This window comes from Sycon ciliatum, chromosome 2 (genome assembly GCF_964019385.1).
Source record: "Sycon ciliatum chromosome 2, ocSycCili1.1, whole genome shotgun sequence".
Lineage (NCBI taxonomy): Eukaryota > Metazoa > Porifera > Calcarea > Leucosolenida > Sycettidae > Sycon > Sycon ciliatum.
The window spans coordinates 14,802,029-14,921,467 of NC_088644.1; the positions used below are offsets into that span (position 1 = coordinate 14,802,029).

The 119,439-nt window shown below is 47.7% G+C and overlaps 2 protein-coding genes and 2 long non-coding RNA genes across 4 annotated transcripts in view; 1 reads left to right on the forward strand and 3 right to left on the reverse strand.

Annotated features, from left to right (window-relative positions):
• Window positions 1-237, forward strand: part of LOC135810745 (uncharacterized) — a 4,219-nt gene extending 3,982 nt beyond the window's left edge. Inside the window, exon 2 of the long non-coding RNA XR_010552361.1 lies at window positions 1-237. This exon is cut by the window's left edge and continues 469 nt beyond it. This is a non-coding gene — a long non-coding RNA (uncharacterized LOC135810745).
• Window positions 238-1,663: 1,426 nt separating this feature from the next.
• On the reverse strand, window positions 1,664-109,889 carry LOC135808884 (sushi, von Willebrand factor type A, EGF and pentraxin domain-containing protein 1-like). Its single transcript, XM_065322125.1, has 21 exons — window positions 109,300-109,889; window positions 107,698-107,982; window positions 93,194-93,397; window positions 91,422-91,625; window positions 89,357-89,530; window positions 88,757-88,930; window positions 62,251-62,427; window positions 59,954-60,139; window positions 59,287-59,472; window positions 53,850-54,026; window positions 51,381-51,566; window positions 50,713-50,898; window positions 43,012-43,188; window positions 32,035-32,226; window positions 22,490-22,675; window positions 21,938-22,138; window positions 17,285-17,470; window positions 16,827-17,024; window positions 15,476-15,661; window positions 3,571-3,674; window positions 1,664-2,371 (listed from the first exon to the last, which is right to left on the reverse strand). Exons 1-21 carry the CDS (start codon window positions 109,346-109,348, stop codon window positions 2,330-2,332), a joined length of 3,660 nt encoding a protein of 1,219 aa, XP_065178197.1. The 5' UTR covers window positions 109,349-109,889; the 3' UTR covers window positions 1,664-2,329.
• Window positions 98,832-100,263, reverse strand: LOC135808880 (uncharacterized). The gene is made up of 2 exons (XR_010552137.1): window positions 99,704-100,263; window positions 98,832-99,492 (listed from the first exon to the last, which is right to left on the reverse strand). It is a non-coding gene; the product is annotated as an uncharacterized LOC135808880 (long non-coding RNA).
• On the reverse strand, window positions 102,054-103,262 carry LOC135808881 (uncharacterized). Its single transcript, XM_065322123.1, has one exon. The coding sequence runs from the start codon at window positions 103,254-103,256 to the stop codon at window positions 102,147-102,149; it is 1,110 nt and encodes a 369-aa protein (XP_065178195.1). The 5' UTR covers window positions 103,257-103,262; the 3' UTR covers window positions 102,054-102,146.
• Window positions 109,890-119,439: the final 9,550 nt, after the last annotated feature.

Below are 119,439 nucleotides of genomic sequence, written 5' to 3' on the forward strand. Positions count from 1 at the left end.
CACTGTAATGTGCATGATACAAGCTCCTTGGTACTCCATCATCACCTGGTGCTGTTGCTGCCATTGTTGGATCCTGCTGATATCCTTCTCGCAATGCCCGAACGGTGTTCCAACAAATGCACAACTCGCTCTTAGTTGTCACATTCGGTTTGGTCTCGTTCCAGTCTTTCGAATTGAGTGAGTGCGTAAACTTGTATGAAGTGGTGAAGCAAAAGCCGTGCGCCGGCAAACATTCAATGTCCGGGTGTAATGACGCACCAAGGCCCCGGAACTTGCGTCCAATTCCTGAGTGATTTTTGTGTGCCTAGCCTCTAGGTATCATACCATATTTGTTTGGTTCAACCGTTTTGGATGCCCACTGCAATACCATTCACTGTATTATGTGTGTATGTTATCCAAGAAATCTCCCATATTTTTGGGTGGACAAAACCTCGCCATAAGTCAGTAACCTGGCATTTTGCACCAACAGAACTCCTAGGATATCAGCGCCGTCTCAGTACCTGGGGACAGTTGTAAAGAAAAAGAAAAAATACCCTTGGCCCACAATGCCCCACTAAATAATCCGAAGGGTGTCGCGAAGACGACAATTTCCTTACCTTTCTTTCGTGGACGAAAAAAGACACTTCGCTTCGTCCGTTGCGCATGAAACGAAACATGAGGGTAGTGTTTATCAATTAGAATAGGTATCATGCACAAAGGAATGGCGAAAAGGTGCTATGCTCGAGCGCTGGTCGTCGTCTTGTTTGTCAATTTTGAGTCCCATTGAGAATTTTCTTCTCCAGACCTCTCAAATTTCCCGCGGTTGCAAATAAAAGTGCAACTTCTAGACGACTTTTTTGAATTTGGCGCACGGACTGTTAATATTGCGGGCAGCTGTATGTGGCCAGCTGTGTTTGATGGTACGGTACGGTACGGGAGACGGTGTAGTATTACCCTCGATCGTACCTGTCCCGTACCTATCCACTACCGTACCGTGCCATCAAAGACGGCTGGCCACAATGCATATTCAAATAGGGCTTTCAAATGCAAGATCACAATGTGAAACAACTTGGAAGAATTAGTATGTATGCGAAGTGTATCGGGGGATGCATGCAGGGCGCGCGATAGTGCGGGTTCGAATCCCAGGTTATGTCTTAAAAAAAAAGGATTTTTTTAAAGAATTTATAACATCCCTATGCTTTTTTTGTCTAGGTCATCAAGGCAAAAAAGCATAGCGTAGGGCCCTGAGCTTCCAAGCTCTCTCGTTTATTTTTGCTTTGTTTTTGTTTACTGCCATGGCTGGCTACCGCCCCTTCCCTCCATATCGGCCTATATTCTCTGGCCACGGGAAGGTGAAATAAATAAATAAATAAATAAATTTTGGACTTGCTATGACACATTTGTATGTGTATGATTTCCATGCAACAAACATGCGTGCAAGATGGTCATTGACCTCGTCTATTTTCCGTACCGTATGCACCACAGTCCACTTCACTCTCATTTCCGCCAAAGTAGGAGTTTGACCTGTTTGTATGTAAACGCAGCCATATGTGTGACCATACACAAGTGGTTTCGCTGGAGAGACATCAGGCTCGCTGCCGCAGAACCTCGCCGCCAAAGCGGAACTCCAGTGCATGTGTGACCGGGCTCTTGAGCCAACGAACTGTTCCATGGGTGATGTGTGTAGATGCATGATTGCATAGAATGACTGTGCATATTCTTTATCGATTCGGATTAAAATTTGTCTCCTTGTCGCCAAACTGTTCATTGTACTTCCTATGTATGCTTCTGCAAATCCCGATAGGTGCAAAGAAACAAACAACAGCAGTTTCAACACAAGATACACGAATTGCACTGCCTCAAACGATAGAAAACGAAATCAAAATGAAGCAAACATATTCATAAGAATAGACAGGCTAAAAACTAAACACCGTTGAAGGTTTTGAGATTCTGCGAGAGTGGTGCGAAATTGAAATAAAGTGAATAGCTTTTAGAAATGGAACAAAACCGATTGTGTATATTATCTTTTTTTTCTAACGAAACTACAGTACTTAGAATGTTTGCAGGTGTGAGACTATGAGCAGACATGGTGCACTCACATGATACAAGCAAAACTAAGAATATGCTGTGTAGACTATCAGACGGAGTGTGGTTACAGTGTATAGGCTACTGTGCATGGATTATGCGGTGACGTGTGACTACTGTGCATGGATTATGTGGTGACGTGCCACTACTGTGCATAAACTGATACACTCTGGAGAGTGCTGTGGGTGGCAGAGTGGACTGTGACATTGCTCCGAAAATATTCAAACGTTTGAGAGATGGCTTACAGGGCAATGCCCGGGTGTGACTAGCTCCATGATAGCATTTTCTGAGCAGAATTGGTCACAACCTGTAGGAAAAAGGAGAAAGCCGATTACACTGTGATAGAAATAATGTGAAACTGAACACAATACAGTACAACTTGAGTGTACATGAAACGTAACAGTAAGGGTATACAAATCTGTACTTTATGTCCAAGGTACTGTACAACATTACCTGAGAACAAATGACTCCTATAGCATTATGCACCAGCAACAAAATAGTACTTTATACCCAATACCATCGTATATCCATGCAGTGCTCTATGATCATACTAAAGTTTTAATGTGTATGTAGAACTGAATGTCAGGTTTGATATTTACACTTTTGTTTGACACACTATAGCATCCATATTCATCACATACTCTTTCTAGCTCATCATGGATGTTATGAGAACTGATGGAAATGTTTTTTTTTCCATTGGTTGGTTATAGTGTTTTACGTCGACCATGACGGCTACAATGCCCAACCATACTACAATGAACTGATCGGCTACATCATTGTATTGCAAAAAAATTCCATCTGTTCGAATAACATGCATGATGAGCTAGGCAAAAAAGCATAGCGTAGGGCCCTGAGTGAAAGAAATAAACGTTCTTTTTGCATTCGAGGGTAATACGACACCGTCTACCACCTTGATGACCTAGGCAAAAAACGCATAGGGATGTTATAAATTTTTCATTTCTCCTATTTTTTCAAGACATAACCTAGGATTCGAACACGCACTTTCGCCCTGCATGCATTCCCCCGATACACTTCGCATACATACTCATTCTTCCAAGTTGCTTCACGTTATGATCTTGCATTTGAAAGCCCTATTTGAATATTGTGGCCAGCTGTCTTTGATAGTACGGTACGGTATGGGACAGGTACGGGATAGCGCCAGGCATGCCGATTGCACAAACAAACAAACACCAAATTAAAGCTGTGTGGACCCTGGCTAGCGCCTGACGTTACTGAAGTAACGTCTTTTGCATAGCTACGGGAATAAAGAATATTCGTTCGTTCCTTCGTTAGCATCAGGAACGTTCGATTACTGAAAAATTGTGCTCGTTTCATCGCAAGACTATTCAACCATACTGCTGTACAGTAACACATGCAGCACAATCTTTGGTGCTTCTGTTAACATTTGAGAGGCTCTTTTTCCATCAGTTATCGGGTCAAGAGTGAATTTTGGGACAGTGAACATGTGGTCTCTTCATGTTGGCAGCAGCACTGCAATTAACTTACGACTTGAAGATCCGATAATGCCTGGAGGATGCTCCCATATGTGCTGAGGACCTCTTGTTTCATCCGAGTAACGAGCTTTGCATTGCTTGAATTGCGCCTAATGCCTGAAAATACAGCAAGCATGAAAGATGAACAAAATGTATGATGGAACTGGAGCGTCGGAAACCTGACACAAATATCAGTTTATGCTGAGCATTAACTGTAGTTAACAGTCACGTAACACCCTCTCAGCTGGCTCTCTTGCATGGGGTCCACGTTGCACTTGTTCCTTACCCATACCACAGCTGATACGCTGGCCTTGTCACTGTCTGTGCATGCGACCACGTGCACATGTTGCAAACACAACCGGGGGCTGCGCGCCCTTCACTGACGTCGGCTTAGCATGGCAGCTGGCTCACTAAACTGCCTGTGCGTACTGATTCTCCTTTCAAGCATTTGTTGTTCCACGCTTGCTTGCTGCTCTGGCTCGCTGTTTTCTCACAGACTAGCTCTCTGCCAGAATTTTCCTCTCTGCCAGGATTTTTTTCCGCGGCAAGCTCTCGTTCGTTGGAACGGACTTTTCGGGCCAGAAAGCCGCCCTTGTTCTTCAAATCCTATCCTGAGTCCACAAGCCGAGTAATCCTGCAATCGTCAGCGGAAGCGAACTTTCTCGCTCTCAAACATCGACAGTCTGAATGGACACTTCAGGCCGGAAAACTGTCCTCATAGGACTCTCCTGCTGAGAATGGAGAACACCACACCGCGGCAGACTGACGGCTTTGGAAGCGGCGGACGTGAGCCGTGTGGATGATGGCGCTGCTCTCGGCATGAGCCCGCTTCACACCATGATCCGCTCACATTGCTCAAGAAAGAGCGCGAGGGTGTTCACGATCTTCTCACGTAAATCGAGACATTCACAATGCTTGCCGATAGTGACCAGTATGGCACACATAGATCTGTCGGAGCTGTTGGCCCTATCAAGGAATGGTCGCCCATTCGACTCGCCAATTCAGGTCGGCAGGCATGCTGGACTCTAACTGCTAGTTGATCACGGCTCTGCGACAAGCCGAGTCGGTCTACCCCGCGACAAGGGGACCTGCACACTCGGGCCTACCCTGAGTCACTTGAGATCCTTCTCGACAGTGGAGGAAAATGTTTGTCCTTAGCAGACCACGGCCTACACGCCATACACACGTCTGTCGTATCTAGTCCTTGCTAGTTTCTCAACTTTATCAAGGCTTTGCTATAGATGTGATTGATAATAATAATAATAATAATAATAATAAGAAAGGGTTTGCTCCCCACACCGGAGCTCGCGCTATTCCGCCGACTTTACTTGACACTTGACTGACTCACGACTGCCATCCAGAGCACACGAGAAGTCCATCGAACCTTCGACTCGGCAAACCTGCAAGAAAGCACCACTCCCTGCTCAATACACAGTGTTTCGGGGAATTCACCCCTCATCAGTTGAGCTTGAGTAGGCTGAGGAAGATTGTGCCTGAAGAGCACCACTTATATAGTGCTCTCCAGGCACAAACATCATCAGGGATACAAACTTACAGAGACGCTCCGTTTCCAGCGCGACAAACACCTCGTGAACACCAGATAGCAGCGTGAGTCAGTGTCGCTCCTGGACGGTGAGACAGACGTCGAGGACCCTCGGTCATTCGCAACGCTGTCACCTCCAAACCAACTAGTCGCAAGCCCGCGCTGGGCACAACAGTACGAAGTAGTGGTTGCGACTTCGGCGATGATTTGTAAGAAAGGGTTTGCTCCCCACACCGGAGCTCGCGCTATTCCGCCGACTTTACTTGACACTTGACTGACTCACGACTGCCATCCAGAGCACACGAGAAGTCCATCGAACCTTAAATAATAATAATAATAATAATAATAATAATAATAATAATAATGTTGAACGGTCTCTGCTGGGATGACGACTACACCATAGCTCAGTGGTTAGAGCATCGTTGGCTACAAGCGAGGGTCCCTGGTTCGAGTCCTGGTGGTGACAGTCAATTTTTCTTCAGACTTTTCCCGTTTGTCTCTTTCCCTCAAACCAGTTCATATTTTATGACTTGGGGCTCCCCGCGTGCTAGTTTGTACGTGAAGTGTGTGGGTTACAGTGAGGGCTGCGTCCCACCCGCCTGTGTGGATTCACAGGAAGTGTGAGTTACGAAGTCTGAAGAAAACGTTGAACGGTCTCTGCTGGGATGACGATTACACCATAGCTCAGTGGTTAGAGCATCGTTGGCTACAAGCGAGGGTCCCTGGTTCGAGTCCTGGTGGTGACAGTCAATTTTTCTTCAGACTTTTCCCGTTTGTCTCTTTCCCTCAAACCAGTTAAAATAATAATAATAATAATATTAACTGGTTTGAGGGAAAGAGACAAACAGGAAAAGTCTGAAGAAAAAATTGACTGTCACCACCAGGACAAAATAATAATAATAATAATAATAATAATAATAATGATCAGTCGGGGAAGTGAACTGCCTGAAAAGAGAAAAAAACGCCAGACCCACCAGGACTCGAACCTGGGACCCTGCTTGTCATGAGCAATGCTCTAACCACTGAGCTATGGGACCAGGCTGAACCTAGAAGGCGCTGACAAGTTTTTCACTCCAAAGGCAGCTCACAACACGTGCCACACATACTGATGGCACTTGGGTCTTTTTCCCTCCCCCAGGGGACCAACCACGGTCAGTTTCTGGAAACTACCAGAGGTGAAAGAAAGTGATTAAATTTGGAAAGGATTGGGAGAACTTCAAATTCAAATGATCAGTCGGGGAAGTGAACTGCCTGAAAAGAGAAAAAAACGCCAGACCCACCAGGACTCGAACCTGGGACCCTGCTTGTCATGAGCAATGCTCCAACCACTGAGCTATGGGACCAGGCTGAACCTAGAAGGCGCCCCCCCCCCCCATAGCTCAGTGGTTAGAGCATTGCTCATGACAAGCAGGGTCCCAGGTTCGAGTCCTGGTGGGTCTGGCGTTTTTTTTCTCTTTTCAGGCAGTTCACTTCCCCGACTGATCATTTGAATTTGAAGTTCTCCCAATCCTTTCCAAATTTAATCACTTTCTTTCACCTCTGGCAGTTTCCAGAAACTGACCGTGGTTGGTCCCCTGGGGGAGGGAAAAAGACCCAAGTGCCATCAGTATGTGTGGCACGTGTTGTGAGCTGCCTTTGGAGTGAAAAACTTGTCAGCGCCTTCTAGGTTCAGCCTGGTCCCATAGCTCAGTGGTTAGAGCATTGCTCATGACAAGCAGGGTCCCAGGTTCGAGTCCTGGTGGGTCTGGCGTTTTTTTTCTCTTTTCAGGCAGTTCACTTCCCCGACTGATCATTTGAATTTGAAGTTCTCCCAATCCTTTCCAAATAATAATAATAATAATAATGTGGAAGAGAAAAGGACATATGGATACGAGTTAAGAGTAACTCTCCATCACTGTAACATGATACTATATACAACTCGTATTCCATATCCATTAACTCGTATCCATATGTCCTTTTCTCTTCCACATTTATTTATGGCTCAACATCCGAGTTTCAAATAATAATAGTAATAATAATAATAATAGTAGAAAGGAAAAGGACATATGGAAACGAGTTAAGAGTAACTCTCCACCACTGTAACTAGATACTATAATATACAGTCAGAAAGTGCAACAACTAGGCACAAAACTGACAGAGTACTGAGACATTCGACGTCCTGACACCTAGCTTCAACACATCTCCGTAGCGCTAACCGACAGCCTTCCAACTTGGAAGGTTCAAGGTTATGGAAAGACCAAAGAGGGGAAGGCAAGCGCAACGAAAACGAGCACAAGCTACAGTCCCAACGGAACAAAGAATGTCGATTGTCACTGGACGATGACGAGACCAGTAGGCGATTTGACAAAGCGGTCTAACTACAATTCGAAGCAGCAAAGCAGCACACCACCCAACTTGGGTGGGTCAAAAATCGTGTGAAACAACTTGTTTTGTAGTCAACTAGTCCATCACAATGTCATGCATGAGGAGTACTGTAGTAGTTTAGATTTCGGCTTGTACAATTCGTTCTCGCAAAGCTTCCCCCTTCTTAACTTATCTTTGATATTTTTGACCCACCCAAGTTGGGTGGTGTGCTGCTTTGCTGCTTCGAATTGTAGTTAGACCGCTTTGTCAAATCGCCTACTGGTCTCGTCATCGTCCAGTGACAATCGACATTCTTTGTTCCGTTGGGACTGTAGCTTGTGCTCGTTTTCGTTGCGCTTGCCTTCCCCTCTTTGGTCTTTCCATAACCTTGAACCTTCCAAGTTGGAAGGCTGTCGGTTAGCGCTACGGAGATGTGTTGAAGCTAGGTGTCAGGACGTCGAATGTCTCAGTACTCTGTCAGTTTTGTGCCTAGTTGTTGCACTTTTTGACTGTATATAGTATCTAGTTACAGTGGTGGAGAGTTACTCTTAACTCGTTTCCATATGTCCTTTTCCTTTCTACTTTTATTATTGGCTCAATACCCGAGTTTCAAATAATAATAATAATAATAATAATAATACTCAATCTGCGGACAGAACTGTTTCGTCCTTTGTGAACTCGTCAGCGCAGCACAGAGGAAATGAGGCCGAACCTGATAGCAATGGAAATAAAAATTTCCAATCAGGTCCGAACGTACCTTGCCAGAGTGCTCAAACTGACAAGTCAGTGAGCTCTGCATAACGCAAACAGCAAAGGCACTACCCCACGCAAGAGTGCTCAACTGCTACAAGAGCAGGAGCGAAATACTCAATCTGCGGACAGAACTGTTTCGTCCTTTGTGGACTCGTCAGCGCAGCACAGAGGAAATGAGGCCGAACCTGATAGCAATGGAAATAAAAATTTCCAATCAGGTCCGAACGTACCTTGCCAGAGTGCTCAAACTGACAAGTCAGTGAGCTCTGCATAACGCAAACAGCAAAGGCACTACCCCACGCAAGAGTGCTCAACTGCTACAAGAGCAGGAGCGAAATACTCAATCTGCGGACAGAACTGTTTCGTCCTTAATAATAAAAATAATAATACCACAGCACCCGTACAAAGGCCAAAGAACAATGCATGAGAATACACTGAAATTAAGCCAAGTCCACTTCTGTCTCCAGTCAACAAAAAACTCATCCATAAACAATGTCTGATCTCCATTTCGACTTGTCTGCAGCAAATGCTCGTGCTCCTTCTAGGTCGCTGGCATTCTTCAAAGGGATGTCGTGCCCTGCCAGGTCCTTCATGATGGTGGTAGGGAGAGTAGCCGCGGGACGGCCCCTTCGTCCACGTGACCCCGCTTGAAAATAGCAGGACATCGCTAGGCAAGGGGGTGACTGCTCACTCATCTTCAGCACATGGCCAGTGAGGCTACGGCGTCGCTTGGCAACAAGCTCCAACAGTGGCTGCGAGCCACATCTGGAATACAGATCATCATTCGTAATTCTGTCTGGATATCGCACTCCCACCAGGTTTCTGAGCTGTCGGCGGTGAAAACACTCCAGTCGCTGAAAGACTGCCTGGGGTACTCCCCAAGTCTCACAGTTGTAAAGGAGGACAGGCAGCACAAGCGAGCTGTACAGCTTGAGCCTGGACCTTTCTGACACATGCTTGCGCCCCAGCCAGAGGCTGCACATACTACCGTATGCCTGGGATGCCTTGGAAATCCGCCTGTCGATATCCTCAGCGCTCCCCATAAGAGAGCCAAGCTGCCTGATGCTCCGCCAGGATGAATCGCCTGACGTAAAGTGCACCCATCCCGTTTTTTGCTCATTTAATTTTAGGCGCCAAGACTGCAGTGTCGAGGATATGACGGGTAGTGATTCCTCGAGCCAAGGTTTACTGGTAGAGTAGAACGTTATGTCATCAGCGTACCCCGTTTTCTGGAGGGATGCCTCCATCAGTTATAGGTCGCTGTGGGAGTCTTGGGCGACATTCTTGCAGGGCGACTTCAAGGTAACAGACGAACAGCACGGGACTTAGACTGTCCCCCTGGGGCGTGCCGATGGTGGTCTGGAATGCCTTGGAAGTGGAGCTGCACATACGAACAGATATGGTGGTGCCATACAGAAGATGCTGTATCATGTGGACTTCATCGCGGCCAAGGAACGAACTCATAACATCCAGGAGCTTGGCTCTGTTGATGGTGTCAAATGCCTTTGACATGTCTAGACATGTATCTGGTAAGGAACGGAGAAATTCTGACACTGTTGTTGATATCCGTGCCAGTATCACGAGTGAGAATACTTTCCTTATTGTATTGAGTAGGACTATCGGTCTCAAACTCGTGAGTGGTCCGCGGGGTTTGTTTGGTTTGGCCAACGGGATTAGGACGCCTGGGCCGACGACGCTCGAGAAGTCTAGGCCTCGGGTGATGCTGGTATTCAGGAGATCTGCAACTATAGGACCGGTATATTCTGCGCCATATTTCAGCAGCTCTCCATGTACCAGGTCCTCTCCACAGGCCTTTTGGTTCTTCAACCGCTGAAGGGCTCGGCTCACCTCAGCAATGGCCACGGGAACCTCCAGCTTATGGGGCGTTGGGCGTTCGACTGTTGATATCAGCGCAGAATAGAACTGCTGTCGAAAGTGCGCCGCGATTATGTCCGCTTTTCCCTGGCTCTGGGCAACAACTTCACCGTCGGTAGACTCAACCTTCACCGAACTATCTGCAGACTTCCGTTTCAGGGCCTTCGCCGCCTGAAACATCTTCACCGAATCAGGAGCGTTATCGATTTGTTCAGCAATTTTGTCGAGGCGATCATTGGCTTCTGAAAGCTGGGTGTTTCTGATTTTATGGAGAACTTGATTTCTTGCTTTCTTTAGCTCTGCTGCGTTGCTCGGCCCAGAGTCGATCAGAACCCTGAGCCCACTTTGCTCACGGGATAGTTCTTGAATTTCCGCACTTTCTTTTATCAGAGTGCCACGATTTGAGCGTCTCATGTGTCCAACAACCTCTTTGGCTGACTCCCTCATTAGGTTGGTTGTAGATTTCCAGAAATCCGCAACGGGAATGCTGTCTGCCACACTAGAGAACAGTAGAGAGGATTGGAGCTTCAGCTTTAGGTTTTCTCGGTATTTGAGGCTCTTTTCAGGATTCGCAAGCTCCGCCACAGCAAGAGGTTTCTCCATGCTTTTTGTAGATTTTGCATCGTATGCTCTGAACAAGCGGCTTGTCTCCAGATCGGCAATAACGAGCTTATGATCACTGGCAAGCTGTGTCCCTCCGTACGAGCGTGCCCTAATCAGCTGCGGACGCAGGTGCGTAGGGAGCAGCACGTAGTCAATCATGTTGTAGATTTTCTTTGTTTGGCCTGTTCCCTTGACCTTGACATGGCCTGTCCAGATAGTCCTGTAACGCATTGATTATCGGAATACGGTGTTTGCCAGCAGGAGTTGTTGAGAAGCAGCCCACTCCACCAGCGCAGCGCCATTCTCGTTTCTAACTCCTTTGCTGTATTGGCCGACACAAACGCTGGGAGTTGAACCAACTTTGCTGTTGAAATCTCCGGCGCAGATTTTGAGCGTTCTACTGCTCTGAGTCTTCCATGCTCGTGAAAGCGTTTAGTAAAATTCGTCTCGGAGAGCAGGGTTAGCAGTGGCCGTCGGGTTGGTTGGGCCGTAGGCCACGATGAATCTCACGTCCAGTGCCGTCAGTCGATTCTGTCGTGCCCGCCGGTCCTGGGGGATCTTGAAGTCGGTGTATCCGACGCGTTCCGACAGTTTTTTGTATCTGGTAAGGAACGGAGATAAATATTGTGAAACTGCAAAGCCAATGCCGCCATATAGGCCGCTGTCCTGTCCAAAGCCCACAAGCCGATAGCCTTCACCAATCTGCTTGTCGAAGCTGTCCCGAAGCTTCAACTCCTGTAGGCCGCAGAAGTCAACACGATAATTTTTCAAATCGTTCGTCAGCTGCTGTTGCCTCGTCACAGATGATATTCCACGGACGTTGAACGTCGCGATACGTAACGTTAGCAGTTGTCGTTGAGTGTTCATTGTTCACTAGGAGCGTTGACAAAGAGTTAGATAGGAGAAAGAAAGAAAGAAAGATAGGAGAGAGAGAATAAAGAACGCTGAGCAGTCAGCCCAACACCAGAACACCAGATGTGATTGATGGACAGGACAAAAAGCAGCATAATCATGTGGATCACGAACTATGCCCACGGTGCCTTCACCCCATGGCAGTAGGACATTGTGCCTGTCTGGTTTGCGTCAGCTTCGTACCCCGTCTACGCCCACTGCGCTGGATATGTTTGGACCAAAATCATGGCAACGTCGGCATAAGCCATACATGCTTCTCAACCGCACAGCTCTATCCACATAATTTCTCCATTGGCTAAGAGGCCAGTGCAAGATGATGTTCGGCCGGACCTAACGTTCTGCCGCATACACCCAGTATATCTCCGACTACCTGCAATGGCGGATGGGACGACAGCCGTTCCGTATCCACTCCACCATTCAGCCCAACGAAGTCATCTTCATAAAGCATCTCACCTAAGAAAGACAGCCACCATGGCCTAATCCACTATCTCTCAGCATTGGAATGCTTGTCCTCTCGCAATTCGGGCAAAGGCAACCTAGCTGCAAGTGGGAACAATATTTGGCATTATTTGCTGTTGGAAATCTGGATGCACACCCCAGCAGAGCATCAGAATTCCGGACGTTTGTCGGACTCAACACGTTCACAAATTTTCGGAGACCTGAACCATGATGCCGTCCAGCGAACTGGTGAGGACAGGCCAATTTCTGTCGTATTCACTTGTTGGCATCCTCCAAACTGTTGTCATAATTAACGTTCCACATGTTTCTGGAGATCCTAACGTCTTTTGACCGGCTGCACTGCACTAAACAATACCCCATCTAATGGCCATGTACGTCCAGCCGGCGCCCTTTGTCCGGTGTCACCTGCATCACGCTAAACCTGTTCCAATCGGGGCAACTCTACCCGAGAGCACTATCGACCACATCGTCGCCCATCAATTCGTAGATTAACCATCAATGCAGCACCTGCAAAAGCCCCGGGCACAGTGCATGAGCCTGTGGCACCATTCACCCAGTATGGATAAGACAACCGGCAGTGGCGGATGGTACGACAGCCGGCCCGTGTCCACCCCACCATTCCGTCCGGGGCAGTCATCTTGGCTAGGCATTTCTCCGAAGAGAGACAGTTATCTTGGACTAATTCACCATCTTTCAACACTAGATGGTTCGAGCGTGCACAACGCCACTATTGTGTATCTTCTGGCAATTTTATCTCAAACTCATTATCATCTTAGAGGCCAGTATAGCCTGCTTAACCATTGCAACCAAGCTCATTTCTCAGCTACCTTTGCCATCCCCAGTAATGAAGTTGGGCGCGCCTGCAGTTTCACTTAGTAGTCACTGGAATCGCCTCTCGTCTTACTCTTGGACAATCGTGTAATTTACCACATCTCAACATGCTTTCCTAGCTACGGGTTTCAGTGACATTACTGGAGCTGGGCACAATGTAGCTGGAGATACACCAGCTCGACATCACACCCAGCGAGTCCAGAGAGGTGTACGCACTTGTCCAGCTTCATCTGATCCAAGAACGCGACCTCACATGTGTCTAAAGCGTCATCAGCTGGCTTCACATTCCCGTGGTGCATACACGGCGTGGTGGTGGTCGTGCCAGAAGAGGAAGATCCGGGCCGTTGCACCTACGGCCACACAGATTGCACCAGCGACGGTACCTTCTGCGTATTGAACTTAATCTACCACCGTGATCCAACATCTCCAGATCCATCCAGTACGCAACTGCAACCGACTGCCGGGAAACGGCTTGCAGGTCAACGGACGACGCTACCATGATCTGCCCGTCATCACATTTTTGGGCATGGAGTTGGATTCGCAAGCAAGGGGGATGCGGCAACCATCCCCATAGCCACCGAAGTGCAAGGCATAGTTGGCTCATGGAAATAATCACCAAAGCACGGGTGAGATCAGACTAGTTGAACACTGTCGTATGGCCTCTGTAAGAGTGGCTGCTCTGCTCCCCTTGCACTCTACGTATCTCGTTAGTATTCCCTGATCGTGCTGCTGTGCCTGGCGTATAGAGGTAGCTAAACTAGGGCTCGCAACGTTTCCGACAGTCTTACCTTTAGCGGGCATATGTTAGCTATGTAGCTGACTGGGTATAACGTTAAGCCTATTCCAGCTGCTCTCTCACATCTTGATTGCAACCCACTAAGCATGGCTCCGCTCTCGGTTTGAACAGCTAGTTCAGGGCTCAAGCCGCCATAGGCGGTCTTATTTTTGGGTGGTATTTGTTAGGTGGCCTGCAAAGCACTCCATAAGTCTTTGAGCTGGTCAGTTAACTCCAGGTTACCAGCCCCGCCGCATTCGTCCTACCATGCGGTTGTCAGGGTGTAAGCGTAACCGTGTTAGCAGCGTATCCACATTTGTCCCACCATGTGGAAGCACAGTGTAAGCCTAACCTCTTTCTCTTTAGCTGCCCCTTCCACATTTGTCCTACCATGTGGAAGTGCGGTGTAAGCCTAACCTCTTAGTTGCCCCTTCCACATTTGTCCTACCATGTGGAAGTGCGGTGTAAGCCTAACCTCTTTAGCTGCCCCTTCCACATTTGTCCTACCATGTGGAAGCGCGGTGTAAGCCTAATCATTTCACCCACTGTGAGTCCCGATCTAGCTCAAACCTGGTCTTGAAATGTCTGTGTGTGCAGTGGGATGTTAATACTTGGTCCGCGTCAGCAATATTGTCGCTTATCTTTCGACAATTTGAACTTAGACTTTGGACATGAACGCGTACACTTGAAGTGATAAAACTTGGTACGATGGACGGTAAGGTATAGAATGAAAACTAGCTGTAAGGAATTTATTGTCCAAGGAAGGGTTCCTACTTTTTTCGGTCCTCTTCGTTGCTGCTCTCGACGCTGGTGACAAATATTTTTGCTCGGGTTCGACTCTCTTGCTTTTGCAAGCTCATCTCTCTTCCTCTCCGCTGCCTGGCTATTTTCTAAACAGAAGTCGATCGTGACGGTCGCCTTCTCTATAGGACTTCGCGTGGGCAATACGACAGCCTGTGTGGTTCAAATCAGACGCCGTTCTTTGCAAGATTTATTTTGAACGACGACGACGACGCGTACAGTACTTGCAAATCTCCACGACGCGCTGGATACTCCGAGCGTTGAGTTGGAGGTAAGGGAGCTGAGATCTCAGCTTGACGAGCGATCCCTGAGGTGAGCGGTCTCGGCCGTTCAGCAAAATGAAGCTGATTCCGAGTAGCCGATTACTTTCTTGTGGCTTGCGCTGCTCTTGCCTGCACAGCGTAACAAGATACGCTGATCTATTTTGATTCGGCGCTGTATCAATCATAATCACCCACCCGTCGCTCTGGAAATCCACTCGAACTGTAGCTAGACCTTTCAGATACTAGTAAAAAAACTTACTAACCAAAACTGGGATGAAATGGGCTGCCGAGTGAGCTTTGGCGAAATATAAACAAAGCTGAAAGATAAGCGACAATATCGCTGACGCGGACCAAGTATGTTTTAAGCACACTGACTTTTTCTGTGAACCAGCCATGGTGATGAATCATTCCTTGCCTACGTAATAGAAATGAGTGGCTGTCCCATGAACATGAGCATGGAGACATTCATAGCGGCATGGTAGTGCAGTGCAGATACAGTGACAACATGTTTGTAGTATAGTACCATGCACAGTGTACATACTGTCAAAAACAAAGTCAAAGATCACACGTCATAAGCAAGTGATGTTGCCAAGGTTAAGCCAACCGAGTGTATATCTTTTAGGAACACGCTTTATTCGCTGGTCACGTTTTGAAGTGCAAACCCACTGTTGCCTGCAGAATAACAATCACCCGGATTTCCGGACTTTGTTCTTATTCAGTTATCACATGACAGTCTACTGATGCAACATAATGTACTTACTCTCGCATGTGGGTTTTGTACGGGACCACATCCTGTTGGCCATACACACTCCAGTAAGAGAAGCATTTGGATGATTCTGCATGTCATAGCCAAGTCTGCAGGTGTACGTAACTGTATCCTCGTACTTCAAGCCAGTCACTGTGTAGTTACCATTGGTAGGTGCACCAGGGTCAGCACAGCTTTTACCTGTAGACCATGTACCAATAGAGTCAACCAATAATAAGTCTATATTTTAAAGTTTGATAGAGTTTTACAAAGGAAAACGTCTGAAGAAAAGAATGTCTGCCACCACCAGGAATCAAAAAAGGGAGCCTCGATTGTGGCCAGCAATGCCTCTAAAATTATAATTTTTTCTAACTGTTACATGCTAAAAGCGGCTATGATAGATCATCATGATCATGTTTTCTTTTCTTTCTTAGCAGTGAGGAACAAGGATAAAGGCAACTTGACAAACTAAAACATGATTAAGTTAATGTTGCTGCTACTTGAAGTAGAGAAAGAAAAGGAACATATGGATATGGGTTAAGAGTAACTGTCCACCACTGTAACTAGATACTATTATACAGTCAGAAAGTGCAACAACTAGGCACAAAATTGACAGAGTACTGAGGCATTCGACGACCTGACACCTAGCTCCCACACTTGCATCTCCGAAGCGCTAACCAACACTCAACAGTCTTCCAACTCAGAAGGTTTAAGGATAAGGGGAGACCAACGCGGTATAGTGCAATTCGTATTCACAAAGCTCCCCCTTCTGTACTTATCTTTGATATTTCTGAGCCGCCCCAAGTTGGGTGGTGTGTTGCTTCGAATTGTAGTTAGACCGCTTTGTCAAGTATCTTACTGGTCTCGTCACCGTCCAGTAACAATCAACATTCTTTGTTAGCTTGGCAGTTTTAGCTTGTAGTCATTTTTGTTGCGCTTTCCTTCAAGGCTGTTGGCTTGCGCTTTGGAGATGTGTCGGAGTTAGGTGTCAGGTCGTCAAATGTCACAGTACTCTGTCAGTTTTGTGCCTACTAGTAGTTGTTGTTCTTTCTGACTTTATAATATCTACAGTCATGACCAAAGACATCCAACCCACGTGCCGAAAACAGCGCCAAGGCTCATGCGGCCGCTGCGGCCCTCGGATCGGTTTCGGGAACATGCATGATGTCATGGAAGTGGAAACGCGGCGCTACTTTTGACTCGCGGGTCAGATTTCCTTGGCCACAATTGTAGTTACAGTGGTGGACAGATACTTAACTCGTATCCATTATGTTCCTTTCCTTTCACAATTCATCATTGACTAAACATCTGAGTTTCATATTGCACACCTACTTCAAGTAAGCAAGAAAAGTATTTATATACGTACGTGTGCAGGTTGGTGTGTTCTTGCTCCATGTACTATCTGCTCGACATACAGCATCGGTATTCCCTGTGAATCCTGTATCACACACCCATCTAACAATGTCACCATATTGGAAAGGACCTCGTCTCCAGAGACGCTGTCCTAGCCGTTCTACATAATACTGTCCAGATGTTGGTGTTACTGGAATGGGACATTGGCGGGCTGCAATCAAAGAAAAGATCAAATTACAGTTCATTGGGTTCAGGTCACAAGGATCTGCTCTCCTTTTTTCTCCTTTGACTGCCATGGCTGCGATGTACAAATTCCTTTACCTTTGATCTAGCTTAGTATCATACCATCATTGAGTTTAATGCCCGCGAAACACTTCCATCATGAAAAACTCCGCCGTGGGCCGGGGGAGGGGGGGGTGGGGGCATCGACTTGTACACTCTTGGTTATGTACTCTTGATAACAGCACTTACGTAGACATGTAGGTTTGGGTTGAGACCATTGTCCAGTTCCTGTACATGTCACTGTGAGTTGACCACTTGGTATGTTCTGCATCTCATAACCTTGGTTACAAGTGTATACTGTAGTCTTTCCATAATCAAATCCGTTAGACGTAACCTGGCCATTTTCAGGTCGACCAGGATTTCCACATGTTATCCCTGTTTGAAACACATGTTGTAGAATAACCCCACAGCAGTGTTAAAAAATTGTGATGAACAAAACAGGACTAATCTATAACATATGTGAGCGCGTGTGGGTGGGTGTTTATGTGTGCGTGCGATGTTTATTGTGTGTTAAAGTAAGTGTGTGCACATGTGTGTGTGTGTGTGTGTGTGTGTGTGTATGTGTGTGTGTGCATGTGTGTGCACTAATGTGTGTGCAGGTGCATGTGTGTGTGTGTGTGTGTGTGTGTGTGTGTGTGTGTGTGTGTGTGTGTGTGTGTGTGTGTGTGTGTGTGTGTGTGTCGGTCGGTTACCGATTTACAGCATATGCCATGCATACATCCAGTTTTTTGCAACTTGTTGTTGGAGGAGGCAGTTTGCTCTTTTTGAGCTCTGTCTCAATGATGGATTAGCCACACTTGGCAGCCAAGTGCCGTATGGTGGAGACCAGGCCTTGGCTGCTGTGGCCCGTCCTGACAGCCTTGCGAGCTGTCGGGAGGTTTGTTGTACGCATTGCACTAGTCAGACGAAGTGGTTTGGGGAATTTGTAGTTTTTTGAATTTGAATGAATTATGGTCACAACGAGGAGGACGGGGAAGACGAAGGCGAAGGGGACACTGGTCACTGCGACATGGAACGTTCGGTCCTTGGTGGAGGACGCTGGTGATGCCAAAATATGCCGTAAAAATAAAAATGTCTCGGATACCGCCGTTGACAGGAAACTGGATTTTCTTGTGGAGGAACTCGGCAGGTTCGGCGTGGACGTTGCTGGTATTCAGGAGACGAAATGGTTTGGAAGCGACGTCTGGCCTGCTGGGAGCGGTACGTTGTTACACTCTGGGAGGCCTTTGCCTTTGGGGAGTGAGCCCGGCCGCCGGAACGAGGGAGTTGGAATTTTGATGAATTCCGCCGTGACCGGGATGTGGAAGAGCGGAGGGGAGCAGTGGAGCGCCGTCAGTTCGCGTATTGTCACTGCTCGTCTTCTTGTCGCCAAGCGAGGTGATAAACTCCCTGGTGGAGGTAAGCGACACGCAGATTTCTGTGTCTCTATCGTCAATGTTTATGCTCCAACGAGTAAAGCCCCACCGAACGTAAGACGCAAGTTTTTCGATGACTTGCAACGAGTTGTGGACAGTATCCCATCCAGAGATGTTCTTGTGCTCCTTGGGGATTTGAACGCGCGCGTCGGGTCCAGCACTGACTATGCAGACAGCGCTGTGAGTCGTATCGATGGCATGCCAGGGGATGAGCGGATGTGGGGTTGTGTCTTGGGCCAATTTGGCCTTGGAAATTGCAATCGGGCTGGTGAGGAGCTGTTGTCATTCTGTGCAGCTAATCAATTGTCAGTAATGAATACATGGTACAAGAAGGGACGAAGTAAGCGTGGAACATGGACTCATCCAGCCACTCGCCAAGTGCATCTCATTGATTATGTCATCATGCGTACAGCTCATTGCTGCTACTGTAAGGACGTTGGTGTTGTCCGCGGCGCACTGTGCTGGACTGACCACTACATGGTTCGGGCCAAGCTTGTCCTGGACTTCGTCCAACGTAGATCCACTGTCCCTAAGCGGAGGTCGTATGCCACCCATCGCCTGCGTGAGCCTGATACGTTACTGCAGTACCGAGAGTCAATGGAGGCAGCCTGTGGTGGCGCGGTCGGTGGTGGCCAGAGTGTTGAAGAGACCTGGAATTCCCTTCGTGATGACATCACCAGCGTAGCGGAGAGAACACTGGGCCATGGTCGGCGGCGGCAACCAGACTGGTTTCTGGAGAATAGGGCAGCATTGGAGCCACTTATTGAGGCGAAGCGACGTGCCCATGAACGAATGTTGTCGGCAGGCAATCAAACGACACGTTCCGGATTTAGATCAGCCCAGCGGTCGGTTGCGAGGGCGGTGCGTGGTGCAAAGGAACAATGGATCCGTGAGGTGGTCGGTGATGCTGAGCGTGCTCAAAGGGATGGCTGTGTGAGGTGGAAATGCATCCGAAAATTGCAGCGAGTGGATGATGGCAGGCGTACGGTCACACCCTCGGCGGTTTATGATGGAGACGGACACCTTACTGACAGCCCGGAAAGTCTTGTTACGCGTTGGCATGCACACTTCGACAGAGTGCTCAACATTGCTAGTCAGTTTAGTATGCATGTCATTGATAACATGCCTACTGCTGAGCCGCGTCATGAACTTGACATGGCCCCGACATTTGAGGAGGTGATGGCTGCGATGCGGAGGATGAGTAGGGGCACGGCTGGTGGCTCGTCAGGTATTGTGCCGGAATTGGTGCTGGGTGGCGGTCTTGCTCTCCACCGGCGTATTCATTCTCTGATTTCCCAGATTTGGGCAGGTGGCTCCGTTGTTTCTGAGTGGCGCGACGCTGAGATTGTACCCATACCGAAGAAAGGCGACCTACGGTCATGTGACAATTGGCGAGGCATCAGCCTGTTGGATGTAGTCGGTAAGCTGTTTGCACGGGTTATCCAGGATCGCCTTCAGGAACTGTCCGAGGATGTGCTGCCTGAGTCACAGTGCGGTTTTAGGAAGGGACGTGGGTGCGTCGACATGGTGTTTGTGGCGCGCCAGCTAATCGAGAAGGCCATCGAACATGATACGCCACTGTATGTCATATTTGTCGACCTGAAGAAGGCTTATGACAGCATACCTCGTGAGGCGTTGTGGCTTGTCCTCGGGAAGCTCGGTATTCCACCTACCCTTCTCAGCTTGATTCGGTCCCTACATGTCGGCATGAGGGCTCGGGTTCGTATATCTGGTCGCTTGACGGAGGACATATATGTTAACAATGGTCTTCGCCAAGGCTGTACTCTTGCCCCCACCCTATTCAATCTGTATTTTGCTGCCGTAATGTCGTCTTGGCGTTCCCGCTCTTCTGTTCCCGGCGTGTCCCTGCGCTCACGCCCTGGCCGGAAGCTTGTTGGGGATCGAACAACCAAGGCGCGACTGAACACGTACCAAGTTACCGAGTCCCAGTTCGCTGATGATGCCGCTGTATACACCACATCAAGAGAACATCTGGAGACCCTGGCAAACGAGTTCATCGCCTGTGCCTCTCAGTGGGGTCTCACTGTCAGCATCGCCAAGACAAAGGCCATAGCAGTCGGCCCGGGGGACCTACAACCTGATGTCGTCCTCGATGATGGTGGAGTTGTGGAGATGGTCTCCGGCTTTACTTACCTCGGTAGTGTGGTGAGTTGCGATGGGTCACTGGACGTGGAGATCACCTCCCGCTTGGCCAAGGCATCTCGTGTGTTTGGTTGCCTCCTGACCCCGATTTTCCGGTGCCGGGGTTTATCCATCGACATTAAGTGCACGGTATATCGCGCTTTTGTCCTGAGCACTCTGTTCTACGGTGCAGAGACATGGGCTGTGAAGGCTACCCACGTCCATCGGCTGACCGTCTTCCATCGCTCCTGTATTCGGTCTATCCTCGGTGTATCGCGGATCCAGCAGTGGGAGGACGGGCTCACATCGGCAGAATTGGGCAGGCGATTTGGCATGTCTCTTGACATCTCCGATTTGCTCCGACAGCATCGTCTGCGCTGGCTGGGGCACATTGCCCGTATGGAGGAACACCGCACTCCGCAGCAGATGGTATTTGGCGAGTTATATGCCACTCGCCCCCGCCACGGTCCGAAGAAGCGATGGCGTGACGTTGTTGTCACTGATCTAGCTGCGGCACAGATCGGAGAGGGAGAATGGTTCCATCAAGCCCAGGATCGCCCAACCTGGAAGCGGTTGTGTCGTCAGCAGCCTCCTCCACCCGGACCGAAAGAGTTCCGTTGCGCATGTGGCCGTCCCTTTGGCCGCATTGGGGACCTGAGGAGGCACGCCCCCCACTGCCGCGTCTGAGCCATCATCGCTACGCGATGGGCGTCCAAGGTCCAAGGTCCAAGGTGTGTGTGTGTGTGTGTGTGTGTGTGTGTGGGTGGGTGGGTGTGTGTGTCTTTGTGCAACAGTGCCGGGTCACCTAGTCATGGCTATCCGGGTTTTATTAAGCAGGGTACCCACCCTCACATCCTTAAAAGGACTCTTTTGTAGGTATGCACGTGTTTGTGTGTGTGTTTGTGTGTGAGAGAAAGAGAGAGAGTGTGTGCTCATGCATGTGTTCACATGTGTGTATGCCGGATTCCTGCTGCTGTGTACATGCCAATGTATGTGTGTCTGCTCCTAAACTTTCCTTCCCATTTTGCACGCTGTGTGACTGTGCCGTTACCCATACTTTCTCATTTGCTCTGTAGTGCTCCTATTCATTTTGTTTTCATTTAGTGTTTTTCTGTTTGGCGTGCATGAGCAGTGTGGATGCCGAGACCCTTAGTCGGTTTAGCTGCTCTTGCTCCGCCTCCACTGCTCCGGCTGCCATCGCTATGTGCATCCGTCTGTGCTTTTTTTGGCCGTTGTTTGCACCATGATTATTTGTGGCTTTCTGGTAATATACAAAAAAACATACTTTGGCAGCCTGGGCGGTTGTTACTCCATCTTTCATTAGCCTGACACACAGCAGTAGTAGGTTGAGTAGTAGAATAGCCGATATAACATGTCCATGTGACAGTGTCGTTGTACAGGTAGGGTGTCAGACTGGCACGCTGTACTCCCATTTGAACAGAGAAGGCACCAAATGTAGGACTGCCTGGATCAGGACATGCCCGGGCTGTTTAATAGAGAAGCACAGAGAAACACGCAGTGCATTAAAAACTGCATCCAGGTTGCTGCGCCGTTCTGAGGAAGTGCTGTGTCTGTATGTATGGGGGTCTTTTGAAAACAGGATTATGGCGGAAAAATGTTATTCAATACCCGAAAACAAATGCCGACATCATATTATGGGTTGTGTGCATTAAAAAAAGTGCAAGTTGATATGTACTGATCATAGGTATGCCTCTGTTAAAGATTAGCACCTCTACTTAACAAACAATCCCGTACCAGGACTGGGCTACATATCTGAAACGCTGCGGGATGGAAAACCCACCAACCTGAACCTGATAGAAAATTATTTCGTACTTACGCAAACAAGTGGGTTTATCATGAGACCACCTTGTGTCGGATAAACATCGTGTAGTAACAACACCACTTGTAGAACCCTCCATGTAGAAGCCTTTATGACATCGATATGTTACTCTACTACCAAATTGTTGACCTGTCGATGTGCTATCTCCATTGACAAGCCGTCCTTGGTCTTGGCAACTTATACCTGTTCACCAATATTTATTGTAAAAGAAAAAGAGAGATGGAGAGAGAGAAAGAAAAAGATAGATAGATAGATATATAGATAGTGGTTGAGCACTCTCATGTGGGGTAGTGCCTTTGCTGTTTGCATTACGCAGAGCTTACTGACTTGTCAGTTTGAGCACTCTGGCAAGGTACGTTCGGGCCTGATTAGAAATTTTTATTTCCATTGCTATCAGGTTCGGATTCATTTCCTCTGTGCTGCGCTGATGAGTTCACAAAGAACGAAACAGCATGCTGTCCGCAGATTGAGTATTTTCGCTCCTGCTCTTGTAGTGGTCGAGCACTCTCATGTGGGGTAGTGCCTTTGCTGTCACAAGTTGCATTACGCAGAGCTCACTGGCTTGTCAGTTTGAGCACTCTGGCAAGGTACGTTTGGGCCTGATTGGAAATTTATATTTTCATTGCTATCAGGTTCGGCCTCATTTCCTCTGTGCTGCGCTGATGAGTTCACAAAGAACGAAACAGCATACTGTCCGCAGATTGAGTAGATAGATAGATAGATACACAAGATGTTTGTTAGATGTTTGTTAGATAGATAGAAAGATAGATACACAAGTCATCAAGCGATGGATAGCCGAGAAATTCGTTGTTACTCCGAGTCTCGTGCGAAAGCACTCATCAGATAACTTCATACTTTGTCATCCCTTTTCCTTGCGCTATTGAAATGTACCTCCATCACCTCTGCCTTCTCTCCGTATATATTCTAGTGATTGTTAGTCTTGGTCATATGCTGTCTGATGAAGTGTTTTGACACGAAACTCGGAGTAACAGCAGAAAGAGACTTGTTTGATTCATTGCTGTGTAATATTTGTAGATGGATAGATAGATAGATAGATAGATGGATAGATACACAAGGCAGAACAACAGAGAACAAAAGCTTTCTCGTAACTCGGAGTTTCGTGTTCCAAAACACTCATCAGACGATAAAACATGATGTGCTATTCGCTGGTTATACATTGTACTACATGTACATGATGTATAGGGTTATTGTAATGTAGGCTAAGGCAGTGCTATAACCACAATAGAAGATAACACCAGTGCTGGAATATACTGTGACTAATATTAGCTTATCAGCGTAGTTACTTCAAAATAGTTTTATCAGCTCAAGACAATCATTTGTGGCGTCAGGGGGGGGGGGGTGATTGTCCTCGTCTTCTGGGATGCTGGCGTTGCTAAGCGGTACTGCTCCAGGAACTCTCCTAAGGTGAGGCAATGTTGGCTTGATGGAGTTTTGTTCATGGCTTGTTCGTGTACACTGTGACGTGACTCGTTTGTAGAACCATAAATGGCCCAGTATCTGCAAAAATGGACCTTAGGGTGATTTTTCACAAAATGACTTTTCTGCAGTTGTCATCTATAGGTATCTAGTGATCACATGGCAAAGTATTAGACCGAACAAAGTAATATTTGATGACCCAGAAGCTTCTCAAACAAGCATAGGTACATATCAGGAAATACAACAATTTATCACAGTGTTTTCCACATCGGAATACTCATAGCCAGCAATTGCATGTCATCATGTTCATTGAAATTCAACATAATTTTATGAATCGACCTTTTTTTCATGATCACTTTTCAACGAGGACGAAGCAAAGTCGGCCGAACGAAGCCTAGAGTAAGAAAATTACCCTCTCCACTTCACCATCACGATACTGGCATAGATACGAGACAAAACAACTAAAAAATCCACAAGAAAACTGTACGGCCATCTTCGCGCTGACTTTGGTCTGAGAATTTCTATCACGATCAAAAATCTACGAGGAGCACTCAAGAATAAGCTACAGACATACCTTTATTGCTCTCTACTCCTTTTTAGGGTTTATCGGGTGTTAGCGGCCGTCGTGAGTTCCCTTCGGGAACGTGAGTTCCCTTTGGGAACGGATACGATAATTTACTTTTTCTTTTTTTTTACTCCTTTTTCAAGGCACAAAAGTCGACTCTCCACTTTCAAACCAGGAACCAGACATACCAGTGGTCCTTTTCAGCTGCTCCACGAGTGCAGGAAATGTTCACCAAGGGTTGCAGAGCAGCATCCATTCCAGAAAAAGAGCTAAAATACGAGTGAGACTACATGCTTGAGTACATGAGCACACGCATGAGTACATGCTGAAAATATTCAGTTTCAGCGTTTCTGCTCCAAACAGCAATTAGCTTCGATTAGCTACAAAGATTACACCAGAGGATCAAACAACAACCATTTTTCCAGTTTTTTTGGCAGATGGCTTCCTTGTGCTTGGCCCAGCATGCCAAAAATTACAACTCTCAGATGTCCTCGATTGCTGGCCATGATGTGTTACAAAAGTCAGTGTAATAAATCATTCATCCAGTTTTGTTGTAAAACAACTCCTGAGTCTTGGGCAACCCGTCTGGCATAGAGCATGGATGGCCTTGATCCTCATCACTGCATACCAATGAAAACTGTTTGAACGCCATCCCAAGTCCGCTGAAAATCCACATAAGTGCATGTAGTAGACGGATTTTTTACCGTATCATACCGCATGTGCCGTATATCGATAGACTTACCATATCGTATATAGTACGTTATTTTGTGTACGTCCTCTGTGCGTTATGTTGGTGCATGCGCGTGTTGCTGTGGTCTGAAAAGCAGTCTTCGTCTTGAGTTCATCATGTCTTCGTCTTGAGTTCATCATGTCTTCGTCTTGAGTTCGTCATGTCTAGTTGTGTTTCGTCGTCGTGTCAATAAACAGTCTTCTAAGTGTAGTTATCGTCGTCCCTTTGTATAAGTGTGGAGATGGCACGGGACTGGGAGCAGGTGGAGAAAAGGCAGTTACTACAGTGCAGAACAGGAGGGGGGGGGGGGTGGCTACAACTACACCTGGAGTCCCAGTCTGTGAATCCCACAGGGAATGCGACACAGGCACAACATTCTAACACCCCAGGCTTCATCTCATACACAATTTGGAGGTAGTCTCGGCATCACTGCTGCACCTCTGTGAAATTTGAGCTCTGTGGGAAACTTGCTGCATGCGCGTCAGTGCGCCATGATTCCAGCACTGAGTGCAGAGAGTTCGTAGCTCATCAATCATGTTCAGCTCTTGCCCCGTCCAAGGGGTTTGGTGTTCACCACGGAGTCCAGTGTGGGAGACTGGAAAAATTCAGATCATGTCACTAGCGGCAGCGCTCTTTCGTCCTGACTCGAGTTGATCCAGTGCATTTCAATTTGTCTACCTCTGTTGCCGGCGCCTCACTAGTTTCTCCTCGTTCAGTATTTCCCCTGAGCGGAGCTGTACTAAATTCAGAAGGGCCCTACGAGGATTATCAGATGTCAGAAAGTATTTTTGCCAGCAGAGAGCTCCTTTGGCAGAGCGCCTAAATCAAGTTGAAATTCTCGTCGCTAAATAGGAATTGCGCGTCGACAAAAACATCTTCTGTAAACTGTCGTCGTTTTCTATCAGACGCGACAATTCCTGCCTAGGAAATAAAATGGCTTCTGGCAGAGCCGGACGACAGCTAGCTGGCCATCGTGAGCGAACTCTCCTACTACTAGGACGATCAAAAGCATCCATTGTTGCGATGAACTAATTTTTTGTTTGCATGTGCAGAGCGCGAAGCAAGAGTTTTTTGCCGTTGCAGAAATGACTCATTCTGCAAAAATGATTTTCACCCGAAGGTCGATTCTCGCTGATACTGGGCCAAATGATGTGATTTTTCGGCCATTTTTCGGGGTATGCGAGTTTCTAGGTTCCCTTCAGAAACGTTTTCAAGAGCTTTGCACAGTCGATCTACACCCCAATGGGAACCTATCTGCAAATTTTGAGCAAAATCGGAGAGATCGACTTAGCCTAATACTTTGGTATTCTCAGACATGCCCTCTTTTAAATTCTCGTGCAGTAGCTGTCTAGTACACAAGAACGTTCTGGGCCATCTTGCGCTACTGTTGCAATCCTAGCTGATTTGTTGTTGTGGACCAGTTTATCTTTCTTGTCATGTGCTGTTGTTCAGCAAGTGATGCTTCATTGCGGCTTCATTTGAGTTTCCACTAGAGCAGAGATTTTCCCATGACGTCTCAAAACTGACAGGCATATTGAGACATTCAACAACCCTACTCTAACACATCTACGAAGCGCAAACCAACAATCTTCCAATTTGGAAGGCTCAGTTGCAGAAAGTTCCAATGAAGGGAAGGGATTCGCCACGAAAGTGCCAGGTTGTTGAATGCCTCAATATCCTTTTCAGTTTTGTGCCTTGTTGTCGCACTATCTGACTGTATAATATATCGTTACATTGGTGAACTGTTAGTCATAACTTGCAACTTATTGGTCCTTTCTCTCTTTACTGAAATACAGTGGAGATTGGATATAACGACACTCCTTCGGGAGAGAACAAAATGTCACTATTCGACCTGTCACTAAACCCGATCTTCACAAAGGACTTACTAAACGACTAGGGCAACAGAATTGCGTCGCTAAACTCAATATGACGGCTTTGAGCAGCAAAGCCAAGTTAGCCCACGCAGGCACGTGTTGGTCCCGGGTTCGTCACGCGGCACGTGCACCTGATGAATAAAAAATAATATTTTTCCGAAAATGGCGGATGTAAAAAATATAAGTTTACGTGGCCGCTTTGCCTTGCCTTGTGTCAGCAAAGCAACATCCTTGTCAACAATTTCTGTCAGCCAGTTGGTCAAGGTGGCTCAGGGCTGTGTTTTCTTTGGTTTACAATGTCGCGGGGTGGTTTCACTGCGAGGCAGTCAGCGCAGCTGCAAGAGATGATCGCAGCGTCCATCTCGGCAGCTTTGCCACAGCTGACAGCCCCTGCTCCTGCTCCGACGGCGGACGCGCCGGACGAAGTCCGTGATGTGCCCGAAATTCAGGATGGACCTGACGATCTCCTTCTCGACCGCCAGCCAGCCGTGACAGCCAGCCCACCCTCTGTGCCTGTACCAGCAGCAGCAACTTCGTCCCCGACGCCTGCCTCGGGTAAGCCTCGAGCTTCTGCCGTTTATAGCCATGTGAGCATGACGTTTATTACAAAAGTACTCAGGGGGGAATTTGTTGATCTCAGCTGCCTGTTGCCCCCCGCCGGTCCCGTCAACTCCGTCGATGAACCGCTTCAGAAGCGCATTCGCTTCTCCGAGCAAGACGGCCAGTTGGTGGTCACAGCAGCATCTGCGGCGAGAACCAAGATCGCGTCCCTCAGCATGTGGCTTGAGGCGTGGACGACTTACTGTTGCATCATTTCTGACCAGCAGCCGGCCAAGTCTCAGGAGCTGTGGGGGTATCAACTGCAGGTTTTGCAGGCGGCCAAGCGGTTCAGATGGGCGGCAGTAGCTGATTACGATGTTCAGTTCCGCCAGAGAGCGTCACGCTGCTCGGAGGTGCAGTGGGACAAGATTGACATGGACCTATACACACGTTGTTTCACCGGCCAGTCCCTGTCATTTTGCTCCGCTTGTAACAAGTATGGACATGCTGCTGCGTCCTGCTTGTCTACTTCACGGACTCAAACACAGAAGTCTGCCGGCGTGACGCCTTCAACAAAGGCACGTGTAGCTTTCGTATCTGCCGATACCGGCACGTGTGCTCCTCCTGCGGAACCAGTGGACACGGAGCCAGCCGCTGCCCCGGCCTTGCCAAGGCCAAGTAGTTTGCCTTCGGATGCACCGCTGCCGCAGCACCGCCCGTCCACCCCAGTGGACGTCAACGCTTTGGCAGACGAACTCACTAACTACCCTGATAGAGGAATGGTAGCAGCACTTCTACATGGTTTAACACACGGTTTTCATATTGGTTACACTGGTCCCCGTACGTCCCTTATCTGTCCTAATGTATCTTCTGCATTTGACACTCCTGATATTGTTTCGGAATACCTGGCTAAGGAGTGCTTACGTGGTCATACTGCCGGGCCGTTCCCTGCACCACCCTGTGTGCCGTTTCGATCAGCTGGCATAGGTGTCGTGCCTAAGAAGTCTGGTGGGCACAGACTCATTGTGCACCTCTCCGCCCCGGCCGGACGCAGTATCAATGACGGCATCTCCGAGGACCAATACAGTTTGATGTATGTGACTGTTGATGATATTGTACGTCACGTTATTCGTCATGGCAAGGGTGCTCTAATGTTCAAAGTTGACATCCAGCATGCATTCCGCAATGTTCCAGTGCACCCTGACGATTGGCCTCTGCTCGGCATGGTGTGGCAAGGTCGCTACTACGTCGACAAGGTGCTTCCATTTGGACTGCGATCATCACCTGCATTGTTCAACACCCTGGCTGAGGCAATGTGCTGGATTCTTCGTCATAACTATTCCATTCATGACTTGGAGCACTATCTCGATGATTACATCGGAGTCGCACCACCTACCGGTAGCTCATCTGTCCACCGCTCTACAGCAGCTATTCAAAAAGCAACGGTTCTGCAGGTATTCGACAACCTCGGCATTCCAGTCGCCACTGGCGCAGATAAGGTGGTCGGCCCAGCAGCAGTGGTGACGGTACTCGGGATAGAAGTGGACAGCGTGGAGCAGGTGATGCGGCTCCCTGAGGAGAAGCTATCTGCCATGCTCGAGGCTTTGAGCGACTGGTCAACGCGTTCTACCTGCACAAAGCGGGAACTGTTATCGCTGATAGGCACCCTGTCCTTCGCTGCCAAGGTCGTTCCTCCTGGCAGGACCTTCATCCGCCGCCTCATTGACTTAAGCTGCACAGTTCCGTTCCTCCAGTCAGTCATCAACATCGACACAGAAGCCCACCTGGACATTGACTGGTGGTGTGGGTTCGCGGCGAACTGGAACGGCAAATCATTCTTTCATGATGTTCAGTGGTCAAAATCCCCTGACCACGAGCTGTTTACGGATGCCTCGGATGTTGGCTTCGGTGGCTTCTACGACGGACAATGGTTTTTGGGGCAATGGGCTGCTGAGATGCGGGATGAACCGATTATGGTTCGTGAGCTGATTCCAATTGCTCTAGCATGCGCTGTGTGGGGACATTCTTGGTCAGGCAAGCGCCTTATGTTTCACTGCGATAATGAAGCTGCTGTTTTAGCATGGCAGAAAGGTTCATGCCGCAACAAGAATGCAATGCACATTATCAGATTCTTGCTTGCTCAGGCCGCATCTGGCAATTTCATATTGTTTTTACGGCACATTGCCGGTGTTGATAATTGCCTTGCTGATGCCTTGTCTCGCCTGCAGATTACTCGCTTCCGAGAACTGGCTCCCACAGCCAGCCGATGCCCGGTGCCAACTCCTCCGCTCGACTCGCTGCTCTGATTGCTGCCAGCAATGACCTCGTCAGAGACTCAGTCTCTGGTTCCACGGCCCAGACTTTTAAGCCCGGTATTTCCGCGTACATACAGTTTTGTCAAATCCATTCTTTTCCCCCTCTTTTCCCCACCGCTGAACATATTATATCCTTCGCTTCTGACCTCTTTGTTACCAAACGCCTGTCGCTATCGACTATCCGTGTGTACTTAGCTGCCGTAAGATACCACTTGCTCTGTAATGGCGCACCAATTGGCAGTCTCAAATCTGCCCGCTTGACTTCTGTGTTGCATGGGATTGAGAGGCGACAATCTCCTCCGGCATCTAGTCGAAGAGGGATGACGATGCCCGATCTTGCTCAATTCCGGCTGTACCTTGACAGATCTAATTATGCCACTGTAGACCGTGCCATGCTGTGGGCAAGTGTGACACTGGCCTTTTATGGTTTGTTGCGCGCCAACGAGTTTTTAGCTGCATCCCCTCATTCATTTGACAGTAAGAGAACACTGCTCTGGGAAGCTGTCAGTATATCATCCGGCTCGGTTTCTCTGCAGCTAAAAGTCACCAAGATACAGCAGCTTGGCGACGGAGGAACAGTCCAAGTGGTGACCACAGGAGACTCTACGTGCCCAGTGTCGGCCATGGCCGAGTTCCGGACCCTGACCGCTACAACCGGCAGCGCACGGCCAGTGTTTGTGTTCGTCGACGGCAGCTACCTCACTCGAGCTTGTTTGACCAAGATCCTCAGGCACGCCCTCAACTGCAACCGGGTGAGCTCCCATTCTATGCGCATTGGCGGGGCCACTCTCATGGCGGACCGGGGTGCAAGTGAAGCAGCCATACGCCGTGCAGGCCGCTGGCGAAGTGCAGCATCCGATCGCTATGTCAGGCGTGCAGCCGGTATGCCGTCCTTGTAATGACTAGCTGCAAGACTGGTACAGCCCACGCCCATGTGGTGCTTTGAACACAAGTGAGGTGCATTTGTAATGTTGTGCAGTGTAGTGCAGTCCATGTCTTGTGCAGTCCTTTTGTTGTAGCCTTGTTTGTATCACGGAGGGGTTTGCCATGGTTACTTGCAAGGACATACGCTAAGGAGCGACGCCGTGATAAATGCTTGGTCGTGAACACTGGTTTTTGGGAGGGTCAAATGCATTTGCCTCTCAGTGGTGTGCTGTACTGTCTCAGTGTTGTAACAGCTGTATGTTGTTGCGTGGTTGACCCGCCGGTTTGAGGCATGGGTGGTCAACTGTGTATGTTGTATCGGTGTGTTCCCGTTTGAAGTTGCCGGGCCACCATGTGGTTGACCCGCCGGTTGAGGCATGGGTGGTCAACTGTGTCTGTTGTATCGGTGTGTTCCCGTTTGAAGTTGCCGGGCCACCATGTGGTTGACCCGCCTGTTTGAAGTTGCCAGGCATGGGTGGTCAACTGTGTATGTCGTATCGGTGTGTTCCCGTTTGAAGTTGCTGGGCCACCATGTGGTTGACCCGCCTGTTTGAAGTTGCCAGGCATGGGTGGTCAACTTTGTATCTGTCTCAGTGAAGTTGCAATACCTACATTGCTGTGACTCGCCCGATTGCTGTTGCCGGGCACCTATGGTTTTATTTGAGATAATCTCTGCTGGCTTATTACATAATTCTTGGCTCAATGTTATCCACGGTGTCGCTCAATGCACAGTCTCGTCAAAATGTATCAGACAAAATGTGAAGAGAAAAAAAAAGAAAAAAAAGAAAAAAAACTATGGCAAACCCCACTACCTTGTATTCTATTTCCCTGGTGTATGTGTGTCCGTATTTTGTGCGTTGGGCACGCGCATGTGTGTGCGTGTGTGTGTGTGTGTGCGCTCGCGTACATGCGCAAGAGCGCGCCTGGATAAGTGTGTGTATGTGTGTTTTGTTTGTTTGAAGTTTGTTGTGCGTATGCGTGCATGCACGTGGGTTAACTGTCGTTATAGTTATACAAAGTCGTTATATCCGATCTCCACTGTATTGAAAAAGGTAAAATGTTGCAGGTAAGTATGAAACTGCTGTAAATAATTATTATGATTAGAAACAAAGGCCAAACTGGTAGTGGGTTCCAATCAGAGTCCCGAAAGTACGTACGTGTACAGGTTGGTGTGTTCTTGCTCCATCTACCATCTGCCTGGCATACAGCACGGGTATTTCCTGTGAATCCTTTATTGCAAAACCATAAAACAGTGTCACCATATTGGAAAGGTCTCGAGACATATTGCCCTTGCCGTGCTACACGATATTGTCCGGAGTCAGGTTTTCCTGGAGTGGGACATTGTCGGGCTGTAAGCAAAGAACACAGTAGAATACTTCTTCAAATAGCAACATGTTGATATCATTCACCAGTATGCATGTAAAAAATATTCCTATCATCTCTCTAACCCTATGTCTTTATCACATTCTCCTACTTACGATCACACAAAACGTAGGTCTGCAGCTGCACCACCTTTAATATGTTTTTGAAACTGATCCCTAGATACTCCTCCCTGCTCCAGGCCTCTGTCCTGGAAGCAATGCTTATGAGCTTAACCTCCCTAATATTGGTATGATACATGTGAAGAGTTTAGATGCAAAAGTGACATACAATGGATCCATTTTACCATTTTTGGAAATGGCCAAACAAGTTTTCCTTTTATGTGCGGTTTGTATCCAAGCAGGCAGGCATAGTGGGATGGTCTAAGACCATGATTGAGAAACAGAGGGTACCAGGTTCAAGTCCTGCTTGGAAGCGGAAGGATTTTTTCCAGCCGTGCTGCGACCCACAGTTAATTGGGAACTCGTGGCCTGGCACGAGGGAAACATGGATGCAGTGAATGGGATTTCGGTCTTTGACCACTTTGTGGTGGGTCTGATCTACTCACCTCCCACCGCTTAGGAGCTGCATCTGCGCCTTGATCCAAGAGGGTGGTGGCGTTCCTGCGGATGCGGAAAACTGGGCCTTTGGCCGAGTCTCACGCGAACCGTGAATTTTTTTTTTTTTTGTATCCAAATCCATAGTAGTTTGGGTATTAAACAGTGAAACCTGTCTAAGGTGACTGCTCAAGGAACCCTCTTAATGTGGTCTTTGTATAGAGGTGGTATCCTTATCCTGGTTCAGTTGACTGGAGATAACTTCCATTGGTCCCAGATTCATTGGTCCTCAGGAACAACTGGTCGCCTTGACCAGTTATACTGCATTTGAAGTGGCTCTAGTGAGATTTTGGATGCACATTTTGCCTGTGTATGCCCAAGAACTTCCTGGCAGATCTTGTGCGACTGTTGCAGTCCTTGCTCATTTGTTGTTGTAAACGAGGTCTCCTTTTTGTCATGTTGCGCTCAGTTGTTCAGCAGGTGGCGCTTTGTGGCGGCTTCATTGAAGGTTTGCTAGGGCAGTTACTACAGCCATTTTGTTTCAGTGCTGGTAGCTTAGAAAAAAGGCAAGTGGCTGCGCTCCGCGTGTGCTTTCCTGCCGCGAGGTTGGATTCCGCGAGAGTATGGCCATTGGAGAGTTCAAAATTTTAACATTTCCCCAAATGATACGTATGTACACTGTGTATCATGTGCACATTCATATGTCTGAAGGTTTGTGGTTTTTCAATAAAAAAATAAATAAAAAAGATTTTTGGACAGTTTGTTCAAGACTTCTTGTTGGCTGTGTTGTTGCAGACTATGGTGGCAGTTTACCTCAAATATTAGGAGGTAACCTTGCTGCGACTGGCCATGTAGATGGTCTACGCAATGGCTTTCTTAGGACAATTTTTTAGATGGACTCAGCAAGTTGCTGGTCACCAGTTGCATGGCTTACATTACATTACATGGTAAAATCGATCGGAGTGCGAACAAACCGTATTTCCCCGTAAGTTAGTACGTACTAACTTTCGAACTTAGCAGCCACATGAGTACTAACTTTCGGGGGTGGTACTATCTTTCGGGGAGTACTTTTTTATCGGGGGTAAATGACACGCAGTGGGAAGCCTGCGCAACTCTAGTGTCCGTGCATATGATGTATGTACTGTACGGTGTCTGTATATGTAGGACGGGTACGAACTTACTATCTTTCGGGGGGAACTGTCTTTCGGGGTGATAACCTCGGCAGTGGAAAGTGTATTTTTTATAGGGGATACTAAGTCATAGGGGAGAACTAACTTACGGGGAAATACGGTAGTTGTTTTGGATACGATGTTTTTGTTGTGAGAAGCCGCGTGATCCCTCATTCTTGTGCCTAATTTCAAAGCATATTTTAGTCCACTTTTGTACCTTCGCGCGAGCTCCGACATTCGCGCGAATGGATTCGTTCCACAGGACCCAGCTAAGGAGCATCATCGACATGCGGTACCCTAAACGAATTAGCAATGACACTCTGTATAAGCGCTGCGGAGCTGTCCCCATCAGCGAGATGATCACAAGGCAGCGCTACAGTCTCGCTGGCCATATCTTTCATTTGGCCCCAACTGCTCCTCCACAGTTGGCAGTGGATATGTATCTTCGCTTGGCCAATGACGAGGGCACTGAACGCTTCAGGGGTCGACCTCGGACGACTTTGGTAACGTTCTTGCAGACGGAACTGTCATCATGGCATGGACTTACCCTCCACCAGCCGCTAGATGCTGACGCAGTCCGCACAATGGCAGCGGACAGACAGGCATGGTGTGGAGCCCGCCCCACCTAACAGGACTGATTCTCGTGATCCACTTGATTCCGCCAGACATGTTGTATGCATATTCTATTTTATTTTATACTTTGCATGAAGTTTTCCCTTAGTCCTATTGGTATTGTTGCTAACGGCTTTTGTTGACATCACTTCTGTCATTTCATTGTATCGTATTACTCTTCAGACATCAATCCTGAGTGGCATAAGCAAAAGTGGCACCCCGCTACCTATGCGGACATGCTTTTAACAATTTGTACCTTGCCCATCTCCGGAACCGAGAGGGTGTCTAGACGAAACTGTTGCAGCGGGGCAATGAGGACCACCCAGGGATGAAAGGAGCCAACTTTGAGTTTAAAAAAATGTGCATTGTAATAGTGGCCTTACAGTGGACAGCTCCAATATTTGCACTTTTGTGTTTTGGTTTCTTCACATTTGGACAGTTTGGGTAATTCCTTTATGTGTTTGAGGTTACAATATTTTCTCTATTTTCCGACCCCTGCTGTACTGCTTCCGCTGGCATTTCCCTTGGCTGACCCAATGTATGCTCATCATTTCACTCACATAGCAACCGGGTTGTACATGGGGTAGTGGTCTACCAGAATGTACTCACGATGGGGGTAGTGGTCTACCAGATTGTACTCACAGAATGTACTCAGTATACCGTCACACCACACTCGCAGCCACACGCTAACCAAAAACTAGGCCAGAAGTAATAAAGAGTAAGGCGGCCAGCAAGAGATACAAGTATGTCAGTGCAAGACGAGCAGAGCAATGTTCTGGTGTAGGTGACTGGCCAGTGGGGGAGCGCCTGGAATCCGACTCCCTAAATTTCCAGCCACGACCACTCAACAGGGCTGGGGGAAAAACTCGCCTTGCGGCCAAAAAACCCTTCTACTAATATGGGACCTGCCCCACTGCCAGTCACACCCAAAAGAAAAACCGAAGAGAAACAAGCAGAAAGGAGTAATCATACAACCAAAAAACACCGAGACCCTCGGGACAGAAACACACAAAACAAAGCATGCCATGGAAAACCAGTAAAACAGCACCCAATGGAAGCCCAAAAACGTACGGGACCCAAGGGAGGGAGGGTGGGAAAACTCCACGCTCTACGAGGATGATAAGACCACGATGGCAGGTGGGGGAGAGTTGCGCGGTGGAAGAGCAGCAGAGCACGACAGAAAAATGGTGAGTGAAAAATACGTTTTTGACACTCTTTCGCTACGCTCAGCCGTGAAAAAACAACACATTTATCTTTAAACCAATACAACTAAGATTTAAATGTGCAGTTATTAATGCTGGCTAGCAGGTGATATAACAGGTGCTCACACTCATCCCAGACTCTGCATATTACTTCACTGTTCACGCACGCACACATACTAACCTGCACGCGTGCATGCAGACATACATCTGCATATGCTCACTCTCATGAGCGCGGCTGCACCCTTTGTTTCAAGTATGTCCTTGATGGCGGGAAGTTTTCCCCGCCATCCCTCACATGTCTTCCGGGTCCTTCTGTGTGCATTGCATAATATTTATCACTATATCAGTAAAGCTGAACTCGGATGGCGAGCCAATAATTATAATTATGATGAAGAAAGGAAAAAGACAAAATGTTACGAGTTATGACAAACTGTCCATCAACGTAACCAGATCTTATACCGTCAGCGAGTGCAGCAACTTTCGGCATTCTTTGTTGCCGTGGCGCGTAGCTCATGCTCTTCTTCGTTGCGCTTTCCCTCCCCTCTTGGACCATTCCGAACCTGAGCCTTCCAAGTTGGAAGGTTGTTGGCTTGCGCCTTGGAGAAGTGTTGGAGCTAGGTGTCAGGTCGCCGAATGTCTCAGTACTCCTTGTCAGTTTCGTGCCAGTTTGTCGCACTCGCTGACGGTATAAGATCTGGTTAAAGGGGCACTCCGGGAATATTTTCGGTGGTGTGTTCTCTTCATGGGGGCCTTATATGGCCCCCAAGGAATGGGGAATCGCGAAAACTAGACCCAAAAAGTCGATATATGAAGCCAGGGAGGGCCAAGTTTGTCTCCTCTTTTGATGGTTTTGATGACGTCACGTGTGATTAGTATTCAAATTCTCTGCATTTGAAGATCTTAGTTTTTTGAATTTTCTGGTGATGAAAAACGATGTTTGGTCAACATTCCCAAGCTTCACAACTGCGACCATACTCGATCTCCTGAGGTGCCCCTGGTAGAAGCGCAGCCTGATGAGGGCCAGGAAATTGGAGCGGACGACTTCACTGGTCGACAAGGAAATAACGATTGGTGTTCCTGCCAGAAATGTGGGGTGATGCAGAGGGCAGTCGATTACCTTCGCTGTCGAGAGAGCGCTGCAGCTGTTAGCATTGACAGCCCTTTGACATGCGTTACACATCACCCCGACTTCGCGTCAGCTTGTCTAAACAAAACTGTTCTGACCATATGCCTCACGGCGTATAGTCTAGAGAGAATTTCGGGATCCTCGTACTCGGACCAGTGAAGTCGTCCGCTCCAATCTCCTGGCCCTCATCAGGCTGCGCTTCTACCAGGGGCACCTCAGGGGGTCCTTCGGGTTCCTTAGAGTAGGTCCGCAGTTGTGAAGCTTGGGAATGTCGACCAAACATCGTTCTTCATCACCAGAAAATTCAAAAAACTAAGATCTTCAAATGCAGAGAATTTGAATACTAATCACACGTGACGTCATCAAAACCATCACAAGAGGAGACAAACTTGGCCCTCCCTGGCTTCATATATCGACTTTTTGGGTCTAGTTTTCGCGATTCCCCATTCCTTGGGGGCCATATAAGGCCCCCATGAAGAGAACACACCACCGAAAATATTCCCGGAGTGCCCCTTTAAGTTGGTGGACAGTTTGTCATAACTCGTAACATTTTGTCTTTTTCCTTTCACCATCATAATTATATCAGTAGCACAAAGTTTCCCAGCAGGTCCTGGGACTGCAGTTTTGCGCTCCCTGGTACACTTTTTTTTTTTTTTTTTTTTTTTTACTAAAAAACACAGCCCTACTAATAATCAGGGGAAGAGGACAACTGAAATGACGCTGGACAACAAGACAAAGGGGAGTAGGGGCGATGTGCCGATGTGGTTGGCGAGGCTCATCCGACCGGAGGTCTCGGAATCATAGCCTACGACCAGGCATCGTTAGGAATGCAGCTAGGGAGGGAGGGAGATCAAGTGAGAAAGAGAGAGAGAGAGAGAGAGAGAGAGAGAGAGAGAGAGAGAGGAGGAGGAGAGAGAGAGAGAGAGAGAGAGAGAGAGAGAGAGAGAGAGAGGGGGGGGAGAGGGAGGGAGAGAGAGAGGGAGAGAGAGAGAGAGGGAGAGAGAGAGAGAGAGAGAGAGAGAGAGAGAGAGAGAGAGAGAGAGAGAGAGAGAGAGAGAGAGAGAGAGAGAGAGGAGAGAGAGAGGGGGGGGGGAGAGGCTGGGAGGGAGAGAGAGAGAGAGAGAGAGAGAGAGAGAGAGAGAGAGAGAGAGAGAGAGAGAGAGAGAGAGAGAGAGAAGAGAGAGAGAGAGAGAGAGAGAGAGAGAGAGAAATAAATAAATAAAATAAAACAAGAAAGAGATGAGAAGAGAAATAAAACAAGAAAGAGATGAGAAGAGAAATAAAATAAAACAAGAAAGAGATGAGAAGAGAAATAAATATAAAACAAGAAAGAGATGATGGACGAGGGTAGTTGCTCATTGACGGGTGACATAGCCTCACAGGGAGTCCGTAGCCCAAAGCCAATTCTTTTGACGCAAGTGGCGATGGACCTTCTCCTTGAAGGATTGGAGAGACTTCAACTGGGGCATCGGATCCGGAAACATGTCTTGCGGAAGCCTGTTCCATTCATCCACTACACCATATGGGAACGAACGCTGGAGAAAGTTGGGGGCCGTAGGGAGGAGCACTGCTTGTAGCTGATGCTGGTGGCGGACACGGAGCTGCGACCTTGTCCGCGGGACGAGGCTAGCTTCCTGGCGAGGCGGCACGAGCGCAGAGAGATCTGGATGGTCTTGAAGGCACATTAGCTTGTACATGTACGTGAGAGCGTACACTTGGCGGCGGGCAGCTAGGCTCTGCAGCAAGGCGTCAGGACCAATGATAGCAAGGGCCTTCCGCTGTACTCGGTCGAGACTTTGCAGGTGAGAGTTGGCTGCGCCCATCCATGTCAATGGTGCGTATTCGAGTACAGGGCGTACGAAGCCTCTGTACGTTGTCAAGCGTCCTTCACGACCAAGGAAACTTGATGCTCGACGCAGAAATCCTAGTCGGGCTACGGCACGAAGAGAAACATTGCGGAGGTGGCGTCTGAAGGTGAGTTTGCTGTCGAAGGTCACTCCCAGAAGCTTCAGCTCGTCCCCACAGGGAATATCATGGGCTCCGAACGTTAGGTCTGGGAGTGGCCAGGGGTTGCGGTGGTGGCCAATATGCAGCAGCTGCGACTTTGTCGGCTCAAAGCGAATTCGCCATTGTTCTCCCCAGCTACTCAATCGATCCAGGCTAGATTGCATGTCTGCAATACTGCCAGCAGAGTCATGTCTGGATCGTATGATGGTGTACAGCGTGGTGTCATCTGCGTACACACCCATTCGTGTTGATGGGGAAAGACAGGTCTCAGCATCGTTGACATACATCAAGAATAAGGTGGGTCCCAGGATGCTGCCTTGGGGTACGCCAGCTTTAATCTGGAATTGAGCAGATTCCTGTCCATTGACGATTGCGCTTAGTGTGCGATTCCGCAAATAGTCCCGTAGCCACTGCAGCAGGCTACCGCCAATACCGAGAGTGGCCGCTTTGTGTAGGACGCCGGGGTGCGACACGCGGTCAAACGCACCAGCAATGTCGACAGCCAGGACGTGGGCACAGCCACCAGAACCAGCTGCCAGCGACCAATCATGCCCAAGCACTGCTAGTAGGTCCGCTGTTCCAAGGCCACTGCGAAATCCGTACTGCTTGGTTGACAAGAGATGATGTTTTTCAAGGTGATTCACAATTTGACAGTTCACAATACGCTCCATCACTTTGGAGATGATGGGGAGGAGGGAGACTGGGCGGTAATTCTTAGGGTTGGATAGGCTGCCCTTTTTGTAGACTGGCACAACTCGAGCACTCTTCCAGGCCTCTGGCTGGACACCCTTACGGAAGCACAGGGCGAAGAGAGACGTGAGAGGCGATGCAAGTTCATGGGAGCACTCTTTGAGCACTCGGGCAGGGATGTTGTCCGGACCGGACGCCTTGCCAACGTCGAGCTGGTTCAGGAGGCGTTTCACTGTTTGCAGGCGGAAGTGGATTCGGCTAAGTGGGGTGACCCCGGGTTGGCGAACATGAGGGAGATCCCCCGGGCCCAAGTCATCATCTCCAAGGCTACATTTATTGGCGAAGTAGCGACCAAGGCAGTTCGCTTTGGCAGCATTCATACGGAGTTGGTGACCAGCGTCATCTACCAAGCATGGTATAGACGAGCCATGACTGGCGCCAGCAGCAGATTTGAGCACCGACCACCATTGCTTGTCTTTCAGGCCTCCGCGTGACAGTTTCCGACGAACTCTCAGTTCCCAGGATGTGCGAGCTCGCACATTCGCGAGGATAGCATCTTCTACTGAGCGCATGAAGCAAGCCTTGTGGGCTTCGCTGAAAATATTGTGTCTCCAGGCCTTCCATGCCTTGTCTTTAGTGTTCAATGCTGTGGTGCACTCAGGAGTCCACCATTTGGGGTCTGCTGGGCGGGTAACAAGCTGCTTGGCGGGGATAAATTTCTGCATGCCACTGGAGATGACGTCACTTAGCTTCCTGCAGGACTCTTCAGGGTCGTCAGTCACAATGGTGGACCAGTCAGTACAGTAAGATCGGGCGCCGAAGAACACCTCGCCGAAGAACACCCAGGCTGGAAAACCGGCAAAATTTAAGAACAGTCCAGGCTAGAATTATCAGATTTAAGAACACTTTTAAAATTTTCATACATGTACTTACACGAAGTTGCGAATTTACACGTAGATCTACATTGTACATGTATGGGAGGTGAGTACATGTCATGTACACGTGTAAACAGTAACTGCGACATGTACAGTCATTCCCATTTACGACACCCACTAGTTTAGAAGTACTACATTGCACTACATGTACATGTACATGACAAACGTCATGACGTCACTCGACTCGCCGCGCGCGTGTGAATAAGAACGGTCTGGCTAGAATCAAAATTTTAAGAACTTTCCTAGGCTGCGCTCGAGCCCCTGCGTTCTTCGGCGCCCGATCTTACTGTAGTGCGATAGAAGGCCCGCAGGCGCCCCCAGTCTGCCTGATTGTAGCGCCAGACAGTCCTGGAGGTAGCTTGCTCAGCATCAGGGGTGAGGTAAAAGTCGGCAAGAACAACCCCATGGTCAGAGCGACCAAGTGGCGCTTTGACAGTGGTGTCGATAGGAACGGGCATGTTGGAGAGGATGAGGTCCAGGGTGTTCAGACCCCTAGTCGGCTGCAAGACATGCTGGTGGAGTTGATGCTCAGCACACAATTCTTCTAAGGCCTCTCCAGCTACAGTTGTTTTGCTGCTGCAGAGCCAAGTCTCGTGATGGACATTAAAATCCCCAGCTAGCACTATGTGAGTGCCGTGAGTGCGGGCCACGTCTAGTGCAGGTCCAAGATACTCAATCAGACAGGTGTCGTTGTCCGCACAGGATCCAGGCCGATACAAGGCACCGATAACAACAGATTGTTGCGTGGAAAGACTCACGGCGAGCCAGAGGACTTCGTGGTCATCAGTGGGAATCTGGTCGAGGTGCACTACTGGGAGGCCGGACTTCACCCATACGGCAATGCCGCCACCAAATGCATCCCGGTCACGTCGGATGGGAGGCGAGTATCCTGGAAATATTGTCTCAGAGGCTACGGTCTGGGCCGAGAACTTCGTTTCTGTGATAACCGCTATGTCGACGTTATCGTTGAGCAGTGCATGCTGCAGCTCTCCCAGCTTGTTGGTGAGGCCAAATGCGTTGGTCACCAGCCAGCGGAGCGGCGGAGCTCCACTGATCATTGCGGGGTGCCAGCAGATGCCGTGCTGTCGCTGTCAGCGCTGTCAGCACCATCCAGTGTAGGGTCACCTCTCGCAGCGCCGGCAGGGTGTTGTCGATTGGGCTTCGGGCGGTCTCGGTACTCCCATGGCCGGGCGTATAGTGGCCTTGGCCAGAAGTCCGGAGTTGTCACGAGGCTCAGGTCTGTGGCATCTATACAAATCCTAGCTGACACCTTTCCCGTCTGCGTTGTGTGGATGCTGCTGTTGTGAACACTGGCCGTTGATCCCACTGCCTCAGCGCGCCGCTTCACGAAAGTTTCGATGCTCTCTTCAGAGCAGTTTGTACCTAGGTTGCCCACAAAGATTACTGTTTTCTTGGCCCTGGGGGGTTCCTGTGCAACTAATTGCCAGCTGTCGTCAGCAATGATGTCCAGGGTCTGGGGCTCGTTGTCGTCGTCCTCCACACTGAGTCTGAAGTTTAGATCTAGGGGATTCTAGACTTTTACCACAGCATGAGCTGAAAAAGGAAGAAAAAACGTGCTCAGAATGAGACTCGAGTACACGCGTACTGTCCCAGCAGGTTCTGTGGTCCTGTGGATGTCGCTCATAGCTATATAGATGCGTAATTTCGCGTGACGTCTTCGAAGCCCTCTTGGAGTGCGCTAAAATAGAGACTGGGCTTCTACAAGAGACTGAGCTTGTAATAGGGCTTGAAAGTGATGACATCAAAAACGGCCAGGGAGTAGTAAGTTGACATTAGATTTCTATTTCGGATCCACTAAGGTGTGACTTTGCTATTGCCTCAGTATGTGGGTGCATATCAACCCACTCATGTCGTATGCAGGGGTGACTTTTACTTCGCCACCAGTTGTAACCCCGCCCCCAGTAGCCAAATCAATCAGTTTCACTGGCTACATCACCTTGCTGTGAGTAAGACGGCTTGAAATGTGCTTGGATCCATACAAAAACTGGATCCAAGTGGATCAAGTTTTTGAATTTTTGAAATTATTGCTATGCTGTGACGTAGCACTTTCAAGCCCTATAGAGATGATACGGTATGTATGTACAGTGTACAGTGTACAGTGTATGAATGTGTGTATACCAGGGTTCTAGCCAGGTCAATATAGTAGGGGGGGGGGGGGCATGGAAAAAAGTTACCCCGTGACCGATTTTTTCCATTGTCCAAAATTGTCTTGCCATGCAAAATGCAACATACAGGGTGAACCCCGACTTCACCCCTCACAAATGTGCCTTTATGAACCCTCTAGTAGTGACTATCGACTGTATTTTCGTTGAATGGAGTGAAAAAACACAAAGTCGGAAAATGAGTAGGGGGGCGGCACTTTTTCACAGGGGGCGCGCAAACGAAGTAGGGGGGCGCTGCGCCCCCTACCCCCCTTTGGCTAAAACCCTGGTGTATACCATACTGATAACACTTACGTTGGCATGTAGGCTTGGCTTGAGACCATTGTCCAGTTCCTATACATGTAACTGTGAGTGTACCTTGTGGCATCTCATAACCTGTTTTACAAGTGTATCTTACAGTCTTTCCAAACTCAAATCCGTTGTGTGTATATCGACCATTAGTAGGTTGACCAGGATCTTCACAAATTATCCCTGTTAGAACAACAAAACAATTCCATACTGTTGTTATGAGAAGCTTTATCAGACATGGTCATCAGCGCATGGGTGACACTGACTCACGCTACTGCCTGGAGTTTGTGTTCTCTCGCACACCTCACATTGGAAACAGCAACAACCACAGAGCAGGGTCGGCTTCGGACAGCCACATTGCCTTGTTTCAAGGGAAAAACAGGGTTGCCAGAATTGAGGCAAACGATACAACAACTGCAGAATGACCACCCAAATAAAAAAATAAGCAACTTGAACTAATAAAATCAGCAGTGCAGAAAGATACAGCAAAGAAACCACCACATTCAGAGCAAAATAAATACATAGGGCGGTCGGGTGGGCCCTTGACAAGCAAGACAAAAAGAAGGACAATCTTTTTGCGCAAGCGCTGTTCCATGGCGCTCGCTCAACAATGATTACGTCACTACAGTGACGTCTACCTGCACTGCGTGCAATGACAAAATTAAATTACACATAAAACCAGCATCGCAAGTATTCGAAGTTCGGGAGAACAGTGCTTCTCGTTCGAATACTCAGCGTCTACACAAGCGTAGACTTCTCTCTCACACCTCACATTTGCTACAGCAAAACCACAGTGCAGGATCGGCTGCGGACAGCCACATTGCAAGACAACAAAGCATAGCCGAGCATGTATAGGACATTACAAGACGAATCAGCATGGATGCCAGGCAACTAGGAAAGATATACATATATACATTATGATCATAATTATGTCCGCTGTTCACATGACCACCTGCCCAATGGCACTTGAGACTCTTAGGAGGTTAGGCTTGGACTCCGAGAAATATGACTTCAAACCGGACTCACTCCTTCATCCTCCGTGGCGTTGAATTAGACGGTCTGGGATACCTGCAGCAGCCGCCACGGAGACACCCCCGGAACGGAGGCTATGTACACATACTTGTCAGGATCCTCTCCAACTGCCGCCATGGCCGCCAGTACTAAATCCCTTGCTCTGGAGTATGACGTTTGGGACCGAATAACCTTCCGCCCATGGTGGGTTCGGACTCTGCCAAACAATGTCGAGTTTGGTGAGTGACATACTTGCCAACCCTACCGGAATTTCCGGGAAAATCAAGGAAAAATCGCTTCCGTCCCGGTATACCGGAAAAGTTATAACATCAACCGGATTTTCGAAAATGTCCGTCAACACCTTTTTTTGTTGATTTTCAGTGTTTTGGACGCTCCCTCGCAGTGCTGTACCCAAAACGAAGGTGTAGCGGGCGAGAACGTTTGAGTAAGCGCATGGAAAAGCACTTTTTGTCGTACATGTTGTACTATTTACGAATGTTTTGTGGTCATGGTGACGCCACAATGATGTCATAAACAATATTTTGCACAATTATGATGTAAAAATTGCAGATCAAGGAAAAATGGGCAAAAGCAAGGAAACACGTCATGCTGTGTCAAGGAAACTGTTTTGCCAGGGGTTGGCAAGTATGGAGTGATCACCGCTGGCGAGAAACTGTTCAACTAGTTGTACTGGTTAGAGGTGTTGTTCCCAACGGCTGATGAACACCCAGTTACCTTCCCGGAACTGGTCGTTCTTTCTGCATTCCCGGAAAACTGCCATACAGTCTCGATGAATGGACAGGGCATCTACTCGGACATGAGAAAGATCATCCCCGCGGAGGAACCCAGCAAACCCTAATGTAATGAGTGCAGTGCTGCCAAAAAATCCGATTTTTCGGAAAGTGTCCAATTTTTGAAGGCTCTTCCGAAAACCGGTCCGAAAAGGATACGTCCGAAAAGCAGCCAAAATTGTCAGGGATCAGTACTTTCCTCTGCAGAAGTCCTGTATTTTCACTTTCGAGCACAACTAAAGGCACAAATCACAGTACATATGCTTCTAAAAAGGCTAGCGTTGGCCTGGGGAAGTGCAAAGTAGTAACACTACTAGTACCGTAAAGTACCGCCAGAGTGCCCCGTCTCGCGGTACTTTTGATTTTACAGCCTGAGAAAGGAAAACCGTATGGCAGAGTGCAACGAAGTTTGTACGATGTGAGAGTCTTAGTGTACTAAGGTCACGCTTGGCAGGGTTTTGTGTGGAGCTTGTGTCCGCTCGAAGGTACGGATTGACTACAAAACGTGCAATATGTGTACAAGGTTCATGTCGTATGACCTACAGACAGCAGACCACCTCCACAATACGACCACGAAAGGATGAGATGGTGGGGCGCTCTGGCGGTACTTTACGGTACATGCACGAGAATGCTGGCAACAGGGAGGTTTAGTCCCACGTATCCGTGGGTACTTTACGTGTGTGTTCCACGTGACAATCAGTGACCCACGTACAGACGTTTTCTGATTCACGACATACCGTGTATGGAGGCTCACCCACGTTCCGCCAGAACGTGGGTGAAAATCAGAATAGAGCGCATTGAGCGAGCTGTGAGGGTGCTCAGCTGAAGATGTTTCCGAAGCACGAAATCAAAATATTCGATGAGCTTCTTAGGCCCGGTTAGCTTCCTCTTTGACCAGGTTTGGGCCTTTCGCTTCATGCTTTTGTTTGTTCCGTGTGACTAACACAACATTGCAACGTAGGTGCCCTTCATCCACTTTACTTGTATCACCCACGTACGCGTTTCTGTTACGTGGGAACTAAACCTACCTAGTGAATACAGTACACTCATGTATTACAAAATTCATGACAACGGGGCGCCATATCGGGTACCATGGCAACAAAGCGAATTTTCTTCGTATTTTGGGCAATATTTTGAATTTCTGGAAAAATCGCAGAGAAGAATTTGCGCCATGTGGCCAGCCTTCGTGGTAAAGGGTGTCAGATTTTGGGCGAATATTATTTTTGGCAGGACTGTGAGTGTCAAGGTTTTGGAGATCCTGCAATTTTCCAGTAGACAGTGAGACCTTCAGCTTCTTGAGCAGTTTCGGTGTCAGCGGGGCTGTCCTCCTGCGCTGAGTGGCGAAAAATCTCTTTGCTGCTTGATGTAGCCTTTGCAGAATGGGTACTCGGCATGGATCAGGATGACTATAGGTGTTATGTTTCCAACTGATTCCATGAACCGCTGCAGAGACTGGCACTGGTGTACTGGAAGTGGCAATCTTCTTGACTAGGCACAATGCTACATGCAGCGGATCTGCCGGGAGAACTGAATACCTTGACATTTTGCCCACCTCTGCCACTGCGTGAAACTTGTCTTGTACTTCTTGACAGTTGACTGGGCTCTGGAGCCTTCTAACACGGTTGGTAGCTGTTGAGTCAACAGCGACATCTCCGATGACAGGTGCATTGGCCACTGGAGGTGTTGACGGCAATCTGCGGGTGATGTGTCATAGCGAGACATACAATTTCAGTGCGAGAATCCAAATACAGCCCAATCTTTGAGTAGGAGTACATCGTATCGACATCTCACTGCTGCTGTTGTTGCCACTATCATCGTCTTCTCAGAATCATCATCCTCGCCGTCAGGACTACCATCATCAACGTCATCATCATTCCAAGGTACACAGGTGCTCCATGGCTCAATGAGCTGGCCGCTAGCAGCAGGGACTCCAGAACACCGGGGGTTTTAGGTATCCGGGCCTGTGCACATATACATTAGTGTAAAGGAAATGCTTCTCCCCCTGGCCCTCGCCACACAACAACGCAAACTCTTGATTGTATCTTCAATACTCTTATAATTATTATACCAAGAAATGACGAGGGCGCAGGAGGAGAGAGACAAACTTTAGTAACTAAAGTAACACCAAGTTACTTGGTGAGGACAAAAAGGCTTACGGGAAGACTCCCGGGAAAATACTCGAAGAATCAACAAAGAACAAGCAGTAATAAACCGAGGACAAATCGTGACGACCAATCAGGGACTAATACGTACAGAACACATGACCAAGACCAAGACAACCAGACCACGGACGAATCACACACGACTCTCATTCCCAGACCAAACTAGCACTGCGCATGTACAGCATTCACTTGACAGTTACTCTCACACAGACGGAAGCACATCCCCAGTCATACTCTGACAACGCGTACTCTTGCATGCACCACATACCATAAACGTCACACATCACACCATACTCGCGCGTACACCTAGACCATATATGACATCAGACACTGGACTCCACAAGACAAGAACCAAATACAACGACATGCGTAAATCAATACACGACGAAATCCGTTACATTAGCACCAACACAAAATGAGCATAATGTGGCCTCAGCATTTGCACTGTGCAACTGTGCACTAACGTATGGCTAGCACTTTACACTTCGGTGTTCCCTTTCCAAACAAAATCCACGGGCATACGCCCTACAGAAATGTATCATCTCTTAAAGGGATGTTAACGCATTCTTTGACAAATTAGCACCAAGAAGTGCCCCGGAACAACAATGGCCACTATGCAGCAGAAAACCACATTGGTACGATCAGAGTGGCATGACTCTCATAGAACTCCACCATTGTGATAACTTTGCCAATCAGGTACAAAAATTGGGTAAGCCAAACATTCTCGCCCTCCCGTGGAAACATGAATGCATCTACCGCAACACAGCCTGGGTTCCACCATCGTGAACAATACCGATTAGTTTTCCTTGTGCTCACACTAGCAAAACAGTTTAGGGTGTGTGGGCCCCACTCTTCATCCAACCACTCAAAAACAACAGGCATGGACAATTTTCGAAAAATAGTCCGCAAGTTTGTTATCTTCATGCGGCACCCATTCTGCCACTAGCTGAATACCATACTGCTGGCAAATCCTATAGGTTAACAACACTATTTCCTGTTGCCGCCATGTGGAGCTCATGTTTCATTTGCAAACTTGGGGGGGGGGGGGCGCAATTCCCTCGAGCAGCTTCAAAACCTTTTGACAGGGTAAAACCGCCCCATCCACTATCACTAGCGTCGGACTAGGTCGATACTGCTTTTACTGGCTCGGATTTCCACATCGGCTTGCCATGCAGCTTGGCAAATGTGTTTGCCCAAAATCGGATTTCTTTAGCAACATCGCTTGGTAAAAACGTCAATGCATTCCATGTGCTTCTGCTTTCGATAAACCGGTACATTCCTCTTGTGCGGAGCCTGCCTTGGCCCTGGTGCTACAGACATAGAGAGCAAAGTCCCAGCCAGGCTCTCTACAGCTCGTGCTGAAACTGGTCTTTCGCGCTGCAATTCTGCTACCCTCTTTTGAAATTGCTGTACCCACCTGTTTGAAGCTATTATCTCACCGTGCTCAAAATCAAGCTCGAAGCCAAGCACCTCAACTTTACAGGAGGGTATCCAACAGCATTTGGTTGGGTGTGGAGTGAAACCTGCTTGAACTAAGTCAGCTTTCATTGCGGCTACAACTTTCAATGCACTTGGTGTGACTCATAACCCCAGTGCCATCGTCCATGTAAAATTGACAACGGATACCCTGCCGTCTCCAATACGCAAGCAAGGGCGATTTCAATGTGGTGATAACCACTTTTCAAGTCAAAGGTCACCACATAGTCTCCCCTCCCGTACACATCAAGCACTGTTCGGATGTCTTCTAGCTTAAACTGAAAAGATGCAAGGTGCTTGTTCTAAGGTCAACAATCAATCTTAGGTTTTCATCCCATTGTCCACTACACCAAAATGGGGGCTACATACTACTGGTTCATTTGCTTCCCTTGCACAACCCAGACGAAGCATATTTACCACTTCTGTTTCTACAAATCCTGCATGTTGGATTGCACTTTCAGGGCTTGCAAAAATCTTGGTGGAGGGACGTGATGAAAATGGAATCACATACCCATTTCTGATAACTGCTAAAACCATTCTTGATTCACCAATGCATTCCCAAAATGATACGTGTTGTGTTAGACCACCCACTATTACGTCATTCAGCCCTTCCCCTCCCTTATCTTCCTCACACACAAGCTGGGCAACCATGTACTCTGAACAAATTGTTTCTTCCAAACACCAAACATCATCATCAACATCATCGTCATCATCGTCACCATCATCAACAACATCATCAACACCGACAAACTTAGCTTTTGCTGAGCTTCAGGCAGTATGTGTGCCATCTCTCCGCAGTGATGGCACACAGCCGTGGACTGCCGGGTTGTGGGCGTGGATGGATTGGCTGGCAATCGTTGTGCTGGGGCAGGCCGGGCTGTTGCGGCACTCCAGCTGCCGGCTGGTGAGGGAGTGCTGGCCCGAAAGGGCTTCTGCTGGGGCTTCGAGCCATTCTTCCCCTATTTTGTGGCTTCGATTGCCAGGCGGGGAAGTTTGCATTAGTCTGTACTGGCCAAGAGGCCAGCCATGCCCCCCCCCCCCTTTCTGTGGACGCTGTGGCGGTGTTATGGCCATGGCGGCCCGCCACTGCCAGCCAGTCCAGCTTCTTCTGTAAGACCTCGCTCGCGCCCTTCAGTTCCTTAATAGCCTTCTCCTTTTGGGATTTCTTGACTCTTTTTTTAGCTGGTTGGAGGTGGCCAGATGACTGTGTAAGACATTCAAATTGGTGCTGATAACTCAGCCGCTTCATACCTGGCATCGTGATTGTACTAGGCACTGATTTGCTCCAATTTTTACTCTTCCGCTTCTTGTCACACCTCCTCTCCGGAGACGACTCCGACAACTCCGACGACGACGAGCTGGACGACGACGGCGACGACGAGGAAGAGGAGGCCGACTGGCCCCGTTTCCTCTCCTCCTGCCGAAGGAATCGGCTTTCCAGGAGACGCATCCTCAACTCTTCCTCATTTTGCGAGGAGGTTTCAGCTGTCTCCCGCGCAGCTTCAGCACGACGACCTCTCGGCATGATGGCAAAAATCGGAATAAGTAAAAGGAAAAGTTTGACACGTGCAACAAAACAGACTGCACCCTTGACAAGCAAGACAAAAAGAAGGGTAATCTTCTTGCGTAAGCGCTGTTCTACATCGCTCGACGCTCGCTCACCAATGATTTATTACGTCCATACAGTGACGTCAACCTGGACTACGTGCCACAACAAAATAATAGTACACATAAAAACAAGCATTGCCAATTTTCGAAGTTCGAGAGAACATTGCTTCTCGTCTCTTTCGAATACTCAGCTAACGAGAAGCGTACACAGGTGATTGTCGCGCTGGAAATGAAGCGTCACTGAAAGTGCGTATTCCTAGTGATTTTTTGGCTCTCAGGCAAAAGTGAAATTTTCTTTATACCTGAGACCTTTGCCGTTGGAAAATCCTACTTTTCAAAGGTATTAGAAGGCAGGTGTGATGATACTTGTTCTAACACCGTGAACATTCACTCTCGATCCACATTCATTCTCGCTCCATATATACTCGGGCAGACACAGAGACATAGACAGCAATGGCAACAGCACCCAAATTGAAGGGTTGTTGGCCGCAGCCAGATGTGAACATTCACGCTATCACTGCTGAGAATCCTCGATGCCTACCCACATTTGATTGGGTTGAAAGGATGCTAGGCCAGGATCATCCACATACCAATGGTACGTGTAAGTAAAATAGCTCTTCCTCACATTTCCCAAGAAGAATAAATAGGTTATCACTTACGTTGGCATGTAGGTTTGGCTTGAGACCATTGTCCAGTTCCTACACATGTCACTGTGAGTGTACCACTTGGTATGTTCTCCATCTTATAACCTGTCTTACAAGTGTATCTTATTGTCTTTCCATACTCAACTCCGTTTCGTACATATTGACCATTAGTAGGTCGACCAGGATCTACACAAAATATACCTGTTAGGACAACAACACAGTCCTTTTCAAACTATTATCATTCTTATGTTAACTGTTGTAAACTTACTCTTTGCATGGCTTAGTGACATTTTACTATGTAGGATCAAGTGTGTTTCCAGTGATATCATGAAAGCCTATTACCGAGTGTAAATACAGTACTGCTTCATGAAATCCGATCAAGCCAGTCAATGCAACGCCGGGCAATGTGCAGCCCTCCACCTGTTAACATTTGGATGTGAATTAGTGCAGGGTGTAAATTGAACTCACGCGTCAGGATTTCATTGAGCAGATCTGCACACGAGTGTTATTATGCTAACACATGCAAGCAGCCAGACAGCTTGCAAAACGATTTTTTCACTCGTAACACCCCCCCCCCCTCCCCCTCAGGTTGCTTTTCCACTCAGAGTCTTCTGGCAGCTCCATGTGGTAGTATTATGAGGTTGACTTTGAGACATCTAGCGGTTCCAAGTGGAGTCACTTACGTTGACACTCGGGTTTAGGCTGAGACCATGCCTTGGTTTCCATACACGTTGCTGTCAGAGTACCAGTTGGATGACCCACCATGAAATATCCTGTACTACATTTATAAGTTACTGTATCCTGGTATCTCACACCTGTACGTCTGGATTCACCATTGGCAAGTGAATCGAGTTGTGGACAGCTAATACCTGTTAAACATTCAACACAATTTTTAATACACACAAGGTTACCCAGACGAAACCCCAAAGCACTAAAAATTTGCGTGTTCAAGATTTTGAACTCCATATTCTTCAGCAACCACAATCACAAAAAGAGAGGTTTGAAACATCACTATAATAATGGGAAATCACGAAGTGGAAGCACGAATGACACTGAGTGAGTGTCAAAAACGCTCCCACATGCACACCAGGGCATGAAATAACAGTCGGACATCGGACATTTTCCCACTGTTTTTGGTCGTTGTCCGGGCGAAATATCCGGTTGACGGACAAAGTGTCCGATCGAACCGATACGAAAAAATACTCCATGGGCATTTGTATGCACGCAGGCGCTGTCAATTTTTTGTTACTCCGCCAAATCTTGATCAAATTCAACAATCGATAGATCTAAGTGGTAGAGAAAGCTCTCCGCTATCGCCTCGAACAGGTCCGAAGTCTCTCTGACGAAGTTTGAGTGAGCGGCGATCGATCAAACACTTTGAATTCTCTAGGCTGCGTGCTGCGAGTCGAGTCAGCAGATTTTTCTTGTGATTCAGGACAGGCAGCAGTGCTGGCAGGAACGAGAGCAGCACAGTCACGCGTATTCATTGAAAGGTAAAGCTTCCACTCGCAAAAAATTGAGTAGTTCCGAGCTAAATTCAGTGAAATGCCTGATTGAAGGAGACCAATTTCGTCTCAGATCAGGACCTGGACTCCCGTTTGGAGCGCGTTGTGGTGGACAATGAGTTGTCCTCTTGGCGAGTTTGGGCTCATTGTACTTCTCTCATCAAGAGCTTTCCAATGAGCCCAAGATCATCAAAATCGGTCAAGTAGAACCAAAGTAATGTTGGAAATAGAGTGCGCATTTTCAGGCAAGAAGCTCCGTGCTGTGCGAGTGGCCACTTGTGACAAGTGGACTGCTGAGTGAGACAAGGACCTTTCGACATCCATTTGGTTGGAGTATGAGAGATACAAAGACGATCGCGCCGGGGTGAAGTGCTTAGATGGAAGCTTTGTGTGCGGTTCGTCGAGAAGATTTGTTGGTCCAAAAACATCTTGGAGTCCTTCCTCGTTGAGGGAGAAAATTGAAAATGTCGGCTTTCAAAGACAAGTATGGCAAAATGGTATGTCCGGGTATGTCCGACCAATTGAAGTGTCAAGAAATTTTGTCAGAGCAACCCTGATTTCTTATTGCATGGCCTGCACACCATAAACGTTTCTTTTCTCCAAAATCCAAAACGGTATCTTAGCTACGAATATCTTCACATTTCACCAAATTGTCTCGTCTGGCTCATCATCAGGGTCAAACTTCTACACTATACGAGATAGAAATCCGTAACGGAATCTAGTGTAGCGAGTCAAAGAAAGAAAGCAAGGTTACAAGCAAATGTACAAAATAAAACAGTGATGGAGCGCGTTCTTGCACCCACGCTTTTACAGGCCCAGAGTTCAATCGACTCTGCATCACTCGAGCTGCGGTTACTTGAGCTGGCTGCTTGTGTGTCTAGCTGGTGGCGTAGAGTATCTCTTGCTTTCTCAGCCTGGCGTATGGCAGTGATGGGAAAGGAACAGTTCAATGCTGTCACCTAATTGCTTGGAAGAACCGTGGACAGGGTGACCTGTGTGTCACTACTGTGTGTTTCAACTGCACTTGTATATCTTGGAAGCCCTCTTGGAGAGCGCTTATAATAGAGACTGGGTTTCTACAAGAGACTGCGCTTGTAATAGAGATGATACGGTATGTATGTACAGTGTACAGTGTATGAATTTGAGTATGTATGTACAATTGTGGCAAGTGAAATTCGACACTTGACATAAGGGACTGGACCATGCAGTCTGCAGTCCCTGCAGCCCTGCATACGTAGTACACTGTGTTGCATTTACATACAACTTCATCTCTCTGATGACAAAACTCGTACTCATCACAGTCAAGGTTCACAGTCAAGGTTCAAAAGGTGCTGGCAAAATTGAAAAATGAATGAGGATTGGACACCAATACTCCTTATGTGTACCATGTTTGTGAACTGTGTGTATCTACGCTGTGACCTTTCGATCTGTTTGGGATGCATACGGCTCTATTGTACAACTTAGGTGCAGTGCATTACATCATTGGTGTCGATTTCCGGCGCGGTCCCCTATGGCAATTGTCGGATTTCACTTGCCACAACTGTACATGCACAGTGTATGTATGTGTGTATGTATGTTCAGTGTACAGTGTATGTATGTTCAGTGTACAGTGTATGAATGTGTGTATACCATACTGATAACACTTACGTTGGCATGTAGGTTTGGCTTGAGACCATTGTCCAGTTCCTATACATGTCACTGTGAGTGTACCTTGTGGCATCTCATAACCTGTTTTACAAGTGTATCTTACAGTCTTGCCATACTCAAATCCTCTCTGTGCATATTGACCATTAGTAGGTTGACCAGGATCTTCACAAATTATCCCTGTTAGAACAACAACACAATTCCACACAGTTTTTTTATGAACAACAACACAGTCCTTTTCAAAATAATTATCATTCTTATTTTAAAATTTGTAAGCTTACTCTTTGCATTTGATAGGGTTGAAAGGATGCTAGGACAGGGTCATCCACATACCAATGGTATTTGTAAGTAAAATAGCTCTTCCTCACATTTCCAAAGAAGAATAAATAGGTTATCTGTTGTGGTTCGCATTCAGCCCGCACACTACTCATACACAGTTCCACTGATACACACGGATCGGAGAGTTTAGAAATACATTGCATTGAAAGGGAACATGGAAGTAAAGGTAAAACCAGAGAGGAAAGACATGCAGCACAGGAAGCCAAGATGGATCCAAGGAGAAGCACATTACACACATGCGCACACTCTAGATACAGAGAGTGCTGCATAGCAACAGTAACTACGCGCATGGCAACAGTAACTACGCGCATGGTAACAGTAGCTAAGATAATCTGATAATGACGTCACACATAGCATGCATGTAATCTAGGACTGTGACGTTGCACATAACATGCATGCAATCCATAACACTCCTCCCCCCTAAAATGAGAAATGGGGAGTATCCACATTTGACCAAGGAAAACCGAAGCGATAGAGTAAAGAAAACGAGAAAAACTGAGAGCAAACCGTCACATAGTCAAGGAATAGGAACAGTGTAAACAGCAAAGTTGCACAGTACAGATAAGAGTCTACATCTCTTCAATCAGGCGCTTCGGAGCAGCACGCTCACGGCCAGAACGACGAAGAGGCGGACAGGGGCTAGCAGCTGGTGACGCTGGACTAGGCACAGCAGTACTAGATGACGGAAGAGACGGCTGAGGACTCGAAACTGCAACTGGACTAGTAGGTTGTGACGAAGGAACAGGCTGTACCGGAGAGGATGGCTGCTGCGGAGGCAACACAGGCACAGGAGCCGTGTCTGGAACTTGTGGAGAAGTCGACGGAAACGTGTCGACACAAACAGAAGTACCATCCGACTGGCACGCGCGCAAATGCTCAACGTGTATAGTACGTTGTCGACCATCATACTCAACGGAGTAGGTCAGGGGGCCAAAACGCTTTAGGACCACACCCTTCAGCCACTTTGGACCACCACGGGGCACAGGATTCAGGAACCAAACTCGATCGCCGGAAACAAAACCACGAGACGGCGGACCAGAAGACATCGTTGGCTGACGCATCGTGTCACCAAAGGATGGCTGCAACATGGAAAAACGGGACGTCGGGGTGAATCGCAATACCAAGCCAGCAGGGGAAACTCGCGTGGTACTATGCGGAGTAGTACGATAGGCAAACAAAAAACGACACAACTGAGCAGCAATCGAGACAGTGGGCGGACGTGTCTTCAACGATTTTTTTAGCTCTTGGACTATGCGCTCAGCCTGACCGTTAGATGCTGGATGGTAGGGAGGCGTGAGCTTGTGAATGATGCCATTTTGTGAACAGAATGACGCAAACTCGTGGGACGTGAACTGAGGCCCATTATCGCTCACAATAAACTTTGGGATACCAAAGTGGGAAATCAATTTCATCAAGCAAGAAATTGTCTTCGACGTAGTGGAATCACGGCCCATATCAAATACTTCGACCCATTTTGAGTAGGCATCCACGACAACAAAGAAGAAACGGTGCTCAAATTCGGCAAAATCAATATGCACACGCTCAAAAGCTCGGCTGGGGTAAACCCACGGGTGTGTAGCCTCCTTAGAGGGAGCTCGAGCAAATTGCTGACACAGCTCACACGATGCACACAAATCAGCAATATCAGAGTCCAACTTAGGCCAGTAAAAGAATGAGCGGGCAACTGACTTCATTCTGTTTACGCCAAGGTGCACAGAATGTAATTCCCGCAGGAGAGCTTGTCGAAATGTACTTGGAATGATTACACGGCTTTTCCAGAGCAAACAGCCTTGTTCAATGGACAATTCATCCCTAATGCGGCTGTACGGTACGAAACGTTCTGCTACATCACGAGGCCAACCAAATCTGAGAAATCGCATCACATCCGACAATACCTCATCACCTTGAGTTGCCTTGGCGACCTCTGGTGCAGACAGAGGAATGTCACCACATGGATCGGCGGTAAATTTGTTCATAGCATGAATGAGGACAGACTCCTGCTCTGCCGACAAAGGCTGGGGTAGACGAGACAAACAGTCAGCAGTCACATTGTCAGTACCCTTCACATGCTCAATACTGTAATCATAGCTGGCAAGAAACACAGCCCAGCGTTGCAAACGAGCAGCAACAGTGCTACCAATGCCAACATTAGCACCCAGAATACGTAATAACGGCTTATGGTCAGTACGCAACACAAAATGACGACCATACAGAAACTGATGGAGGCGCTTGATAGAGAACACAATAGCGAGACCCTCGCGGTCTATTTGGCTGTAGTTCTTTTCGGAAGCGGTGAGTGCACGAGATACAAAATAGATTGGCTTTTTCTCACCCTGCTCATCAATGTGAAATAGGCAACCTCCAATTCCGTACGGAGATGCATCAACTTCTAGCACGACAGGCAGGTCATTCTGATAATGTGTTAGGATAGGAGATGAGGTCAATGCATCTTTCACACTATCGAAAGCACGCAGGCACTCAGCCGACCATAACCAAACAGTTCCTTTCTTCAGCAGACAATGCAAAGGATGCAACATGGTAGACAGGCTCGGTACGAAACGACAATAGAAATTTACCATGCCAAGAAATGACTGTAACGAAGCGACATCGTGCGGCGGTGGAGCAGCAGAGATAGCTCTCACCTTGTCGTCGTTCGGGGCTATGCCGCTCTTAGAAACGGTATACCCGAGATACTGAACACTGTCCTGTAGGAAAACACACTTTTCCCTACTAACACGAATGCCATACCTCCGGAAACGGGCTAAAACTCGCCTCAGGCGGATGTCATGATCTCGCCGTGAACCTGCAGCAATAAGTCATCGAAATATACAGATACACCATCAAGACCCTGTACGATTTGTTCGATGACGCGCTGCCAAATCGACGGGGCACTGGAGACACCAAATGGCAACCTTGTATACGCATACAAACCACGATGTGTCGAGATGACACATAGCTTCTGGCTTTCCGCGCTGAGCTTCAGCTGCGCGTACGCTTGCCGTAAATCCAGTTTAGAAAACACTCTGCCCCCACCCAGAGACGACAACAGATCTGTGGGATTTGGTATGGGGTACTGCTGTGGATCAATGTGTTTGTTGATGGATACTTTGAAATCCGCGCACAAACGAATGTCTCCATTGCGCTTGCGTACAACTACAACTGGTGAAGACCACTCTGCAGCCTCCACCTTCTTAATAACGCCCTCACGCTCTAGACGATCAAGTTCACGATCTACCTGGGTACGTAACGCATACGGTACCGGACGTGCAGGGATACATCGGGGCACAGCCCCATCTCGCAAACGAATTTCTGCTATGTGTTCAGAAATGCAGCCAAGAGTGTCAGAAAACACGTCTGAAAACTCACCAAACACTTCTGCAGACTCTGGCTGCTGATCGACTGTGTGCAAAGACGCTGAAATGGCTTGCCAATCGAGACGAATATGTCTCAACCAATCTCTACCCAGCAGTGCACAAGAGCCCTCTTTTACAACGAGTAGAGAACACTCAACGACCTGTGCATTACACTTCACACTAACACGGGCTTCACCAAGAACAGGAATGTCAGTTCCACCAAATGCACACAAACGATTATCCGATTTACACAACGACACATCTGACCACTTAGCTTGCCACAGCTTCTCCGGAATGACGGTGTGCTCAGCTCCTGTGTCGAGCTCCATGAGAAGATGATCTCCATTTATCTCCAGATCGACGAACACTGGTTTGTTTGAGCTACTACCCACTCGGCCGACATTGTACATTTCGCACGAGTAGGAGTTGCTGGCTGGTTCACTGGCGCTCTGCTTGCTCTTGTCCTGTTGCTCTGCGTCAGCAGACAAATCATGAACTCTGCGCTGCTGTCCTCCCTTGTCCTTCTTCCTCTGCGACCGACAGACAACAGCAAAATGTCCAACTTTCCCACAGTTTGAACATTTTTTTCCGCGTGCTGGACACTCAGGGCTACGTGAGAAATGACCTTTCCGGCCACACGAAAAACACTCCGAGTCAGCATTCCTCGTTGCTGACTGAGTCTGTGTGCCACCTCCACGTGGTCCCGCACCAGAGTGACGATGTCTGCCTGACGAGTTAGCGTGATGTCCTGACGACGATCGTTGCTGATGAATGGACGATTCTGCAGAGCTGTCCATGCTCCGTGCTTGCACAGTCGCCAGTTCCCGCTGTCTGGCTTTCACCAGGGCATCTTTCAGTTTGATATTCTTCTCCTCCAGGAGTTTCTGGCGCAGCTTCGGGTCCGACATGGCTTGGATCAGTTGATCTCGGATTTGGTCTTCTTCGTCAGTGAAATTACAAAATTTCGCTTGATTCCTGAGTCGAGTTATGAACTGGGCCACAGTCTCTTTCTCTTTCCGGGCCATCTGTCGGAAAATGTGCCGCTCGTAGGGCTCGTTGGCAGTGACGGCAAAATGTCCATCCAAAGCGTCTGTCAGCGCCTTCAGCGCGTCTCCAGCAGTTTGGTCTATGGACGACTCCAAGGTATCGTATATGTCTTGAATTCCTTCTCCGCCGAAATGCAGAAGTAAGGCCTTAGCCCGAGTCTTGTCCGTTATGCCCTTCCCTACGACATAATACGAGAAAGATCTCTTCCATTTCCGCCAGCGCTCTGCCACGACATGGGCAGGACCGGTGACATCGAGACGCTTCAATGGCTTTTCATCTCCGGAATCATCCATCGTTCAACTTAAATCGCGGCCTGCAGTTTATCTTCGTCGCCAATTGTTGTGGTTCGCATTCAGCCCGCACATTACTCATACACAGTTCCACTGATACACACGGATCGGAGAGTTTAGAAATACATTGCATTGAAAGGGAACATGGAAGTAAAGGTAAAACCAGAGAGGAAAGACATGCAGCACAGGAAGCCAAGATGGATCCAAGGAGAAGCACATTACACACATGCGCAAACTCTAGATACAGAGAGTGCTGCATAGCAACAGTAACTACGCGCATGGCAACAGTAACTACGCGCATGGTAACAGTAGCTAAGATAATCTGATAATGACGTCACACATAGCATGCATGTAATCTAGGACTGTGACGTTGCACATAACATGCATGCAATCCATAACATTATCACTTACGTTGACATGTAGGTTTGGCTTGAGACCATTGTCCAGTTCCTACACATGTCACTGTGAGTGTACCACTTGGTATGTTCTCCATCTTATAACCTGTCTTACAAGTGTATCTTATTGTCTTTCCATACTCAACTCCGTTTCGTACATATTGACCATTAGTAGGTCGACCAGGATCTACACAAAATATACCTGTTAGGACAACAACACAGTCCTTTTCAAACTATTATCATTCTTATGTTAACTGTTGTAAACTTACTCTTTGCATGGCTTAGTGACATTTTACTATGTAGGATCAAGTGTGTTTCCAGTGATATCATGAAAGCCTATTACCGAGTGTAAATACAGTACTGCTTCATGAAATCCGATCAAGCCAGTCAATGCAACGCCGGGCAATGTGCAGCCCTCCACCTGTTAACATTTGGATGTGAATTAGTGCAGGGTGTAAATTGAACTCACGCGTCAGGATTTCATTGAGCAGATCTGCACACGAGTGTTATTATGCTAACACATGCAAGCAGCCAGACAGCTTGCAAAACGATTTTTTCACTCGTAACACCCCCCCCCCTCCCCCTCAGGTTGCTTTTCCACTCAGAGTCTTCTGGCAGCTCCATGTGGTAGTATTATGAGGTTGACTTTGAGACATCTAGCGGTTCCAAGTGGAGTCACTTACGTTGACACTCGGGTTTAGGCTGAGACCATGCCTTGGTTTCCATACACGTTGCTGTCAGAGTACCAGTTGGATGACCCACCATGAAATATCCTGTACTACATTCATAAGTTACTGTATCCTGGTATCTCACACCTGTACGTCTGGATTCACCATTGGCAAGTGAATCGAGTTGTGGACAGCTAATACCTGTTAAACATTCAACACAATTTTTAATACACACAAGGTTACCCAGACGAAACCCCAAAGCACTAAAAATTTGCGTGTTCAAGATTTTGAACTCCATATTCTTCAGCAACCACAATCACAAAAAGAGAGGTTTGAAACATCACTATAATATTGGGAAATCACGAAGTGGAAGCACGAATGACACTGAGTGAGTGTCAAAAACGCTCCCACATGCACACCAGGGCATGAAATAACAGTCGGACATCGGACATTTTCCCACTGTTTTTGGTCGTTGTCCGGGCGAAATATCCGGTTGACGGACAAAGTGTCCGATCGAACCGATACGAAAAAATACTCCATGGGCATTTGTATGCACGCAGGCGCTGTCAATTTTTTGTTACTCCGCCAAATCTTGATCAAATTCAACAATCGATAGATCTAAGTGGTAGAGAAAGCTCTCCGCTATCGCCTCGAACAGGTCCGAAGTCTCTCTGACGAAGTTTGAGTGAGCGGCGATCGATCAAACACTTTGAATTCTCTAGGCTGCGTGCTGCGAGTCGAGTCAGCAGATTTTTCTTGTGATTTAGGACAGGCAGCAGTGCTGGCAGGAACGAGAGCAGCACGGTCATGCGTATTCATTGAAAGGTAAAGCTTCCACTCGCAAAAAAATTGAGTAGTTCCGAGCTAAATTCAGTGAAATGCCTGATTGAAGGAGACCAATTTCGTCTCAGATCAGGACCTGGACTCCCGTTTGGAGCGCGTTGTGGTGGACAATGAGTTGTCCTCTTGGCGAGTTTGGGCTCATTGTACTTCTCTCATCAAGAGCTTTCCAATGAGCCCAAGATCATCAAAATCGGTCAAGTAGAACCAAAGTAATGTTGGAATTAGAGTGCGCATTTTCAGGCAAGAAGCTCCGTGCTGTGCGAGTGGCCACTTGTGACAAGTGGACTGCTGAGTGAGACAAGGACCTTTCGACATCCATTTGGTTGGAGTATGAGAGATACAAAGACGATCGCGCCGGGGTGAAGTGCTTAGATGGAAGCTTTGTGTGCGGTTCGCCGAGAAGATTTGTTGGTCCAATAACATCTTGGAGTCCTTCCTCGTTGAGGGAGAAAATTGAAAACGTTGGCTTTCAAAGACAAGTATGGCAAAATGGTATGTCCGGGTATGTCCGACCAATTGAAGTGTCAAGAAATTTTGTCAGAGCAACCCTGATTTCTTATTGCATGGCCTGCACACCATAAACGTTTCTTTTCTCCAACACCCAAAACGGTATCTTAGCTACGAATATCTTCACATTTCACCAAATTGTCTCGTCTGGCACATCATCAGGGTCAAACTTCTACGCTATACGAGATAGAAATCCGTAACGGAATCTGGTGTAGCGAGTCAAAGAAAGGAAGTAAGGTGACAAGCAAATGTACAAAATTAAAACTGTGATGGAGCGCGTTCTTGCACCCACGCTTTTACAGGCCCAGAGTTCAATCGACTCTGCATCACTCGAGCTGCGGTTACTTGAGCTGGCTGCTTGTGTGTCTAGCTGGTGGCGTAGAGTATCTCTTGCTTTCTCAGCCTGGCGCATGGCAGCGATGGGAAAGAGACAGTTCAATGCTGTCACCTAGGTGCTTGGAAGAACCGTGGGCAGGGTGGCAAGTGAAATCCGACACTTGGCATAAGGGACTGGACTATGCAGTCTGCAGTCCCTGCAGCCCTGCATACGTAGTACACTGCGTTGCATTTACATACAACTTCATCTCTCTGATGACAAAACTTGTACTCATCACAGTCAAGGTTCACAGTCAAGGTTCAAAAGGTGCTGACAAAATTGAAAAATGAATGAGGATTGGACACCAATACTCCTTATGTGTACCATGTTTGTGAACTGTGTGTATCTACGCTGTGACCTTTCGATCTGTTTGAGATGCATACGGCTCTATTGTACAACTTAGGTGCAGTGCATTACATCATTGGTGTCGATTTTCGGCGCGGTCCCCTATGGCAATTGTCGGATTTCACTTGCCACAACTGTACATGCACAGTGTATGAATGTGTGTATGTATGTTCAGTGTACAGTGTATGTATGTTCAGTGTACAGTGTATGAATGTGTGTATACCATACTGATAACACTTACGTTGGCATGTAGGCTTGGCTTGAGACCATTGTCCAGTTCCTATACATGTCACTGTGAGTGTACCTTGTGGCATCTCATAACCTGTTTTACAAGTGTATCTTACAGTCTTTCCAAACTCAAATCCGTTGTGTGTATATCGACCATTAGTAGGTTGACCAGGATCTTCACAAAATATCCCTGTTAGAACAACAACACAATTCCATACAGTTTTTATGAGAAGCTTTATCAGACATGGTCATCAGCGCATGGGTGATACTGACTCACGCTACTGTCTGGAGTTTGTGTTTTCTCGCACACCTCACATTTGAAACAGCAAAAACCACAGTGCAGGGTCGGCTGCGGACAGCCACATTGCCTTGTTTCAAGGGAAAAACAGGGTTGCCAGAATGGAGGCAAATGATACAGCAACTGCAGAATAACCACCCAGATAAAAAAATAAGCAAATAGAACTTATAAAATCAGCAGTGCAGAAAAATACAGCAAAGAAACCACCGCATTCAGAACAAAGTAAATACATGGGGCGGGTGGGTGGGCTCTTGACAAGCAAGACAAAAAGAAGGACAATCTTCTTGCGCAAGCACTGTTCCACAGCGCTCGCTCAACAATGATGTGACGTAAGTTAGTTAACTAGTACCTGAAAGGTCTAGCTAGATTTCGAGTGGATTTCGAAAGCGACGGGTGGGTGATTCAGATTGATACAGCGCCGCATCAAAATAAATTTTCTTGTCACACTGCGCAGGCAAGAGCAGCGCGACGCACAAGAAAGTAGTCGGCTACTCGGAATCAGTTCCATTTTGCAAAACGGCCGAGATCGCTCACCTGCGGGATCGCTCGCAAATCTGAGATCGCAGTTCCCTCACCTCCAGCTCAACGCGTATCCAACGTATCGTGGAGATTTGCAAGTACTGTACGCGTCATCGTCGTTCAAAATAAATCTTGCAAAGAGCGGCGACTGATATGAACCACACAGGCAGTCGTGCTGCCCACGCAAACTTCCTATAGAGAAGGCGACCGTCGCGATCGACTTCCCTTTAGCCCCATCCCTCACACAAACAAGTCAACAAAGAGGCATCTTTGGATTGAGGAGTGCTGGTTTCAAAACAACTGGTTTGAAGCTCAAAGTAGAGCTGCTGTTAGCTCAGAGCAGAGCAGGTGTTAGCTCAAAGTAGAGCTGCGGTTAGCTCAAAGTAGAGCTGCTGTTAGCTCAAAGTAGAGCTGCGGTTAGCTAAAAGTAGAGCTGCTGGTAGCTCAAAGTAGAGCTGCGATTAGCTCAAAGTAGAGCTGCTGTTAGCTCAAGGTAGAGCTGCTGTTAGCTCAAAGTAGAGCTGCTGTTAGCTCAAAGTAGAGCTACGGTTAGCTCAATATAGAGCTGCTGTTAGCTCAAAGTAGAGCTGCTGTTAGCTCAACGTAGAGCTGCAATGCTAAATGGATGTAATATCGCGCAAGGCAGAGCCGCAGCAAATAGCTAGATATCACCAGTTGTGAGAGTGGACCCGATTAGTGGGTACGATAATTATAATGATGGTGTGAATAAGTTGGATAGGGAGGGATGGTGGGAAAGGAAACACTGCTGAAGCACGATCCGTTGTCTGGAAGAGCACAACAGGGCAAGCAAGATTTGTTTTTCTTTTCAGCAAAACGGGCTGGTGCCAGGCAGCGGAGAGGAAGAGAGATGAGCCTGCGAAAGCGAGACTGTCCATCCTGAGCAAAAAATACTTGTCACCAGCACCGAGAGCAGCGACGAAGAATACCAAAAAAAGTAAGAACCCTTCCTTCGACAACAAACTCCTCATGGTCAGTTGTCATTCTTTACCATACCTTCCATCATACCAAGTTTTATCGTCTCAAGTGCTCGCGTTGATGTCCAAAGTCTAAGTTCAAATTATCGAAAGATAAGCGACAATATTGCTGACGCGGACCAAGAATATACAATATGATCACATGTCCGCTGTTCACACGCTCACCTGCCCAATGGCACTTGAGTTGTTCTTTCTGCATTCCAGGAAAACTGCCATACAGTCTCGATGAATGGACAGGGTAATCTACTCGGACATGAGAAAGATCGTCCCTGAGGAGGAACCCAGCAAACCCTAATGTAATGAGTGCAGTGCTGCCAAACCTTCTGATTTTTCGGGCAGTGTCCGATTATTGAAGGCACTTCTGAAAACCGGTCCGAAAAGGATACGTCCGAAAAGCAGCCAAAATTGTCAGGGATCAGTACTTTCCTCTGCAGAAGTCCTGTATTTTCACTTTCGAATACAACTAAAGGCACAAATCACAGTACATCTGCTTCTAAAAAGGCTAGCGCTGGCCTGGGGAAGTGCAAAGTAGTAACACTACTAGTACATGTTCATGCTTGTACCTGTACTGAGCGGATGCAGTTTTGCCTCTCCCTAGATTTGAAATTTTCCATCCTATAGATTCATTCTACTGGCATGTAGCTTGCGTTATTACAGTCGACCTACCCTTATAACCATATTTGCGTCAGACCAAGAGATATTGTTATATATATAAAGGGTAATATTGTTCGAAGGGTACTGGTTCATTTCATACATGTACGTCATAATGCATGATTTGTGTTCATTTCTACACTCTTCAGAGCGTAAAAACTTGCGTACAAGTATGTTCTACGCATATTATGTACACAGCAAGGCATCACTGGTGCCCCCATTGCATTTTGTCATGTCCCAGCGACTAATCAAGCGAAACTTGCCCTACCTGGATAGTGGCCTCCACATATTCCCTGCTAGAAATCGTTATAAAATGGAAAAATGCCAAGTGGTCAGCCCATTTTATACCGTTATAGGGGTAATATCGTTATAGCAATGTTGTTCTAATGGCAGGGCTGCCACTTGCTCCGATTTTTCGGAAATCGTCCGATTTTTGATCGCCTGTCCGACAAACCGACCGATTTTGTTCCCAAAGTGGGACAACCGATTGTTTTATTTTGAGCACTTTTTAGTCCAGTTGGCTGGTCATTTGTACACGTAGATCTACGTACATGTAGCTGTAAAATGCTCGCGTGCTTGCATGCACTTGGAGTATGTACGGGATGAGCTGTAGCAACGGCGGTTGCTACAGGCGCTAGGCAGCTTTGCACCTAGTAGACCATTGCCTTACCATTAAATGGTAAGGCAATGTATACAAAAGTCAATGGAGTGATTTGGTTTGACAGAAAAATATCGTTATAAGGGTAATATCGTTATAGAGGTTATCGTTATAAGGGTAGGTCGACTGTACCTTCAAGTTGACCTTTTGAGTCCGCTGCAGTGGTTTTATCGGTAGTGATCCATCCTGCCCTGCTATTCCTGAGACCCAGGTTATTCATCGTTCTGCCGGTTCGCCATTGCAGTTTTTCGGATGCCCCTTCTCGTTTGTTGAACCTGGGTGTCTGTGTGTATCGTTCCTCACCAGCCTCGTACTTCGGAGACGCTAGTTGCCATACCAACTACGTTCTGCCGGACTGCCTTGGATTGGCTCATGTGCCGCGCTCTGCACGCAACCTTGCCGTTGCTTCCTGGCCCTGGCGGCCCAGGCGCTCACACCTAGTAGTAGTACCTGGTATCTGTATCTTCGCCGGTGACGGGCTGTGGGTGGCGTGTGTTCAGTCCTCTAGTACTGTAGCGCGTGTAGGTCATGTGGGCGCATGTTTGTGCCCCTGAGCACCGTCTGACCGTCCCTTAGGATGTCAGAGGCCCCAGTACCATGCCAGATGAGGCAGAAGGACCCAGCCGTATATTTGATTTAGCAATTGTAACCCAGGACGGGCTTGTAAAAATTGCCAAATCCTGCGGAGTGTATGAAAAGGGACTAGGAAGTGTCGAGCTTGTAGCTGCTCTCCGTAAAGCCGGGTTCGACAGGAACTGTGGTGGAGGATCAGCCCCTGTGCAAGCCTGCTCGGAGGCGCAGGCTTCACCAGACGACATCGCAGCTCTCAAGATCGCAGTTGCCGGCCTCCAGAACGCCGTGAGGGACCTCACAGCAAGTCTCCAGCTGGTAAGACACAATTATGAATCATGTGCCCCACCATTGCCCAGTTCCCACGTGGGTAAGGTACAGGGCTAGCTTGTCGTGAGTGGTATTCCGATGATGTATTCTCTGTTTTGTCGCGTGGTAGGTTCTTGTTACATCTTGCCGTGTTGGAAGCTTTGTACATACGTAAGTTAGACCCTGAGCTTTGTGTTCAGAAGGAGAATGTGTTGTCTTTGCAGTTGTTTGGCACTGTTCGTCGTGAATGTGCGAAATAGATCCCTTGATCTCTTGATATTTCTCTCTTTTTCTTGTCACTACGTTTTGTCACTTATAGGATTTGCATGCTGTTTTCTTGATTCTTCACATCTATTTTTTCGTGTCACTTCTACACATAATTGGAGTGATATATTTCTGAACTTCTTTTCCTTATAGTTGTAGTCTTTTAGCTTATTTCCATCATTCCCTGTAGTATTTTGACAAGAAGGGAACGAAAACGTTCAATACTTTGACACATGTCCTAATTGGCTGGTGGTGACTCTTGCGTATATGCATGCGTAGATAATACATTTTTGTATTATTATTATTATATAATATATTTGAGGATTTCCCAAAGACGTAGTCTAAATTGAAGGGAGTTCCATTATAATGGGCGGCTGTAGGGTTGAGATCTTGGTAACATTTACTGTACGCGTCGGTTGCATGTTTTCGAGCTCTGCGGTTTTTCGCACACTTTGGATCTTTCTGGCCAACCAGTTATCTGTATCTAGCTTCTAAGAACATAGCAATCATTAATTTTGTAGTGTGAGAGGGAACGTAGCTGTGAGTAGACCATGGCTACCCAGAGCAGAACACCCAGTACGATTTCTCAACGGATGGCCCAAAAAAAAACCAACGTCACGGTTGGAGGGAGTTCAGAAGAAGAGAAGCGAATCTGCTGACTCCTATAACCTTGGTAAGATCAACGACCTGCTTCTGGAAATCCGTAGCGAGTAGACAAACTCCAGGGAGAGCATGGAGGCCATCGGCCAGCAAATTGGTTCGAAAATGGAAGGTATCATGGCGGAAAACTTGAAGATGAAAAAGACAATCGACAGCTTGGAGAACCGTCTGTCCTCGTTTGAAGTACGGTACGGAACTCTGACCCTAGACTCCGTACAGCCCGTACAGTCTACACCAGCCTGGACTGTCATGGAACCGCCCGCAGACAAAGTCGTTGACTTTGCTGCAGTGGTGCAGGAGGAAGTCGAATTCGATTCGAAGCAGCAAAGCAGCACACCACCCAACTTGGGTGGGTCATAAATATCAAAGATAAGTAAAGAAAGGGAAGCTTTGCGAAAACGAATGCTTCAAATTGTAGTTAGACCGCTTTGTCAAATATCCTACTGGTCTCGTCATAGTCCAGTAAGAATCGACATTCTTTTGTTCCGTTGGGACTGTAGCTTGTGCTTATTTTCGTTGCGCTTGCCTTACCCTCTTTGGTCATTCCATAACCTTGAACCTTCCAAGTTGGAAGGCTGTCGGTTAGCGCTACGGAGATGTGTTGAAGCTAGGTGTCAGGACGTCGAATGTCTCAGTACTCTGTCAGTTTTGTGCCTAGTTGTTGCACTTTCTGACTGTATATAGTATCTGGTTACAGTGATGGAGAGTTACTCTCAACTCGTATCTATATTTCCTTTTCCTTTCTACACTTATTATTGGCTCAACATCCGAGTTTCAGATAATAATAATAATAATAATAATAATACGAAGTAGTGGTTGCGACTTCGGCGATGATTTTGTAAGAAAGGTTTGCTCCCCACACCGGAGCTCGCGCTATTCCGCCGACTTTACTTGACACTTGACTGACTCACGACTGCCATCCAAATAATAATAATAATAATAATGTTGAACGGCCTCTGCTGAGATGACGACTACACCATAGCTCAGTGGTTAGAGCATCGCTGGCTACAAGCGAGGGTCCCTGGTTCGAGTCCTGGTGGTGACAGTCAATTTTTTCTTCAGGCTTTTCCCGTTTGTCTCTTTCCCTCAAACCAGTCAATATTTTATGACTTGGGGCTCCCCGCGTGCTAGTTTGTACGTGAAGTGTGTGGGTTACAGTGAGGGCTGCGTCCCACCCGCCTGTGTGGATTCACAGGAAGTGTGAGTTACGAAGTCTGAAGAAAATGTTGAACGGCCTCTGCTGAGATGACGACTACACCATAGCTCAGTGGTTAGAGCATCGCTGGCTACAAGCGAGGGTCCCTGGTTCGAGTCCTGGTGGTGACAGTCAATTTTTTCTTCAGGCTTTTCCCGTTTGTCTCTTTCCCTCAAACCAGTCAATATTTTATGACTTGGGGCTCCCCGCGTGCTAGTTTGTACGTGAAGTGTGTGGGTTACAGTGAGGGCTGCGTCCCACCCGCCTGTGTGGATTCACAGGAAGTGTGAGTTACGAAGTCTGAAGAAAATGTTGAACGGCCTCTGCTGAGATGACGACTACACCATAGCTCAGTGGTTAGAGCATCGCTGGCTACAAGCGAGGGTCCCTGGTTCGAGTCCTGGTGGTGACAGTCAATTTTTTCTTCAGGCTTTTCCCGTTTGTCTCTTTCCCTCAAACCAGTCAATATTTTATGACTTGGGGCTCCCCGCGTGCTAGTTTGTACGTGAAGTGTGTGGGTTACAGTGAGGGCTGCGTCCCACCCGCCTGTGTGGATTCACAGGAAGTGTGAGTTACGAAGTCTGAAGAAAATGTTGAACGGCCTCTGCTGAGATGACGACTACACCATAGCTCAGTGGTTAGAGCATCGCTGGCTACAAGCGAGGGTCCCTGGTTCGAGTCCTGGTGGTGACAGTCAATTTTTTCTTCAGGCTTTTCCCGTTTGTCTCTTTCCCTCAAACCAGTCAAAATAATAATAATAATAATAATAATAATTTGAAAGTAGGACGGAGGCAGAAAATATTACAAAAAATGTATTATCTACGCATGCATCTACGCAAGAGTCACCACCAGCCAATTAGGACATGTGTCACAGTATTGAACGTTTTCGTTCCCTTCTTGTCAAAATACTACAGGGAATGATGGAAATAAGCTAAAAGACTACAACTATAAGGAAAAGAAGTTCAGAAATATATCACTCCAATTATGTGTAGAAGTGACACGAAAAAAATATATAATGAATCAAGAAAACAGCATGCAAATCCAGTAAGTGACAAAAACGTAGTGACAAGAAAAAGAGAGAAATATCAAGAGATCTATTTCGCACCTTCACGACGAACAGTGCCAAACAACTGCAAAGACAACACATTCTCCTTCTGAACACAAAGCTCAGGGTCTAACTTACGTATGTACAAAGCTTCCAACACGGCAAGATGTAACAAAGACCTACCACGCGACAAAACAGAGAATACATCATCGGAATACCACTCACGACAACTAGCACTGCCCGACAGGTGACACTTGATTGCCGAGGTACCGTTTCCCTGACCCGACGACTTGGCCGTTGTCACCTCCGATATTGCCGCTTGCGAATCTCTCCCATTACGCCCTGCGTCCCTGCAATTCCGATTGCCTCGGTCGAGATCAGTGTGCTGCCCCACGTCCAGTCTGTCCTGCTTCCGTGGTCTACCTCGTTTCTTCACATTAACCGTTGTTGTCACTTCCAGTATTGGTTCTTTTGATTCGTCATCAATTCGTCTCTGGGCTGGAGCCAGCCCAAACAACAGTCAACAAGAAGAAGAGACCTATACGGAAACCACCGAAACTGACATCTGGACAATCGAGCCCCGGACTAGTCACCAGAAGTCAATTGAGGAGACGAATTGATGACGAATCAAAAGAACCAATACTGGAAGTGACAACAACGGTTAATGTGAAGAAACGAGGTAGACCACGGAAGCAGGACAGACTGTACGTGGGGCAGCACACTGATCTCGACCGAGGCAATCGGAATTGCAGGGACGCAGGGCGTAATGGGAGAGATTCGCAAGCGGCAATATCGGAGGTGACAACGGCCAAGTCGTCGGGTCAGGGAAACGGTACCTCGGCAATCAAGTGTCACCTGTCGGGCAGTGCTAGTTGTCGTGAGTGGTATTCCGATGATGTATTCTCTGTTTTGTCGCGTGGTAGGTCTTTGTTACATCTTGCCGTGTTGGAAGCTTTGTACATACGTAAGTTAGACCCTGAGCTTTGTGTTCAGAAGGAGAATGTGTTGTCTTTGCAGTTGTTTGGCACTGTTCGTCGTGAAGGTGCGAAATAGATCTCTTGATATTTCTCTCTTTTTCTTGTCACTACGTTTTTGTCACTTACTGGATTTGCATGCTGTTTTCTTGATTCATTATATTTTTTTTTTCGTGTCACTTCTACACATAATTGGAGTGATATATTTCTGAACTTCTTTTCCTTATAGTTGTAGTCTTTTAGCTTATTTCCATCATTCCCTGTAGTATTTTGACAAGAAGGGAACGAAAACGTTCAATACTGTGACACATGTCCTAATTGGCTGGTGGTGACTCTTGCGTAGATGCATGCGTAGATAATACATTTTTTGTAATAATAATAATAATAATAATAATAATAATAATAATAATGAAGTTGGTTGCTCCAACGAGGAGCACACGCTTCTTGCCGAACTTGACACTTGACTGACTCACGACTGCCATCCGCAGCACACCAGGAGCACGATGTAACAGTTTTCCCCTGTTCGCTATAATTTTACACTCCCTCGCACCTCATGCGTCTTACGCCTGTCTATTAGCACCTTCCTTGGCGCCATTGCCACATGTATACTATCACCTTTTGCATATAACTGGTCGAGGCACGCTCAACCAGGCCTCTTACTTTTCAAGTTCGATTAAACCTGTTACACTGGTAGCAGAGGATGGTTACTACTCTGCTTTTGGCAGGTGTTCTGGTCGCTCTGCTTACGCTCCTCGTACTCGTCGTTCGGCTGATAAACGATATCAAGACCGCTCAGCGCGTTAGCCAAGGAAACCGAACGATACATCCGAACTCGGAACCGTGGGAGCCAACACCCCGCCTTACGAAAGAGCCGCCTGTGTTTGGAGGAGATTCCGCTACATTCAAAGAATGGACGTTTGCAATGGACATGGCCCTACGGTCGTTAGCACTCCCAAATGCGGCACAGAGGGTCGACTACGCGGCAGGATTTTGGACTGGAAACGCTCGTCTTTGGTTGATAGCGGCATTGGAAGCTAACCAAGTGTTTTCCGACTGGCCTGCTCTGAAAGCGGCACTTGGCGATGTGTACGGACCACGGCACAACGAGGAAACATCGCGTATGGGACTAATTTCCGCAGCGCAGCGCGGGTCGCTGGACGCATACATTGCTGCTTTCACTCGCCTCAGCCTGCAAGTGCCGGGAATCGACCACCACACCAGAGCGCTGCTGTTCGTCAGGGGTCTAGTGCCGCACATCCAGCGACAGGTCATGCGTGAGCATCCACGTACCCTGGAGCAAGCTGTCATGGCAGCAAACACCGTGGGGCAGTCGTCAGGGCCACCGGCGTCGGGGCCACCAGCCAGTAGAGAGTCGCGTTCCGTGCCCAGCTTCCGTGGTCAGGGCCTCCGCAAGCTGACGGACCAAGAGCGTGTCCAACTGCGAGCAATGGGACACTGCTTTGCTTGCAGGAAGCCAGGCCACCTCGCTAAGGACTGTACTGAGGGTGGACAGCGCTACCCAAACGCTGGTCGCCAGTAAGAAAGGGGGTGCGCTTACTGGCGACGACCCAAGCACCCACGCCGGTACCAGTCGCTAACCGGTTCGGAGCTCTGGAGGTTGAAGACGTTGCTCTCCAGGAACCTACGGAGCCGGAGACACCCATAGCTGTAGGAAATTGTCCCGTTGCAGAAAGGTGTCATGTCAGCAACGTCAGCGTCGGCAATGAACCTGAACACGACCTACTGCGCATACAGGGAAAGATCGGCGGTCGCCGTGCAGTGATGCTGATAGATTCCGGTTCGACGCATGACTTCATTGCAGACGGTTTTGTTCGAAAGCATCATCTTGACACGGATGCAAGCTCAGAAATGCTGAGCGTAACATTGGCGGACGGCTCGACCAGCGAGGTCCCGCAGATTTCCACACGCACGTTAAAGGTGACAGTCGGGGGCTTCAGTGAGGAACAGCACTTTACTGTGTATCCCCTGACTCGCTACGACGCTATTCTTGGCAAGCCGTGGCTTACAAGGAACAACCCCAGCATCAACTTCCGTACGAACGAAGTTCAGTTGGACGGTGAGCCCTTTGTTGCCAAATTGCCTTCAGCTAACCCGCCGACAGCCGACCGGCCATCTGTGGAAAGCATGTTTATCAGTGGCCGACAAGCTCGTCATGCCCTGAGGAGTGGAGCCGAGGGGTTTCTTGCATGGGTCACTGCTGCAAACGAGGAGAATCGTTCCGGGCCACAACTCCAGGAATCAGAGCAACAGGACATCCAGAACCTGCTCAAGAGGTACCAGGATTTATTTCCAGACGAGCTGCCGAATGAGCTTCCACCGAAGAGACCAGTCGACCATGAAATCCAGATAGAAGATGGAGCCAGACCACCGTCTCGACCCGCCTACCGCTTGCCGAAACCAGAGATGGACGAGCTCCAGTCACAGCTGTCAGAATTACTTGAGAAGGGATTCATTGAGCCAAGTAAGTCGCCATACGGTGCACCTGTGTTTTTTGTGAAGAAGTCGGATGGTACTCTGAGAATGGTGTGCGATTGGCGAGAATTGAATAGAATTACGATCAAAAACAAAGCTTGTCTTCCTAATATTGATGACTTATTCGACGTTGCGATGAAATACATGTACATGAATTCGGAATAACCAATTTATATTTGCATTACATGACGATGATTTTGTACTCTCTTGCTTGCTTACGTTGTGGCTGATTCCACGCTTGGGTTAGCCGAAGTCTAGTTCCCCATAGTCCTTTCTAGTGATTAATTTCATTCTACTTCGAAGTAGCTTCGAAGCAATCCTTCGTTTCTCTATTCTTTGCATTTTGTTCACAAACAAATTCTTCGTTATGTTTTCGTCCCGTGAGTATTTTCGCGCTCTTGATTTGTTTTGCTCACGCGTGACTTTCCTTTCCTTTTGTTATGCATGACCATGATGACGTATTGGTATGACGTTTATGTGTACGTGACCACGTGACTGCGTGTTCACTAACTACATGACTGTACAGACAGTAGGCTAGTGCATTTTAGCGATTCGCTCTCCTTGCTGTTCACTTCTTCTCCATTTCTGTTTTGTCGCTGCACTAGTTCCTTTTTGTTACCATGCCACGTAAATGAAGGTCGTGGTCGCCATTTTTATGCATGTTCTTTGTGCGCAGCTGCCTGTGGATGCAGTTGCCCTTTTTCCGTTGAAATTTAATCTTGTTTGAGAAAGAAACAAAGAAACAAACTTTCCAAATCAAGAAACGTAAATGTCTTTCATGTCCGTTGAGTCGGGATCTTTATGATGTCGCGAGTCACGACATGAAAATTTGGTGCTGAAACCCCGTTTAATCAACCATGGCCTCGACGGAAGGAGGAACGTCAGGGTCCGGACAAGCAGAGTCAGGCTCCAACAGTGATACGTCGAAAATGGATACGGTCACAGTACCGGTGCAACTGACTTCTGTAAGCAGCTCAATTCAATGCCTGTGGCGAGATCTGCAACAGGAGGAGCACGATGCTGACCGGTTTATTGCCGGGCACGTGCCCCCGAATGACGTTGAAGACTTCCTGGTAAGCTTTGAAAGCATTGTCGAACGATTAGAAATCAAATTGAATCAATTTTCGAATGGTGTTGCTCAAATGCCCGCATCCACCAAGGGACAACGTGCCCAAGTTGAATCACTGAAACTGGAAATTAATGGAATGACAGTCTTGGTAGAATCAGCGGTCTCAAAAATCAGAAAATTAAAACAAGTGGCAATCAGACACAATAAACAAATGGCGATGGTCCAAGCCCCATTGCCAGCGGAGGATCCGCATGGTATTCAAAACCTTGTCAATGTGCAAAACAAAACAACACAATCTCTATTGGATGCCATCCATACACTCACCAACAATGCTCCTGGGCGTTCCGAATCACAGTCCACGCATCCCCATCATGTACGATTACCAAAACTGGAATTACCAAATTTCAGGGGTGACGTCCTCAAATTTTCCGAATTCTGGGATGTATTTCAATCCACGGTACACGAGAACCCGGCTTTATCCCACGCAGAGAAACTGGCGTATCTAAAAACATGTTTGTCGGGCACGGCACGCAACGTCCTTGATGGGATCGTCCTCGACAACGACCACTACCCAATTGCTGTCGAATTACTCAAAGAACGGTTCGGCAGGCAGCAAATGGTGCTGAATGCCCACTATTCAGCCCTGGTCGATCTGCCACCGGCCTATGACACGGCCACATCACTGCGCCAGTTGTACGACACAGTTGAAAAACACATCCGGGCGCTCAGTGCTATTGGCGAAGACTGTGACCAAGGGATTTTTGTGTCTCTGATCACGTCAAAGCTGCCGAGTCCTGCCATGTTTCAACTGGAATTAGCTAAAGGTGAGGAGACGTGGTCCGCCGACCGCCTCCGCAAACATTTACATGACTATATCATGGCAAAGGAAGCAGCAGCTCGACCAACATCAGTCGGTTCTGCACAGTCAAGCATGACTGCATCGCGATCCATGAATGCCAGCCCTGGCGACATTCGGCCAGTCCAGACGTTGGCAGTTTCGGTCAAGAAACCACAACGCGCAAAATGCTTCTTTTGCAAGGAAGCCCATTACACAGATGAATGTGACCGGTACAGAACTTTAGAGACCAGACGCCAGCAAATCCAGGGTCGGTGCTTCATTTGTTTCCGGGACAGCCATCTGGCTCCGGCTTGTCCGAACCCCTGGGCTTGTGCACATTGCCACAAGAAGACACACCACCGCAGTCTCAGCCCTTCCAAATTTGGAACTGGCCAACAACACCAACAATCGAAACCACCAATCAAAGCCAACACAACATGTGTCACAGCTCCTAGCTCTCACAGCCAACAGCAGGATGCAGTCATCCTGCAAACAGCAGTAGCCACAATTGGCGGCGCCACAATTACCCAGCCCGCGCGGCTCATGTTTGACACTGAGTCGTCACGGTCTTTTATTACACAGGAAGCACAACAGGCACTTCAACTTGATGCCAATGGTTCAGACACCATCGCCATGGCTGGCTTTGGCGACAGTACCCGCAAGGTTGTCTGTCTGCCACGTGTGCAACTCTCTGTCGGGTGTGATGATGGCTCCACCGTTACGGTCATAGCCAACGTAGTCGACAACATAACATGTCCCATCCAACGCTTTCCACTCGATTACACCAAATATCCGGTTCTGCAGTCTGTAAATCTTGCTGAACCCACGCCCCTTGCAACAGAGAGCGTGGTTGTCGACGTACTAATTGGAAGTGATCATTACCATCACCTCATTGGCCCTCAGGTCATATCCGTTACCGCTGACCTAGTGCTGGTCGAGTCCAAGTTAGGGTTTATTCCGTCTGGCAAAGTGTCTGGCGATACGCCCCCAGACACCGTCATGCATCTGTCGGCGGATTCCATAGCGGATGACACCTTACCTGCACTCGAAGATCTGTGGAGCCTTGAGAGTCTGGGCATTAATGACCACCCAGAAACAACAGACAACGACATGGTGAGAGAACACTTCAACGCCACAATACGCAAAGAAAATGGTCGCTACACAGTCAACTGGCCGTGGAAGGAAAAAGCTCCGCAAGTGAACTATGAGCTGGCCAGAGGTCGACTCGTCTCCCTAATCAAGCGGCTTTCTACACAGCCAGACATCCTACGACACTACGACCAGACAATCAGAGACCAACATGCAAGTGGTATCATCGAGGAAGTCCCGAATGCCGTGCCCACTGGGCCGGTCCACTATTTGCCACACCACTGCGTCCAGCGTCAGGCCAGCACAACCACCAAACTCCGCATCGTCTACGATGCGTCAGCAAAAACCAACAAGGATGGAAACAGCCTCAATGACTGCCTTCACAGCGGCCCCAGCTTGCTTCCTGACCTGGGTGGCATACTGGTCCGTTTTCGCCTGTTCCCTGTTGGGATCACCAGCGATATTGAGAAGGCATTCCTCCAAGTGGGCCTCGACGAACCAGACCGGGACTACACCCGCTTTCTGTGGCTCAAGGACATTTCTCAACCAGTCTCACCAGCAAACCTGGTGACATATCGTTTCTGTCGAATCCCGTTTGGTGTTATTTCCAGCCCGTTCTTGCTGTCTGCCACCATTCATCACTATCTCGACAACAGCAACAGCACGCTCGGTTCTGAAATCCGCGACTCCACCTATGTGGACAATGTGATAACTGGGCGCAACACGGCTGACGAAGCCAGTACTCTCTATGATTCTGCAAAGAGCCTATTCAACGACGCCGCTATGAATCTCCGTGAATGGTCATCTAACAGTGATGAATTCAACCACACCCTGCCAGACTTCGACAAGGCCACATCCAACAATGTGAAATGCCTCGGCCTGGCTTGGGATACGAAAGAGGACACTCTCAATGTCATTTCTCCTAATGTGGCTCACAAACACGCCAACACCAAGCGCAGCATCATCTCCGCTGCTGCTCGCTTTTACGATCCCGTTGGCTACCTGTCACCTCTGTTTGTTCGAGCCAAACTTCTGATCCAGGACATCTGGAAAGCAAAGCTCGACTGGGATGATCCGGTTCCCAACAGCATTGCAGATGATTGGCAGGCTATTGCCCAAGACCTGGACAAAGCAGACACGTTCAAGCTCCACCGTTTCACTGGTCTTGACCCAGCATCTGTCACTCGCCGCGAACTTCATGTGTTCTGCGACGCATCCGAAAAATCGTACGGTACGGTTGCCTATCTCCGTGAAGAAAGCGCCACAGCTGTGGCCACAGTCCTGCTCGTCAGCAAGACGAAGGTAGCTCCACTCAAACAAATGACAATTCCTCGTTTGGAGTTGATGGCAGCGCTAATCGGTTCTCGGCTTATCAAATTCCTCCAGAACACACTGCCATTTGATCTCCACCGCACTGTTCTGTGGTCCGATTCAACTTGTGTTCTACACTGGATCAATGGCACGAACCAGCAATCTGTATTTGTCCAGCGGCGACTAATGGAAATCCGGTCGAATCCGACAATTGCGTTCAAGTACGTCAGTACGGATTGCAATCCTGCTGACCTACCCTCACGTGGTGCAACAGCTGCTGCATTGCACGACAGCAAACTCTGGTGGGAAGGTCCTGAATGGCTACGCGGTGATACCAGCTCACTCGGTGAACTTCCATCCCCTTCACTTGCCACAGCTGCAGCAATGGCCTCAGAACCACCCACTGAGGTATCTGTCGCAATCAATTCTTGCTCTGGGGAGGGTCCTTTCATCTCTATCGAAAGGTATTCCAGTTGGTCGAAAGCGGTACGCGTAATGGCTTACGTGAAACTGGCAGTACAGAAGCTGCAAGGCAAATGCAAACAACAAACACAACTAACCACAACCAATATCAAGGAAGCTGAAATGGAATGTGTACGAGTTATCCAAGGTCAAGAATTTGGTGAAATTAAAAATGCAATTCAGAAAAAAAAATGGAACTCGTCACCAAACTCGGTCTACTTATCGATACCAACGGCCTAATCCGGTGCGCAGGGCGCATGAAGAATGCTAGGTTTCCAGAATCTGGTCCAATACTGCTGCCACGGAAACATCCTGCCACGAGGCTAATCGTGCAACTGTGCCACGCTCGCGTTCGGCACTCCGGTACTAGCCAGACGCTCATGGAGGTGCGTAAGCGTTTCTGGATAACTCGTGGGCGGGCCACCGTGCAGACAATATTGCACAGCTGCTACCACTGCAAGAAATGGGAAGCGAAACCATACCCAATGCCGGATTTTGCTCCACTGCCGAGCAAGCGTGTTAACAGGTGCATACCATTCTCGTACACCGGTATCGATTACTTCGGCCCAATGACAATGACCAAGGAAAGCGACAAATGCAAGGTATGGGTTTGCCTGTTCACATGTTTGACTACTCGCGCAATCCACCTCGAGCTAATGGAAGACATGACAACAGCCTCATTTCTACTGGGCTTTCGTAGATTTATTGCCCGTAGAGGTACGCCGATTGAAGTTTTGTCAGATAATGCAAAACAATTTCACACTGCCTCGAACGTCATTGGTGAAGTTTGGAATGACATGAACCACACCGATGACTTTACTTCGTTCTGTGCTACGAATGGAATACAATGGAAATTCATAGTACAGCTGTCTCCATGGATGGGCGGCGCATACGAACGCTTAGTACAATCAGTGAAAAGGGTCCTACGAAAGACAGTGGGCACTTCAATTCCAAACCGTGATATGCTCAATACGTTTCTAATGGAGGCGGAGGCGATAATTAATGCACGTCCACTGGTCTACGTTGGAAACGAATTGGATTTTGGTAATGTTCTTACTCCCAACCATTTCTTGTCTTTAAACCCGAAGTTGGGCACTCCTGGTATGGAGGGAGACTTTGGTAATGACCCGACGTTTGAGCCTGACACGTCTTTGGCTAACACATTGCTAACTGCCTGGACGGATGGTCAACGCCTACTACAGACTTTTTGGTCAGAATTCGTATCTACCCACGCTACGTGAACGTGGTCAGACTGCACTTCCGCATGGAAGACTGCAAGCACATGATCCACCTGCTGTGGATACTGTTGTCCTAGTCAAGGAAGAAAAGATGCCACGCGGCTCTTGGTTAATTGGACGAATTGACAAACTGCACAACAGTAATGATGGTGAAATCAGATCTGCAACAGTTGTCCTGCCATCCAAGCGGCAGATCCAACGTCCACTATGTCTGTTGTACCCAATTGTGCAAGCGGAGAATCACGATGCAGCGCACGATGACCCGCCGCTCGCACAACCCGCACAACCTGCACAGCCTGTACAACCTACACAGCAACAACCAGCTCGACCAACACGCCGTGCAGCCGCTGGTTCCCGTGCTAACCTGAAGAACCTAATAGGTCAAGGTGCAGTATAACTCTGTGAACTCTGTAAATAGTCTGCATGAATGTATTTATACACAGTACACTCTCTTGTTGAACACTAAGCAATCACCACACACGCATTTACACTTTGTCTACACTACTGCAATTACAATCGCTCTTCTTCTCTGTTGTGGGGAGTGTCGCGAACGTCGCGATGAAATACATGTACATGAATTCGGAATAACCAATTTATATTTGCATTACATGACGATGATTTTGTACTCTCTTGCTTGCTTATGTTGTGGCTGATTCCACGCTTGGGTTAGCCGAAGTCTAGTTCCCCATCGTCCTTTCTAGTGATTAATTTCATTCTACTTCGAAGTAGCTTCGAAGCAATCCTTCGTTTCTCTATTCTTTGCATTTTGTTCACAAACAAATTCTTCGTTATGTTTTCGTCCCGTGAGTATTTTCGCGCTCTTGATTTGTTTTGCTCACGCGTGACTTTCTTTTCCTTTTGTTATGCATCACCATGATGACGTATTGGTATGACGTTTATGTGTACGTGACCACGTGACTGCGTGTTCACTAACTACATGACTGTACAGACAGTAGGCTAGTGCATTTTAGCGATTCGCTCTCCTTGCTGTTCACTTCTTCTCCATTTCTGTTTTGTCGCTGCACTAGTTCCTTTTTGTTACCATGCCACGTAAATGAAGGTCGTGGTCGCCATTTTTATGCATGTTCTTTGTGCGCAGCTGCCTGTGGATGCAGTTGCCCTTTTTCCGTTGAAATTTAATCTTGTTTGAGAAAGAAACAAAGAAACAAACTTTCCAAATCAAGAAACGTAAATGTCTTTCATGTCCGTTGAGTCGGGATCTTTATGATGTCGCGAGTCACGACATGAAAATTTGAGTCGGGATCTTTATGATGTCGCGAGTCACGACATGAAAATTTGGTGCCGAAACCCGGGAGTTCGGCACCAAATTTTCATGTCGTGACTCGCGACATCATAAAGATCCCGACTCAACGGACATGAAAGACATTTACGTTTCTTGATTTGGAAAGTTTGTTTCTTTGTTTCTTTCTCAAACAAGATTAAATTTCAACGGAAAAAGGGCAGCTGCCTGTGGATGCCCTGCCTGTGGATGCAGCTGCCCTTTTTCCGTTGAAATTTAATCTTGTTTGAGAAAGAAACAAAGAAACAAACTTTCCAAATCAAGAAACGTAAATGTCTTTCATGTCCGTTGAGTCGGGATCTTTATGATGTCGCGAGTCACGACACGATCCAGCGCAGTGCATATTTCTCCAAGTTGGACTTGCGGTCGGGGTACAATCAAATCAGAATTCAAGACTCGGATGTTTCTAAGACGGCCATTAATACGCCGTTCGGCCACTTCCAATTTAGAGTCATGGGATTCGGGCTGACTAATGCCCCGGCCACCTTTCAGCCACTCATGAACTCTATTCTGCAACCGCATCTCCGAAAATTCGTTGTAGTATTCTTGGATGACATTCTAGTTTTCAGCAAGACCTGGGAAGATCATCAGCATCATCTTCAAACAGTTCTAGAAACACTTAGAAATAGTGAGCTGTATTGCAAACAGTCTAAATGCGAATTCGGTGTGAGAGAAGTTCTCTTCTTGGGGCATAAAATCAACGGCACATCAATTTCCCCTGATCCCAAGAAGATAAGTGCTGTGGAAACATGGCCAACTCCGTCGTCAGTAACTGATGTGAGGAAGTTTCTTGGCTTTGCAAACTATTTCCGAAGGTTCATAGATCGACACTCGACCATCTCTCGTCCATTAGAAGAAATCACCGGAAAAAATTCACGCTTTGAATGGAGCGCTGCTAGACAGAAAGCATTCGAGTCTCTAAGGCCGATGTTGAGAAAAGCTTCACGGTAGAAACTGACGCAAGTGACTTTGCCGTGGCGGGTGTGCTCCTGCAGCAGGGAGAAGATATGGATTTGCATCCCGTAGTCTATTGTAGTCGGAAACTGTCAGCTGCAGAACGCAACTATACTGCGGCCGAGAGGGAAACGTTGGCTGTGGTATTTGCATTAAAGTGCTGGAGAATCTATCTATTCCGCCACTTTGACCTGATGACTGATAATATGGGTGTTGTCTATTTACGAACCAAACCGACTCTCACCAAGCGTGAGGCAAGATGGGTAGAGTTTTTAGCTGACTATGACTTTACGGTCTTTCACAAACCAGGAAAGAAAAACATTGCCGACCCGCTTTCACGCCGTCCAGATCTGTTCAGTGATTCTGAAATAGGCGGGTCATCCTATCCTCCTAACATTCAGTTGAATGCCATAGAGCATACCCTAGAGATTAATCCAGACATAGCGCAGTTAATTGTCAGCGGTTACAAGTGCGACAAGGATCTTGCTCCCATTATCAGGAGACTGAAAAATTCAAGCCATGACAATCTGCACGACCGTTACCTTCTAAATGAAACACCCGGTTATCTTTATCTCAGATCTTCACCACAGAACCGGTTATGCATTCCAAAGAGTAGCAAACTCCGACTCGCCCTGCTTCAAGAATACCATGACTGTGTGACTGCGGGGCATCCCGGTCGAGATCGCACCTATTTCAGACTCGCTAGATATTTCTATTGGCCCAGAATGGGACTGGATGTAAAGGCGTTTGTCAAGTCATGTGACGTCTGCCAACGAGTTAAAGGCGGCCAGCTAAAAACTGGTCTCTTGCAGAATTTACCAGTGCCCAGTCAGCCGTGGGCGGATATCTCGATGGATTTTATTATGGGTTTGCCTAGGACGGATACAGGTCATGATGCTATATATGTATTTGTAGACCGCTTGACAAAGTGTGTACATTTAGCACCTACTTCCTCTACTATTGACGCTAAAGGAAGTGCTGATCTGTATATTCAACATGTATTTCGACTTCATGGCTTGAGTTCTAGTATTGTATGTGATCGTGATCCAAGATTTACTGCAGCATTTTTCCAGGAATTGTTTGATCGCTTAGGAACGAAACTAGCATTTAGTACTGCCAATCACCCTCAGACAGATGGCCTAACTGAACGAGTAAACAGAATAGTAGAGGATGTGCTGAGGGCTTTTGTAAATCATAAGCAAGATAACTGGGATATGCTCCTACCTCTCTGTGAGTTTTCTATCAACAGCGCTACTCAATCATCTACAGGAAACACACCGTTCTTCTTAAATTACGGTCTAAATCCCAGAGCGCCACCCGACTTCCTCAACCCTATTCAGGGAGGCAGAGATTCAGCTGATTGGTTGCAAGCAAGACAAGACGCGGTCAAGATCTCACAAGATGCGCTAGTGGCAGCTCAAGCTCGTCAGGCCTTCTATGCAGATCGGACAAGGGTCGAGGGAAAGCTGAAGGTGGGAGATTTGGTAATGGTCTACCGGGATTTCCTCCTGACTCCTGAAGCTCGGGACCGACCATCCCATAAATTACGCCCCAAGTGGTTTGGCCCCTTTCCTATAATCCAGGTGGTCGGCCCGAATGCCTACAAGCTCAAGTTGCCTCATACCAGCCGCTGTCACCCGGTATTTAATGTGTCGGCACTCCGTGCCTACGAGAAGAACGCTATTCCTAATAGGAGACAGCCTACGCCTCCGCCTATCACGGACCTTGATGGTCATGCCCGCTATGTGGTGGAGAACATTCTCAGTCACCGCCGTCGGCAGAATCAGCTTCAGTACCTAGTCAAGTGGCAAGGCTACTCTGATGCCACTTGGGAGCCTGAACATTATTTGTTGGATGAATCTGGTAATGACATTGTTCCACTTCAGAAGTACAAAACCTTGGCTTTTGCCTGCTGAGTTTTGCAGTTGAACTTCTAGTTTTCACCTTACACATTAATTTTGTTGAGCTTATTACACTTTTATTTGCATGGAGTTTCAGTCGTCTTATTGTGTTACTTCAGTGCGAAGCCTTTTTTCGTCTCGCACGTGTTTGCGCTTATTGTACTTTATTCCACTTGAGCATTTGGGTTATAAGCTCCTTCCTCTCCATAGGAGGGGGATGATGTAACAGTTTTCCCCTGTTCGCTATAACTTTACACTCCCTCGCACCTCATGCGTCTTACGCCTGTCTATTAGCACCTTCCTTGGCGCCATTGCCACATGTATACTATCACCTTTTGCATATAACTGGTCGAGGCACGCTCAACCAGGCCTCTTACTTTTCAAGTTCGATTAAACCTGTTACACACGTCGCACCTTCCGCTCGGCAAACCTGAAAGAAAGCACCACTCCCTGCTCAATACACAGTGCCTGGAGAGCAGTATATAAGTGCTGCTTTTCAGGCACAATCTTCCTCAGCCTACTCAAGCTCAACTGATGAGGGGTCAATTCCCCGAAACACTGTGTATTGAGCAGGGAGTGGTGCTTTCTTTCAGGTTTGCCGAGCGGAAGGTGCGACGTGCTCCTGGCGGGCTCCGGATGGCAGTCGTGAGTCAGTCAAGTGTCAAGTTCGGCAAGAAGCGTGTGCTCCTCGTTGGAGCAACCAACTTCATGACTATTACCGCCGAAGTCGCAACTTCTAAGTTAATAATAATAATAATAATAATGTAAATAATCGACGCGGAGACAACAATTTTATAATAGCTATAAAGAGAACAAATTCTGCTGTCATCGCCACACTACAACAAAGTCATGAAGGTTTACCAAAATCGATTTTCTTGTCACAATCATCAGTGGAAAGCCGTGACTGAAGAATAACCATGCCAAATCAATAATTTATCTACATTCAATAATGTGTTACGAGAACAAAACAAAGTGCTAAAAATAGAATGAGGGAAGGTGAGACAATAGAAGTAAAGTGAGAGCTAAGTGCAACAGGGGTGAGGAACTAATTGCAACGCTAGAACTATGTAGTGAGACAAACAATCATGCTGTGCACCTACGAAAACAATCTTAACGCAACTACATGTTTCTTCTGCTTACAAAGATCAGGCTTATGCAAACGAATACAAACAGCCTCAAGTACTTTCAACTGACTAGCGTACCGTGCACGACAAAGAGCAGAAAAACTAAAATCATCATACACCTGCAGACACTTAGGGTGAGACAACAGATGAAGAAAAACGGCAGACTTCTTACGATCACAATCACCATCCGATTCCTCGTCTCCACCAACCGCAACCTCGTCCCCCGTCTCATCTTCCAACTCATCCTCAGTGTCGTCCTCCGTGTCATTCTCCTCATCACCACCGATCGGTCCCAGGCTCGCTTCACGTTGCTGAACCTCTGTTCGTTGACTCCTCCCTTGATCTTGACGGTAACCTGTTACCATTGCTGTTGTTGTCATTGCCGTTGTTCCTGTTGTTGCTAAATCTTCTGTTCCCAGTGTCTTCACCGGTGCTCGACATCCAGTACTGTAATAATTCATTGAATAATTAGCCGTTGATCGTCTAGGTCTTTGAATGTTGATCGTATTGTTTTCTCTGTTGAATTCCGTTTCCCTCAGCCTTCTTTCTTCTTGTTCATGTTCAGTGCTCACCTCATCCATATTTGCCCGTTCCAGCGACACCACAGACTCAGCCCCAGCACTGCCGATGGCAGATGCAGGTGGCGGTTCTGGGGGAGGCAACGGCAACGATGGCGATGGGGGCATCACCATGATCACCTCGCCGCAGCGTCTACTTTGGTCTTGAGCTGGATGTTGTTGTGGTGTACTTTCTTGTGTTGTTATGGTGCATTGTGTTATAACGTTAGTGACAATGTGCACATTATCCATCTCCACGGCTCTCGATACGGGTAATGGAGGCACTATTGCCGTCGACGGCAATTGTGCTAACGATGGCTCTGATCGAGGGTTCTTAGGTGGCCTGCCGCGTTTGGGTCGCAGTGCCCGTGCCGAGCCAGTCAGCATATGCAGTGGGACGTGCTGCTTGATACGTGCGTTCAGATGTTGAAGAGTCCTACCAACGTACCGACTACCGCATTGTCGGCACTCCAATTGGTATACCAATTTAGATGCGAGTTGGGTTGGTAGGACATCCTTCCTCACCGTGAACGCACGTACAGTTGTGAAAACCGGTACAAAATGTACCGCGTAGTACGTTTGTTGTACAATTTTGCGGACCACGCGACTCATGGATAATGAGAGGTTACCTTTCCAAGGGAGAGAAAGATACGTGGGACATTTGTCCGGGCCAAAACGTATTTCCTTTCTATGCAGCCTTTCGCTCATGAGCTCCTTCAAGAGATCGTCGGGATACCCGTTCTTTAGAAAAACTGACTTTAGGAATTCCAGTTCCTCAGCCAGTTTGGAAGAGGAGCAAATACGGTTTGCTCGATCCACCAAGTTACGCACTAAATTCACCTTGTATTGGTACGAACAATACGAGTCAAACATTATGTACTGGCCGGTGAATGTAGGCTTTCTGTACACAGATGTTACTGTACCTGAGTAAAAGGAATTCCAGTTCCTCAGCCAGTTTTACTCAGGTACAGTAACATCTGTGTACAGAAAGCCTACATTCACCGGCCAGTACATAATGTTTGACTCGTATTGTTCGTACCAATACAAGGTGAATTTAGTGCGTAACTTGGTGGATCGAGCAAACCGTATTTGCTCCTCTTCCAAACTGGCTGAGGAACTGGAATTCCTAAAGTCAGTTTTTCTAAAGAACGGGTATCCCGACGATCTCTTGAAGGAGCTCATGAGCGAAAGGCTGCATAGAAAGGAAATACGTTTTGGCCCGGACAAATGTCCCACGTATCTTTCTCTCCCTTGGAAAGGTAACCTCTCATTATCCATGAGTCGCGTGGTCCGCAAAATTGTACAACAAACGTACTACGCGGTACATTTTGTACCGGTTTTCACAACTGTACGTGCGTTCACGGTGAGGAAGGATGTCCTACCAACCCAACTCGCATCTAAATTGGTATACCAATTGGAGTGCCGACAATGCGGTAGTCGGTACGTTGGTAGGACTCTTCAACATCTGAACGCACGTATCAAGCAGCACGTCCCACTGCACATGCTGACTGGCTCGGCACGGGCACTGCGACCCAAACGCGGCAGGCCACCTAAGAACCCTCGATCAGAGCCATCGTTAGCACAATTGCCGTCGACGGCAATAGTGCCTCCATTACCCGTATCGAGAGCCGTGGAGATGGATAATGTGCACATTGTCACTAACGTTATAACACAATGCACCATAACAACACAAGAAAGTACACCACAACAACATCCAGCTCAAGACCAAAGTAGACGCTGCGGCGAGGTGATCATGGTGATGCCCCCATCGCCATCGTTGCCGTTGCCTCCCCCAGAACCGCCACCTGCATCTGCCATCGGCAGTGCTGGGGCTGAGTCTGTGGTGTCGCTGGAACGGGCAAATATGGATGAGGTGAGCACTGAACATGAACAAGAAGAAAGAAGGCTGAGGGAAACGGAATTCAACAGAGAAAACAATACGATCAACATTCAAAGACCTAGACGATCAACGGCTAATTATTCAATGAATTATTACAGTACTGGATGTCGAGCACCGGTGAAGACACTGGGAACAGAAGATTTAGCAACAACAGGAACAACGGCAATGACAACAACAGCAATGGTAACAGGTTACCGTCAAGATCAAGGGAGGAGTCAACGAACAGAGGTTCAGCAACGTGAAGCGAGCCTGGGACCGATCGGTGGTGATGAGGAGAATGACACGGAGGACGACACTGAGGATGAGTTGGAAGATGAGACGGGGGACGAGGTTGCGGTTGGTGGAGACGAGGAATCGGATGGTGATTGTGATCGTAAGAAGTCTGCCGTTTTTCTTCATCTGTTGTCTCACCCTAAGTGTCTGCAGGTGTATGATGATTTTAGTTTTTCTGCTCTTTGTCGTGCACGGTACGCTAGTCAGTTGAAAGTACTTGAGGCTGTTTGTATTCGTTTGCATAAGCCTGATCTTTGTAAGCAGAAGAAACATGTAGTTGCGTTAAGATTGTTTTCGTAGGTGCACAGCATGATTGTTTGTCTCACTACATAGTTCTAGCGTTGCAATTAGTTCCTCACCCCTGTTGCACTTAGCTCTCACTTTACTTCTATTGTCTCACCTTCCCTCATTCTATTTTTAGCACTTTGTTTTGTTCTCGTAACACATTATTGAATGTAGATAAATTATTGATTTGGCATGGTTATTCTTCAGTCACGGCTTTCCACTGATGATTGTGACAAGAAAATCGATTTTGGTAAACCTTCATGACTTTGTTGTAGTGTGGCGATGACAGCAGAATTTGTTCTCTTTATAGCTATTATAAAATAATAATAATAATAATAATAATAATAATCATCTTGTGCCTGTCACGGAAAATCTTGACATGAAGCTCCTGTGGGAATTCAATATCCCAACGGATACGCAAGTGCGCCACAACCGTCCAGACCTGGTGTTGCGGTCCAGCACACAGGTGCTGCTGATGGATGTCAGTGTTCCATTGGACCAGAATGTGCCCACAAAAATCGCCGAAAAAATAACTAAGTACGCTCCCCTTTGCCAAGAGCTGCGGCGCATCTGGCATGTGGATGATGTCCGCGTTGTGCCCCTGGTTGTTGGGGCGCTTGGTGGACTGACTGGTGTGTCCCTGTCACACTTTGTGTTGGCATTGGCAGGCACTCTGCGCATTGAAAGGGCTCAGCAATGTGCTATCCTGGGCACGCTGAACATCGTCAAGTCGGTTCTTGGCATTCGGCATTAGGCTCCTCATGTTACGGGTAGAGCTAGTCCGTATAAACCTCCAATACCGCATTTGCTTTGACATCCATGATTGTGCAGCATGACGGTCCTCACAACCTGATTTTTCTCTTGCCATTTGAGTATGTCCGGCATTCATCACTTCCTCTATTTCTACAGATCTATTCCTGGTAGTCCATTTTTTGTGATTACTCTTTTTGTTGGTAGTCCATTTTTGTGATTACTCTTTTTGTATTCGAATATGTCCTGTCCTCCTCCATCTTTTTGTATTCGAATATGTCCTGGCCTCCTCCATCGTTCTGCTTATTTCTGTTCGTCTCTCAGTTTCTGCCTCGGCTTTCAATATTTTTGCTTTGGTTTTTACAATCCTTTTTGCTTCGGTCTTCATTGCGTTGGCCATTTATCTATTTTTTTCTCTCATTACCCTTGGTCTCTTTTGGCCCGGTGATGGGGTTCTTACCTCATGTCATGACAACGTGAGTGAAATAAAGCCAACTCCATAATAATAAACACAGCTCGCATCTTCCCTGAACCTGTTAGACAGGAGCAGAGTCTACGCATCTGTCAACAGTGTCAAGCCAAGTTAGTCTATCTCCTGCAGCTTGGAGAGCGCTCTCCATGGAGAGATCCGCTGCCTTCAGGTCGATATCTCTCTTCCATAATCTAGTCGTTGTGTTCGTCTTGGTCTCCGTCTTTCCGTTTCTTCGTCTATAATAAATGTCTTCCCAACTACTCGTTCCCGTTGTCCGTTGTGTCTTGGGGAGTATGACTTCTCTTTGTACCCAACACAAGGAACATACTATTTTGTGTTCCGACAATGCCAATCATGAAGCTTACGTTCGCATCGAGGTACATGGCTGGTCCAGGTACGATCGGCCTGGCAGATAGCAGACAGTGATCCTACAAGGTTGTAACCCTCGTTGCAAGCCCAGTCAACACGGTTCTGGTAGACCAGTCCCTCCAGCTCACGACTACCGAACATTGGCTTGCCTGGGTCAGCACACGTGATTGCTGTTAAACATGGCCGACAGAACAAGAACAGAAAAGCATAGAACAGGGTACAGGAGCTGTGTTCAAGCCAATGAGATGAAAGAAAACTAAATTGCATGATGTATGGGATGTACAATATTGGTTTTCAAAACACCAATCAATCTAGCAACCTGCACTTCACTCATGTCTGGACGTATGGTTGCAGACTGGCACGGAACTACTCCATTGACCGCTGGCCAAACTACAATGGGAACGTGCTAAATTGTGTTCGCACAACACAAACAGCTCTATTAAGTTGTGCTCAAGAATACCCGCTATTGATGAAGCGTAGATTGAAGAAGCAGCAATGCAGCTACTTAGCTTGGTCTCAGTTACGTACAAGCCAACAACTCAGCGGGCATCAAAGCCAATTCTTCCAGCGGCAATACTGTAACACAGAATACTTACGGACACACTGTGGTACTGGGCTGCTCCATTGTCCATTCAGCAGACACCTGACACTGGCATCCCCGACCAGTTCATAACCACTGTCACATGAGTAGCCAACACGGCTGTCATAAACAGTAGAGGTGAGAGCATGTTGGCCATTGGCAACCTGTTCTGGGTCTCCACAGTCAATCTCTGCTCAGTGGAATAGCATATAAGGCAATTCGACAGGCAGGAGGAAGCTCAATGAGAGAGCTTGAAAGCTCAGGGCCGTACGCTATGCTTTTTTGCCTAGCTCGTCATGCATGTTATTAGAACTGTTGAGTACGAAAACGATGACGACATATTCTCCAGACATTACAATGGAACAGGTTAGGATTTAACAACATTCATTAGGGAGATGGAGAGACAGAGGCCAAGATGAACAAAATGACTACATTGTCGAAGAGAGAGACAAGAGCGAGAGATCAAGTGAGAACGGCAAGATAAAGGGCCTGGGCAGCTATGGCAAATATGGGCGCGCAAGTAGCTACCCAGGCCAACGGAACAAAAGGTGACAAAAGGAGACAAAAGGTGAGTACGACGTAGTATGGGGTGCATGCTGGCCAGCTTGGAAAAGGTTGTACGGGAGGAGGTACCTAACAGAACTGATCGGCTACATCATTGTATTGCAAAAACATTTTCATCAGTTCGAATAACATGCATGATGAGCTAGGCAAAAAAAGCATAGCGTAGGGCCCTGAGCTTTCAAGCTCTCTCGCTTCTTTTTCTCATTTTTCGATCTTTTTTTTTAACGATAACGTGGGTTCGAACCTGCACTATCGCCCTCCGCTGCATGCATTCCCTCAATACACTTCGCATACATACATATTCTACCATTTTACAGGAATTAGTCTAAAAGGAGAGTGAAGAACATCCCCAAAAGCGAGCCTAATGACGCGAGGTTCATGCCCTTACTGTGTATCAAGGATCATAGCAAAAATGATGTGAAACTCGCGTGCACTAGCTGGCCAGCACAAGAGATCATTCTGGCCTATCTTGCACTACTGTTGCAGTCCTTGCGCCGATTTGTTGTTGTGGGGCAGTTCTTCTTTCTGGTCATGTTGGACGGTTGCTCAGCAAGTGACGCTTCGTGGCGGCTTCATTCGAGTTTCTGCCAGGGCAGGGATTATTCCCATGATGTCTCAGTGCTGGTAGCGTAGCGAAAAGGCATATGGAGGCGCTCCGTGTTTGCTTTCCTGCCACGCGGTTGAATTCGGCTAGTGCATGCCCGTCGGATAGTTTGAAATTTGAATAATTTCCAGTTGATTTTAGTGAATAACTTTATTCAAGACCACTTGTTAGTGCTTAGGGACATATTGTAGCAGACTATGGTGGTGGTCTACTCCAAATTTCAGGACGTAACCTCGCTGCTACTGGCCCCTAAATATGGCCTTCGTAATGGCGCCATTGGACAGGTTGAATTGATCGGTTCGTTCGGCTCAGCAATTTTCCCGTCGAAAGATGGATGGCTAGCATTGACCCCTCACTCTTGGACCTTGTTTCAGTGTGTATTTTAGTCAATTTTTGCCCACTATCCAAGTGTTAGGTATCTCCTACCATATGTTCTACAACCTTTTCCAAGCTGGCCTGCATGCACCCTCATGCTCACCTTTTGTCTCCTTTTGTCATCTTTTGTTCCGTTGATCTGGGTAGCTATTCATTCAAACTACAATAGGAACGTGCTAAAATTAATTGTGTTTGCACACAGCTCACAATTAGAATAACAAACCCTCTGGAAGTCATTTGCATTCGCTATGCTAAGCTGTGAAAAAGTAAAACATTCAATTCTCCCCCTGCAATATCTTCTCAGTCCGTGAGCGTGCATTTGCATGTCATGCTAGTCATGTAAAGACCCAGTTTATATTTGTTGTGACACTGGTATACTCCTTGATGAAGCCCCAAGGGTGAACATTAGGAGATAGTAACCGTTGTAAGATTGCAACGCAAGACCGTGGAAGTGGTATTGTTTTTGAGAAGATAACTGGAAATGAAAACAAAAAATGTATGTACTTCCAAACAGAACAACTTGTAGCAGTTTATTCACCTTCACACACAGGAAGCTGTGTCCAGAGCCCTGTTCTGGACATGTTTTTAGCACATCTGATGGAAGCATTATTTCCAGCTTTCAGCTTGTATCCACCCTCACACCGGAAAGTACGTGTTGAACCTAGTGTACGGCCAGTGTTGTCAGTGTCAATCAGCATTCCATTCAGCACACGTTCAGGCTCTGGGCAATATGTAGTGATCTCTATGGAAACATAATGAAGCAAAACTGAGCATCATGTCCCAACACTCACCAACAACCTGCAAAGTAGAAGTTCGATGCTAAAATGGAAGACATAAAGCGCAGTTCACCACAGCAAACTAACACATTTGTCCATGCCCATCCGTCTTCTTCCTCAGTACTACTCTTCAGATGGTTTGCAAGGTCCATGAATTGTTCTTCTTTGATGAATTGTTACAATACATAAAACTCTCCTCCTGCATGCGCTCTAAAGCCGATCATTGCTACCCTCGGTAGCCATTACTCACACCAATAATCTCAAACAACGAAGGGGTCACGGGTAACAATAGTAGCAATGGTCGCAGTGGTCAGCTTTAGAGCGCATGGAGGAGGAGAGTGTCATGTATTTTAAAAGAAAACGCCGAATTGTACCGTTCACAGTTTTATGAATTGTACATAGACGAAATAGTTACTTCGGTTTCAACCTAGAAATGTGGCCACTCCATTCTTTTTAAAACTCGGATGTTGAGCAAAGAGTATCAAATCTATTTAAAAGAAAGAAGAAAGGATCAATACGTTACAAGTTATGACTGTCTATCTGACTGTAAAACAGAGAGATTCCTGGCTGTCCAAGAGAGTGCTCAATACCGAGAGGCAGAGCTAGTTCAAACAATAATAAGAGGACGAAAAAAGTGTTTTTACTCCGAGTTTCAAGCACTAAGCGATCATCAGTCGGAAAACAGTAATGAGTAACTCTGGATCAGTCTGCATCTGCAATTCATCATCAGCCTACTACATTTATTATACATATATTGACCTGCACTTTCCCAAAAAAGGAGTATTTTATAAACAGTATTTATTGGCCTTAGTGGTATTTTATAAACAGCATTTATTTGCTCAAAAGCCAATAAATACTGTTTATAAAATACCACTAATCCAGAAAGTGGTGGACATCACGCAACTGCATTGTAAAAAAAGGTGGTTTCAATTGGCAAACCGTTTGTCAACTGACAACCGCTCTATTTAGTTGCTATTCACTCTTGGCACATGCGCTGGATGAAAAATTCTTCTATTCCCGTAGCTCTGCAAAAGACGTTACTTCAGTAACGTCTAGCCAGGGTCCACACAGGTCAAAATAGTAGGGGGGGGGCAGGAACAAAGAATTTAAAAAACGTAACAAACTTCAAAGCCATACGCACAGGTATAGAATATCAAGAACATCGGAAGACACATCTAACCTGGTTGGGTGGGTGGGCAACTTCACCTACCACGTGGAAAACAAATACATTGTGTGCTCTATTTCGCTATGCTAAGCTGTGAAAATGTAACACATTCAATTCTCCCCTGCAATATCTTCTGAGTCCGTGAGCGTGAATTTGCATGTCATGCTAGTCATGTAAAGACCCAGTTTACATTTGTTGTGACACTGGTATACTCCCTGATGAAGCCCCAAGGGTGAACATTAGGAGATAGTAACTTGTAAAATTGCAACGTAAGACCGTGGGAGTGGTATTGATTTTGAGAAGATAACTGGAAATAAAACAAAAAATGTATGTACTTCCAAATAGAATCACTTGTAAAAGTTTATTCACCTTCGCACACAGGAAGCTGTGTCCAGAGCCCCGTTCTGACCATATCTTCAATACATGTTATGACAGCATTACTTTCAGCTCCCAGCATGTATCCATCTTGACACCGGAATGTACGTGTTGAACCTAGTATACGGCCAGTGTTGTCAGTGTCAACCATCATTCCATTCAGCACACTTTCAGGCTCTGGGCAATATGTAGTGATCTCTATGGAAATATAATGAGACAAAACTAAGCATCATGTCCCAACACTCACCAACAACCTGCAAAGTAGAAGTTCGATGCTAAAATGGAAGACATAAAGCGCAGTTCACCACAGCAAACTAACACATTCGTCCATGCCCATCCGTTCTCTTCCTCAGTACTGCTCTTCAGATGGTTTGCAAGGTCCATGAATTGTTCTCCTTTGATGAATTGTTACAATACATAAAACTCTCCTCCTGCATGCGCTCTAAAGCCGATCATTGCTACCCTCGGTAGCCATTACTCACACCAATAATCTCAAACAACAAAGGGGTCACGGGTAACAAAAGTAGCAATGGTCGCAGTGGTCAGCTTTAGAGCGCATGGAGGAGGAGAGTTTTATGTATTTTAAAAGAAAAAGACAAATTGTACCGTTCACAGTTTTATGAATTTGTTAGGTACCTCCTCCCGTACCTTTTCTAGCTGGCCTGCATGCACTTGCGTACTCACCTTTTGTTCCGTTGGCCTGGGTAGCTACTTGCGCGCCCATATTTGCCATAGCTACCCAGGCCCTTTATCTTGCCGTTCAGACTTGATCTCTCTCTCTCTTTTCTCACTCTTCAATGTAGTCGTTTCGTTCGTCTTGGTCTCTTGTCTCGTCGTCTATAATAAATGTCGTTCCCCCAACCTACCTGTTTCCATTGTAATGTCTGGATAATGTGTCGTCAGTCGTCCTGTTTCAAACTCAACATTGGCGCCCAATTATTGATCGACCCACGACCCTGAGATCATCCCATGCCCAGTCGTCCTCAACCGCCATTCGTCTCGTCTATGTCAACCTCGTCTCGCCTATGTCCATCTCGTCTCCAACCGCTTCTCGTCTATGTCAACCTCGTCTCGTCCATGTGAACCTCGTCTTCTATGTCACCCTCGTCTCGTTCAAGCCATGCAGGTCAGCTACCTTTCTCTCTTTCTTTTTTTTGTATGCGTTCCTTCTTCGTCAAATTTATTTCGTGAATTTTTTTGTAGTGTGTGTGCGCGCGGGTGTCCTTCATTTATATTAGGGGTCCGATCATGGTGAGCCACGCTCTCTTATTTATGTCGTATATTAAAGTGTAACTAGGCTCTATTAGCCGTGCAAAATACTAGTCATCAGAATACAATTCAAGTCCCTCGTCGAACTCCAATAGTTATTTTTTGTGCCATGTTTTGAAGGGGCGTTTGGGCCCGTTGTTATTGGCAATGTACACACTATAGTATGAGTAGTACAGGAACGTTGACGGTTGTAATGATCTGTGGTGCATTTTTTAGTACACACTTTTGTGAGGCCCGTGCGTTGTGTGTGTGTGTGTGTTTTTTCTCCTTCAGTCATTTTTTTCTTTCTCTCTCTCTCTCTTTTTTTTTCTCTCCGCGAGGACGCGGGATTTTTTCATGGAGGGGTGGTATGTTAGGTAGTCCCCTGGCGAAGATGGCATACCCAATGAGGTTCTCAAATGGCTTGCGCCATCTCTGTCCTATCCCTTGTGCCTGCTCTTTAACATGTCATATCGTACAGGAGTATTTCCGTCCGTCTGGAAATCTGCTGTTATCGTCCCGATCTATAAGAAAGGCCAACGCTCTCAGGCTGGCAACTACAGACCAATCTCTCTCCTTCCCGCTGTGTCCAAGGTCTGTGAACGTATTTTCTTTGAGTCTCTGTACTGCCACGTCACCCCAGCGCTTTCACCATCTCAATCCGGTTTCTGCCGTGGAGACTCCACAACTTTCCAACTAACACGTCTAGTACAAGACATCTACACCCAGCGGAACCTCAGGCGGCATGTTGGCATCGTGTTCTTTGACCTAGCGAAAGCTTTCGACACCGTCTGGCATCGTGGTCTGCTTGCAAAGCTAGAGTCCGTCTTCTTGGTACACGGTCCAGCCCAGCAATGGCTCTCATCCTATCTTTCCTGCCGCCACCAGACTGTCAGAGTATCTACCTCCCTATCAGACCCATTACTAGTCGTGTCTGGGGTACCCCAGGGGTCCATACTTGGGCCGCTCCTATTTCTACTGTACGTTAATGACTTGCCAGCCCTTGTACCAAATGTAAGTCTTTTTGCTGACGACACTGCTCTGATGTGCTCCGACAGCTCGGCAGACAACCTCACGGCCTCCATGCAGTCCGGGGTCAACGCTACAGTAACATGGATGGAAACCTGGAAACTGAAGCCTAACCTCGCCAAAACCGAGGCCATGTTCTTCTCTCCCTCGCCCCCCACTCAACTTCTGTATTTTCCTGGTCTAAATAGTACACCTATTAAAGTTGTTAACGAGCACAAGCACCTGGGCGTTATTCTCGACCGCCAACTCTCCTGGTCTCCACAAGTCCAGTCTGTGTGCAAGCGTGCGAGTGCGTCCTTAGGTATGCTACAACCCCACTGCCAACACTTGAATGATAACTGCAGAGAATTGTTCTTTAAGTCGTACATTTTGCCTATATTTGACTATTGCGATATAGCTTGGTGCGGGTTGTCTCAGACTTTACTCCACAGACTGGAGGTACATCAACGCTTGCTTCTGAAAATTCTGTTTCGAAAAGACCAAACATTTGCCTCCCTTTGTCTTTATAAACTTGCTTCCACGCACCCTCTTCTTGCCCGACATCAGCAGCATCTTTGTATCCTTGTGCAAAAAATCTTCCTAGCCCAAGTCCCGAAACATATTGCCAAGTACAACTGGTTTGTTACCACTAGACCAACACGCAATGCCTTATCACTGCCCCGAGCTAGTTCCTCTCTGTTTTTGAAATCCCCTTTCTTCTCAGCATACTCCCTTTGGTCTAACCTGCCTACTAGCATTAAGACATGCCAGGATATCAGGAAATTCACAGTCCAGCTTTCCACACTGTCTCATCCGAAGTGATCCCATGTATTATTAATGTGCCTCCCTTTCTTTTTCTCTCCCTATCTCCTTTCCCTCTCTGACAGCATCTTTCTTTTTTTTTCCCTTTTTAGCTTGCCGTGGTTGGCTATCACCTGACCTCTCATGTTTATTGGCAGTCTTCGGACGGGCCAGGAGATGTTGAATAAATAAATAAATAAATAAATAGGTACCTCCTCCCGTACCTTTTCTAGCTGGCCTGCATGCACTTGCGTACTCACCTTTTGTCTCCTTTTGTTCCGTTGGCCTGGGTAGCTACTTGCGCGCCCATATTTGCCACAGCTACCCAGGCCCTTTATCTTGCCGTTCAGACTTGATCTCTCTCTCTCTTTTCTCACTCTTCAATGTAGTCGTTTCGTTCGTCTTGGTCTCTTGTCTCGTCGTCTATAATAAATGTCGTTCCCCCAACCTACCTGTTCCCGTTGTAATGTCTGGATAATGTGTCGTCAGTCGTCCTGTTTCGAACTCAACAAATTGTTACATAGACGAAATAGTAACTTTGTTTTCAACCTAGAAATGTGGCCACTCCATTCTTTTTAAAACTCGGATGTTGAGCAAAGAGTATCAAATCTATTAAGAAAGAAGAAGAAAGGATCAATACGTTACAAGTTATGACTGTCTATCTGACTGTAAAACAGAGAGATTCCTGGCTGTCCAAGAGAGTGCTCAATACCGAGAGGCAGAGCTAGTTCAAACAATAATAAGACGATGAAAAAAGTGATTTTACTCCGAGTTTCAAGCACTAAGCGATCATCAGGCGGAAAGCAGTAATGAGTAAATCTGGATCAGTCTGCATCTGCAATTTATCATCAGCCTACTACATTTATTATACATAATTATATTGACCTGCACTTTCCCAAAAAAGGAGTATTTTATAAACAGTATTTATTGGCCTTATTAGTGGTATTTTAAAAACAGCATTTATTTGCTCAAAAGCCAATAAATACTGTTTAACACAAGCATCTGCATGCCGCACTCACACAACGAGCAACCAGTTTGGGGAATAGGAGGGTTTGTCAATTGCTTTGCCAGGCTCCGAGTGAGTGACAGCTTAGAGCTGTGTGAATGTGTGTGTATGACAGCTGGGCAGGGCCCTGCTGCGGAGGCTGAGTGAGCCGTATGGAGGCAGCCGGGTAGGGCCCGGCTGCGGAGGCTGAGTGAGCCGTATTGAGAGGCTGAGTGAGCCGAGGCTGAGTGAGACGTCTGAGTGTGAGATGCTGAATGAGCCGTATGAGGAGCCTGGTAAGCAAGGTTGACTCCCCAAAGAGAGAACCTCCTATTCACTGTTAAAGGGGAACTACACCCAAAAATCAAAACTTCATGGTCCGTAGAGTTTTGGACGCTGAGTCAAATGGTGAAGGTCCCACTTCGATCCGACCAAGCGTTCCTGAGATATCTTCGGTTTAAATTGTACTTTCGGGGGACGCGCCATGACGTCATGCGGCCGCGACACACCCCCAACACGCCCTTCTACGTCATTGAGACTTGCTTGCCTGGGCCAAGCTCAGAAGTACAGGTATTTTGGTATGTGAAAGGAATAGTTCTGACAAAGACGTCCTCACCATGAGCGATTCCGACGTATCAGACGAGCTTGAAAGCTCAGAGCCTGAGCTGAAAATGTTTGGCTTCGGGCATGAGCCGAAATTTTCAGGAAAGGATATGGCAGCGCAAGCGGTGGCTTCCATTCGGGCTGTAAATGTGGATGAAGCAGAAATTACTGCAATTGGAGAAGTCGCTCTCCATCAGCAACATCTGGCAACCGGTTGGCTGGGCTATTTCGAAATGAAGCGGCAGCCAAAGCAGCTCAGACAACCCTGACAATCCGTAAGTGTTTTCACAGTATAGTCCTACGTAATGCTCACAAATCGAATCGTTCTCTTCATATCGTAAATTGTGTGAAATTTTGTATTCGCACAGTACTCAGATCAATAGTCTCCTCACTCGTACTCCTGTACATGGAGTTTGCTGCGTAACATGGCTAGCATTATCTCCGTGCAAGTCGTGCAATGTGTATCGGTTCACTTGTGCTTTATCTCACATAAGTGGACTGCACTCAATTCGTATTGTGGCGAAATACATTCTCACCTTTTGCATTATCACTTAGTAGTCTTTACAGAATGCTGAGACGTTCTCTTGTATTTCACGTAGCTGTGTACCAACAATTACGCTGTGCACTCTAGCAGCAGCAGCAGCAGCAGCAGCAGCAGCACAGTAGCATATTGAGTGCGTTTTGCCCTACTGTGGTGTCTCATGACTGCATTACCGGAACAGCTCTGTCCTTCTTGATTATCATTCTAATATGTGTGCACATATCCGCCTGCGCCCCACACACACGCACGCACATGTGCTCACCTTGGTGGGCACATAGTATAGTAGTCAGACATGCTCACGCACGCAGACACGCAATTTCACAAGCGCGTGCGCACACGAGTGCATAAGCATACAAGTGCCTGTGCACATGCTCGTGCACGCACACATGCGCGCACTCATGCACTTGGTTGCATACCCACACATCCCTCAGGATCACTAACGGCAATGCATCTACTACTTGTCATTCCATGTCCCTCCCGCAAATGGGGAGAGAATGACATAAAGGAGAACACAGAATAGATGACGTGAATATCTTCGGAATGTTATATTACATTACACAAAAGCACACGCATGTGCACGCACACACACACACTCACGCGCATGCGCGCGCACACACACACACTCACGCGCGTGCACCCACACACACAATAATAATAATGTCTGTCTCTCACGCGCGTGCGCGCAAACACACTCACGTGCGCGCACACACACTCACGTGCGCGCACGGGCGCGCGCACGCACACACTCACGCTCGTGCGCGCACACTCACGCGCGTGCGCGCACACACACACTCACGCGCTTGCACGCATACACACAATAATAATGTCTGGCTCTCATCTGCATCCATACTGAGAAAACCCAACGAGTTCCCGAATAGGTGTACACCGTTGCTGGTATGTGGACTATCTTCTCTCCTTGAACTGCGGGTCATTGCGTGATGTAGCTTATCAGCAGTACATACTGCGTGTTCATACAGGAAAAAAACATGCCAGCTAGAGGCGCTGGCGCTGCAAACAGTCCTTCCTATAACCTTGGGGCGGTGGCAGTGGTCGTAGCTCAACAGTGAGTCACTGCGACCGATGGTACAGCCGCTCTTGATCTTCTTCCTGTAAAATCAAAATCAGCAATCGCAGACAGGTTCATCGATCGCACGCAGTATAGGCTAGGGAAACAGGAGATCTACTGCCGTCCACCTCATCAGGCCGGTTTCGGAAAGCTTCACATTTCGTAGTGATGTAGTCCAAAACAATTCTACAAATGCTTTGGAAAAGAAAGAACTACATACAGTAGCTAGTGTTTTTGAAATATTGCACTCACCTCCGCTTTTCGACTGACACTTCACAGTGTGGCGTGCGAAAAAGGACGCACCACAGTTTCATCCACCAGCGTCCGCATCGGATGAGTGCATAATATTCCTCCTGAAAATCCTCCTCTGCCAAATGGCTGGAACACACGCGAAGGATTTACATTGTAGTCCCTAAATTGTCAAGCAAATAATTATGTCGCTTGATAGCTGCTATGGTGCACTGCTCGGCCTGTGCCAAGCACAATCCTTCAGAAATTGGTGCAGGTTCATCCCAGGGGGGTTACCAGTAAGATTATAGTAGCCAACAACACAGCCAGACGCCATGATGACACAAATACCCTCTTCTTCCATGGACAAACAGAAAGAAGATGCGAAATCCCAGTGTTTCTGGATCTGGCCAAAGGATCACCAAGTCTCAATGACGTCACGGGTTTGTGACGTCACGGCACGGACCCGAAAAGGACAATTGCAAACTGATATATCTCAAGAACGCTTGGTCGGATCGAAGTGGGACCTTCACCATTCGACTCAGCGTCCAAAACTCTACGGACCATGAAGTTTTGATTTTTGGGTGTAGTTCCCCTTTAACTGTAGAGGGGGTGCCACAGATTGTGGACAATAGTAGAGTGATATTGAGTTACTGAGTGTACAGTCGGTACATTGGTGACATTCGGGTATGCTCTGGCACCCACAATAAGTGGGCTCAGTCTGTCTGATCAGCGCTTACCCAGGACCGGTGCTGCCAGCTTTCATGGCAGTTTGCATGTGGACTTCCGTCACTCGGCAGTGCAAGGCACTGCCGAAGTCTCCCCAGGAATGGACGGAAGAGCACGCACGGGAGTGGGCATGTGAGCGGCGGTAGGGTAGCACGAATGGAATCGCTTGAAATCTTGCCTGGAGAGAGCGTCAGCAAGGATGTTGGTAGTTCCAGGTATGTGACGGGCGGGTACCATAAAGTTACCCTTGGCGCAGATGAAGAAGAGCTGCCGTAGGAGTGACATCACATTAGGGCAGCGACTGGTGCCAGACTTGAGAACAGCGGTGACAGCTTCGTTGTCGGTATGGAAGCGGATACGCTTGCGACACCACTGGTGGCCCCACGTAGCACATGCAATGCAGATGGGATACAGCTCCTTGAACGTAATGCAGGGCGGAGTGTGTTGTGGTGACCAGGTGTTGGCGAACCAATGCGTGCCGTAAACTGCGCCATGCCCAATGGCGCCAGATGCGTCAGTTTCTATCAGGAAGTCGCTGGCCAGCGTCTCCTGGAGATCGAGGAAGAATGACTTGCCATTCCAGCCATCGAGTAGGTGAGACCACCAAAGAAGGTCCAGATGACATTCTGGAGAGAGACGGATGCGGTGGTAGGGCTTGGAAACGTTGCGCGTGGCATCATACAGTCGGCGCATGAATGTACGGCCCGGCGTGATGAAGCGGCTGGCAAAGTTCAGCTTGCCCAACAGCTGTTCAAGCTCCCGTAGACGGCAGGATTGGTGTTGGCGAAAGGTCAATAGTCTGGAACAGATGTCGTCAACCTTGTCCTGTGGGAGACGAGCCACTTTCTGGACGGAGTCCAGTTCGATGCCCAGGAAGGTGAGACAGGAGGTTGGGCCGACTGTCTTTTCGTCGGCAATGGGAACTCCCAGGTAGCGGAATGCGGAGAGGACTACGTTCAGACGCTGCGCACATAGCGTTGAGTTTGCAAGGCCACAGAGCCAGAAGTCGTCCAGAAGGTGCAGGAGGTGGGGAACCTGGAACAGTTCACAGCTTATCTGGCAAAGTGCGTCCGCAATGCAGTTAAACAAGTAGGGTGCGGACCTCCGCCCGAATGGCAGTACTTTGTCGTAGTAGAATTGGCCCTGCCACTGGAAACCCAACAAATGGTATGCAGTGGGTGCGACAGGGACCAGTCGAAATGCATTGCGCATGTCGAGCTTCGCCATCAAGGCACCGGGACCTTGACGTTGCAGAAGCTCAATGGCATCGTCCACTGTGACATAATGTAGGGAGAACGAATCCTTGTTTATTCCATCATTGACAGACATACGGTCAGGGTAGGACAGGTGGTGAATGAGGCGGAATTTCCCGTTGTTCTTGGGCACTACGCCGAGCGGAGAGCATACAAATGGGTGGAAAGGCTGGACAGAGAAAGGACCGGCCGATTCGTCACGTCGGACCCGGTCAGCAATTTGTTGTTGTACAAACTGGGCATGTTCAATGGCAGTTGGGAGGTTGCCAGAGATGATAGATACAGAAGCACCAGAGTGGCCAATGGGGAACCCGTGTTGCAAGCCATTAAGGATAAAGTCAGAGAGGACACGAGAAATACGAGACAAAAGAGTCATTAGGCGGGCTATGTACAGAGGCGTGGGGAGACTACTTCGCTGCGACGGGCTTGTCCGTCTGGCGGGGTCCCCGGCGACCGTCGTTGGTGCAGCGAGCGGCGGGATGACCTCAGGTTGAGCAGACGTGCAAGCGTTCACAGGGCTGGTGTTGGCATGGGCGGCCACGGCTGAAGTTGAGGCAGATCTGGCAGGTGCTGCCTGCCCCGGCCAGAAATGGCTGCGTAGGACGGCTGGTGTTGGTGCCAGCTGGAGCATGTGGCCCTGCGAAATACTGTGGGCAACGGTCAAGGCTGTGGTGCGTTGTGCAGCGCGGACATGATGGTCGGGGTGCCCGGATCAGGTGCAGGCTCCAGAGGCTTTGGTCGATTGCGTCCCAACGAGCCGAGGTTGTTGCCACCGCTGCACGGAAGGCACGGTCATACCCCAGTACAGCTGGGGTCGCAAACTGCTGGTTGGCAGTACAGATAATGTGCTGGTACGTCACCAGCTCCAGTGCTCGGAATGGCACATGTTTCAGTGCGCAGGCCATGTAGATTGTGTAGGCTTCCAGCCAGGCAGTGAAGTCGACAATGGAGCGCTTCTTAGTCACACATAAATTGAGGGACACACGCCGGCCCTCTCCGTTGGCGGTACTGAGCTCCAAGGGCTCGGACCCTGCGCCCACATTCTCCGGGAGGAGATCCTCCAGCTCAATATATTCGCCGCCTGTGATTTTGTCAAGCAACTTACGCGGGACCGTGGGAACAATAGAGCTGGACTCACGAGTGTTCGCCATGGGCGCTACGATCGGAGGCAGCGCGGGTTGCATGAGGGAAATGTCCATGGGGCCGGAGTCGACCTGCGGCGGGTGATGGGTGACGGTGTTGGACGCGGTTTGGACCACATCTGCCACTGAGGGGACCGCCGCCTGAGCATGGCCGTCCGGATCCTGGCGAGCTGAAATTCGCTCCTCAAGGCGCTCGACTCGAGCCAGCAGGGGGTGCAGGGCCGTCGACACGGCCGCCGTAACGGAACGTGGATTTAGGCCAGTTGTGAGTAGGCTGGCCGGCTGGGGAACGGCGGACGGGATATCGTCCTGCTCCGCACGGGCATTGCCGGAACGATCGGCCGCATGGTTCGCAGGGGCTCGATTTGGAGTGTCAGCATACGGGGACGACGAGGCGCGCCTGCGACTGGATCGCCTGGGCCCGGGAGCTGACTGCTTACGTGCACGGGGCATCTCCGTGAGCTGTGGTAAACCTTGAGATTGAGGTTGAGAAAGAAGTCCACTGCCAATGCGGACAAAGCAAGAACTGAAGTCAGGAACAGTGGACTTCGGAGAACAATGAGCGCGTGAGAGTTTGTTGGGAACAGAGCATGCGCCTTCTGTGTTAACATATTTTGCGCGTGCGCAAAAAATCATTTATAAAATACCACTAATTCAGAAAGTGGTGGACATCACGCAACTGCATTGTAAAAAAAGGGGGTTTCAATTGGCAAACCGTTTGACAACTGACAATCGCTCTATTTAGTTGCTATTCACTCTTGGCACATGCGCTGGATGAAAAATTCTTTTATTCCTGTAGCTCTGCAAAAGACGTTACTTCAGTAACGTCTAGCCAGGGTCCACACAGCTTTAATTCTGTGTTTGTGCCGTCGGCATGCCTGGCGCTATCCCGTACCTGCCCCTACCGTACCATCAAAGACAGCTGGCCACAATATTCAATTAGCCCCTGCACCCGTGAACATGCAAGCACCTCCAAGTGCACCCGCACGCCCAGCTTGGGCACTCGTGCACCTACGCAGACAGACACAAGCGCACACATGCACGCACACACCACTGGTGTACCCATGCTCTGACACGCAGACACCCGCACAACGTACCGCTCACTATGGCGTGCACAAACATACAATAGACACCTTGGGCTGGGGGTTGCCATGATTTCTTTTGGACAATTCAAATATTCAAGAATATGCTCTCGCAAGTTTTGCGTAGCTAAAGTATGTTAACGAGGTGACGTAATGTTTTCACTGTATGCTGATGTCTATCACGCGCGTGTTCGCGCCAGCTCACGGATGCGCCGTTGTGCGCATGCGCACACTCTCTCAACAGCTCGCTTTCCATATGTACACCTTTCAGCAGCCTTCGTGCCTGGCTCTCTTTGTTTGTTGCATTGGCTCGCATGACTCTTGCTCCGTGTTTTTTTGTACCAACTACTGCTGTGTCTGTGCGTGGGTCGTGTATGCTTCCGCATAAGGAGCATGCGTTAATTGATAATAATTGATTGAGTAAAGATGCATGCCTGAAACTAGCATCTGCCCGCCAAGGGCGCACAAATGGCCACCGCGGCCCGCAACTGCCACATGGCTACTGATCACCAGCAGCACGGAACCATCAAGAGCACAGATGTGATTTTCATTGAGACCCAAGTACTGGCTGTGGAAACACAGATGGCAAGAAGAAAAATCAGGGAGTACATCGAGATTCGAGAGCGTCGTCCGGAGATCAATATCTCCTTCGGATGGCCATTGAAGGCGCTAGCACCCAAACAGTGAAACTGGTAAATCGTGCTATGTCTGTGTAGGGCTGTACACGCAATAATTGTGGTATACACCTTCGTACACGCATTTCCTGCACTTTATCTCCTGAGCTGCTGCATACCCACTCTTTCAGCGCACTTCTCCTTGTCTGTTGTACATGCAAATTCATACACTCAATTGCATATGGCTATTGTGTGTTTCGTTTGTTTTGTACATGGACATACATTCGCTCTTGCTTGCTTTCGTTATAAAAGGCCAGGTTCGCCCCTTGTATGTGTGTTGTTGTGTGTGTGTGTTCTGACGATGGGTGACTGGCCCGAAAAGTCAATATTTTTTTCGACATCACTAACGAGAGAGCTTGGAAGCTCAGCGCCCTACGCTATGCTTTTTTTGCCTAGCTCATCATGCATGTTATTAGAACTGATGGAAATGTTTTTTTTTCCATTGATTGGCTACATCATTGTATTGCAAAAAAGTTTCAATCAGTTTGAATATGAGTTAGGCAAAAGTAATTGCAGAATTTATTGCGCATTGTTATATTCTCCCACTTCATCCACTTTTGGTTTGCTCCTTCTTTTCCTTTTTATCTCCTTATAATCGGATTTTCTGGCCTTTTGGAGTAATACATTGACCTGTTGAGCCAATGAGGTAAAATAAAATTCCATACAATACGATACAATACAATTATACAATAATTTCCTTGCCTTGATAGTGTGCTTGTGCTTAACTGTTGCTGACGGCCGAATTCATGGGTGCCTCTGGAGCATATTACATCACTTTACAGTCTCCTATAATACACATCCCGTCCGACGGCAAAAGAGGCTGCGATTTTGTTTTTCTGCACGTTATCAGCAATGACTACAGATCTTCAGCAACTTGGGTCTCCTATAATACGCATCCTGTCTATGCTTTTGTAATGCTAACATAATGCTCGGGATAGCACTCGCTACTGATCTTCATAAACTTGGCCTGACTCTCACTCACAATAAGACTGTTGTAACGTTCATCGTTCCCAAGCGTTCGCTTGTTTCTCCCACAATTTCATCGTACTGTTGTACGACATGCTATACAACATCCTTATACCGTACAACACCGCATTGATGTCTGGCTGTCTTTGATGGTACGGTACGGGACATTGTATTTCTCGCCGGCCGAGCGCAGCGAGATAGGCGAGAAATTATTATTATTATTATTATTATTATTTATTACAACATCTCAAGACTCGGCGGAAACACCGGCCAATGTTACGAGAGTGGGTGATTGCCAACCACGGCGATAAATAGAAATAAGGGGAGGGAAAAAGAAAGAGTAGCAAAACGAACAGCAACAACAACTCCGTAAAGAAAGATAATGTCAAATAAAAACAGTGAAAAACACAGAGACGCAAAGGACATGCGGATAATGAGCTATGTATGTCGTAGTAAATAAGGGGCGGCACGGATCTTAAACAGGCGGAGTGAGGTCAGGTCCTTAATTTCTCTGGGTAGAGTGAGCCAAACAGAATAAGCAATAAAGAGAGGGGAGCGCAAAAGAGTGATTTCTCGCGAAACATTTTCAGTTGCAAATATGGCATCTGGTGTGTTCTTTATTGTCGCTTCTTTTCCTGACTTAAGTCAGTTTTGAGTCTCACCAGTGTCCCTGCCCTACCACCCTTCATTTCGGTGCATATTATCATTGCTTTTTTATCACTTCACGTTATGATCTTGCATTTGAAAGCCCTATTTGAGTATTGTGGCCAGCTGTTCGTGGCCAGCCGTCTTTGATGGTACAGAACGGTACGGGACAGGTACGGTCGAGGGTAATACGACACCGTCTACCACCTTGATGACCTAGGCAAAAAAGCATAGGGATGTTATGGCATAACCCGGGATTCGAACCCGCACAATCGCCCTACATGATTACCCGAACACTTCGCATTCATACTCATTCTTCCAAGTTGCTTCACGTTGTGATCTTGCATTTGAAAGCCCTATTTGAATATTGTGGCCAGCTGTTTGTGGTCAGCTGTCTTTGCTGGTACGGTACGGTACGGGACAGATACAGGATAGCGCCAGACAAAGGTCCGCCCGCCCGCCACAAACACCAAATTAAAGCTGTGTGGACCCTGGGTAGCGCCAGACGTTACTGAAGTAACGTCTTTTGCATAGCTACGGGAATAAAATATTTTTTCATCCAGCGCACGCGCCAATTCGACATCACTAATAAAATAATTTTTCATCCAGCGCACGCGCCAAGATTCAATAGCAACAAAATAGAGCGGTTGTCAGTTGACAAACCCCCTTTTATTTAAAATGCCACTGAGGCCAATACATACTGTTTATAAAATACTCCTTTTTAGGAAAACGTGCGGTGTTGTATTTATTGAGTCAAGGCAAATTTATTTGAATTTCATACTGTTGATGGTGTGGCCACTAATGAGTGTGGGTATTTATCAAAGGTCAATATATTTAGCGGTAATATCGTTATACTTATAGCAATAATGTTATAGAGGTTAGCCAATGGTGTTGCCAACCGCCCGTTTTCGTCCGTATTTTTACGGAAAAACGAAGGTTTGTCCGCAGTACGGATATCAATTATCTCGAAAACGATCATGTATTATCGATTACTAAAACCTTCGTAACTCCATCGTTTCTTATGCAAATTCAACAATCGAAGAGTCTATGTGGTAGCGAAAACATCCATCTGTCCAATGCAATAATCGCCGAAGAGTGACGATGTCGGACTCCAGAGATATCGCACGCCGTATTTTCATCTCTGTAAATACTAGTACTGGTTATATCCAAATATTTGATCGATGTCTTCGCCATTTGGGAGGAAATTACACTAATAATCTGTCAAAATGTTGACCCGGAAAAAACGAGTACGCAAAACTCTGAAAAAATCTACAAAATGGCACTGGGCAGTACGCATGGGGGTAGAGGGCACTTGGTAACACTGAGCCATTGTATACAAAAGTCAATGGAGTGATTCGGTTTGACAGAAAAATATCGTTATACAGGTGATATTGTTATAGTGGTTATCGTTATAAGAGTAGGTCGACTGTAATCACTTGCAAAAATTATGACGTTACTGGCCCAGAAGTCACCCATTGTCAAAACAGTCTATTTAAATGGAGGAAAGGTATAATTTACCACACCTACCAGTACATTCCTTCTGAACAGTCCACTCAATGCCATCATTTGATTCGAACCTGATTTTCTGACCCCAATTCTGGGCACTGCCTTTCCTGAAACCATATCCAGGGTTGCATTTATATTGGGAAGTGATAACACACTTTTTTGACGTTGCATCAAACTTGAATGTGTTTGTCTGCATTGCCTGCTGAAAGGCATTGCTTGGTGTAGTGGTGGGTGTGTTTTGCAAGTCTCCACTTATACAATTCTGTTCAAAGGTCACATCTTCACTCCCACAGCACTGACGATCCGCTGCAAATTGTACAAAGAAAGAGTGAAGAGGAACAGGATAGAGGGATTAAAACTTCACATTGTTTAGCACAACCTTAGCACTCTGAGTAGTAATATCATCATTATTAATGTGCAATTGAACACAGTCATTCTAGTGGTGGCAAAGTCCAACGCGATGAATGAGCCACGTTCTCTGAGGAGCATAGTGTCCTATAGTGGCAGGGACATGCAGCCTGGAGCTGTTATAATTATTTACAAGGGCAGATTTCACTTGCCAAAACTGTGGATCCAGAACACTGCCTCTTCATGGACTACAGCACAACTATCAGCACAACAATCACTTCTCCCAGTAACTGACCCACAAGCTACTAGTATAATTGTGTTGAGACAACCTATTTCTGGCTACTACATAGCACTGCCATGTGTCCTCCACCTTGTAACAATCTGTCACCGTCAAAGCATACACAGCCATTGTAGTATGCGATCACAAAGCAATTTGTCTACAGCCCTGAACTGAGAAATCCAATCTAATGAATACGATAGCGCTGAGTGTGACGCAGCAATATCACACACACACGCACACACACACACACACACACACACACACACACACCACACACACACTAACACACACACACACACACACACACACAAACCACACACACACACACACACACACACACACACACACACACACACACACACACACACACACACACACACACACACACACACACATACACACACACACACACACACACACAAACAAACACGACACTCTGAACACAGCACTACATTATTCATGAGGTTGGATTTCTCTGGCCAGAACTGTAGTTTTTCTAGTTCAGGATGCATCGCTACAATAGGAAAAAGGACGAGATGTCTAATGAAAACGGTCTACCAATTAGCTTTGCTGTTTCAGTAGATAGTCCTGGCTATAAAACTATCTCGGCTTCACACTGCAACAACACAACCACTATTAGACGTCTGAGCAAGGCTGCACTCGTACTCCTCCCCCCCCCCCCCCGCGGAAAAGATATGGAGGTACGCGACATGTATTTCTATAAACCCTGAGGTATTTTCGTCAGAGTGCACTGGTGTTACTGCTTTGCCCTAAGCTAACCCTCCGTTTCGTGGTTATGCTATTAGAAGAATACTTTCGACAGCTTGAAATATAATAGCCTCGGACCCCCTACACCTACAGAGGCCAGGCCTGATGATATTGATCATAGTTATCAACACATACATCTATGACTCTGCATGTATAATTTCACTCCATATTGAATAATGTGGTAGGGGTTTGTTGTCACAAACGAACAGTTCACTCAGCTCACTCACCTGCCAGCGCCAGGAACGCAATTAGGACCATTGCTGCTCGCCACGCCATAGTGACTCACTCTTTCTGGAGTCGCCCTATTCCTCGGGCACTGCAGAATTCGCTGGACAACGAACACCACCTTCAGCATACAAGAGAAAGGTGTTGGAAATGTTTTGACAGCAATGTTTGCAGTGGCATACAGTATAGGCGACGCAGAGAAACAGCTCCTCCACTAACCGGATTCATTTTTCTTGGTCAACTTTTGGCGCTTGTTCTGCGACCGAGACAACTGGCTTGCTTCTTCGACACATCAAACAACACATTGGACAGACGTAGTCTTCTTGCGCCGTTCATTCACGCATGAACTAGTTCACTCAGCCGTAACCAGCAGATTGTAACGACTGCATATCCGCGACCAATATTTCGGTGAGCAGAGCGCTGATGGAAGTACATAATTCCTCGGCTGCCAAAAAACTGAGCACCTTTCCATCTCTGCCTGCAATACCTTTGGAGCTGGCCAGGTGGCTTCTGGACTTCCACACCATGAACACACGAGCTGTTTCCATCTGTGGATCCGAAAAAGGCTGTGTTCACTCAGATTCAGAACAGTGGATGGTCTGCCGCTGACCTAAAAATAATAGTAAAAAATAATGTCTTAGGTCAGCGGCTGGTTCGCTTTCTCCTCTGTGCATGCAACCAACCGGGCAAAGGCCAGGTTCGTGCTTTTATTTCGCACGAATCCACGTCCACCGGGTCCACGCGTCTACCATGTCTACCGGTACACCATGTCCACAGAAAACGGAAGTGAAGAGCTGCTTGTATGATTGTTGATAGAAAAAATTAATGTATGTACATGACCAAGGAAGCATATCCGTTGCTACTCGTATATACTCAGGCTTCAGAGTTTTTTAGTTTGTTTTTATCGTCAGGCAAACAAACCGAACAAACTGAAGCACGGCTGTAAAGTAAGTACAGTAAGTCCTCTACACTGTATACAGTGTAGGTTTACAAGTTTCGACTTAGCGGGGTTGATATCCAGACACTCCGCAAAAGACAGGCACCCGACAAGCCATGCGCCGAGGTGAATAAGCAACCGAGTCGACTCAATGGCAAAAATGATACGAGGCATTTTGTGAGCTTGAAGTAAGTTGAACGATCACATAATCATTGACCGCTTCGCAAACAACCTCCTGTGCATACTATCAAGAGTACATAAACGGTCTATGTATTCTTGATAGTATGCATACTCATCAACTCCGCAAAGGCCGAACTTGGAGTTGTGAGTGAATCTATTGGACAGCGACTCATGTAGATCCACTACAATAGTGTGACCAATATCGCAGCAGTAATCAGTGGGCGAAGCAACAACTAAGACAAGAAGCACCCGAAAAGCCTTGCCGGGGAAAGCAAGAATGCCCCAAAGAAGGTGGCCAAGTTTCACACGGTGTATATGAAGCACACGTCACCACACCAGTCAAGATGAGCACAAAACATACATGTACATCGACTCAGCAGAAACCACTTTCAAGACAAGACTAGTAGTAGTAAGACAACCACACGTTGTCATTCCGCGACAAGAAATACCGCAAAAGCACTGAGCTCACCAAACACCTACGGCAAAAGAAATCCACCAACAAAAAGTAGATTTTTTTTACGAGAAACCACGAACCTCGAGAACAGAATACTGCATGATAGAGGTGGTTACAGACGCAACTGTGGTGGTGAAACTGGAGCATCTCCGCCGACCTGAGGTCTCGGCTTCAGCGACACTTCAGTGCACCAAAAACTGGGGAGGAGTAGGCACAGGGGGAGGGGAGGGGGGGGGGGGGTACATCCACGAGCTGTCCTGGAGGATCAAGGACAAGACCGGCAGTTCCTTCAACCTCTCAACAAAAGATTGTACTTGTACTTTTTGTAGCCTTTGCGGCTTTGGCTTTGCAGTTTGCACCATTACTGGCATTAGTCATTGATAGGGTCCAGCGGATAATGCCGGCATTATATTCGGCATTATACGACTATCCGAGCATCAGAGCATTATGGAGCATTAGAAAGGAACAGAACGAGCATTACGTGTGGTTTGAGCGGCATAAAGAGTTTCATAGTGGATAATATCGGGAAATCCCAGGTTTTTGGCAACAATCGGCTACAATCATGATCATGAGATGTTGTCTGATGATTGGTTTTTGCCATGAAACTCTGAGTAACAACGAAACAGCCCTATTTTACTCCTTTTGTGTACCTCTTGCGCACTACGCTCCGCCCATTCCGGGCGTTTGAGCACTATGCATTGTACCGGCGCTTTACTTTGTGATTGTGTAGACACGTAACACATTTAGCACTAACGCTACATAGCTATTGCTACATAAAAACGTTATGATTGTAGCGATGTGGTCAGGTAAATGTATACAAGCCATTCGTGAAGCATGCCCAACCGAAGCCGAGGAAGTTCAAGTGACACAAATCCGGAGAAATTATTTACGAGGTTTCTTTTACTTTGAGAATAATGGAGAGCTATGGAGGAGACATACGCGAAGTGAATATCAAACAGACGAAGAAGAGTTTTCTAGTTGTGCCAGAGGCTCTGGCGATAGCATCTCTATCGATACTGAAGTAGACACTGATGCATTGCCAAATTTGGACCGGCAGGATAAAGGAGCGGCTATAAACAGAAAGAGCTCGTTCCAAAAGAACTGCCTTTGCCGAGTCCAGCTCAGGAGGCTCGAAAAGAACTAGAATTTCTCATGGACTCAGTACCAAGTCGATTGCTCAGCAGCGCCTGTCTTACTTTCCTGATGAAGCACGTACAGTTAGTTGTGGACGGTTGTAATGCCAGGCCTACAGTCAAATACTATCAGAAAGGAAGAGTATTGTGGCAAGCCATACGTCTACACACCATCTCAAGGAGAAGATGAGAGCACAAGCAAAGGATGTAGAGTGGCAAAATGACTTCTGACCACATGTTTTCAGGATTTCCTCAAATGGGAGGGCTCTCGATCTGAGATCGGATCTCAGGAGCTGGCCTCACGTCTGGTGTTTCAGATGAAGACATTATTCACAGAGTGGACGCAGTGACAGCTTGTCTGCAGGCAGGGATACTATTTGCCAAGATTAACTTCATCCCAACAATGAATGACTACCTGCAATAATGGTTTCATCTCTCACAACATAGATAATTAGGGGAAGGATTTGATACACCGAATATTTTGCCACAACCCTGCATCAAAGTTAGAATGGAGAGCAATCAATGGAGAAGCGATCATGTCATAGTGCTAAGAAGTAGTGGAGCTCGTGAGAGATAAGGTGGCAACTTCAGATGCAGATCAACGATATGCATAGTTTCCTGGCAGTTTGACAATGTGCAGACTTTCTTCCATTTTTGTCCCAAACCAAGAGCATTATATCCAATGCTGAAGCATTATAATCAGCATTATAAGGCAGTTTTTGGAGCATTATGGTTAGCATTATACGAACATTTTCGGAGCATTATCCGCTGGACCCTACCGAGTGGACGGTTCGATGGACTTCTGGTGTGCTCTGGATGGCAGTGGTGAGTCAGTCAAGTGAGAATTCAAGTCGGCAGGAAAACCGCGAGCTCCCACGGCCAATGTTAAGAGTGTTGCAAACCACCAGTTCTCAATTGGGAAAGGCCTTCGCGCTTATGGTATTGTATTCGTCGCAATGTTGTCTTTCGACTCCGCCGTACCGCTGATGTTGCTGCATGGCATACGCTATATGCGCTGTGTGTGTTTTGCTGTATACGCTGTTATGTCCAGTTTTATATGCGTATGTTTTTGCATGTACGCTGTTTTTGCATGCTATAAATAGCTGGTGTTATTAGTGTTCATTGTTAATTATTCGATGAAGTGAAATATACTGTGTAAAGGAAAAGAGTTGTCCTCGTGCCGTGTGGTCGTACGATCCTGACAATTTAGAGAATCTTAGAGGGTTCACAACATTTTGCGACCACGCCAGGATAGGAGCGAGCATGGCAGAGCAACTACACAATTTGGAAGCCAGCTTTATCGCCAATGGAGTTCGGTTAGGATTAGAAGGCGAGTTGTTGATGGAACATGTGGAGCAGAGGCTCCAACAGTACGAGGAGCGTGAGGAGCGCAGTGCCAGACGGCGAGAGGAGGCGCTCCGCACCGAGTTTGACAAAACACTAAAGGAGATTAACGAGCGCATCGCCAATGCATATGAGGGTGATGGTAAAGCCGCGATGGGAGGTACAGAGGAATTTCCCAGTCACAGCGGTGGGCGTCAACCGTTGATGAAAATCCCCTCATATGATGGAACGCAGCCATTGGAGCGTGATCTTGACTGTTCGAGGACATCTGTTCCAAGAACGAGTTCGAAGAAAGTGAATGGCTGCTGCGACTGCGCATCGCGCTAGCGGGTAGCAAAGCGGAGAGGATATGATGTATTGGATGCAATAATTACGAGGACGCAAAACGAGAGTTGCTTGCCTCGCTCGGAAAGACTCCGGATAAAGCGTGGAAGACATTGCTGACAGGCAAGCAGCGGTCAGATGAGTCGTTTCATCAATACGTTGTCCGTGTTTGCCGAGAGGTAGAGGTGTGGGCCACACTCGCTATGACAGAAGATGGCGAGGTGGACACCAAGTATAGCGCCGATATAGGTAAAATGTCCCCGGTGCTGCAAGCAATGGCAAAGCAGGTAACCTTGGAGCAATGCGGACCTGAGATCAAGACGTACCTGGTCGAACGGCAGTGCTACGGGATGTCACTGCGCCAGGTACAGGAGCACGGCGCGTCTTACCAGGCCGCGCACGGACGACAGGGTGATACTGCCAGGAAGCCAGTAGAACGATCCGTGCCAAGGCCCACGGCGTCGGCACAGTGCATGGCGATATCGGTCGCAGATGCAGAGAAGCAGCTAAAGTCGCTGCCACAGGAAGGGAGAAAGGGTTTTCTGCAGCGAGAGAGACTCTGCTGGAACTGCCTTAAGTATGGCCATATGGCCAGAGAATGTCGGTCAGGCTCGAGATGCACGAAATGCCAGAGGAAACACCACCTGCTAATACATGATGTGTTGGATAGAGCAGGTTACAGCCGAGAGAAACCGACTGAGATAGTTACGGAGAAGAATGTTGGGTCGTGCTGTCTACACTCGCCAAGTGTGCGGCTGATGACCGGAGTGGCACGAGTTGAGGGAAGAACTCGAAACGCGAAGGTTCGCGTGTTCCTGGACTCGGGTGCTGAGGCGTCATTCGTGACTGCAGCGTTGGTGTCAGCAATCGATGCAGAACACGTTGGGGTTGAAAATGTAGAGGTGAAGCCGTTCGGCGCGGAACCAACCCAACAGCGCATGGATAAGTACGCCATCACGATCCAGGGTAGCTCCGCTAGCATTCGGGTACGCGCGTTCGTGAAACCAACGCTTGAGATGGACCTGAAGTGCGCAAGTCCGCAGACCATTGCGCAGTGGCACAGTTGGGGAGTAGAGCTGAGTGACAAGCCTCAACAAGGGACATCAGACGAAATACATATGCTGATTGGTGCAGACTATATCAACGCGGTACTGCACAGCAAGAAGGAAGTTAATGGTGAGACGGTGTGGAACACAGAGATAGGTAATGTATTATCTGGTCCAGCGTCTGCACCAAGTCGAAACAGTCAGCCGGTGACCGTGTCATGTGTCACAGCCCACATTGAACAACTATGGCAGTTGGATGAACCTCCAGAACAACATCAGCACCTGCCATCGTTCCCGCTATGTCGCCAGGGCAGCGGGTACCAAGTGGGTCTCTTGTGGCGAAATGAGCGTCGCCCAACGGATAACTTTGCTCAAGCTAGAGTCATCGCAACGCGGCTTCTTGAAAAGCTGAAGAGGAATGGGAAGCGTGCGCTCTATGATGATGTGCTGATCAGGGAGTACCGCGAGCTTGGAGCAATTGAGCTGGAGCCATGTGAGAGCGATGCCGGGTACTATGTACCGCATCATGGTGTATTCCGCGAGTACGCTGCAACCACGAGGTTAAGAGTGGTGTTCAATGCCTCGGCGACGGCTCCAGATGGCAAGTCGTTGAACGACATGGTTGACCCTGGACCGTCGCTATTGCCGAGTCTCGCAGGTATGCTATTATGGTTCCGTGAATATAAGAGCGCGCTGCAAGCGGACATCCGCAAGGCTTTCTTCATGGTCGCGGTTAATCCCGAAGACCGTCCGTACCTGCGTTTCTTGTGGCCCGGTCGAAGCGACAGCGATGAACTGTTAACCTGGAGGCTAACGAAACTGCCATTTGGCGTAAACTGCTCGCCGTACATGCTTACTGCGGTGATTCAGCATCACTTGAAGGAGCTACGGGCGTTGTCTGCACCCAAAGAGCGAGATCGTATTGATCTCTTGCTCACGAGTTTCTACGTTGACGATTTGGTCTCTAGTGTCTCCAATGCCTCGGAAGCCAAGGAGATGCAAGAGTTCAGCGTGCGTGTGCTTACGGATGCTGGCATGGAGTTACGCAAGTGGCGAGGCAACGAAATCCCGTGCGATCCAGAGGCCGGAGATAAAGTCCTCGGTCTGAAATGGAAAACCAGTGATGACTTGCTCAGCATAGCAGCGCTAGGCAAGTCCGATAGGCCGTCTGTTTGGACCCAGCGATCCCTCCTCAAGTGTGTTGCATCAATGTTTGATCCGCTAGGTCTAGCAGCACCGGCAGTTGTGCCGGGAAAGATACTGCTACAGCAAGCCTGGAAAGTTGGAGGCGACTGGGATGATAGGTTGCCTGATGGCATCGCAGCCGCATGTGCGCAATGGTGGGGAGAGTTGGCCGAAGTGGTGAGCATTGACATACCACGTTGGATTTGCTGCAATCTTGACACGCCGATTGCGCTTCATGCCTTCGCCGATGCCAGTGAGAAAGCGTTTGGATGTTGTTTGTATGCAGTCGTCAATGGACAGTCGCACTTGGTATTTGCCAAGGCCAAAGTGGCACCTGTGTCTCCGCCCACGTTAGCCCGCCTTGAGTTACAAGCAGTATGTCTAGCGGCTCGCTACGCTGAGTTTGTGGTGAAGGAGCTGCGTGTGACCGTCACGCAAGTCTATGGCTGGACTGACAGTCTCACTACCGTTCATTGGATCAGTAATCCATCGTACAAATGGAAAACATTTGTGGCTAACCGCGTCAGTCAAGTCCAAGAGATATCGAAGAAGGTCGGCATTGTGTGGAACCATTGCCCGGGCCTTCACAACCCAGCAGATTTACCGTCGCGTGGGAGTAGTGCACAGCAGATCCGTAGTCCGTTCTGGAGGGGCGGACCAACCTGGATCACGGAGCCCAATGACTGGCCCACCGCATCCTCAACCGCAGCTACAGATGAGTCCAGTGTAGAAGTACGAGTGTCAGCCACCACCTGTAGTCGAGAATCTGATAAGGAATGGTGGCTCCGATTCAGTAAATGGTCGAGGGCACAGGGCATGGTGACTTGAATGTTGCAGTGGAAGCACACTGAGCCTCGTGCTGAACTCTATTTTGCAGCAGACAACGTATTGTACCGCATCGTTCAAGCCGCATATTTCGCTGAGGATCTTGAGCTGATCAAGCAAGGTCAACCAGTGAAGCCTGGGTCGAAGGTCTATCAGCTTGCACCGTTTCTGGATGAGCATGGAGTGCTCAGAGCCGGGGGACGACTTCAGCACAGCGAGTTGGCGTATGGAGCCAAGCACCCAGTCCTGTTAGGCAAACATCATCTGACCGAGTTGCTGTTGGAGAAAATGCATGTTGAAAGGATGCACCAAGGTGTAGAAGGAGTCTTGTCGTTCATCCGTCAGAAATTTTGGATTATCGGTGGTCGACGGGCGCTACGCAACATTACTCAGCGATGTGTTACATGCCGCCGCTACAAGGCTAAGGCTGCCTCAGAAGTCTGCCCGCCGCTGCCGGAAGACCGAGTTGTTCACGAGAGGCCGTTCGCAACTACCGGCATCGACTATGCTGGTCCGTTGTACGTGCGCCGTGGTGAGTCATCTCCGAAGGTATGGATAGCATTGTTTGTGTGTGCCACCACCAGAGCAGTTCACTTGGAGGTGGTCGATAGTTTAAGTACTGAGTCATTCTTGATAGCATTTCGGAAGTTTGTCGCGAGACGTAGTTTGCCGTCTCGGATCAGGTCTGACAATGCTACAACGTTCAAGGCGGCATCTGACAAACTGAGTGTGCCATGGATGTTCAATCCTCCAGCTGCACCATGGCATGGAGGCTTCTATGAGAGAATGGTTGGTACAGTGAAGAGTGCCTTGAAAAAGGTAATGGGAACAGCGTTTCTGAAGGTCCAGGAGCTTGAGACCCTCTTGTATGAGGTTGAAGCAGTGGTGAATAGTGGTCCGCTAACTTATGTGTCGGATAGCCTGGATGAGCCACCAGTAACCCCTGCAATGATGATGGGTGACATCTGGATGTCGTCAGAGAAGCCAGCAGGTAATCTGGACGCTGCGCAGATGTCATCGAGATTGCGTTACCTCAGTCGGACACTGGAGCATGTCAAGAATCGTTGGGAGGTGGAGTACCTAAGTCAGCTGAACAAACACCAACAGACCATGTCGCGCCCTTTAGCTGTGGGTGATGTGGTCTTTGTTCTCGATGATACCAAGCGCAAACAGTTCTGGCGTTTGGGACGGATCATCGAGTTATTCCCTGGTCGAGATGGTAAGCGTCGTGTTGCCAAGGTTAAGTTGAGTACCAGTACCCTGTTGAGGCCGATCCAAAGGTTAGTGCCGTTAGAAGTATCGTCACAGGACGTGGCTCCTGGGCCTGCAGATACCGCTCAACCTGCTATCGTCCCTCAGCAGCCAGCGTATGAACCGTCAGCACCGTTACCACCACCACGGCAGCAGGAGATGACACGTTCTGGGCGCATAGTCAGAGCCCCGGATCGTTTTTGACTTGTGTGCATTGTTCTACGGCGGTGAGAAGCCCTTTGGTGGGGAGAATGTTGCAAACCACCAGTTCTCAATTGGGAAAGGCCTTCGCGCTTATGGCATTGTATTCGTCGCAATGTTGTCTTTCGACTCCGCCGTACCGCTGATGTTGCTGCATGGCATACGCTATATGCGCTGTGTGTGTTTTGCTGTATACGCTGTTATGTCCAGTTTTACATGCATATGTTTTTGCATGTACGCTGTTTTTGCATGCTATAAATAGCTGGTGTTATTAGTGTTCATTGTTAATTATTCGATGAAGTGAAATATACTGTGTAAAGGAAAAGAGTTGTCCTCGTGCCGTGTGGTCGTACGATCCTGACAATTAAGAGAATCTTAGAGGGTTCACAACAAAGAGAGTGGGTGATTGCCAACCACGGCGAAAAATAAAAGTAAGGGGGAGGGAAAACAAAAGAGGAGCAAATCAACAGCAACAACAACTCAGTAAAGAAAGAGCATGTCAAAGAAAACAGTGAAAAGCAACAGAGACGCAAAGGACATGTGGATAATGTGCTACTTATGTCGTAGTAAATAAGGCGCGGCACGGATCTTGAACAGGCGGAGTGAGATCATATCCTTAACTTCTCTGGGCAGAGTGAGCCAGACAGAAAAAGCAGGAGAGGGGAGCGCAAGAGAGTGGATGAGTTACACTTGGGGAGTACGAGCGACTGCGAGTCCCTAGTTCTTAGAGAAGAGAACCAATTAAAACACATGAGATGAGGTGGGCGCACCTCAAGCTTACTAGAATGGACAAGAGCAGCCAGGTGTGCACTGCGTCCATGTGATAACGGGGGGTGGGGGTGAGCGAGTTTATAAAGAGCGGATGATGAGAGCATGCGGGGTTGACGGAGGAGAATTTTAAGGATTTTCTTGTGGTGTATTTCAAGCTTTGCAGCAGCGGACGAGGATAATCCAGCCCATGACGTATCGGCATAATCGAATACTGGGCGAAGATAGGCTGAATAAAAAAGAAGCTTGCAAGAGACTGGGAGGTAGGAGCAGTGGGGGGAAGAGACTGAATTCCTAAGGATTTGCTTGATTTTTGACAGAACTGATAATATATTATATCCGATGTGGGGCAACCAAGAGAGTGCAGAGTTATTTACAATGCCAAGGTGTTTGTGAGAAGACACTATGTCAATTGGATTTGAAAAATTGGAATGGATGAGAGATGTGAATTCCGGCTGGGACATGAAGAGCATGATCTTTGTTTTTGATGGATT

What these genes read in the sequence shown, in the direction of transcription:
- LOC135808881 (XM_065322123.1), bottom strand. Translation starts at nt 103,256, where the DNA reads ATGCCCCGTGCACGTAAGCAGTCAGCTCCCGGGCCCAGGCGATCCAGT.
- LOC135808884 (XM_065322125.1), bottom strand. Translation starts at nt 109,348, where the DNA reads ATGGCGTGGCGAGCAGCAATGGTCCTAATTGCGTTCCTGGCGCTGGCA. An exon ending in TGCGTTCCTGGCGCTGGCAG is followed by an intron (nt 107,983 to 109,299) that starts GTGAGTGAGCTG and finishes TACAATTTGCAG; the next exon opens with CGGATCGTCAGTGCTGTGGG. An exon ending in AGCCAAGCCTACATGCCAAC is followed by an intron (nt 32,227 to 43,011) that starts GTAAGTGTTATC and finishes CTTTGCTTACAG; the next exon opens with CCCGACAATGTCCCACTCCA.